General features: G+C 42.8%; 2 protein-coding genes across 5 annotated transcripts; both read right to left on the reverse strand.

Moving 5' to 3' along the window:
- Positions 1 to 3,224: 3,224 nt before the first annotated feature.
- On the reverse strand, positions 3,225 to 24,583 carry PRPS1 (phosphoribosyl pyrophosphate synthetase 1). Of its 4 annotated transcripts, none has more exons than XM_054580386.1 (8): positions 24,328 to 24,583; positions 15,100 to 15,283; positions 13,830 to 13,928; positions 12,426 to 12,550; positions 7,792 to 7,965; positions 5,573 to 5,732; positions 5,117 to 5,152; positions 3,225 to 4,658 (listed from the first exon to the last, which is right to left on the reverse strand). In XM_054580386.1, the coding sequence occupies exons 1-8, from the start codon at positions 24,447 to 24,449 to the stop codon at positions 4,566 to 4,568; spliced, it is 993 nt and encodes a 330-aa protein (XP_054436361.1). In that variant the 5' UTR covers positions 24,450 to 24,583; the 3' UTR covers positions 3,225 to 4,565. The 4 variants fall into 4 exon arrangements, with proteins under 4 accessions (XP_054436361.1, XP_054436360.1, XP_054436359.1 ...); XM_054580385.1 differs by having other exon boundaries at positions 5,095 to 5,152; XM_054580384.1 differs by having other exon boundaries at positions 5,083 to 5,152.
- An 11,423-nt stretch (positions 24,584 to 36,006) lies between these two features.
- FRMPD3 (FERM and PDZ domain containing 3) lies at positions 36,007 to 105,386 on the reverse strand. The gene is made up of 14 exons (XM_054580388.1): positions 105,239 to 105,386; positions 102,079 to 102,181; positions 97,945 to 97,990; positions 87,837 to 87,941; positions 83,435 to 83,542; positions 80,530 to 80,661; positions 78,970 to 79,089; positions 67,185 to 67,321; positions 66,705 to 66,831; positions 64,548 to 64,637; positions 62,635 to 62,814; positions 50,723 to 50,867; positions 40,659 to 41,480; positions 36,007 to 39,081 (listed from the first exon to the last, which is right to left on the reverse strand). Exons 1-14 carry the CDS (start codon positions 105,384 to 105,386, stop codon positions 36,032 to 36,034), a joined length of 5,313 nt encoding a protein of 1,770 aa, XP_054436363.1. The 3' UTR covers positions 36,007 to 36,031.
- Between the last annotated feature and the right edge of the window lie 38,793 nt (positions 105,387 to 144,179).

Here is a 144,179-nt window from a genome sequence, read left to right on the forward strand (position 1 = left end):
GGCTAAGGAAACTTGAATATAAAAATTGAGCCAATTGAAAAAACAAAACAAGGCAAATGGGATTGGGAATAAGGTGTGTTGTCACACTGCAGAATTTCAGATATTTTTGCTTCACAATGAGCTCCCTCTTCCTCCATATTTAATTTTATAGTTGCTAACTGGATTATTGGAGAAAATATATTGGGGAAAAGAGCTTGGGAAAGGAAAAAGATGGAAGAGTTTGACTCAGGTGACCAGTGGAAATCCTCTGGTTTCCCTTAGGGCATGAGGCAGGGACAGCAGACTCTCATGGAGTGAACAACAGGCCAACAATAAAGAGGATCACATCCACATGGACTCATCAAGATCAAGGAGCCAGCCAGACTTCTGAGGCTCTGGGGCTGGTAAGGTTACCAAGAGATGGGATGGAAAAATCTACCCTGACCCTTTGTTTCTCCTTCCCTTTCACTCCAGAAGAAAACACCCAAGGGAACATCTTCCGTGAGAACAGGGAGCCTGAGAAGCTTCATGACAACATCTACTTAGGAACATCAAAGGCTAAGGGCATCCAGGTTTCAGAACAGAACAGTGGGGAAGAAGGGAATGGAAGGTGGTAGTCAGGAAGTTATCTTCATGGCCAGCAGTGTTGAGACAGAAAAGCAGTCTCAGGAAGTGTGGGGCCGTAGGAATCTGTCCATCCCCTGTAAGCCCTGCACTTTGCAATCTTGGAGGCCATGTGGAGCAGCAACTGAACAACCATTACTAAACGTCTTCTAGGTCAGATTAACTTCCTGAAGCTTGAAGGAAAAGACCATAGCTTCTTCGTATTACATCCTATATCCCTTAACCCCTTTGATTTTGCAAACGATAACCCCTCTCCTCCAACCAAATATACACAACTTGACTGCAAGTCACTTTCCTTTTTATCAGACTTATGAGAAACTCTCAGAAACTTTCCACTACAATTTTCTTCAGATTTGGCAACTAGTTATCTGGCCTTACTTCTGATTTAACATCTACCCTTATATTTAATCTTATCCCTAAAGTAACAGATTTTTTACACAGAGGTTTTTTTTTTTTTTAAACAGCATGTCCTCTGAGGCAGCTGACATCACCCACCCCAGCAGAAAGATTCCCAGAAAGAGCAACCTGAGAACCAATGGCAAGGTGTGATCCTAACATACACGTTTAGTACACGTTTGTACAAGGGATCTGAATATGCCCATTAACATCTTAGCTCCCCTGCAGTTGTCCCACAAAGACATACACTTTGGAAAAGATGATTTAGAAGAAATGCTTGAACCAAGGCTCTATGAAACATTGAGCTTTATGCATCATAATTTGGAGTGGAATTTGTTTCATTATTATACAGGGAGTCTCAGACTGGTGAAAAAGTTCTACAAGGGAAAAACAGTACCTAAACATAGCAGGAAAGTAAAGGAGGAGGGAAAAAAAACTTTAGCTCTAGTATCCTTTGCCTTTAAACTATGACTGTCATGACAAAAGTCTGTTTCAAGCAGCAGTGTCCAGGGGCCAGTGAATGGTTCTGATGGGTAGGACACTGACAAGCATGTTTTTGAATAATCACCTGCAAAAGGCTGCAAATGACTAATAGGGACATGATTGGTCAATCCTTAGTCTGGAAATGAAGTGTGAATTAACTGTAGTGTGTGTCCCCACCCATGGTTGTATTCATTCTAATCCTCCCTTCTCTCATTTGTAGCTATGAAGAGGACTCTATAGATGACCCTGGTAACCTCAGTTACCACATGATATTGAGGACTCCAAAGACACATGACCCTGCTATAACAGAGCCTGTTTTAGTCCTATTTTGCACTGGATGCAAAAGGCCTTGTCATGGGTAATAAAAGCAAATCCTCTACAAAGGTACCACAAGGGCACACAACAGGCAGTGGAACCCAGGCCTCTGGGCTCCAGAAGCCAATCAACTGAAGAAGCATCTGGCTAAAAGGCTGGAGGTTCAGACTGAAAAAAGGGTCAGAGGCTGGCTCCATTTCCTGACTGAAAGGGCTTTTTTTTCACAAATAGGGCACTTACTCCCTCAATAATCTCTAGTCTTAGGGGTGGGCTGTGGGCAGTAGTACAGCTTTCTTCCTTCACTCTCACTTTATGAGTTTGTGGGGTAGGTGCCACCAAAGACTCCTTTCCTGAGCCCTCTCTTCTTTCCCCTACAATCAAGAGCTAATCAGATGGTGAGAGGGCAGGTCAATGGGAGAAACAATGCTTTCTTGACGAAATTTCATGCTTTTCATGATTCTGATAACTCTTGGGTTAAGGACTACATAAAATAAGTGGGCAAGTTAAATGAACCCTTTAGCAGAAAATGCTTCTATTCCAAATCTGGAAAAGACTAAGAGACTCAATTTGAGATGAAATAAATCTCTTAAGGCATTGGCTTAGAGACTTGATGAGCTTAGCCTTGGTCTAACCTCTCTAGTTTTGAAGGTGGGAGGAGATGAAGGAATGTGAAATACAACTTGTTGATGCTGTTTGCTCAGAAACAATCATATAGCTCTCCCAAGCCGTTTCAACCATGCTCTCACTGCCAGCTCCCTTCAGCTTTGGTGATGCCTCCTCACAGGCCAACAGGTCCATTCCTGTTCTCCGGTGAAGAATCACTTGTCATGCAGGACACTTGGGTCTCTCCCACTGGATAAAATAAGAATGGCCTTGGAGGTGATTAGGGAACTTTGCTGAGTGTCACAGGAAATTGAATATCACCGACCTTCCCCCAGGCATAGGCATCAAAGATGGGGATGGAGAGCCTTTCTTGAATGACCTCAAAACCTCATCCAAGGACCTGGATTACCCAGGGGTACCCATAGTAGAGGCTTTATTTCAAAATATTGGCATGGCCAAATTTTGACCAAACTGATCCAATACTTTAGGAAATAGTATAATCAGTAACTTATGGCATCAATGCTCCACATCAGCTTCTCCCAGAGTGAAATTCTGGGTGAAAAGAGGGCTAGAGAGTCATAGCTCACTTTGCTCCCTCCCGAATCACTTTTTTCAAAAGGCTAATTGTTAAATAAGTATCCCAATAATCAACATAAATCAAATACAAAGGAAACAAAACCATAACCAGGATAAGTGAACACTTTTCATAAAGTTCCAAAAGCATGTAGCTTCCCCAAATAAAAGAATGTCTATAGTCGATGATATACAAAGAAACTCACTTAAAATTTTGGAATGTATTATAATTCATTCTTAATTTTTGCACATTTACCTTCCCCAAATAGTTTTTATTTAGAAGGGCTGAAATTAAATACCAGATGTGTGCCAACTATTGATGTAGAAAAATTTACATTTGGCAAAATTGGTTCAAAATGAATAAATTACAGAATCTTTTCTCTTCCTGTAAGACCTAATACTATCTAGATCCAGCAGGCATCATACATCCTACAATTGAGGTATAATGGACAGAATTACTATATATATGTTGTTCTACATAAACTCGAGACATCCTAAGGACTTACAGTTGAATAAAACTGTTGCCAATGTTTCCTCTTGGCTTAACAATGCAGCTAATAACTTAGAAACAAAGAGTAAGAACTACCATTGGGCAGCAAGGCACTTAAACCAAACCTTTGGCAGAGAAAGCAGTACAGATATGATATAAACCCACAATCACACACACAGATACTTTTATTAGTTTCCTCTACAAGAGCTAGTAACATCAATCTTTTTAACAGAAAGCTCAAGTCATTTGAGAGGCCAAAAGATCCAAGGGAAGAAGGTAAAAATTAAATACTTAAATTAATTAAAAGGTATTACACCACCACCTAGAACCCTCTGCCATGGTGGAAGTAAGCTAAGGAGGATTAAGCCACAGCAAAATAATCTCATGTAAATGTTAAACAATACATAGCAAAAAGTGAGGTTTGCATTCCAGAAGACTATGGTATGATGATGATTTGGGCCCAAGAAGGTATTTGGCCAGGAAAAGTTCAAGATGATTGGTCAAACCAAATGAAAAAGGAACAGGTACAAAAAGAGACTAAGCAACAGTTCCCTAGCAGAGGGTGATGTATCAAGCTTTCTTCCTCCCAAGAAGCATCTGCTGAGTTGTGCGCTGCCTGCCCTCAGGCCCCCACCTGAGAGCTGGATTCTGGCCTGTCTAGGGCTCTTATTATACTTTAGTATAGACCTTAGAAAACATGTCACATGTTACAGGGGTGGGGGATTGGGCTGGCTTTGCTAGTAGTTCTGAACCAAGGAAACCCTGAAGCATTCACATGAAAGTAGTCTGAGCCTCCCCAATCACATAAACACCCCCACGCAACACCCTTAAAAGTCTGAAATTCTGCAGCAGCTGAGCGATAGTGAAAGCTGCAAGGCTCACAAAATCGAAGCAGCCAGAATGAGACAATGCAGGTAGGAAATCCAAGCAGTTCGTCTTCATCTGTCTTTCTCTAATTTTGGAGAAACATTAATATACCTGGCATGAGATATAGATGGCTACTGGAGCAAGTTGGGTCTTCTGCTGAATTTTTCATTGAACACCAAGGGAAAACAAGGGTCGGGGTTCACTTTATTTTTTAAAAGCCTCAGAAGTTATTCTATTATAAAGGGACATGGCTAAACAGGTAGGAAACAGATTCCCCATTGTGAGTTCTCCTGATGGCTTCTGCAAGGATCATGGAGATGTCGATCACCTAGGAAAATATGAAAACCACCAGGTTAGTATCCTGTAGACAGAGATGACTGGCCAATCTGCAGACGCTGATGAGCATCCTAATGAGAGTCCTTCCTCTTAACATTGCTGCACTGTGTTGTTTCCTCTCGTGAGCCTGCACCCAGCTATTCTTCATAACATTTTTAATATAACCATATAGTACAGAGTTAAAATGCTTATCGAGGAAAATTTCTGACTCAGATTCACCAAGACGGCAATGGGATGACATTTAAATTTGTTTTCAGGAATGAATATTTAAGCTGAACAAAACCCCTTAAGAATAATGTCAACCCTCCAATTCTACATATTTCAGAAAGGTAATGGATTACTGTATACATTTTAAATTAAGCAAAGGCCTTCTCTTTTAGTGCAACAGCATTCAAACTTGAGTGCTTAACAATTACTTGCGTAATTACTTGAAAGTAGTGGTCCCAGTACCTCTGGTTTTGTAGGTCTTGGATGGAGCAAAGGAATCTGCATTGTAACAAGAACACTAGGTAATTAACTTAGTTTGATTCCAGAGCAACTTTGAGAAACACTGGAATTCTAAGGAATATACCATCAGTTTAAAGGTTTTACATTATGTCTGGAGGAACCAATAGTTAAGAGTGACACACACACACAAATTATAAAACACAGACTTGCAAACTTCAGTGAGCATCATGATCACCCTGAGAGCCTGTTAAAATGTAGAGTCCCCGGATCCATCCTCCAGAGATTCTGAGGTTAAGGAATCTGAGTTTTTAAACATGTGATTTTTAATTTTTGGGTCACAGATCCTGATGACAGACTAAGCCCTTGAGTGCAAAGGAGGAAACCTTCTAGTAAATTCAACATATATAACCACCTCCTGAATACTTAGTGGAACTTTATTTTCAAGAATCTCATCCTCACCTGTATTTTGGAGCAATGCTTCATCTTATCCTCTTGAGGTATGGTATTGGTGACTACTACTGCTTCAAAGCATGCATTGTTGATGCGAGAAATGGCTGGGCCAGAAAAAATCCCATGAGTCAAGATAGCATAAACTCTGGTGGCTCCAGCTGAAAGAAGTCTACAGGAAAAAGTAGAGGTGATTTTGATTAATCTTACTTGTCACTGTAGTACCTGACTTAGGAAGAAGTATATTATTGTCAGTTTGGGTGCCATACCAGACTGGATGGCTTAAACAGAATTTTATTTCTCATAGTTCTGGGGGCTACAAAGTCTAAGATCAAGGTGGTAGCAAGGCAGGTTTCATTCTGAGGCCTGTTCTCTTAGTTTATTGTGGCTGCCATCTTGCTGAGTGTTCACATGACCTCTGACTTTTTTGACCTCCACATACATGGAGGAGGGAGCAAGCTCTCTGGTCTCTTCTTATAAGACAGGCACTAATCCAATAATAAAGACCCTACCTCATGATTTCATCTAAACCTAAACACCTCCTAAAGGTCCCATCTCCAAATGCCATCACACTGGGGGTTAGGGTTTTAATGCACAAAATTTTAGGGGGCCACAATTCAGTCCTTATCAAGGGGAGAGAACCAGACTAAGAACTTATCTGAATAGGTCTGGATTCAAATAAAAGGACTGTGGCAGAATGCTGCAGTCAGCAAGATCCCTCACCTCATCTTTCTGGGCACACAGCTGGACTACATTTCCCAGCCTTGTATAGTTAGGTGTGGCCATGTGACTTTAATTCTGGCTATCAAAATGTGGGCAGCTACAATGTACAGCACTTCTTGGCTGAGCTTATAAAAATCTTCCATGGGTAGCCCTGACCGGGTGCTCAGTTGGTTGGAGCATCACCCCATACACCAAAAGCTTGCAGGTTCAATCCCTGTTCAGGGTATATACAGAAGGCAACTGATTAATGTTTTCTTCTGATATCAATGTGTTTCTCTCTCTCTCTCTCTCTCTCTCTCAAATCAATAAAACATATCCTTGGGTGAGTATTGAAAAAAAAATCTTCTATGGGTAATCAATCTTCCATGTTCTTTTCCCTTTCTGGCTGGCCAAAATGGAAATGTCTTTCAAAGTAATCTTAGAAGCTACACGTTAAAGACGCAGCGCCACATGATTGAAAGAGGAATACTCACATTGGAATATGCCAGGAATGAGAAAGAAATTTTATCATGTTAAGCCACCGACATTTCAGGGGATTGATCTATTATAGCAATTTAGCATTACCTTACTAATACAAAGAGAAAAAAGGAAATTCATAAATATACACTCCAAGATCAAAATCAGGACTCATCTAGCACACAAATATTATTTTAGCACCCATTATATACCAGGCCCTGTGCAAGGCACATTCAGAATTTACAAAAAGTTATGACAGACAATGCTATCCATAGTGGCTTGGACTGTACACAATGAGGAGCCATTTAAAGTTTTAAATGGGAGGAGTGGTGGTATCAAACCTTGGTTTTAGGAAGATTAGCAAGTAGGAAGGCAATGTGAAAGATGGACTGGGGAAGTAGGAGACTGGTGACTGGTAGCAGAGGGAAGGTGATTTAGAACAGGCAAGAGATGAGAAGTAATATGAATGAAGGTAGTAGCAACTAAAATGGACAATCAAGAGGTAAGACAAGGGTTTCCGACTTATATAAAATATAAATATGAGAATATATTTCTGCCTTCTCAGGCCTATGGGTCTCCACTTCAACTCACTAAAACAAACATACAAACAAACAAACAAAAAACAATCAAACATATTCAGAGCAATGGCAAAATTTTGGAAATATAGTGGTAATAGTTGCACACTATATATGATCTATGCACTACATACAGTATTTTGTATGCACTACATAGAAAATAGCAGAAATATATACACTACATATATATGAATGTAGCTAATACCATGGAATTGTACACTTAAAATGGCCAATGTTATGTTATATAATTTAGCACAATAAAAAAAAACACTAAGGAAATCTGGGGGGCGGCAGTAGGAGGGGGAAGAGTAATCATCAACTTAAACATATTGAATTTCAAGTCTTGGGTGAGGAAAAACTTCCAAAGCTAATCATCATCCCTCCATTCAGTTCCAAAAAAGAATCAGCAGGCTTAAGGCATTCAGGTAACAGTCAGCTTTTTACTTCTAACCACAGACCCTACCACTCGGCACTCACTTGTCAGCTGCATGGCAGATTGTGCCACAAGTGTCAGCCATGTCATCCACTAGAATGGCCACACGATCCTTCACATCTCCCACCAGCACCATGCGGTCCACTTCATTGGCCTTCTTCCGTTCTTTGTGAATCAAGGCAAAGTCAACATTCAACCGGTCTGCAATAGAGGTAACTCTGCAAAACAGAGTATTTCCAGTTGAAACCTGGGTATGTGTGGCTCTTAAGACAAAAACAAATGGACTAAAGAATGGGCTTGTTTTCTGGGGGAGAATACACCTTGAAACTAAATAGTTCCCAGGGCTGGAAGAAGGCAATTAAATTATTGACATCACAAACTGGGTTTTATAAACTAATGCCTCCCAATCTTGAGAGTAGTTTATAAATGTATCAGTCAACCTTAAATGCATTCTGGGTTACAGTAGGGGCTAGAGAGATGTCCTCACCAGTTCCAGGAAGTGGTGTAATGCTAAGGCACATTTATTTAATGGATCAGAAGCAGAAGGGGAGAGAGAAGACGTGGTTAACTAAGCCAGGAGTGCAGACTATCCAAATTTGACATGTGGATGTGGTGAGAAATGAACCTGAACGTAGCTGGAGGATAGCAATACTCAGCCTATTCCAATGTCCGTGCCCTCATCACACTCCCCTCAGTGATCCACAAACTGTCAATGTCAATTCTACCTGGAAACCAAGCTTGGGAGTTCCTTAAGGACTACTAGAAAGAAAGTTACAAACTTATTAACCAGGCAAACTGGTCACCCTGCTGTACAGCCAAAGTATCTCCAAATCAAAACAGGATTCTTTTTGTTTTTTAATTGCAATACAATAAAAAGCAGACTAAAACATGGGATGGAAGACAAGTCTGCCTGGTGAAAAGTACCATATCATTCACTCAAATAGAAATCCATTCAGTGTAAATGACAGTGTGCTGCCCCAGTGGCAGTATACCCATGCTCTACTGTGCCATCCCCATCACAAGTGATGAGGCTTGTGCTTTTATTTTTTTTGAATGTACTGATCCAACCAGAGTATTATGTTCTGTTTCCCTTGTGACGATGGTCATGTATGAGTTTGTACTAGCTATGGGAGAATTTGTCTCCATACAACAGAGAATATACAAGGTTTGAGCCACAGCTAGGCAATATTTGTACCCTGATATAAATGAACCACACCCTGTGTTCTTTTTATTATCACTGCATGGGCACAGAACATCAAAACTAACCAATCTGCTTGGAATGATTACTTATCCAGGGCAAATGGATGGATGATCAATTAGTTCAAGCATTCCAAACTACCCATACAAAATAGCCAACAAACTCAGTGATTAATACAGCATAAAGGGCTAGAAAGAGTCACTCCCTATGCCCTTGGAGCGGAGAACTATGTGCAAGTCATAACTACACAGGGATCTTTCCCTACTCCAAAAATCCTGCCAACACAGAAGTGACAGCCACTCACTTTGAAAACCCTCCTTCACAGGAGGAGGAAGGGATAGAGAAACTGTTTGAAAAAGTAATGATGGAAAATTTCCCCAATTGGAGGACAGAAAAAGTCACACAAGTCCAGGAAGCACAGACGGCTTCATTCCAGAAGAACTCAATGAGGCCCACTCCAAGACATATCATCATTAAAATGGCAAATATCAAAGACAAACAGAGCATCCCAAAGGAAGCAGGGGAGAACGAGGTAGTAACATATAAGGGAGCCCCGATATGGCTAGCAGCTGACTTCTCTACAGAAACACTGAAAGCCAGAAGGGAATGGCAAGAAATATTACAAGTAATGAAAGGCAAAGGCCTGCAACGAAGGTTGCTCAACCCAACAAGGCTCTCAATGAAAATGGAAGGTGAAATAAGGAGTTTCCCAGACAAAAGAAGGCTGAAAGAATACAGCCTTGGAATGATTACTTATCCAGGGCAAATGGATGATCAATTAGTTCACGCATTCCAAACTATACATACAAAATAGCCAACAAACTCACTGATTGTGTTCGGTGGAGACCAAACCAGCACTGCAAAATATGCTAAAGGGACTGCTTTAAGATGAAGAAAAAGAGTCTATGAATACCCAGTTCCTTTCACAGTTGCCAATATTTGATATTACCAATATTTTAAATATTTAGTAATCTGATTGTGACAATGATGTTATTTTAATTGCTCATTTATTATTTGTTGAAATTAAACTTGTTTTAGTATATTTCTTGCCTATTTCTATTGTTTTTGAAAAGCTTTAAATGACTTTTTGGTATTCTTTATCCACTTTTTGATTAGAGGGGTTTGTAGAATTTTTTCCCTAAATAAAAACAAAACAAAAACCACTCAAACCTTTTTTTTTAGATGTGTGGCAAACAGTTTCCTATTCTATTACTTGTCCTTTAACTTTTTTATATGTATATTACTATATAGTCTTAAATGTTTAATATACTCATATTGCCAATATTTTACTTTATAGCTTCTGGGTTTGAATATTTTATTTCAGGGTAAGAAAAATATTAGTTTGTATTTTCTCCTAAAACTCCTTAGATTCTATATATTGATTTTTAACTCACCTGAATTTTTCTTCTATAATGTGTGAAATAGGGCTCTATATTTGTTTTATTTCAAGTAATAGTGGTCGCTGCACCTTATTTGTTGAATAAGCCTTATTTTACCCATTGATTTGGAATATCAAATTAATCATATATTACATTGTTAGACAGATATATACATTTGTCTCTAGAATGCTCATTATATTTCAGTGATCTACTTAATTATTTCTGTGCTGGTGTCTTGTTTTAATTTCTGAGACTTTATAATGGATTTAAATTTTTTAATATTTTATAATGGATCTTGACATTTATATAAAATAAATAAAATCAATCTGAATTAAAAAAAGAAAGAAAGAAGGAAGGAATTCCTACCTTTTGCAACAACATGGATGGAACAGGAGAATATTGTGCTAAGTGAAATAAGCCAGCCGGTGAAAGACAAATACCATATGATTTCACCTATAAGTGGAATCTGTTCAACAAAATAAACTAACGAACAAAATAAACCACATGCATGGAAACATGGAGCAGACTGAAAAGGACCAGAGGGGAGGGGGAAAGAGGACAATGGTGGAAAGAAGGAGAAGGGACTAGACAAAGAACATGTATGAATGACCCATGGACATGGACAGCAGAGTGGGAATTGACTGTGGGAGTTGGGGGGGGTGGTGGGGAGGATTGGTGGAGTCGGGTAAAGGGAGAAAAATTGAAACAACTGTAATAAAAAAACATGATTTAAAAATAAAAAACCAAAAAAACAAAAAATCATTAAATTGCATTAAAAAATTAAAAATAAAAAAATACCCAATTAAATAAAAGTAAATTCCAAAAAAAAAATCGAGTCTGGAAAATAAATGTAATGAAGGTATTAGTAATGTGAGAATGCAATTGTAATTTTTCTATATGTAGGAAGTTTCATGGATGAGGTAGAGTTAAAAATGATGATGTAAAATCATTTTCTGGATTAAACTGATGTGTAATAAATTAGAAAAAATTGGAAAAAAAAAAAGAAAACCCTCCTTCGCTATTAGAAAATTTATAAACCAAAAAGACAAAACAAAACATGTAGCAATAAGTTATCTATTGATACTAAAAGCAACTTTCCACTGTGGAAAGAAAATCCTGTGTGATTATTTATTTCAAATGTGACTATTTTCTAAGTCCCATGGCAAGATGTGAAAACAATGTACAAGAAGTTAGGAGAAGTATGACAACTACTATTAGGGGATTTTTTTAGGTTCTCTCTTTAGTATTACAGATGGTAACTGGCGATTACATGAGCCTGACAAAGACATACATCTGGCTGAGTAACAGAACTTAAGTTCTCAGTTTATCAGTGCTGTTGAAGTAACTGGAATAAAGAACTTATAGAGAAATAGTCACCGGAAATTTGAATGGCTTTTAAAGAACTCTGAATTAGCTTTTCCTAATCATCTGTGTTTTGTAGCTCTTTCTATTCTACAATATGAGCATTTGTCTCACTTTTGAATGCATTACTGATGAGTGACCCACTAAGGAAATCAAAAGCTCTTAGTTGGCACCATGTAAGCTATAAAGCACTACAACTGGCAATCCCTGGCAGTTTATTTAAAATGTTAAGGTCCTGAGTTTAAATAAAATCACCATGCTTAATTTCCCTTCCTGCTTAATACTTTAATCCAAAGGATCAAAATGGTCTAACAAACAACAGCATTAAGAAGTGTGTAAAAGTTTACTTGTCCACTATTATTATGTGGCTTTACAGCATGTGCCACTCATTACAAAACCGTATTTCTTCCCCTTTTTAATAGGCTTCTGTCAGTGTTGCTAGCCCCGAGTGCCAAGTTACTAATGGGATACAATCAAGCCCACAATACCAGACTATTTAGAGTCCTCTCTGCTGCTGTTTTGTCTTTCAGGTAGTGACTCAGGCCAGGAAGAGGAGTAAAACTATATCTAGACTATGTCCCAGCTATCAGTACATTCATTTTAAAGTACTTAAAAACTGTCACTTGAATAAAAAAAAAAAAAAAGACTTTCTGACAACTGCCTGAAAGATTTTCCCAGTGCACTGATTTTTATTTTCTTTTCCCCAATACATTGAGAATAATACGAATTTCAACCATACCTCTTAGCTCCTCCAGCATCAGGTGAGACAATAGTGCAGTTCCTCCACTCAGAGATGTTCTCCTTTATCCACTTCAGGACAGCTGGTTCTGCATACAAATTGTCCACAGGGATATCAAAAAAGCCCTGTAGGAAGGAGCTGGGTCAGTTTTGCTTCATTTTCCTTCTCTTCCATTTATTTATTTACTTTTATTGAATTAATTTGACATGTAACATTGTGTGAGTCTAAGATATACCCTTCTCTTTCATTTATGAATGACTAACAAAAAGAATAGAGACTTACCCAAAAGAATGCCTTACTGCAACATTCAGACTGATTAGAAGGTATTCCCAGTGTGGGAGGGAGACTGTACAAATGGCCTCTTCAAATCCAGGCTGTACAAGAGAGCCCAGCCACAATGGGCAAAGCCAGCCCTCAGCTAACCTACAACTGGTAATAGGCACATGAGTGAGCCCTTGGGAAAAAAGACCAAGTTTGGCTGAGGCCAGAACTACCCAGCCAATGCCAATATGCATAACTCATAAAATAATGTAATCTACTGCTTTACGCTAAGGAGCAAAAACTAACTGGTAAACCATTTAGAGATGCTGTAGTATATAAACTTAGTGGGAGGTATTTATAATAAATTGTCACAGAATAACTAAAAGCTAGATCTATATTCTAATATTAGTTGGTATAGATTAGTTGCATTGTTCAACTAAGTTGTTCCTCTTCTACAAAATGGGTATAATCACCTGTCCTATGTACCTCATTGGATTGCCATAAGCCTCTAATTACAATGATTGGAAGTCTCTTTAAAAACTATAAAAAGTGGATGGGGGGGATAAGGGAACTAAATAGCAATGGAAAAAAATATAATAAAGATTATGTATAAAAAAAGAAAATAACAGATAAAGAATAAGAAGTGTAGACAGAAAGTAGTCCCCTTACTCTGCTCCCCTTACTCTGGGTTTATGCTAGAAAGTAGGTTCCAGTATCTGTGGCTTTAAATTTAATGACAATAACAATTCCCATTTATTTGGTAACTGTCATGAGCCAGGCATTATACTACGAATTTAATATATTATTTAACAGTCACAATAGCAAAGCAGTGTATATTCAGAGAAATTAATTAACCTGCCCGACATTATAAAGGTAGTAAGCATCAGAGCCAGTATTCAAACTAGGTCTGATCCGAAAGCCTACACTCTTCCCAGAATACACGACTGCCTCCTTTTCCAACGACTCCAAGTGACTAAGAACATGAACTATGCTCAATGTGAGGACGTTTAAAATATTGTCAATGTCTAATTTATTTGAGCTGTACTTGGGCAATATTTTGTTCTCTGCAGTCTTCAGCATTCTCAGTCCTCCTCCCCTTCTAACCCCGAAAAACCTAAACTAATGTTTAGCCTCCGTTGATACCTGAATTTGAGAAGCATGTAGGTCCATGGTGATAATATGATCTGCACCTGCTACGGAGAGCATATTTGCAACAAGCTTGGCTGAGATTGGAGCCCGGCTCTAAATGCAGGAGATAAAGAGGAAAAAAGCCAACTTGAGAAGCAATTCATTTGCACAAAAAGTATTCATTCATTCATTCATTCGTTTATTTATTTATTTATTTACTTATTGGGTACTTACTGTATTTATTTATTGGGTACTTACTATATTTAAGGCACTCTCCTACCAGGAAATTCAAAGAAAGTGACATCTCCACTGACTCTGAATAGATCACAATCTAGTACAAATATTAGGTAGAACGTGACTTTTCCAACTTGGGATACATATGACATGACAGAAAATACCTTCCTACCTTTCATTTTCGTAATGCACATATTTTCAGCCTACTCAATTGTTTCCAATGTTCAATTTAAATTATGAAGATTTAGCGTTCTTTGAAACAGTTTTATTAAAATCTCTTAACACATACATACTTAAACCTGTATAACATCTAACATATTATGCTATAGTTTATTTTGTAAATTATACCACTCCCTTACTCATCTAAAGGTCAACCTTCCAGCAACCTCAACCCCTTAAATAACAGGTAAATACATCTGCTGCACTGTAAAATGGCAAAGTCCATGCCCTTTACTCTACACTCTGTAGAAGCACAATATTCTATTGGAATAAAAATATTTGGCCTTTTCCCATGTGTTGTATGTAAAAAATTTTGGGAACTGATTACAAAAAAATTTTGGAAATAGACAAAACAGACCTACAAAGTTTTATGTATATACCTGATTCTTTAATATACCAGATAAATAAGGCCAGGTGTGTGTGTGTGAGTGTGAGAGAGATGAGACCAAGTACTCATGTAACACACTTCAAGTTTTATGAAAATGCATGACTATAACACCAAAAGGCTCCCAGAGGATCGACAGTAGTTTAAAAAGATATTTCACTCCATGGGAGCTGGTGCTTAGTCTTACTGATACAATTAAATAATAGCAGTGAGCTAACCAAAAGTCACATATGATGACTGGAATAAAACATAGAGATTAAAAATGTGTTGCTTTATACAAACCAATCACATGCCAATTGTTTTAAACATCAGGTAATGCCTAAGAGAATGTGATTTTAAAATACCTTCTAAATATATAACTGATGATTAAAGAAAATTTTTGTGACTTCGGGAAGTGCTCATGCTTCCCTTGACTAAAAACATTTTTAATAAAGGAGATTCTCCTACCTTATCCTTCTTATCCTGCCGGGCATAAGGAAAGCATGGGATGACTGCAGTAACCCGGCTAGCTGAAGCAATCTTACAGGCATTAATCATGATCAAAAGCTCCATTAGGTTGTCGTTAATTTCGCCACAGCCACTCTGAACAATGTAGACATCCTCTCCGCGTACACTTTCACCAATTTCAACACTAAAACCAGGAAAGGACAAGAAAAATAACAGATCTTAAAGCACCATATTCTACAGACAATAAGATTTAAAAACCCTAGCTTTCTACTAGTACATTATGGTTTACAGATGCATGTGAACACTGATCACCTCAAACTTCAAGAGATCATTTGGAGGGGCCCTTGTAACAGAAGCAGTTTACTGCCTCAGTTTACTCAAGTGCACTATACAAATATTACCTATTTTTACATGGGACATGACATGAAAAAGGTTGGCTGAAGTACTCACAAGTAACTGAACGATAATTTTTCAGGTACAAGACATGTGAATGCAAATTTGGTTTTAATTTATGTATCCTTCATTTTTGACTGGATCATTTTTAAGCTGTTGAGGTCCTTACTAAGTTCCGTGAGCACCCTTATAACCAATGTTTTGAATTCTGCATCTGATAGATTGCTTATCTCCATTTTGTTTAGCTCTTTTTCTGGAGTTTTGATCTGTTCTTTCACTTGGGCCATGCTTCTTCATCTCCTCACTTTAGCAGTCCCTCTGTGTTTGTTTCTATGTATTTGGTAGAGCTGTTACGATTCCCTGTGTTGGTGTGTTGGTAGTGGGGCTTAATGTGATAGGTGTCCTGTAGGGTCCAGTGGCACAGCCTCCCCTATCACCCAAACTAGGTAGGCATGCCTTTTGTGTGGTGTGAGTACACCCTCCTGTTGTAGTTGAGTCTTGGCTGCTGTTGGCAGGTCAATGAGAGAGATTTACCCAGGCCAGTCAGATGCAAGGATTGGCTGTGACCACTTACCACCAACCTCTGCCATTCATGGAGGATAAGCTGTGCAGGGGCAGGGTGGCGGTGCTCCAACGTGGTCTGTAGCTGTCCACTGGGTGCGCTGGCTGTGGAGTTTTCCAGGTGGTGCAGGCCAAGGTCAGCCCCCACCCATGTTTTGCCTGGGGCATCCTGCCTGAGCTATAAAGCAATCTGAGATCACTGCTACTTGTGCTGGGCTTGGTGATTCCCAGGCAAAGCCAAGCTGTGAATCTAGGCTGGCTGCTGCTAGTCCTGGGACTGGGGGTTCACTGAGGCTAGCTGTTGCTTGCTTGATAGGATTTAAGAAGTTGTGAAGCATGAGCCAAGAGCAGCCATTCATACAGAAAGGCCTCTATATGGGGGGGGGGGTAAACCCATAAGTGGGGTGGGGCAAAGTCTCTGGGGATCTCCAAATTGGGTCAAACAGCGTAAGCCAGGTTGAAGGAGTCTCAGATATGGCATCAGCTTTTGGCTGTGTGGGCGGTGGGTTTAGAAAAGGGACAGTGGCCTCTTCTCACCTTGATGACAGACACTTCAGTTTCTCCCTGTACACCACTGGTGCCTTTCAAGCTGCCTCCTTGGTGCTATAACTCAGAGGGAGTGAGTCTCAGTAGATGAGTCCTTGTGTGTGTTTTTTAAGAGGAACTGCTTGGGGCTCCAGAAGTTTCTTTCATTGAATCAATCCCTGCTGGATTTTGCAGCCAGAAGTTGTGAGGACTTATCTTCCTGGCACTGGAACCCTGAGCTAGGGGGCCTGGTGTAGGGCTGGGACTTCTCCGAAGATATCACTCCCGAATTTTTATCCACAACACCTGGGTGAGGGACCCGCCTATTCTGCATCTGCGCCCCTCCTACCAGTCTGGACGGATGTGGTTTCTTTTATTTTGTAGTTGTCAGACTTTCATTCAACTCGATTTCTGATGGTTCTGAGTGATGGTTGTTCTATATTTTATTATAATTTTGATGTGGTTGTGCAAAGAGGTGAACCACGTCTGCCTACACTACCATCTTGACTGGAAGTTCGCGAATGTAAATTTGATATAACGCATGTGACTATCACAATCCATGTATAATAAAAGTAGAAAGATCATAAGGACTGAGTAACTGCTGTTCCACAAAGACGCCTTCTACAGAAAACAGTACCAAATCTATCATATTGGCCAGTTCACTCAACAAATATAAACTGTTCCATTGTCAGTCACTGTGCCAAGGTGCCAGGGACACAACAGAGAATAAAACACATGCGGTTCTTACCCTCATTCTATGCTAACTCTACTATGGTCCAATTAGTAAGTCTTGTTTTAAAAATTCCACAGGAAGTTACTCTAACTATAGGGTAGGGCTATCTTTTACCATAAAATGAAAAAATTAATATCTATACTTGGATACTTACCAAAAATAACTTATGATTCAAAAATAATAACCTTACAACTCCTCAAAACAGCATTTGCCCTATCAATCCTCTAGGTGGAGGTGTCTATGGGTGCACATTTGTGCATGTGTGTAGTATATGTAGTAGACAAGGCATAAATCAGAATGGTTGATACCACCTATTGATCAAGAAAAAACTTCAACAGATCATCTCATTGCCAGAAGAAGCTAATATAGGCGATAATTACTATTTAATATTTACTTCTTTCCAATCCCAGTAACAATGGAAAGGATCCTATTTTTAGAAAGAATGGGGTTAGTTTACATAGTAAAGGAAGAAAAATAAAAGCAGATGGTAAAGAACATCAAACCAGAAACAAATCATCACAATTTCTTATCACCTTATTTTATTTATTTATTTATTTGTTTGTTTGTTTGTTTTGAGAGAGAGGGGAAGGGAGGGGAGAAGGAGAGGGAGAGAAACATCAATGTGCAAGAGATCTGATATGGTAGAGATACATTGATCAGTTGCCTCTCACATGCCCCCAACCAGAGACCTGGCCTGCAACGCAGGCATATGCCCTGACTGGGAATCAAACTGGTGACCTTTTGGTTCACAGACCAGCACCCAATGCACTGAGCCACATCAGCCAGGGCTTACAGCCTTATCTTTTATGCAATTTTTTATTATCTGTGTCCTCCACCAGATTGCAAGCTCTATAGAGGCAGGGGCCAGATCTGTAATGATCATCTGTATATCCAGCCAGCCAGTGTCAACATGACATAAAAAATGAATGAATGAATTAGTATTTCTCAGGATTAGGTTGCCTCTTGGATCCACTCACTTTAGACAGAATATGAACCTTCTGCAGGCTTGATTATGAAATTTCAAAGGACTGACTTTTATTGTCCTTCAAAAAGTAACCCATTTCACGCTAGAGGCAAGTGGGTCCCAACATTTCTCTTCAAAAGTTTTTTATAAATCTGCTCATATCACTTTACAGATATGCAGCTGATACTTAATTTTAGATATAACTACAATTTGATGGGCCCAACAGGATGTGATAGCTATAAAGAATTTTATGGTGGAATCCTGAAATAGTGACACTGAGCAACATACTGAATATAGCACTTTTGTGGACCCAGCTGAGTTGATATCTATTAACCACTAATATCAGCCATAAGAAACACCTGAATCTGTCAGCAAACTCAACTAAGCCAAATGCCAAAATTGATTACCGAAGATATTTTTCAAAATTCAAATCGATGGCAGGAGGAAGACAGGGAGGGCTTTCTGGAAAAGCAACTTGCATGTTTCCCAAAGTGTAGGTCCTAGAATGGCACTGTCCAAAAGAGCAGACACTGACCTCATGGGATTATTGAGAACATGAAATGTGGCTAGTATGACTGAGGAATTGAATTGAGAGGTGCTATAAATGTAAAATACACACCTTACTATGAAGACATTACATATGAAAGGAAAATATGTATCAGTTTTTATATTGATTACATGTTAAAATTTTAGTATTTTGGTTATACTGGGACAATATATATTAAAATTTTAAAAAACATAAATAGGACTAAATAACATTTCCTGGAGGTGAGCATGTTCTGCAAGGTGAGCATTGTGTTAGGCCCAAATAAGAGGCAGTGGTATTTTAAACAGACTTCTCCAATCTCCTTTACTAACACTCCATGCCCTTTGAGAGGTTCCAGGCTAAAAGAGTCCCTTGCACAATTCTAGGGTCCTGACCTAGTACTTCAAGTATCTGAGCAACTTCAAAACTCAAATTTTTAATCCCATCCACAATCATCCCCCATACCTTACTTCCTTGATGAATATCTCTATTTCCCTGGAGGAGAACAAAAGTCAGGCACATTGATTTCACATAAGAAGTCAACTGTGTCCTTGACATCTGGTATTGGGAGCCTGTGGCTCTTGTTTCCGTCAAGTACACAGACATCCGTGCTACAGACAGTCACTTGCCAGAGTCAGGTTGTTTGCTTAAGAACTAGGGAACAGCAGTTTGACAATTCATCCAATATGTATAAGGGATGGGCTAATGATCTGTTCTAAAGCTTTCTTATTATCAAGACCAGGAAACAACATGCTTAGACCATGGTGGCTTATCTCTCTTTATAAATGTCTCAACTATCAGAGCCAATATAAAAAATACCCACAACATTGCTTATATTGTCCATCATGTTCCTCAGTATCATTATTTAAGGATCCTACCCATAATTCTGAGAATTTTGTGCCTGGAAGTATCTAAAGATTTTTATGAAAATAAAAACTACATAATCAATTGCATATGCCTTTATGCCTTTGGCTGACCACGAGCCACGGAATATAGTTAAAGTAACACTAAACTTCCATAATCACTTTATACTAGATTCTTGGCACAATTACTACCGTCCTTTGTTCTATAAGGCTTCTGATGTATCTACTTAATGAACCTTTTGCGTGTTGACTATCATGAAACACCCTTCAAATCCTTTCTTGAAAACTGGTAAGGTATTAAAATTATCACTGCCAAGTTAAATATCAGAGAACATTTGCTAAATACATAGCTTTAATAGAGGTGATTTCTTTAAAAATTATATTCCAACATCATAAGGTTTGAAAAATAATTCTTAAAAAAAATCACCAGCTCACCACCCAACACAATCCCTAGTACCATTTTTGTGTCTTTATTGATGATAATCAACCAACAGTTAAGCCATTTCCCAAAGCCAAACTAAGGACTAAAACTTCCACTCATGCATAGAAGGATGTTACGACGACGAATGCATCTAGTAACTTGAAAAAGTTATTTAACTATATTTGAAATAAAGTGGTGCAAGGAAACTAGGACACTGCTTGTTTTACTGTGCATAATTCTTAACTTCACTAATGAAAACCTATCTCTTCCCTCCATAAGTATTATAGGGGACAGACTTTCATGAAGCCTTACAAAGCCCATAAACTACACTCAGATTATACAGTTTGGTCAACAGATAGTTCAATGAATCCTCAAAACTATGGTTTCCTTTAAGTCTAAGAGATAAGTTAAGCAATGATGGATGGTACAACAGTTGTGCCTAAAACCTGTTTGCTCTTAACATAATCTATGGTACACAACTCTAGGGTCCAAGTGGGAAGACCTGGTTTATCAATTTAAAAGACATGCCTTGTTCTCTCCCTCTAGCTAATAATGGTGTGTTCTCCAAATGTCTTTGGGCCAATCATTCTCCCAGCAGTTCTGGAGAGGCCATTCGACTGGCTACATCCATCCAATGAGAAAACTAGCTTCTCCTTCACCCTGTCCTTTACTGACAGTCCTTTCAGTAAAGGACAGGGTGCATCCAAAGAGCACAGAATGTTAAGAAGCCCCAAAAGGAAATAAAGTGAATCTAAAAAGCAGGTGGCATTAAGAAAACCTCAAGAATTTAGACAGAGATATTGGCATGTACAAAATACATGGGGTTAACTAAAGTATATAGTTCTTAGGAAAATCCTAGGAAACCAAAAATAAAAATTCCCCCATCTCTGCCTATCCAGAATAACCAAATAAACCAAAGTTTGATGAGAATTGAGTCAACATTTTTAATATATTAAAGGTTTAAAAATCAGATGAGATAGAGTAACTCCTCATAGCAGTATTGAGAGGATTAAATGACATGTGTATAAAGAGCTTAGCATTGGAACTAGCACATTTTAAGTATTCGCTACATATTCATTATTATTAATATTGTTATTACTGCTGGTGAGAATGGAAATTGGTTCAACTTTTCTGGAGGGCAATTTGGCAATAGTTACTTGAAAGCCTAAAATGGTATATACCCTTTTAACCTAGTAATTTCCCTTCTAGGGATTTACCCTAAGAAAATAATCAGTAATGGTCAGAGATTTATCTTTAAGGGTCTTCACATTAAAAGCATTAGATCAAATTTGTAAATACCTAATAGGGACTTGTCTATCTAAAATTATGGTAAAACTCTAAGACAAACTATACTGTTTAAAGCTGTTTAAAACCATGTAGACTAAATATTAAGAGAAAAGCTATTCAAAATATGTTGCTAAGTGAAGAAAGCTATAAATGTGTCCTATATTTTTGAAAAAGTATATAAACACACACACAAATCTGGAAAGTCATACATCAAAATGTGAACAGTTTGTCTTGGGTGCTGGAATTTGGGAGGATATCTTTTTACCCCATATCCTCTTCTATATTTTTCACATTTGCTGCAATACTATCACCACCCATTCTTACCAACATTTATTGCATTGGACAATGTTCTAAGAACTTCAGTTCTATCTTAATCTTCACAATAACTCTATGGGTAGACACTACTTTACAGACCAGATTATTGAGGCAAAAAAAAAATGCTAAGGATTCAAATGCAGGTTTTCCGAGTCAAGGGCCTAAGTTTTAACCTCTCTTAACTACTTGTGCGTGTGTGATATACCACCTATATGTATGCATATTTCTTCAATAACTGGACAGCAATGGATGATCCTGACTTCAGAAGAAAAGCTACTCTGCTCAAGACAGCATCAACCCTTGAGATTCCGCCAAACCTCAGAAAATAGCAAAACTGCCTGTCTCACTTGAGGATGGGCTCTGCAGTTCCCTATCTGATGACCCACAGCACCCACTGAGCTGCCCTGTCCATGGCCTTTAGATCCCAAGAGTCACATGGGACTACAGTTACCATCTCCGCAGTGCAAAAAAGTCAAAGGTTGGTGGTGGGGGAAGCTCCATAGGAAACATATTTGACTATGTTCAATGAGGATTTCAGAACATCTAAGAAACCAAAAAGCTAATGATTAAGCCAGAAACAGAGAGACCTAACCAGTCAGCAATTTTCCACATTGGGCTTAATCTTATCCAATGTTTCCACACATGTTACTGTCCAGTTGTTTAAAAATGAAATCAGGCCCTGGCTGGTGTGGTTCAGTGGATTGAGTGCTGGCCTGTGAACCAAAAGGTCACTGGTTCCTGGTCAGGGTACATGCCTGGGTGGCAGGCCAGGTCCCCAGTTGGGGGTGTGAGAGAGGCAATCATTAAGATGTTTCTCTCACTTTCTCCCTCCCTTCCCCTCTCTCTGAAAATAAATTTAAAAAAAATTAAAAATAAAAATGAAACCAGTCTTACATCTCAGAAAAACAGATTGGGATTGTTGATAAATTCAGATAAATCAATCAGTAGAAAACTAAGCTGTTCTCCCCCACCCCTCTCCCAAAACAGCCTCAAGTTCTGGTGTGTTGCATTATGCAGAGGGTGAAGTAAAAATAAGGTCTTTGTATTTTTCGTACAAGCACAGGAAAGGGATTTGATAACCAAAGTTCTATAAGGGGACCAAAAGAAAAAAATAAACCTCTAAATGAAAATCATTCTTGTCCCCCTAGCTATACTGCCACTTGCAAAAAGTCTGGTCATGTTTTGTCTTCTTTATTACAGCCCATGAGTCATAACGGTGTGGTCAAAGCTAAAGACAGCAGCTTGGCTAGCCTCTTTTGACTAAGGTATTGCCTGGTTACGGATGGCATCAGTGTTTGCACTATCACTTGCATTACAACCAGTGGCACAATAATCAAGCATTCAGAAGGAAGCTGTCCATTACAGATGCATGTTTTTATCAGCAGGGTCTACAAACAAAGTATAACAAAGTATTACACTTTGGTAATAAGTTTAAAGAAAGAAAAATGGAAATAAAAGCATTTACAAAAACATATTCAAAGCAATGTTGTTTAACTAATCATTGGGTTTGGTGTAAACTCTCCCCTAACAGATGACTGTAAGGTTTTGAGTATTGCTCTGACTAATCAACAGGATACCAACAAAACACGAAGTAGGTCATCATAACCAGAAGATTCTACGTTTAGGTGGAAGGGGTATGGAAAGGCTCAGACACCGAGTTATCTCTAAGATGGCCTCAAGGTGCAGGAGGATGGAAGCGGGGGTGGGGAGACAAGTTTAATTATCAAGGCAATGAAAAAAGAAATCGAGTTGCAACGCACTATTTGATCCAGGTCTTCTACTCTTATTATTACCTTTCCTCAATTATCTTAACTTTCAAAACTGTTGACTAAATTTCCCACAGTGCCGAGAAGTGGACAAGTTCAGGGTAGACTTTGCTACTGAAAAATAAGCTTTTGTATTATCTGTACCAGAAGATGCACCGCTGAAGGTAAAGAATTCCAGGATTAAGTTTACCTAAGATTTTTCTGGATGGCTCAAGCTGAGATGCTGGCAATCAGGATGCAGAATTAATGCATCAATCCTTACCTGATCAACTAGATCTAACACAAGTATGGCTCCGAGTCTAAGATTCTCAAGATGTGAAAAGCCAACGCTTGCCAATCTAAGTCCTCAGTAGCAATTTTGCCGCCCTCAGCACATGGTCATTTCCCTCAATACCAAATGTAATGTAACACAATTTCGAATTGAAAAGCTCCTTCATAGATTCTAGAAAAAACACCAGAAGGGCTCAGTACGTTCTCCCATTCAAGCTGGTCCAAGTGGTGAAAAGGCACTTGTCCAGCCTGTGTGGCTCAACAGCGAAACGACAAAGCCACGTGTCTCCACAGCCGAGGCGAAACGTCTTTCCCCTCCGCTTTGGGAAGCTACAATCCCTGGGCTGGGTCCTCCAGCCCTAAGTATTCAAACCCAGTAGCTAATCTTGACTCCACCCCACCACACGGTGAGAACCAATGTGACCCTCCCGCGAGAGGTAAAATAACGGAAACAGCCCGTGGAGCACGCTCGCCTCAGAGCTGACCCTTCCCCCCAACCCCGTCCCTCAGAACTCGCGCGGCGGCCCCATTCCTCCTGCCGCCTAAGTATCGCCCCAGCAGCCTGGTCAGGTGAGGCCAGTCGGGGTCCCAACTTCGCCCTTACCAGGTCTCCTGGTTGCTGAATTTCTTAGTCACCACCTTGCCTAGCTCCAGGCCCAGGCGATCAGCAATTTTCTGTGACAAGTCCTGATGGGAGCTGCCGCTAAAGATTTTGATATTTGGCATCTTGGCCAAGTACCCTAGGCTGTCTGCTCAGCGATCACTGCTGCTGCCGAGACCCCAACCGAAGTCAGCCCAGAGATTCAGTACCAACCGCTTCGCCTAGCTACTCCGCCATCTTACGTTCCCACCCGGCGCGCGGCTCTAAATTGCCCAGGGCCTTGGAGGCGGGGCCAACAGGAAAGTACACACCCCACCCGCCCCGATTAGCTGAGAGGCAGAGAGGGACAGGTTCTTACTGGAGCTCCGCCTACAACCAACACTTTCAGGTATTAGCTGGAGGCCATGAAAGGGGCGAGGCTAAGAAATAACCCTGCCCCCTGTAGCAAGACAGTAGCGGAAAGCTTGCTAAAAAGCGCCGAAACGTTGCGCGCTTGTTTAGGGGTAGAAAGATGCTAGTGACGTGTAAGGATAGATCGTTCCGCAGGCGGGAAGTGAACCACGCTTTTTTTTACCCCCTTTTCATCACCAGAAAGTAAGTCTGGCTCTGGTTTACAGTTTCTTTTGAAAAAATCTGTTTATCAGGATGGCAGCAAGAGTTCGTCAGAATGACGGGGAGATTTCTGAACTAGAGTTTGCATGTTTCTGAACATTAATGCTTTTTATCTCTGTATAAGGATGGGGCGGGAGTAAAGCACGTTTCCGTCACAGAGACACTCCTAGCACAGGAACATCCACAGGGTTTGTTTGCCGTTTGCAATTGCGGCGGTGGGGCCTTTGCTTGGAAGACAAGTCTCAAGGGGAAAGTGATAGGGTACACCACCTGAATAATCCAGACACTGCAAGAAATAGCTGGGGTTTTTTGTTTGTTTGTTTCTAACGCTGTGACGGAGTATGTTCAAACAAATGAAGGAGTAGTTTTCCAAAATATCTGGGCAATTATGGACTGATTTACCTAGCTCTTGGAAAAGAGAGAAAATAAAGTGTATTTATTGGACTTTAGATAAAGAGCCCTGTATGAATCAAAGAACCTGGTTTTTGGTCCTGTTTTCCTCACATGAGCCTCAGCATCATCATCTGCAAATTGCTAATGAGGCCTTTTACACCATGCTTTATTATTTTTATGATATTTGATAATTTGACCAAAGAGCTTTTATTGTTATACCACATTTTCATTAGGTATATTCCAACCATGGGTTAAAAGTAAAGGTACAATTGCAGAGTTTTAGAATAAAAAAATCATACAACTTTAAAATTACACAATTTCAGTTATGAGCATCACATTCTTGGCTTCTCAGAAAGAGGCAGATTTGGCAGCTCAGGCAGAAGCTGCCAAGAAGTGACCTGTCTTGAACACTCCAGAATTTTGAAGGGAGCAGCTGGGAAGGGGGTCACTGGGAAGTCTGTGTCAAAGAGGAGGGAAGGTGACACCAACCTGATAACTTCTTTGACTTTAGATTATATATTTTTACATGTATAGATGTATCAAGGGATCAAGCCTAAATAAACATATTTTGTCATCCCCCCCCAAAAAAAAACAGAAGAGACTTCAGAAATAATCTAGTCTACTTGCTTCATTTTACATGTAGTAAAACTGAGACCCAGAGATGGGAAGGGATTTGTCCAAGTGGCAAAGGCAGAAAATACTCAAAGCAGTATCCTATCTTTCTTGTACTGCCATTTTCGGTGATGTCCATGGAGGAACTCTCTTTTTGACCTTTTGTCATACTTTTACGAGTTCAAAAAGTTAATGTAGGCCCAGGTGTATAGAATTACTTGGAGAAGGAAGTAAACTGCAAGATTAGTAGTCTTCCATCATAGTTCATTCATCAAATATTTACTGAGTGATTTATTGCATCCAAGGCAGTGTGGTAGAAATCGAGGGGACTATAAAGTGTTTTCCCCTAAGGAATTAGTTTGTTCAATATATATTTATTGGATGCTTTTTTATGTGTCAGGCCCTGTTCTGGGCATGGAGAATACAGCAGTAAACAGTCAAACCCTTTTCTCATGGAGTTCACACTCTCAAACAACAAACACATAAATAAAATAAAATATATAATATGTCAAATGGTGATAAATGCTGTGAATAAAAATCGGGTAAGGACGTGGGATAATGTGCCAGGGTGGTGATGGAGGGGAGGAGTATAATTTTAAGTAGGGTAGTCAGAGAAGGTCTATCCGGGAAGGTAATATTTAAGCAAAGGCCTGAGAAAGGAATGAGCTATTAGATTATCTAATAATCAACTCATTATGTTAAAACTAAACATCGCCTTAGGGCAAACACTAGGAAATCTGATCCATAAATTCACAAATGTGTGTGTGCAAATAATCCTGTTATCCTTGTTCTTTTTTTTTTCTCTCTAGAAAGGTAACCAATGGGGGAGGCTTACTTTTTAGGGGTAGGTAGGCTTTACGCAATATCTACAGTAAGGTAGTCCTGAGTGATTTAGAAAAAAAAATGTCCTCAGACCTTTAAGGTTGGATGAACACGGACAAATTAGACCATCAGAAAAGGGACAATGTGTATGGGGCAGGCATAAGGATCCTAAAATGAGAGGGTCTGAAAGGACTGTGGATGAATTATATGTAAATGGTGGGGCAGGTTCTGTAAGTTTGATGTAATTCAAAAGAAATATGCTGAAACCCTTCTATATGTCAGGGCCTCTGGAGAGTGAGCACAGAAGGGATGAATAGTGCACATTTTTTTGTCCCTAGCAGGCAAGACAGATACTTAAAGAAATAAGGTTGAGTACAGGGGTGGGGTGTGAGATATGCAATCAGGGTGAGGATTTGGAAGAGTCCTGCAGGAAATGGGCCTTGTAAGACCAAAGGCTACAACCTGGGGATAGAAAGCTGAAAGGAGAATTTTAACAAAAGCCCCAGGGGGAGGGAAGGTATGTTGATGAGATGTTGAGAGCTCAGGTTAGACCTTTGACTGGTTGCCTCTCACATGCCCACAAGTGAGGACCTGGCCCACAACCAAGGCAGATGCCCCTGGCTGGGAATCAACCGGTAACCTTTCAGTCTGCAGGCTGATGCCCAATCCACTGTGCAATACCAGACAATGATGGTCTATTTTATGTGTTAGCTTGGCGAGGCTGTGGTCCCAGTTATTAAATCAAACACTAATCTAGGTATTACTGTGAAAGTATTTTGCAGATGGGATTAACATTCACAATAGTTGTCTTTATGTAGAGGAAATTTTCCTAGATAATTTGGGTGGGTCTGATTCAATCAGTTTGAAGGCCCTAGTAGCTAAACTGAAGTTTCCCTGAGGAAAAAGGAATTCCACTTATGAACTGCAATTTCAGCTGTTGCCAGATAATTCCAGCCTGTCCTTCCTGATGACCTGTCCCATGGATTTCAGACTTGCCTACCCAGACCCCAAAACGGTATAAGCCAATTCCTTACAATAAATCCCTTAACATACATCTCCTACTGGGTCTGTTTTTCTGGTTGAACCTGACCCATACAAAATCAGATTGTGGAGAGCTTTGAATGCCAGTTTCAGGGTGGTGAGAGTAAGGGCTAGAGTCCCGATGAGGGGAAATCTGATCCCTCAGCTGGAGAGAAAGGGAGTGGGAAAATCACAAATTACTTTGTTCTAGAAAAGGCTGAAGAATGCCCTCTTGCCCATATTTCTTACTTCCAATTACCTCCAAAGCTCAGAGCCACTGGGAGAATTTTTATAACACCCTCCCCATTGGAAGGGCCCCCTCCATCCCCCTGCCCCATAGGACAGTCTAAATTCATCCATTTGCTTAATCAGTCATTTTTCCTCCAGGCATTTCTAGGGGAAGAACTAGGGACAAAGCAAAGTGCTCAGCCTTCAGATTACAGAAATGAATAAAATAGGGCCCTTTTCCTCAAAAAGCTTTATAGACTTGTAAATGACTACCACAGCAGCAGAGAAAAAGCCTTCCTTCTCTCCTCCCACTCCCTACAGCTCTAGAAAGCACAATAGTTGCAGCAAAATCTCCCTTTGCGAGGGGCCTGCCACTTCAATCCCAGTGCAGTGGGCTGCTTCTAGCATCACCTTTGACTGGCTGTACCTCCTTGTTATCTTCAAGCAACTTTTCCTGCACCTTCTGGGTATTAACATTCCTTTCAAGACATTTTATCTTTTCAGTCTCCTGTCTATGAGTTTTTCCTTTCCATGTTTGTGTGACCTGTCCTCACTGTTCGTATCCCAGCCTTCACTTTTTCAGCTAACAGGAGTTCAATGCCAAAGTGATGGTGGGTGTCTCACTTTTGTAAGCATATCAGAGGGCTTTCAAAGGCCACCACAAAGTGCATCGCATCTGTAGAGACTGCCTGATGTACTGCAGCCCATGTTCAGGTCACCAGCTCTTAGTTGTCCCTTCCACTGGGCCCTTGATTCCCAAATTCATGTTCTCTGTCTTCAGCAAGCATGCAAGCTCATTGAGGGTAGAGACCAGCTATCTCCCTCCCACAGCCTCTAGCATAGACCCAGCCTTGGAGTGGATGCATTTTAAACGCTTAAGGATTTGACTTGAAATCTGGATTGACACTGAAGATAAATTAGGAGGTGACTCTTAATGGCATTTGAAAAGGATTCAATGAAGAATTCCTTTGAAAGAGCAAAAGACACATATGTAAGTCATGGTTTTATTAACATTACTGTATCTTATGACAAGTCCTGTTCCAGAAGATTTATCTAAGAAAGCAAAGTTTGCTTGTTTTACCTTAAGTAAGACATGGCTGAACCTTTGGATACATTTCACTTCTAGGGCTCCCAGGAGATGGTTTCCTGTTATTTTAGTCTGTATTGGACAAAATTAGTGTCCCAGGGGGCTAGAATCATCTAGGGATTTACGAGATGGGAGATTTCAGCCTCCCCTCCCCCTACCGCTACAGAAGGGGATTAGATGAAGACTGCAGGGCCAGGTGGACTTTGTGGTTTGTTCTGGTGTTTAACTTTTATGAGCTGGTGATTTCTCCTTTAATTACTGACTGAATAGTGTTTGAGTGATGATAAAAGTACTTGCCTTCGTTTAAAAAATCCTTAAATTAAAGAATGTAGAGAAAATATGTCTTTTTTAAAAAGCTAAAAGGCCCTCTAGTTCAACCCACTCATTTTACAAAGCAAGAAATTGATTCTCAGAGAGGGGAAGTGAATGCCCAAGGTCACACAGCTAGTTCTTGGAAGAGCTGCAAGTAGAGAACCAAAGTCTTCTGGCTCTTGGTGTAGGGCTCCTGCTTGCAGCTTTGTTACAGATCCAAGCTAGCAAGGGCTCAGGGTTGCAGAAATTGCAAGTGAAATTACAGTCTCTTACATTGTTCAGCAGGGGAAATATCTGTTTTCTACTTGGTTCTTTGTATTTTTTTCACATTTCTATGGGCATTGTACATTCCTGGTGTGCCCAATTAAGAAGGGCAGGAATACTTGTCTCAGTTCTCACTTTCCTACCAATTCTGTCCTTGGTGGTCAAGACTCCTGCCATTGTCATATATATATATATATATTTTTTTGCCTATAATTCCTACGAAGAAGCAGGAATTGTTACTTCCAATGAACTGCAAACAGCTTGCCCATGTTACAAATTTATCCTAAAACGTATATAAGGTAGGGAGGGCAGGCTGTGGGATGGAGTAATTAGGGTTCTAAAGAAGGCAAAGAGGACACATTACTTCAATGGCTTGGACAATCCCCACTGGCATAATCCCATAATTGAAAAAAGAGATTTCCAAGAGCCAATTAAAAGATCAGATTCATTGAATTCTGTATGGGATAAGACTATATCTAACTTCAGGAAACCCTTAGGCACAGCACAAATTATTTGTTAATCAGATGACACAAAACCTAACATATGCCCATATTATCAGTCAGTTTTTTCTTGAGGCAAGGAAGAGTAGGAAGAGGTTTTGAAGGGAGGGCAGGTCTAGAGGGTTGTCACCATATAGAACATTGAGAAGCCAGAGGAATATATAAGGACCCAGGATGTCCTGGTGAGAAAGAGGTAGGAAAGGTAACCAGGGATTGGGAACCAAAGCCAACTTTCCTTTTTAAGCCATTCTGCATAATCCTGGGAGCTGAACTGCCCTCTCCTCCAAAGGTCTTTGAAAATCATGTCTCCTGCTACCTTGAACATACTGCCATAATTCAGCAGACTGCTAGGATGGTAATGGGATGCAAAGGAACTAATCACTGGGTACAGTAGATAAAACCCTGTCACAGGGACACTGGGTAATAGTTTGGAGTTGAAAGCCCTTTCCTAAAAGCTCATCTGATAGACCCTGAGTTGTCCCACATTTCCACCAAAGCATGTCTGGTGGTAGCGGACATTGAACCTGGATGCTGGACAGATGGGTATGGGAATGTAGCCAGAAGTGATATGTATGGTTTACAAGGAAGGCAACTTCTGCATTCCTCTTTACATTTTTACATATAAATATTTAAGTTATCATCTTCATAATACTTTCCTCACAAATCTTTCGAGAAAAATGCAAATACATCAGGAGTATGGGCCACATCATAACCATGGCTTCTTGTGTCTGCTGGTACACCACCACATTCCCTGGGAGACTTAGACCCCAGTGTGAGGAGAATGGGGTGGAAGGGCATAATTTCGATGCTGGCTTTATGGATGCCAATGCTGTACCCACAAATTTTCATGCACATACACTGCTCCATCCCCGAGTCCAAGACGTGTGTGGCACTAGGGCGGTCCAGTGAAGAGAGGTGTGTGTGGGGGGGCATTCGGGTGGGCTTGCAGTCTCCCGCACTTCGCACCTGAACATTATCAATGACCTGTTACAACCCACCTGATGCCTGGACCCCAACCAACAATTTCAGGCCATCTTATCATGAGTGTGTCTGCATCCATGCATGTTTCCAGGAGGCACTGCTTCAAAGGTGGGGCTGGACTTAGTACTGTGGGGTATCAGTTCAAAGTCTGGGATGGGTTTGAAAACTTAACAGATGTGTGACCTCAGTCTAGGGATTTAACCTCTCTAGGTTTCAATTTTCTCTTGTGAGAAGTAGGTATGATCATAGTATCTCTCTCAAAGGACTGTTAGGAAGATAAAATGAGATCATGCATGTAAATTTTTAAAAAATTTTTATTTATGTATGAGAAAGAGAGAGAAACATTGATTTGTTTCATTTATTTATGCATTCATTAGTTGATTCTTGTATGTGCCCTGACTGGGGATCAAACCCGCAACCTTGGTATATTAGGATGAGGCTCTAAACAACTGAGCTACTTGGCCAGGACATGTAAAGTTCTTAACACAGTGCCTGACATATGGCAAATGCTCATGCACAGTTGGTTTTGCATACTTCAGGGCAGGGATCGACTTTTCAGTGCTGTGGAAGGCTCCCAACATACGACAAATGCATATTCCTTTTAGCCAAAGCCGTGAAAATAAGAATGAGGAAGCAACACCCAAAGGGAAACATAAACATCATGATAGGAGGGCAGGGAAGCTAAAACTGAGCTCATTCCTAAGTGGTAGGTCCATAACCTGCAACTGGAAATGTCAGTGTGGGCACTGGAGCACATGCTCGTTATGCTGGGAGTTGGCAAGCACCCAAGGACTGGATATGTGGGTGCATGGGCAAGGGTGAAAAGGAGTTGCTAGATACACTGAAGTGAAATAAGCAGTTCTGTTCCTGTGTGGAGGTGGGATTCCATAATTCCCATTTAACAGCAGCTTCCAGGAGGATAAGGCATTGGAACCAAGAGACCCACCTGGAGTCCAGGACATTTTGTCAGGGCCCAGGACTGAACCCTCAGAGGTCATTTCTTTGCACTCCATGGAGGACCTCCTTCTTCTTACACACAGTCTGGCTTCCAGCCTACAGGATGGGGAATGGGATGCAGTTATTACTCCCATCCTAGTGGCTGCTTGGAGGAATTAAAGCCTAAGACATAAATTAATGCCCCTTTCCCATACTGGCAGCTGATCCCACCCTTCCTGCCCCTTTAGCAGGAAAAGTTCTGGCTGAGGCAGGTCCTTCCAATTCATGGCTGATGAAATTGCCTATTATCCACAGTGCCCTGACAACAGCTTGAAAAAATGTAACTGTGACAGTACCAGGCATCCTGGGCCCATACCAATAGCATGGACTCATTACTCTTTATTGGCTGAAATCAGAAAGGCATGAATCAGGCTCTGGGAACTGGTGTCTGACAGGGGATGGCCAGAGAGCATCCGCTTTAGGCTCTGGCTCAGACCAAAGATGGCATGGAAGATGCTGATAGAAAAATGGCCTCCTCCAGTGCTCCTGGCTACTACAGATAATTACCTTGGGTCCACAGAAGAGGAGACCATTGGTCAGTCACCTCAAGAGAGCTTCTGAAGTTTTGTGAAAGTTATTGGTAAAATTCAGCTGAGTTAGCAAGATGTTGAATGACAAACCCAACTCCTTATCTTTTGATAGGAGGTACCAGCCAGCCTGGCCTTGTCCAGATGCACTACACTGCTCTGGATTAACCATTCCCAGAGGAGAAAGGACCCTTTTTAGGAGGAACAAAGGTCTGGGAGGGCTCTCTCACGATCGTCATGTCATTCAACACTCATTCATTCAGCAAATACTTACTGAACACCTATTATGTGCCAGGTTTGTGTCGGTATGTACCCAGGTATAGAACCAAATACACATGATTTCTGACTGTAATGAGCTACCAGTGTAGTGCAGGGCCAGAGGGGGCCCAAGTTTCTAGACCGTCCAGTCAGGTCATTTTGAAGAGCAGCAGGCCTCACTGTATACTGGCACTGCCTTTCACTTGAGTGGGACAGGATCCCTGGTGGGCAGCTCCCAGAAGAGCTCTATCACCAGGGCGAAGCCTGTCACCCGTGGTGGCCTCCTGCATGCAGAGTGGAGCTCTGGTTTGGCATTGGGGAAGACACAGTGCAGCCTAGCCTGACTACACTCTCTAACTCCTCCTCTGTGTTTTGCTTCCTAATTGCTTTAGCCACAACCTTTGCAGACATGAAAAAAAGTCTGTGCTCAACCTTTGGGAGGAAATTACTAATGAGGACCACTATATGTGATTGTGTAGTATGTACACCAGGCCAATGAGGCCAGTGGGGCTATGTGGAGCTGAAATGACCAAGCCGTGTGCCTGCATCACCCGGAAGGTGTTTTTTTGTTTGTTTGTTTGTTTTTTCTTAATGCATCATTTGGAGTGGCAGGGGGCAGCAGGGAGAAACTTTTTCTAGTTGGCACAAGGCACTTCATAGGCTAGTAGGGACCTGTGATTACCAGAAAGAAAGAAAAGAACAAAGAAACAAAATCATTTCTCACTATTAGGTAACTCGCTGAAAAGCTGGAAAGGTCAGCCCTGCATAGGGTCCTGTTGCTTTTTTCTTATCAGCCCAATAAATTGCCAGCAGCTGTTGCAAAGGATTTACTAGCCTAAACCATAAAGCAGTTGGGCTACATTCTGAGGTGACTGAGGTGACCCATCAAAGGGAGAGGTCCCATTTCCCAATTCCAACCTGAGAGCGGGCCTAAAACCCTGTCTCCTGACTCCCAGGCCATCCAGTGCCTAGGCACAGAGCACATTCTGCCTCCACCCCACCCCCACCCCCTTCAGCTCTGAGGTTACAGCCATGGTGACCAGGTGAGCCAGGGGAAAGAGAAAGAAGTAGATCCAACTCCTGTGAGCAACAGGAGGCTTCTAAGAGGAGCAGAGGGGAAGTGGAACGAACAGGGTCCTTAGCTGTCATCACCCACCGGATCTCAGGTAGATGGGAAGAAAGATGCAGGACGAACACTCAGAGTGCTGCTGCCAACCAACAATTTCAAGGATACAAGAACACCCACAAAGAGGCACCACCAAGGCTTATTGGGATAGTAAGATGTATAGATTTAATCATTCTTGTTTGAAAAAACAAGACATAAATTAGTATATATAATTTATATTTTATGTAGTATATATACTATATACAGACATTAGAAAATGTGTCCTCTCCATGAGGCTGAGGGAGAGGTGAAGGATGGTGGTAGAATGACACAAGCAGGGCCTGAGTGGTGAAGGTGCAGGATTAAGAAGTTGGGAGGAGAGGAAGACCACATCAGCGCTCGCGCTTGCAGTGGTCAAGGGGGAAAGGATTCCCCACTGGCTGCATCTCTGGCCCATTAAAGAACTTGGTCCTGTGGGAGGAGAGGCAAGGAATGGGGAGACTGGCTTCTCCAGAAGGAGGGCCTGTAATCCTTGCTGGGAGACATTACCACTCAGGGGGATTTTATTGCACTAGGGGTAAGAAAGATGGGTGGGAATTAAGCACAGTGTGCATCTTTATAAAACTCATGTAAGAATGAGAAATTTCACATGGGTGTCTAACGTAATGATGATGAGAAGCAGACACAGGTCATGAGCATATGGGAAATGGGGAGATATGGAGAGGTGGATGAGAAGCAATCTATACAGAAGAACATTGGCTTTCTTTGTTCCCTACAAAGGGGCAATTGGTAGGGACTCCGTGTCTTCACTCCCAGGAAGGTCGTAGGGGGTGGTGACGGCAGCAGTAGATGTGTATCAAGGAGGATGTTAAACAGTGTGAATTCCCTTCCAGATGACTCCGGAGAGAGAGAGAGAGAGAGAGGTGCAGGACTGCACTTGGTAAGGCGCTCAGCTTCTTTTCTTAGAGAGACAAATCCACAGGGTCAATACACAGCCAAAAGCATATACTCAGGATTAACATATCACGCTAGCTTCCAGCAGTTTAAGATATAGTCATCAACACCCTCCCATCCCCAAACCCCTTCCCCCCTCCCCCCACCCCCCACCCCCAATCTGTAGCTAAGTCGGACTCCTAAGGACAGTCTGTCTGGTGCAGATGTTGAGAGAGGAGCCACATGCCAGCAGCCACAGCCCCTGCGCTATGCTGGGCTAGGCAGGCTCCAACGCCTGTGCTGGGTCTCCCCAGGGCGGACATTTTCACTAGGTACCTTAACTAAAATGAGTGGAGTGATCCCAGATGCTTGCTCCCTAGTGGACTGAGCTGCCCTGCCCATCAGTGAGGAACAGGGCACTTTGAGGGTGGCTGGTGTGGAGCTACTAGGCCTGGGGGACGAGGACTCCCGAGGCTGCCAGCTTGTTGGGTTGGCTGCAAACAGCCTTGTGTGGCTGTTTTCTGCAGGACTACCACCAGGGCATGAGCCCTCTGGGGTGGCTTCTGCCAAGTGAGTGTGAGCCCAGGGTGGATGGGCATATCTGGACAGAGTACCATTTCCCCTCTACTTGGCACTGTGATCTGCTACTACTGCCACTCCTCCCTGGAGGGGAACAGATGTCAGGAGGAGCTCAAGGTCATCTGGCCTGCCTGCTTCAGGCCTTGGCTTCCTCATGCCAAAAATGAAGCAGGAAGTGAGCCTGATGTCAGCGCTCAGCCCTAGAGAAGAGATAAAATACAGCTCTGCAGAGGGCGTAGTGATGAGGGCTCTCACAGTGACACCAAAAGGCCAGGGGAGGGGTAAAAACACCCAGGGCAGCAGCAGCCTGGAGACCTCAGGGTCAGCCTCAACACGGGCAGTTTTCACTCTCTGGAGACTGAGAGCTCTTGGACCCTGACAGGCCCAGCAGACACATACACTCACCACAGGATGCAAGGACCACAAAGCTCAAACCTGGGGCCAAGGCTAGGGTAGGGGAGAGGCCTGGGCAGATGCCCTACTTAATAAGGGTTTTTAAGGAGTGAGTGAATGTGCTCATAACAGTCGCTGAAGTTGGGGATCCTGGTGGATGCCCTGTGGTTGCCTCTATAGCTGTTGCTGCCTGCTGCTGCTGCTGCTGCTGCTGCTGCTGCTGCTGCTGCTGCTGCTTAAGATTCCGGGCAGTGGACTCCTCAGCAGCACGCAGCAGGAAGGTGTAATTCCTCACCACCTCTTCTACCTTGGCCAGCAGCTCTTGGCGCTGTGCCTCAGAGCGCACGATGAACACCAGCCGCACAAAGGTCTCAATGAGGCTGCTCAGCACCTGGAAGCTGCCCGTGATGGCTGCCAGCATGTGAGTTGGGCTCTTGTCCACGTTGGCCACACGGCGGCAGGAAGCCCGGAGCTCCTTGAACTTGAGAGCCAGCTCGAGCTTGTACTCAGAGATCTGGGAGACATAGGGCTTGGGGGCACGGGCCTCGGGGCTGGACACACACTGCCGCAGGACTGTCAGCAGCTCATTTGTGTCTAGCCGGGCAGCCAGGAAGCCATCAGGTAGGCCATAGGCATGGGCCCGCAGGGCATTGATCTTGGCCAGGCTCCCCTCGAAGGTAGACACCCGAAGGTCAATCTCCTGGGTGCGGGAGTCCTCAGGGCTGCTGCTGCTGCAGGTGGCGGCATCCAGCACCTGCAGGGTCCTGCTCACTACGGGTACCACCTTCTCATCCAGCTTCATGCCAGGCAGGATCTTCATGGGGATGGAGTAGGAGAGCTCATCCTTGCCGTCACTGGCATCATCTGCCATGTCACACTTGCGGTAGTAGAAGCAGTAGCGGATGGAGCAGCACTTGCTGCTTTCGCTGTCCTCATCTAACTCAGTGGGCTTCCGGTACACCTCTTCTGGCAGTGAGAACACAGCCATCTGCCTCGGGCCTTTGGTCTCAGGGGCAACTTGGACATACGAAGGGTCTCCCAGGGTTGGTGACTCTAGATGCTTGCTTTTCAGACCCAAGCCAAGGGGGAGGCCTGCCTCTACCTCCTTGGCCTCCCTGGGCAACATGCCCAGGGGTGGGTGTGAATAGACATCCAAGGTCAGGGAGGCCCTGTCACCCTGGTTCAGCTCACTGGTACTGTAGTGACGCATCAGTTTCCTGTAGTTGGGAGCTCCCAGACACTCGCCCCCCGAGGCACATGTGGTCAGGCACGAAATACCACTTTCAGGATCTGATCGGCACTCTCGGGATTCCAGGCTGGTGGAACGGATGCGCCGGACATTGGTGGGACTGCTGAGGCTCAAGTTTGGGCCAGCCTCTGGCTGCCTCTGGGTGGGCAATACTTTGTCCTTCTCCCTCCCTTGGAGGCCAGGCACTGGTGTCTGGGGCGCCTGTGGCCGACCTCCCCGGCACACACGCTTGCAATCACAACTGCGTCTTTGCTCACGGGACATGCCAGGCCCTTGCTGCACAGGGCTGCTGCGTAGCTGGCAGCTGCAGCGGCCTGGTGCTGGGGGTTGCAGATACTCATTGCCTGGCAGCTCCCCCTGGCTTGGTGGCTTTAGCAGTTCCTCAAGGAACTCCAGCTCATACTGCTTTACCTTTTGCAGCTGAGCCTGCCGCTCATCGGTCTCTTTCTTCTGGCGGGTTGGGAATGTGGCAGAAAATAAATTGCGCAGCCGGAAAGGACCTCGGGATGATTTTGGTTTTGTGGGGCCTTCAGAGGTTGCTTGGGCTCCATCTAGTGTTGTTTCAAGCTTCCTAGAGGGCATGGTGCTCACCTGACGGCTGGTGGCTTGGGGCCTCAGTGGGCTCTGACCTCGAGGATGGCAGCTAGGGCTCTGGTCTTGGGACTGGCTGATGTGGCTGTGCCCTTGTGGCTGGAAGCTGGGGCTGTGACCTTGTGACTGGCAGCTGGGACTCTGCAGAGCCATGGGGTAGCCACCTCGGGAAACCAGGCTAGTCTCCTCAAGCTTGCTGCTTTGGGATGTGCTCTCCAGCTGCCCCTTCTCCCCTTGGCTGGAGCCAGTACCCTGCTTGTGTAGTAAAGGCTTAGCACCCTCTGGCCCACCCTTGCCTGCCACTTCTCCTGTAGCTTGCTTTCCCACTGAATCTCTACTCGCTCTTGAAAGATAACTTTTGGAAGAGAAACTTTGAATAGGCAGCCTGTCCTCTTGTGGGGAAAGCTGCAGGCTGTCAGCCTGGCTGCCTGTGGGTGTTCTGGGGCTGGAAGAGATCTGTGGGCTCAGCTGCTGCTGGGAATTCCATGAGGTCTCTGAAGCACTGGAGCTCATTTTGATTTTAAGATTCTTACTGGCACTGCTGCTCATCAGGCTAACCTCTGGCCTTCCTACAATGACCTCAGGCCTCCCCATGCTGGCCTCCAGCCTTCTTTCCCCACTGCTAGAGGGATTGCCCAAGGCCCCGCCAGAGGCAGGTAGACTCTTAGTGTGAACCACCTGCTGTAGGGCAGCTGAGAGGATAGCTGGGGTCACACTGCCCTTTGGGTCCAAGATAAGCTTGGGGCTCAATCTGACCTCTTTTGGGAGGTTCTCCCTTAGTTCAGAGACCTGCTCTTCACTGAGGGGTGATGTGGCTGCCCTCAGTGACATCTCTAGGCCTGTCCTAGTGTGGCCAGCCCCTTTGTCTTCAGGAACAGGGGACAGTAAGCTCAGATTCTTCTCACTAAGCTGAGGGGACAGTGCTGGGTGCACTGCCAGGGCATATGTTCGCTCTCGCTGTGACTGGGTCTCTGACTGGGATAGCTTCCTCCGAGCGCCAGTGGGACCAGGACTTTGGCCTGTAACAGCTGGCTGGAGGGATGGGTTGGGATCCGGGCGCCCAAGAGAGTAAGGGGCTGTGAGAACCGCCTGGGCTGCGCAGCTCTGGATCCGGAAAGGCAGGTCTTTGCGGGTCAGAAGACTGTCTTTGTTGAGGTGCTGTGCCAGGAAGTAGGTGGTGTTCTGGTGTTTCATGGCAGACATCATCTCCGACATGTCTGTGAGCTCTGAAGAGTTGGTTTCATGGCCCGAGTCCAGCGATGATTCAGGGGTGATTGTGGCCAGCACAATCAGACCTGGAGGAACAGGGACAGGGCCTGCTGCACTTAACACAGATCAAGTCCTTTCCCAATCATATGTAGAGAGTTTATGGGGGCCAAGGTTAGCCAGTAATACTGCAATCTGGGGAAAACCAGTCAGACCTGGAGGGACTGCAGGGTTGAGGGTGGGAGGACTGGAGGGGAGAGAACAAGGAGCAAGCTGAGGAGAGGTTATGAGGGGCTGGAATCCAGAAGAAAAAAAAGAGGCACAGAGAAGATCTGGGCAGTTTCATGGCAAATTAACATGCAAAACAACATGTTAATCATTACTATTTTTAGATTTCACAACTAGGAAATACTATTTTGGCATTTTTGTTAATTGTCCTGAAAATAAAGAGCTGGCAAAGAGAGGTCCTTCTCTATCTGGCCCTCCTCATCTCGCCACGCTTTCCTACAGTCCTTGCAGCTGAGGCCATTTACTGAGCTTTCCATCCCTTGGGCTACCACATGGGCCCCTAGCCTTGGAGCAGCTAGTCCTTAGAGCTCCAGACTCTGAGGAAAGAGAAATGCCAGATGTGGAGGCCAAAAACATAGGGGCTGCTGTCACCAAGGATGCCCTAAATACAGAAAAGGCAGGAGTTGGTATTCTCTCTGGTCAGGCAGACTCCTACTGACTCTAACTTTTTCATTCTCTCTGTCAACACTGTCTCCCATCTCATGTGCTTTTACATATGCCTTACTCCTCCCTATTCCATTTCTGTTGCTGTATCACTGACTACTTATTTTTTAGGTATGTATTTATGAAGATGTGTATATATGACTATGGGTGCATGTCTTACACATGTGTTTGTCTACAAGATGGATATATGTGTATGTAGAACAGACAATAGCATGCATGTTGTATGATTTTCCCACATAATAATAATAATAATAATAATAATAATAATGGCCAACACTTACTGGGTCCTTCCTATGTGCTAGGCAGTGCTTAAGTGTTTTGTATGAATGAGCTCATTTAAACCTCAAAACAACTCTATGAGACATGACTATTGTTATCAAACCCATTTAAGATGACAAAAGTGAGGCATAAAGAGAGTAAGTGCTTTGCCAGGGTCACACTGAAAGTGAGTGAAGCCAGGACTTGGGTGCATCTGATTGAGAGCCCATGCTCTAGGCAGAACAAAGACCTCTGCTTTGAGCAGTGGACACTCTTGGCTCCCCTGATCCCAGGTCACTAGGTGGTTACTGGGTCATTTTGTTTTTCTTCCAGTCATGTGCATGTTGGATGTTCTTTGCCTGTCTTCTATATCTCTCACAATTTTGTTTTGATCCTCCATCCTGGCCTGGCTTCGTAGCTGTCACAGCCTCAATCCCTAGGGTCCAACTGCAAGACATTTCCAGAGATAGAATGGCGAGAGCCAGAGCTTTAGCTGGAGCTGAGCAGCAGACCCCTGCCATAGTATCATTGCTCTCGATACTATCTGAACCACCTCTGGCCCATCCACTGCCCTGACACAGTACAGTGATTTTGATCTCCGCTTGGGGAAAAAGCAATGTCAGCTGCTGGCCCTGCCTGGAAGGAGAGGCAAGAGGGAGGAGGAATGGACTGTTACCTGCAGTCTGTGGGCTTGGGGGGTGTGGTCCATCCTCTGAGGCTGCCAAAGCTTCTAGAGCCTGCAGAGTGGACACAAGGGCATCATCTAGCTCCTGGGCATGATCTCGGACGGTCCTTGTCTGCACGCTGTCAATCAATGTCACTGGAATCTCATCATACAGGAGCCCACGCAGATGGCGTCCCTGTTCTTGGCTCTGGACAGCCCGTCGCTTGGAATCATCCTCATCAGAACTGTTGTCTCGGAAACCAGGAGGTGGGGCAGCAATGGCAGGCAACAGTGAAGTGCTCTCATCTTCCTCCTCTTCCTCCTCCTCACTCCCAGGGGGTGGGAGGGACATCAAGTCTACTATATTGTCACGAGAGGAACTGGGCCTCCCACTTTTGCGAGGACCCAGCTGCTCCTGGATTTTGGCTTTGCAAGAGTCACAGTAGAAATTCAGGGCTTCAGCCCCAAGGGAATTGTCCAAGGTATAAGACCGGGCCCTGCTGGCACAAGGCTCATGGTCCAGGCTGGCTGCATCAAAGTCATCGGGGACCACATTGTGACCTTGACCAGAACTTTTGGATGTAGGGTCAGATTTGGTCCGGGGCCTGGGCTCCTCAAAGAAGATTAAATTCTCATTGACATCCGTTCGACTTTCCTGCTCCTTCCTTTGTTCCCGCATGTGGAGGTAGCAAAAGCTGACAAGCTCAGAGTCGGCAGGCGGGGGCGTGCAGCGGCTTGACTTCCTGGGGCTGGTGCCCATGCCGCCCACATAACTACTCTCCTTTTTCCCCAGGTGGCCCCCAGTGACAGGGCGGTGGGCGCTGTGCATGTAATCTAAACCCAGAAAGAGAATCAACAGATGAGCCTTGGTGCTGAAGACTGTGGCTGAGTTCTCTTGTAGTCTCTGGACTGGGTCTCTGGTGCACAGTTGGTTGGGAAGTACCAAGAAAGCCTTACCTGGCTGCTAGGAATTAGGGGAAGATGAATCAATTGCCCATGTCACTGCTGACCCTGAAAGTAGAGTGAGTAGAATAGAATGGCCTGAGATGCTAATTGCCCAATCATCTCTGAAATGGGAAGAGACATGCTGTGAGGTGGGGTAGGAGTAAACGCCTTGGTATCTAGGCACAGCTGGACTCTTACATGGATAGGTCTGCTCTGAGAGTCAGCTGTAAGCATACTTAAATAAGTGATATTTGTATCATATCATTCTTGGAACTGTCCCTGCCCCCTCCCTTTTCAGAGCCTTTCCATTCCCCAGTGCTCTGTCCCTCTTGTGTTATGTTAGATCTCTTCTAGCAAAAGGTAATAAATCTGACAAATTACTACTGCTTTAGTGGGAGAGTGTAAAATAGGCTATGTACAATGCCTGAGAATTTGCCCTTCAAAGAGGACTGTAATGGAGGGACCTAAAAGAATAGAGCTCCACTAGTAGAATTCTGGGCATTTCAATGTGTAAAGCATGTAGGAGACATACTGGGATGTGCATATATGGGGGAGAGGGTGGGAAGAACATTGTTACAATATCTCAAATCTCATTATTGCTCTATATTCATGTAGGGCCAGCTTATCTGTTACACATACATGTAGTAAAATGTTCTGGTCAACAGCTTTTAATGATGGTAACTCTGTGCCTCTGAGGATTTTCTATATCAAATGCTGCATTTCTAAATGGTGTTCTTTTCTTAGTCTGTTTTGAGGACCCCTCCCCATGTTATCTGTGAGAATATACTCAGGCAATGCCAAATCACTTTACTGACAGGTAGCAAGCAAGCACTAATTTAGGCTAAGGTCATCAGACATAATGTCATTTAATCCTCACAACCCTCCAGTGAGGTAGGTGCTATCATTATTCCCATTTTACAGAGGAAACTGATCCAGTTGGTTATGTAATTAACCCAAAGTGACATGAGTCATAAATGACAGTCTGGATTGGAGCCGAGGCGTGAGGGACCACAAAGCCCATATTTTTAACTACTACCTTATAGTTCATCATGGTAGTCAAGGTGTTGGAAAACAAAACTTCAAAATACCTTTCAAATTGCAGTTTGACAGGGTTAAGGTGTCAGTGTTGCTTTTCACTAGAACTTACAGCCACCACAAAAGCATAGTGCTGGCACTTAACAATAGAGCTCCAAAATATATAATGTAGAAGCTGACTGAATTGAATGGAGAAATACATAATACAATGGCAATAGTTGGAGTCTTTGATACCCCTACTTTCAAATAATGGATGGAAAAATAGGCAGAAGATTAACAAGGAAATAGAGAACCTGAACAATACCATAAACCAAAAAAATCTATAGAACATACCACCTAACAGCAGCAGAATATACATTCTTCTCAAGTGTACCCAGAATCTTCTCCAAGATAAACTACATGTTAGATCATAAAATAAGCCTCAATATGCTTAAAAAGGAATGAAATCATACCAAGTATGTTTTTTGAGCACAACAGAATTAAATTAGAAAGCAATAACAGAAGGAAATTTGGGACATTCACATTCATATGGAACTTAAACATTGCTAATTAAGCAATGGGTCAAGGAACAAATCACAAGGGAAGTTGGAAAACATTTTGATATGAAGGAAAATGAAGATACAACATACCAAAACTTACGGGATCTTGCTAAAGTAGTGTTTAGAGATAAATTTATAGCTGTAAATGCCTACATTAAAAAAACAAGAAAGATTTCACATCAAAAACCTAAACTTCAACCTTAATAGATTTTAAAAAGGACAGCACACTAAATCTAAAGCAAAAAGAAGGAAATAGTAATGTGTAGAGTATAAGAGAAAATCATTGAATCTAAAAGTTGGTTCTGTAGATGAGTGGATCAAAACACTGTGGTGCATTTACACAATGGAATACTATGTAGAAGAAAGAACTCCTACCTTTTGAGACAGCATGGATGGAACTGGAGAATATTATGCTAAGTGAAAAAAGCCAATTGGAGAAAGACAAATACCATATGATCTCACCTATAAGATGAATCTAATGAACAAAATAAACTAACAAGCAAAATAGAATCAGAAACATGGAAACATGGAACAGACTGACAGTGGCCAGATGTGGGGGGGATAGGGATAATGGTGGAAAGAAGGGGAAGGGACTACTAGTCAAAGAACATGGATGAATAACCCATGGACATGGACAACAGCATGGGGGGTGGGATGGGCAGAGGGCAGAAGGGTAAAAAGAGGGACAACTATAATAGAATAACAATAAAATAAATAAATAAAAGTTTGTTCGTTGAAGAAATCAATGAAACTGATACATTTAGCTATACAGACCAAACAAAAGAAAGAGAACATTCAAATTAATAAAATCAGGAATGAGAAAAGGGCCATACCTACTGATTTTACAGATACAGAATTGATTATAAGGAAAAATCATAAATAAGTTTATGCCAAAAAATTAGATAACCTAGATGAAATGAACAAACTCCTAGACATGTACAGTCAAAACTGACTCAAGAAGAGAAAATCTGAATAGGCCAATAACAGGAAAAGAATTGAATTAGTAATTATCACCCCCCCCCAAAAAAAAATAAAGGTCAGGCCCAAATGGTTTTACTGGTAAATTTTTCCAAACACTCAGAGAAGCATTTATACTAAACCCTTCCAAAAAATAGAAGAGGAGGAAACACTTCTCAAATCATTCTATGAGGCCAGTATTACCCAGATACTAAAACCAGACAAAAACATCACAAGAAAACTATAGAGCTATATTTTTTATAAATATAGATGTAAAGTTCCTCAATAAAATGCTAGACATCTGAATTCAACAACATATAAAAAGAATTATACACCATAACCAAAAGTGATTTATTGCAGGAATGCAAAGTTGGTTTAGCATCCAAAAATCAATTAAGGTAACACACCATGTTAATAGAGTAGAAGACAAAACCATATGATCATCTCAATGGACACAGAAAAGTCATTTGACAAAACTGACCACTCTCTCATGATAAAACTCAACAAGCTAGAAATAAAAGGGAACTTCCTCTATATGATAAAAGGTTAGGTATGAAAAACCCATAGCTAACATCAATCAGACTTGACGGTGAAAGACTGAAAGCTTTTCCCCCAAGACCAGGAAAAAGTCCAGAATTTGTATTTTCACCACTTCTATTCAACATTGTACTAAGAGATCTAGCCAGGAGTATTAGAGAGTAAAATGAAATAGAAGACATCCAGATTAGAAAGGAAGAAGGAAAAGTATCTCTATTTCCAGATGACATGATCTTGTACCTAAAAACAGTCTCAAGCAATTCACTAATAATAAAGTATTAAAAATAAACATGCTCAGCAAGGCTGCAGGATAAAAGCTCAATATACAAAAATGAATTGTATTTTTATACACTAGCAATGAACAATGTGATAATGAAATTAGGAAGCAATTCTACTTATAATAGTACCAAAAAGAATAAAATACTTAGCCATACATTAAAATTTTATGAAAGACATTAAAAAAAGATTTAAATAAATAGAAAGACATTCTATGTTCATGAATTGAAAACCTTAATAATGTTAAGATGGCAATACTTCCCAAATTGATCTACAGATTCAACACAGTCCCTATCAGAATCCCAGCTGACTTTGTAGAAATTGGCAAACTAATTCAAAAACTCATATGGAATCACAAGGGACACAGAATAACCAAAGCAAACTTAAAAAAAAGAAAGTAGAAGGATTCACACTTCCCTATTTCAAAGCCTACTACAAAGCAGTAGTAATCAAGACAGTGGCACTAGCATAAGGATAGACATACAAATAAGTGGGATAGAATTGAAAATCCAGAAAGAAATCCTTAGATTATGTTCAAATAGCTTAACTTAAAAATTGGCAAAGGATTAGAATAGATATATCTCCAAAGAAGATATACAAGTAACCAATAATCACATGAAAACATTCTCAACATCATCAGCCATGATGCAAATCAAAATCACAATGAGATACACTTCATACCCACTGTAATGGATGCAATAAAAAAGATAGACAATAACAAGGGTTGGCAAGGTTATGGTAAAGTTGTACCCTTCAACATTGCTGAAGGGAGTGAAAAATGGTACTGTCATTTTTAAAAATAGTTTGGCAGTTTCTTGAAGTTAAACATAGAGTTACAATCTGACCAGCAATACTAATCCACTCCTAGGTATATACCAAAGAGAAATGAAAACATATGTCCCCACATAAACTTGTACATGAATGTTTATTACATTATTATTCAGAATAGTGAAAAGGTAGAAACAACCCAAATGTCTATCAACTGATGAATGGATAAACAAAATGTGATCTATTCATACAATGGAATATTATTTGGCCATAGAAAGAAATGAAGGACTGATACGTGCTACAACATGGATGATCCTTGAACATTATGCTTAAGTGAAAAAAGCAAGCCACAAAAAGACCATATATTGTATGATTCCATTTATCTACAATGTCCAGAAAATGCAAAGCTATAGAGACAGAAAGCTGATAAGTGGTTGCTTAGGGCTGGGTGTGATTAGGATGGGAATAGGGAATTAATATTAATGGGTACAGAGTTTGTTTTAGGAAGGGTAAAAATATCCTAAAATTAAATTGTGGTAATGATTGTATAACCCTGTGAATATATTAGATGTTTTTAAAAACACAGAGTTGTGAACTTTCGAAATGGGTGAATTTTATGGCTTGGAAATTATATCTAAATAAAGCTGTTTGTTAAAAAGAAGCAAGCACTGAATGCATGATCAACTTCCAATCATTATAAAAAAGAACAAAAATGAGTTCTCTACTTGAAAGGAATTTATCCCACAGGATCCTGTCAATCTCTTATAAGGTAGGTTCTATTATTATCCTTAGTGTATAGATGAGGAAACTGACACTCAGTTTATGAAACTTGCTCATGATCACACAGCTAAGATACAGCAGAGCGGGGACAGGAACCCAAGTCTCTTTGACTTTGGATCCCAAGCCCTTGTTGTTTTCAATAGACCATGTTGCCCCTTTAAATATAGTTGATGTAACTGCATTGAGTGGGTTCAATTTAGGCCTTAGTGACTGTATCTAGGGAACTCCGGATTAGCTGGGGGAATAGTATGTAATGACCCTCTGAGACTTAGAGAAGAAGTGCTTGAAGAGACCACTGAGTTGGGAGCTCCAACTATCAGTTCAGGAGGTCTCTATCCCTGGTATTGTTCACAGGTCCTGGCAATGAACCAGGTGCTAATTACCTATGAGACAGCTTAACAATCTCAATTGGCTGCTATCAGAGGTGGCTCCCATGGGTATGTCAAATAAGGAGGTTGTGTCTCCTCTAAGACAAGGGCTGGAGGTCTGAGTGGCTTCTCTCCCTGCAAAATGGGATCATCTCTCAACACCAGGCTGTCAAGGCCAGGTGATGCACAGCCCACCACTTGGTGCTGTTATTTCCAGATCTGAGGAGCAGCAAGGGGCTGTGCGGAGGAGAAAATGTCCCTGAAGAAGCCTAAATCTCCTCCAGACACATGGTTGGAAATGCCAGTGAAGCCAGATGTGTCTGGCTGATGTCTGGAATAGTATGTCTCCCAGATTGCAAATCTGCTGGAAATTGCTCATCAGTTTCTCCCAAGGGGATGCCATAGTCTATCCCTCTGTACTCACCCACTCAGAAGACTGACTTTAAAGAATGCTGGATTAAAATGATGTCCATAATTTGTCCAAATTCATGCAGTTGCTTAGTATAAAAGAGTATTTTAATCCCAGCCTTTCTTATTACAGAGTCAGTGCACTATTGATATCCTCCCCCCTCCCAGCCTCTGCTATTAAGATAGGACTTTAACAGTGGTAGATTTTGTGACTATAAGGAGGTCATGAAATTAATAATAAAATTAATAGTAAAACTTAAAAAAATGCTTGCAAACAACAAGATGGTGATCCAACTGGAGTTATATTAAAAAGCCATTACACACACACACACACACACGTACAGTCAACACAACATTGGTACAACCTACTTTCTAATAATTGGCCGTGCTGTATTCTACAGTCTGATGATCATTATTGATCACAAGAACAAATGACCAAGAGGTCTTTCAAGAACCTCATGTCCTTTCTGAATCATCAAAAGAGAACCGTTATGTTTACTGTAGCTTTAGTACTCTGTGCATGTTAATAATTTTAACTATGTGAAAATCGGTAAGCCAGCCATAACCAGAATGTTTGATTCACCAAACCAAACTCTTCCCTAACTATGGGGGATATTTTAGAGTAAAATCCTCCTCTCACTATGACCTCAGTTGGGGCCCCCAATGCCTTATTTTCCTGGATTCCCTCAGGAGAGAGATGGGCAGCAGCCTCCGGATTTTCTATCATCCCAGTATAGGTGGAGAGTTAGCAGTTGTCTGAGACTTTCTCTAAGTTGTATCCTCAAGACCAGGTCCTGTTCTGTTGTGTTAGTTGAATTTCCTCTGTTTAAGTGCAAAGGCACTTACTGTATTGGCATTATCCCTTCATTCATCTGTCTGCATTCTCCCACTAGATTGTAAGCTCTGTGAGGGCAAGGACCATGTCTGTCATTCACAGCTCTGTCGGCAGTGCCTGGAACATAATGAATACTTGAGAAACAGTTGTTGTATGATGAGGTGAAATACCTACTTCAGGAAAACTATTGATAAAGCCCAACAGGTAATCTCTTCCCTTCCACATCCCCACTTTCTTTTTTGTTTTTTCCTGTGTCTCAGAGAAGAGGTGATGCTTTGTCTTTTCCAGTTGGTGGTTTAACAACATTCTTTAAAACCAGTTGTCTGAGTATGGAGTTGGGTTAGCTGGCAGCCAGCAGCAGCTATAGTACAAGAATAAAGACCTGGTTAGAGAGACCAGGCTCTGAGTGGGCTGGGGCTCTATTCTCTGAGGAAAAAAAAAACCCAGATGAGGTTGGCAGGATGACCATTCCCTTTAGGACTTTGCTAATAAACCAAAGCCAGCACTGGGGCTTCTCTTCTGGGATGAAAGTTGGGGCTAATGGAGGGAGCCATTCTCAGCTTTGTACCAGGAACTGGTGGCCCCTCATTGTAACCTGGGTGGAGGTCTCCTCAATGGTGCTGCTTGCTGTTGCCCTTTCCTGTCCTTGGGGCTCTGGGATAAGATGTTCACACCAGCCCCTGACAGGCAGAGCCATGAGACTCACCCTGCCCCACCTGCCTAGAACCCTGGGTGGCTGTCAACCCTGAAACTAATAATCCAAAAGGCCAAGCACTGGGCCCAGGCATTGGCCCAAGTCCCTGGGGTGGTCAAACACTACAAACAGTGGGGACACTATGGTGGTCCATCTGGCTCCTGCATGGACAAAGAGGCCCTGTGCTTGAGGCAGCCTGTGCCCCCATCACTCTGCAGGCTTAAGGAGGGGAGTTCTCAGGAATTAGGGAGGGGCTCTAAAGCCATGTCTAGCATTTATAGAAACCTTCTTTCTAGGCTGCAAGATAATCCAATGAAATTTATTTGCCTTTGTGAAAGCACCATGATGCAACATGGAATGTATTCAGTGAGGCTGAAGGGACACAGGGAAGCCTGTGTCTCTCATGTGGTACCACTATTCCCACAGCAAGGGGAATACTTAATGAAAGTGTTGGCTAGGGTGCTGATGGGATGACTGAAACCCTTTGGAAGGTAGGGTGGACTACAGAACCATCCAGGGGCTTTCTTAAAATGGACCCCAAAACAACCCTTACTTCCACATCTGTCCTCACTTGAGCTCCAGGCTCTTCTTTCTGCCTTCCCTTTTCCCTTTCTCCTTCTCTATCCTGCTCAGTAAGAGGTATAATTTACTTAGGTATGATTACAGAGAGGAAGACCACAGGTGACACTAACAACGCTAACACTGTCTTTGCAATCAGTTGGCCATCATAGGTTTGATAGTATATATGGCTACCCACTTTGGAGCAATTTTCCTAAAGACATGTGGCAATTTGGATCCCTGGGTTCTTTCTATTCCAAGTTCTTTTGCTTCTCTATGTGGCCTCCTTAATATGCCTTGGTGACACCTATCCTTTCCCAACTCTGTGTTTGGTGGATTACCTTCTATTCCTGCAGATAATGTTATGAAGTGTAAACATGAGCTTGTGATGTTCATGATGAAGAAAATGAGGTGAGAGGGTGTGTGTAGGTACACAGCCCACTGAGTGCTGGGTCATCCATCAGGTGTGATTTTCTACTCTCAAACTCCTCAGTCTAGATCAGATGTGAACATGCTGCAAGGCCAGACAGCCTTGAAGACAAAAGAAATAGTTAAGCAGCAAGACAAGTACAGGAAGAGTCTTCAGCACCTGAGGAGGATAACTACTGGGTGGTAAGTCTCAGCTTCCACTTGTGATGTTTGGGTGATGATGGGGTTGGGGGAACACTCACTGCATGTATGTGAGCCCTAGGTCTAACATCTGGAGTACCTGTTCTTTGGGTCTCCTCCCTCTCCTCCCATTTTGGTTAGGGGAAGCAGTATCTGGACTGTGCTGATTTCCCCCAAAGCCTCTGATTGTGTCATCATCAGGACAGCTCTGAGGAGTGGCTTCATTCAGCTGTCTGGGGGCTGCAGCTGACTGTTCTCAGTGGTCGTCCCCTCCTATCTCTAAGTCTCCTGATAGACTAGACTCTGGGCCTGTACAGCCTTTCCCAGCCTTCCGTGGCCTTTTAGTGCAGGCAGCTGGCAACCCCCCTATGATGAACAAAAGAAAGGTTTTATCTTCATTTTCAGCTTCCACTTCAACAAAGTTAGAACAACCATGGATCTCTCCTAGGTCAATGTACCTCTAAACCTTTGCTTTAGATTCAGTGAGATTTCTTAATTGGTTCTATTTATTGCTTATTTGCTATTTTTATCTTACATTGACTATCACAATTTGTTGGCACAAGCATTGTTTGTGGGACAGGCCCATCTGAAAGCAAGCTGTCTCTCCCAGTGGCTTGTGCCAAGTGGGATACAGTGGTACAGTGTCAGCTCCTGGTAAATAAGGAGCTGGCAGAATGGGGTGAGCACTAAGGCAGTAGAGCTCCTCCCTCCATGTCTCCAGGGTCCAAAGGGCCTCCGCCACATCAAAAACCGAGGCTGAGCCCTACCTGCCTTGATCATTGGAGGTGGAAGAGGCTGGCTGGTGGGCCTGGAGAAGACCATCTTCCTGGAATCCATCAGGAGGCGGCAGTACCCCGCGATCAGGCAGGCAAAGTTGGTGGCTTCGGGCCACTCCATCAACAGCACCAGAGGCTGAGGGAAAGACGGGAAGAAACATGAAGATATGGGAAGGAGGAATGCAGCTTCAATTGTTGGAGAATGACAGTAAAGAAAAGATAATTTAGATGGTTATAGAAACCATAGTTTCTGTACCAGAAATTGAGGCAGTTGGCCTGACAAATGATTTCTTCTTCTGATTTGAGAATCAGTTTATAGTAAACTCTTACCCAAATACCAAAACTAAATTAAACTTAATTACACGATTAGCAAACCACCTTTACAAATAAAGACTAAAATTATAAAACATCATGTGACTGTCATTTGGCTTTTACTGGGGTTGTCAGGACTCAGCAGATGTGCTGGCCAGCTAGGAAAGCTGGATGAATCTAGAACTTGAGGCTAGACTGAGGAACATCCTTGATGGGAACTTCCTTGAGTGTGCAAGATATCTTTTGGTCATCTCTATAAATGCCTATGATACCCAGGACAGCTACTGGACATGGACAATCCATGCAATCAAGTCCTCACTGTGCCTTGCAGGCCAAAGTCTTTCTGGTGTTCAGACCTATTTAGACCTTCATGTGCTCCACTTTTCCTTCTGTTTTCCAAAGTGTTCTTGAGATGTTAATTGATGCTCCTTAAAAGAGCTCCTTGGTCAAATACACATGTGAAACACTGGGTTAAACAAAGCAATACAGATAACTCTACTTATGGGAATTCTCAGATCCTTTACTATATTAATGTGCACTGCCAAACTTCAAGAGGAGGACTTCAGTATTTCAACTTTTCTAAATTATTTGACAAAAACATCTATTTCAGTAGAACATCTCATGGTGTTCTCAGGGTTGTTTTAACCCACCTTGGGCAATACTAGCATGCTCTTGACCTCTATTCTTGACCTTAAATCAGTTAAATTAATCCTGGCATTAGCTAGTTGACTGCCTCAAAGACCTGGCAATAACACAACAAATAAATAAATAAATAAATAAATAAATAAATAAATAAATAAAATAATGAAAAAGTCGGCAACTTTTCAATAAACCCTCCCAATATCTATGTTGTAATTTTAAAAGTGTGGCTTGAAAGTAAGTTTGGGTCAGATGGATATTAGCCATAAGAGCATTGTACCTGGGATAGGGCAGTGGCCTCTAGATTAAGACTATTAAAAAGTGGGCTGGCTAAAGAGGGAACAAAGAACTATCAGTTACCTTGACTTTTGAGGGTTCCCAGACTAGGCATTCAGAGTTGAAAGAATTAAAAGGGAACGAGTCCCTTTCCTGACCAGAGAGAAGGCCACTACTGCACCAGTACAGGCAAGAGGTCATTAGGGCCTCCACTAGGATAGTGGCAGTATAAAGGGACATCATGGAGACCTGATGAAACTTGGTCACCAACTAGACTAGCCTTCTTTGGCTGGACCTTGGGAACCATTCTGACTCCACACCAGCTCAGCGTTTAGTTAAAGTTGAACCAGTTTCCTTTGCTATTATCCCAGAATTCCAACACACAGCTCAAGTTAAATATTTGTAGTTCATAAAGACCAGAGGTTGGCAACCTTTTCCTATAAAAGGATAGGTAATAAATATTTTAGGTCTTGTGAGCTATACAAGGCTCTGTTGCAACAACTCTGTCATTGTAGCATGGAAACAGCCATAAATAATCCATAAGCTAAACAAATGGATGGGATGGTACTGTAAGACAACTTTATTAACAGATATAGGTGATCGTTCAGGTTTGGTTCATGGGCCATAGTTTGCCACCTGATCTATGAGTAAAGATTCTTTTCAGCTAACTACAATAGTTTGTATTCATTCACACCTCTCGGCTCATTTCATTTACCAACAGTAATCACCTTCTCCTTTGGAAATTCTCCTCCTGGCTTCTGTGTCTGTGAGGTGATACTGTGTTCTGGTTCTGTAATCTCTATTTCCATCTCTCTGTCTTTGGCCATCTCTTCTTGCACAACCTCTCCACCCAATCCATGCCCCAAACTCAGTCCTCATCCCTTAGTTCTTCACGATTAGGGCATAAACTTTCATCTCTGTGCTGGGGATTTCAAAATCACTATCTCCACACTTTTTCCCTCTGGAGCTCTTTTCCTATCTCAGAACTTGTAAAGTGGTATGTCTATAGCATACAATCTTGTGCTCAAAAGAATCCTGTCTTGACTTGTTTGATAGTTACTGTACATCCAATTACACTGCAAGCCACAGTAAAGTATTTGAATTCTTCCCCTTAGGCAGTGAGTTAGCAATGCCCCTGTGGAGCTTATGCAATACCATCAGCAAGAAAAGGAATGGTCTGTACCCTAGGAGCAATGGTTCCTTTCTACAGTGAGGAAGGGACCAGGATGAGATGCTACCTTTGGGTCATTATTAGGAAGGGACAGAGGGGATGTTTTTCCTCCAGTTAATGAATGTTTCTCACAACAGAACAGTCAACTTTGTGTACAACAAAGTAGAGACAGAAGTGGAATAGAATGGTAACGGAGGGCAGAGAGAGAGAGAGTTACCCTTTTTGTCTCACCCCCTGTCACCAGTGGCAGAAGGGGTGAGAGTAGCTGCTACCACCATTACTCTGAGTACCCAAGACTCACTAGTCTTGCCCCTGGAGCTATCACAGACATCATGGCTATCCCTTCTTGCCACAGCTTTATTTCAGGCCTTTATCATCTTTCAAGACCAAAACTCCTTGAGGCGTGTGTGAATGAGTGACAAGTGTACAGAGATCCTGAACCCCTCAGACTCTGGGTCTTGTTGCCTCTGGCCACAAGCTGCCTCATCTGTTTATTCCAGTGTTCCATACAAAATGTTACCTTTTTTTTGTGATATGGAAAAGGTAGGACACACCTCAGGATCTCCAATAGTCTTCTGATTGAACTCCCTGACTCCAGTTTCTACTCACTTCACTCCATTTTACTTCCATATTACAATTGCTTAAGTCATGTTCTAAAATATGACTCTCCCTGTCACTTAAAATCTTCAATAGCTCATCACCTAAAACCCACTGCCTTCCATTGTCACACAAAGCCCTTCAGGACCTGGACCCAACCTACAGCTCCAAGTATATCTCCCACTAACTCTGTCTGTGTCCTTCCATCACAGCCCCTCATCTTATGCTTCAGCAATGGCACATAATTTACAGTTTGCCAGAGATGTCATGTTATTGCTCCCCTTTATATCTTAACCTATGCTTGTACCTCTGGCTCCTGCACCCTGCTCTTTATACCCAGCAAGGTGCTACACACTGGTTAAATGGTTCACAGACAACATGACCCACTGAAAGACGCAGCCACTCATCCCACAACAGGGCCAAAATAGCTCCTGATCTCATGGTACTTATAATCTAGCAGAAAATAAGACATAAACCAAATAATCACAGACATGAATATGATTGCAAGGTATGATAAGCACTATGAAAGAAAAGTACAGAGTGATCAGAACATGGAATGTCCTGGATCAGTGAGTGGGTGGGTGGGTGCAAATGTGTGCACGTGTGACTAATTTGGTTGCAGAAGCTGGAGAGAGCTTCTCTGAGGATATACCATTGCTTGAAAAATAGAATAAGAGACCATTTGACCAAAGTACAGGCTGACTGGCTAGCTGACTGACAGACAAACTGATAGACTAGCTGTCTTCAGGGCTGTCTGACCTACTGATGCCCTGGCTAACAAGCTAGCTTCAGGACAGGAAGAATATTTAAAAGCCTAATAGTCTGACATCCTGACCAGTTAAACTGCCTTGTTGGCTGGTCAGCTGGCTGATGGACAGATCAAAGGCTAAGTGACTAACTGGCTGACTGACTTAACTGTCTGGCTTCACTTCAGTTTCCCCTCTTATTTCTTAAACCAAATATAGCTCGATGTTGGTTATAAAGCAGCATGAAAACAAAACCCTGTGCACAGAGAGAGCCAAGCACATCCCCAGCTTGCTCACCACAGCATATCAGGAACCTCTCCTCTGCATCCCTGCACAGCCAACTAGGCCTCAGCACAAGCCAACAGCAGCTTGTAAAAGGAATACAGATGCACTTTTTTTTTTTGCCAGCAGGGGTAAAAATCAAATAAAAGGCAGGAAATCAAAAAAGTTGGATAGGTTTTCTTAGAAACCTTCAAAAACAACATTTTCTTTTAAATAAGATTTTAATGATCGTGATGTCTAATGGAATGCTTGTCCCTATAGAAAATACTAGAGCAATAAAGTTCAAACATGAGAATAGGAGGCACATTGGGCCACAATAGATCCCTTGGGACATTACTTAGATGACTTCTTTTTTGTGTGTGCTTCTGTGGTAATGCAGTGTGGAAATGGCCCAGTGCTATCTCAGCCCCAGACTGTGTGTCCTCCACTAAGAACAAGTAAGCTGAATGAAAACTGTAATTAAAAATATGCCCAGGCTATCTTCACATGCTGAAAGAGAAAGGGAGAATGGAGTTAGAGATATGGCCAGAAAAAAGAAGGTACAGAGGGGATTAGTTTGACATACTCCTGCCCCATCTCTCTCCTGGAGTTCTCTGGGAGCTTGAAGGCGCCCAGTACTTTGGGATGCCAACTAGGGGGGACTGGTCCTGGGGTAGCCTCAGATCAGCCTAACATCCCTGAAAACAGGAAAAGAATGGGAATTCAGGGGCCTAGAGGGGCAAGGGTACAAGATGATGGTCCTTGAGCCCCAGAGGACAGTATGTTTGAGTTCTTGCTTTCACATCATTGGGAAAGGCTAATTGGGCATAGCCAGCCAACTTAGGGGCAATGCAGAATATCACTTTAATGCAGTGGTTCTCAGGCCAAATGCATATCATAATTATCTGGGAAGCTTTAAAAACCTACATAGCCTTGGAGAGGTAGAAGAGGGTACAGGGGGGATAAATGGTGATAGAAGACTTGACTTGGGGTGATGTATACACAACACAATATACAGCTGATGTATCATAGAATTGTACATCTGAAACCTATATAACTTTATTAACCAATATCGCCACCAATAAATTCAATAAAAAGGAAAAAAAAAGAAAACCTCTATACTCTAAAGTTAAAAAAATAAAAGAAAATAAAAACCAATATACTCTAGCCTCACTCCTAGACATTCTGGTTTAAATGGTCTGAGAGTAAGAGCCTGGTATCCAGTGTTGTTTTTTTTTTTTTTAACTCCAAACACAATTCTAATGTGCAGTCAGAGCTAAGAACTACTTCTTTAAGTGAACAACAGTTTTATCAGGTCATTCCAGAATATTCCCAGACCAGGGTGGCATATCTAGGGGGAAATGGGCCAAGTGTGACTTCTAACTTCCATGTTCCCTATTAAGAAATTCAGAGTCTTTTTCTTTAGTGTACCCTCTGCAGTGGTGTGCTGGTAAACATTTAACAACCAGTTCTCTGAAGTCCTGATTTGTAGTGTTTGACAATTTCCCTGGTGTACATACTACCAACATGGACACTTTCAAGTTATCGATAACACTGAACACAGAGTTGGTACAGGTATACACAACTGGCTCTCCTGCAGCTGAGCAAGCTAGCTCCAGCATGGCACGTACCCTAAGTATTGACTCCTACTAAGCCCAGGGAAGCCATTGTCCAGTAAAGAGCTTCCCTGACCCTATCTTCTCAAATCTTTCTCATTGTGCACATATATGGAGAGAGGCACCACTGAGTAACCAGAGATACTGCTGATATCAAGTGTCTCAAAGAAGCTTCCTTTTTTTTTTTTTAAGATTTAATTTATTTATTTTTAGAGAGAAGGGAGGGGAGGGAGACAGGGAGAGAAACATGGATTAGTTGCTTCTCGCACATCTCTAATTGGGGACCTGGCCCGCAATTCAGGCATGTGCTCTGATTGGGAATTGAACCAGCAACCTTTCAGTTTCTCAGGCTGGTGCTCAATCCACTGAGCCACACAGCCAGGGCTTGAAGACGCTTCCTTAATTTTCCAGCCAGAATTAATTTTGACCTTCTCTGTACTCTAATATGTTCTTGGTAACTCCATCTATTCTCATAGTTTTAGAGGTCAGAAGTCCAACACGAGTTTTGCTGGCCTAAAATCAAGGGTATACAGTGCTGCATCACTTCTGCTTTCTGGAGGTTCTAGGGGAGAATGTTTTTTTTTTTTTCCCTTTTCTAGCATCTAGAGGCCACCCACAATCCTTGGCTCATGGCTCCTTCCTCCATCTTCAAGGCCAGCAAGCTCGGGCTGACTGCTTCTCACATCGCATCACTGTAACCTTCTCCTCTGCCTCTCTCTTTCACTTACAACAGCCCTTGTGATTACATTGGGCCCATCTGGATAATTCAGGCTAATCTCCCTCTTTTAAGGACATCTTATTAACAATCTTACTTCCATCATTAATCTTAATTTCTCCCTGCAATATAACACAGCATAGTCACAGGTTCTGGAGAGTAGGCCATGGGCATTTTTGGGAGGTCATTACTCTGCCTACTGCACATGATAAATCTTTTTACAAAATAGAAACATTTTAATGTAAAGTGAAAAATTTTCCTATGGTTTTTCATATACCTTTTATCAGTTGCTTAAAATACGGCATACCTGAACTATATGCCACCAGATCACTGCAACATCTACCTAACCATTCATTGTTTTCCACTCAGCAAAGTGCAACCTTCTCCTAGCCCCCTGCATTCACCAACAAGACCTTCTATTTATCTCCTAATGTAGTCTCTCACCTCTCCAACCACCCATGATGTGGACACTGTGTGTGCATGCATAATGCTATTGTTCAGTGCACTTGGGCTATATGCAGCAGGCAATAAGGGTTAGGCGTAATAGAATGTGTGTGTTGTGTGTGCAAGAGAGGAATGTGTGTGGGGAGATGCATGCACACTCTTAACGATCATATGTATTTCACATTCACTCATTCTTTTTCATTACCACTGATGTCCCTCCAGCTCAGGCCCTGACTTTACCACTTCACTCTTGCTCTAGCATCACAATCTCCTCCTTGCCTCCCTAGTTTTTCATTATCTTTGTTCCTGTCCATCGGGCAAACTGGTCCAAATCAGCTTTCATTCTATCACTTCTGTGCTCCAGGGCCTACAGCGGATTCCCACTGTAGCTTATAACTGGCTTATTCTTCCACCCCCAATCTCTCCAATCTCTTTTCTTGTTATTCTCCTCTCCAGCCAAGCAACTATGCTTAACAACGTGCACATATGTCTTGCTTATTTCCATGCTTGCTCTCTGCCCATGAATACATCCTACTTCTCTCTGCTGTTCCATGCCTGTCACTTCAAGATCCAGCTTAAAACATTCTCTTGTGGGAAGACAGTTCTGTTTAACCTCTTACTGTTCTTTTATTTCCTGTTCCATGCTACACTAGTCTACACATTTTACTTGATTTTAAATTTTCCTTATTGATATTTTACTTTTTAAAAAACACAAGGTCTCATTTGTTGAGTACTTATAGTGTGTCAGGCAGTGTGCTAAGACATTTTACATACATTTTTCTCATTCAATCTTAAATGACAACATTTTGAGATAGGCACACCATTTTGCAGTTGAAGAAATCAGTGCTTAGACAGGTTAAGATACTTTTTCAAGGCTACACCCCCAAGAATTGGTGTAGCGGGGATTTGAATCTGAATCTGACTCCAGAGCTCTGTGGAATTTCTAATATTGTTTTATTAAAGTAAGTCATTGTCTCTGTAAGTTTAGATGTCCCCAATAAGAGTACAGCCACTCCAGGGCAGCATTCATGCCCACAACTGTGGCTGGATCACTACCATAAATGAGATTAGTGCTCCTCACTCAGGCAATACCCCACTGACCCTGCTTGGCCTAGTTCCTCCCAGAGCTCTGGACCCAGAGGTGTATGGTTCTCAAACCTGGCTATACTACAGAATCACCCTGGGAACTAAAGAATAAGTAAATCCTAATGCTGAGACTGCACCCGAATCAAAGCACAATCTCTGGGAGTAGGACCCAAGCATCTGTATTCATATAAAGCTCTCAAGTAAATTCTATTGTACAGCTAATGTTGAGAATCACTCGTAGAACAAAGAAGATTCAGCTGGAAAGCGGTTTCTCTGTTTTACTTATTTTTTTTCAATTTAAAGTCATTTTTATTTTTCAATTACAGCTGACATACATTATTTTATTGGTTTCAGGTGTATACCCCTAGACATTATATAACTTACTAAGTGATCATCCCAATCAATCTCGCACCCATCTGTCACCACACATAGTTGTTACAATATTATTTACTATATCCCCTATGCTTTACTTTACATCCCCATGACTATTCTGTAACTACCAATTTGTACTTTCCAACCCCTTCACCTTTTTCATCCATCCCCCAAATCCCCCTCCCATCTGGCAACCATCAAAATGTTCTCTATGAATCTGTTTCTGTTCTGCTTGTTCTTTTTGTTTTTTACATTTAATTGTTGATAGATATGTATTTATTGTCATTTTATTATTCAGATTTTATCTTTTTTTTCTCTTCTTCTTAAAGAAGACCCTTTAACATTTCATATAATTCTGGTTTGGTGGTGATCAACTCCTTTATATTTTTCTTATCAGGGAAGCTCTTTATCTGTCCTGCGAATCTGAATGATAGCTCTGCTGGGTAGAGTGATCTCAGTTGTAGGGTCTTGCTTTCCATCACTTTGAATACTTCTTGCCACTCTCTCCTGGCCTGCAACGTTTCTTTTGAGAAATCAGCTGACAGTCTTATGAGAAGTCCCTTGTAGGTAACTGTTTTTCTCTTGCTGCTTTTAAGATTTTCTCTTTGTATTTAACCTTTAGCATTTTAATTATGATGTGTCTTGGTGTGGGCCTCTTTGGGTTCCTCTTGTTTGGGATTCTCTGTGCTTGTAGGACTTGTATGTCTATTTCCTTCACCAAGTTAGGTAAGTTTTCTTTACTTAGTTTTTCAAATACATTTTCAATTTCTTGCTCTCTCTCTTTTCTTTCTGAAACCCCCATGATGCGAATGTTAGCATACTTGAAGTTGTCCCAAAGGCTCTTTACACTATCTTCATTTTTTGGATTGTTTAGGCTTTTTTGCTGTTCTGGTTGGGTATTTTTTGCTTCCTTATATTCCAAATTGCTGATTTGATTCTCAGATTCATCTACTTTACTGTTGATTCCCTGCAAGTTATTTTTCATTTCAGTTAATGTGTCCTTCATTTCTGACTGGTCCTTTTTTATGCTGTTGAGGTTCTCGCTAAGTTTATTGAGCATCTTTACAGCCAGGGTTTTGAACTCTGCATCTAGTAGATTGCTTGTCTCCAGTTTGTTTAGTTCTTTTGGAGTTTTGTTTTGTTCTTTCATTTGGGATGTTTCATTGTCTCCTCATTTTGGCAGCCTCCTGTGTTTGTTTCTATGTATATGGTAGAGCTGCTATGTCTCCTTGGCTTGGTAGAGTGGCCTAATGTGGTAAATGTTCCATAAAGTCCAGTGGGCACAGCCTTCCTGATCACTCAAGCTGGGCACTCAAGGTGTGCCCCACTGTGTAGTCTGTATACAACCTTCTCTTATAGTTGATTGCTTTCGGCATGTCAGTAGGAGGAATTTGCCCCCAGGCCAATCAGCTGCAAGGACTGGTTGCAACCACCAACCATCATGGAAGATCAGCTGTGCAGGTTCCCACCGCACAGAGAAGGACTTACTTCGTCAGGGCTCCGGTGCCTGCTGAGTATGCCCCTTGAGTGTGTCACTTGTAGGGGTGGTTGGGTGGTGATGCTTCAACATGGCCTGAAGCTATCCACTGGGTGTGTTGGCTCTGGGGCCTCCTGGGAGATGCAAGCCAAGGTCAGTGGTCTGCCCGGGGCCACTGGTCATGAGCTACAAAGTGATTGCAGATGGCTTTTAGCTGTGCTGGGCTTGGAGGTTCCTAGGCGAGGCCAAGCTGCAAATTAAGGCTGGCTACTTAAAGTGCTAAGCTTGGGGCCACTTAGCGAGAGGTACTGGGCACTCTGAGGCCAGATGTTGCTTGTTTGAGAGATTTTGGGATAATCTGAAGCATGAGCCAAGGCAGACCATTTATATAGAAAAGCCACTGGAAACAATTTGCGTGGGCCTGAAAGTTGGGTGAAACAGGGCATCAAGAAGTCACCAGGGTAGGGCAAACAGTGTTAGCCAGGTTGATGGAGACTCAGATATGACACCTGCCTGCCAGCTCTGTTGCGATAGGACTAATGGCCTCTGCCAGCCCTTCTTCTGGGAGAAAGGTATCCCCTTAGTTCTCACCCTGATGTCATGCAATTCAATTCCTCTCCATATATTTCTGGTGCCTTTCAAGATGCTGCCCCAGCGTTTGAGCTTAGAGCCAGTGAGTCTGAGTAAGTCCACGCATGGGCTCTTTAAGAGGAATAGCCGGGGACTCTAGACGCCCTCTGTGTCTCTTTCAGCCTCAATCCCCACTTGTTTTTACAGCCAGAAGTTATGGATAATTCTCTTCCTGGAACTTGAACTCTGGGTTGGGGTGCCTGATGTGGGGCTGGAACCCCTTACTCCTTAGGGGGACCTCTGCAGCTGAGATATCCTTCCCAATTTCTAGCTGCCATACATGGGTGTGGGACCAGCTTGTTCTGTATCTCTGCTCCTCCTGCCAGTCTTGATGTGGATTCTTCTTTAATTCCCTAGTTGCAGGACTTCCACCCAGCCAGATTTCAGGTGGTTCTGAATGATGGATGTTCTGCAGTCCAGTTGTAATTTTGATGTGGTTGTAGGAGGTGAGTACTGCATTTACCTACATTGCCATCTTGCCCAGAAGTCCCATTTCCCTGTTTTATTTCTCAGGAAGCCACATGTGCCCTGCATGTCTTGTCTTTCCATCCCCTTAGCTACCTGCCCATTTGGCTTTTTACCCAACAACATCTGAGTGGTGCAGCAATCATTGTTTGAGGAAGTGCCCATAAACCAATTAAATATTAGCTCCAGGCAGATTCAAAAACCAATGGCATTCCTGTGAATCGCTGGTAGAAAAATTAATATGTAAATTTTTCTGGTTTTCACAAAGACAAAAATAGCTCTCTTAGAAACAGCAAATGCTCAACTTCTTAATCTGCTAAAATATCTCCCCTTGGGAAATCCTTTAAGGAAGAAAAATTGCCCCTTCTCTAATAGCTTTCACCAGATGTCAGGCAGGCCTGCCCCCATCCATAATGGTCACTGAGTTCAAACAGGAGAGCCATGGAGGTGATGGTGGACCAAGGCTGCCTGACTCTGCACAGGCAACAGCTGCTTAGCAGTCTAAATGAGTTCATCGAAGAGAAAGACTCTAAAGTTCTGGAAGAGGTGGACTCTGGGAGGTGAAATCAGGACCAGGTTCTACCTGCTATCTCCCCAGGCCCCTTTAATTCTTGCCTACATACTCATACATCCCCTCTTGCATGATTCCAAATGTGTGTGCCTGTGGCAGGGCTCTCCAGCTGGTATACACATATCCTTTCAGCCTTTGGAACAGCCAGACAAGTCTGTGGGGTCCATTTATCCTAGTGTTCCCCATGAATGTAATTTCCTATGTGTGCTATGACACAAGATTGGGGAGTGGTGGCTTGCAGGTAGCTCCAAGTTCTCCATTTCCCATTTCCACTGCTAAAGACCTCTTGTGGGTTGACTGGAAACTCCCTAGCTTTCCCTAGCACTAGCTGACCTTAATACATGGTCAAGAGAGCATTTCTCACAGGTTTGAGAAGGGCAAGAAAGATAAGCCCAAATGGGCTCATGATCAGAACCACTTTAGAATAACCTCACCTGACAGGCTCAAACTCTTTCTCAATATTACTTCTTCCTTTGTTCCTAAGGCCTGTCCCTAGGGAGAAGCAGCCCCCAAAGCCAGGCTTACCTTGGCGTCCATGATGCTGGTTTCCACTCGGGCCACACCTTGGTTCTCCCGGAATAGCTGGATCTTGCTGATCTTGCTGAACTCAGACAGCACAGTGGTAAGGTTGGTTTTGAGGTCAATAACATGGCTGATGCCATGACGGGGTCCCACCAGGAGAGTGGTGGCTGACTGTTTCTCATCCTGGTGCCCAAGTGTGGTGGGCAGCATCCACAGAAAGAAAGGCAGAGGAGGCAGGGAGAAGAGATAGGAGTAGGAAATAGAAAACAAGCATTGGACCAGTTCTGCTGGAAAGTCTGGAAACATCTGGGGCTCAGTGCCAGAGAAGGAGGACAACCTTGAGGGGAAAATGGTCTGGGATGTTCCTGTTCTATGGGCAAGGCCCCAGCTCACTGGTCCAAATGGATACTTTAGCCTCAGAAGCAAGTTGAGTGAAGTGGGAAGCAGCAGAGCTGGCTCTAGCAAAATCATGAAGTAGGTGAGACTTTTTCTAGTGCCTTTATAGCATCCTGTTCCTATCAAGCCCCACAGAATATCCATTTGTTGCTGCAAGCCACTCAAGGCATCCACCCAGTGCTCTGTTTGAACAGGTAGCATCCTGTGTTTGGTCTTTATTCCCTAACCCCAGACCCCAATCAATAGCCACTCAAACTTTCACTTCTCACTGGTTGCTGAAAGCTAAACAGCTGAAAAGTAACTATCTAAAGTGTTAAGGGTCGACTGGGTGCTTAATTGGGGGGGTCTCTCTCCCTAAGAAGTTATTTGCCCTTTAATACGCACTGCATCAGTATTAACCCAAAGAAATGGCCTATAAGAATTTCAGCAGTGGCAGTGGTGTGAGGGGTGGGGTGCAGGGAGAGGGCAGTGGGCTTTCAGTTATCTTCAAATCCCAGTATGTAAGTGGCTACTTCTGTGCTGGATGGACTGAATTCCCTTAAGTGATCCTGACAGGCTCCTTGGCAGCATCAATCCTGAGCCATCTGGTGGCCCATTCCATGGTATGAACATCACACCAAGGAACCTCTTCTATCTGTAGATATTTTGATAAGCACCTTTCCATTGGTGCCCCATGAGCATGAAAGTTTGTTCCCCAGAGCATGATAAGTACTTGGATTCAGTCAGAAAGATGATTTGAATTTCCTTTCACGTTAGCTCACTAGGGTAAACTAGACTGGGGCACAGTCTTACAGGGACCAGCAGTCACACCCTCTCCTGAGAAGGGTGTTGCTGCAGTGGAGGCCCTCGGTAGGCAGAGGAAAACATACTAATTCAAGACGCCTGGGATGGGGAGCTAAGGGTGTATAAAGAAGGGTAATGAAACAAAGCAAGGGTAAGCAAACTCTGGCATGTGGGCAAATCTGGCCCACCACCAGTTTTTATATGGCCCATGATCTAAGAATGTGTTTTACATTTTTAAATCGTTGGAAAATATTCAAAAGAACCATATTTTGTTACGTTAAAATTATATGAAATTCAAATTTCAGTGTCCATAGGTAGAGATATGGAAACACAGCCACACTCATTTATGCATTGTCTATGGCTGCTTTCATGCTACAATGGCAGGGCTGAGTATTTGTGACATGTGCACAGCCCAACTGCAAAGCCTAAAATATTCACTATCTTTCCCTTTATGGAAAAAGTCTGCCAACTTGTAAAATTGAGGAAAGGAGAAACAGGCTCATGGAAGGATACTGAAAACAAATATCACCTCCTACTTCACCATTTTACCAGAGGCAGGACCAGAGCACCATGGGAGGGGAGAGGGAGAAGAAAGAGGAATAGGAGGGAAGACCCTTAAAAATGTTTGCTGAGACGAAGTGCCATCCTAAAGCTCTAATGGAGTGTCTCCTGCCCTCCGCCCAAGGAAAGAGCCCACAGAGGGCTCCATCCCACCCAATCCCACTGCCCTTACTGACCAGGCCCACAGTGTTGAACAAAACGCCAGTGAAGGTTGGAAGTTCATTCAGAATTCGAAGATACTGGAGCTTTGCCTGAATTGCAGAGCCCTGTGGAAACAACCCACTCAAAAATATGAGACACACAAAAGCAAACCTCTCTTCTCAGGAAAGAGTGTCAACATCTTAGGATAGGATAGAGTTAGCAAGACACACTGTGGGAGTGTGAGGAGACCCTCGGAGAAACTGCAGGAAGGTTCCCTTCAGACAGGTCTTGCCTCTAGCATTCCCTCTCCCTTCCTAAAACCCTCTGTTCCCTCCTGATCCTCATTCCTTAAGAATCCAGCTTACTTATTTTCTTGGTTTATTTACAACACCTTTCCCCAATTGTGAGACCGCACTTCATTTATACCTTTCTCCTGAGATCCCCTATAGCCACTAGATACTAAGCATCCCCAACATTTGATCCTGAGCACACCTAAGTCTCAATCCTGCTCTTCCTCTGCCATTTACTCATACAAGTCTCTAACAGTAATGGCAGCATACCCTGGGGGTCTCAGCTAAAAACCTGGGAGTCACACTGGACTCCTCCCTCATCCTCTTACCTGAGAAGGCCACTAGTCACCAAATCATCTTGATTCTACCTCCTGTTTATCCATCCCTCTTCTCTAGCCCAAATGATCATTGCCTTGATGACACCACCTGTATCAGGGTGGCAGCCAGGTTACCTTCAGTACTGACACTCCTCTTCTACAACCCCTCTGCACTAGTTATAGGAAACATCCTAGAATATAAGATCAATCCCATCAGCTGCCTGCTTAAACCCTTCAATGTCTCTCAGCTGCCATACAGGGTGAAATATAATCCCTTTCCACAGCACACAAAACCCTCCATGAATTGGCTCCTGCCAACCTCTCCATCTTTCTCTCTTGCCCCTACTTCTCCCTGACTCAGTCATGTTCCTTGAACTCTCTGTCCTAGCTTATGGTGAACTATTTGCATTTTTTTTTCATGTACCACATTCTCTCATGTTCTGATGGTTTTGTACAAACAGATCTCTCTCCCTGGGAAAGTCTTTCTTCCCCAGATTCATCTAGACAAACTTATCTGTCCACTAAGACCCAGCACTGACATCAAATGCACCAATTCCTGGCCTTTTCTGCCTTCCTCTGTTTGGATTGGGTGTTCTTTCTGCATGCTTCCAGAGTCCCATGCTTGTTGCACTGTGTTGTGACTGACTGGCATTTCTCCACTAGCCTGTGCCTGACTTGAGATTGGAAACCAAGCCTTCTTAAACTTTGAATCTCCAGCCCATGCACTAGGGAGCCTCAAAAAAATGTTTGCTGAGGAGATGGTTAGGAGCATTGATGTTCTCCACTGGGAAGAAAACAATCTGATTAAATATGCACAGCAAGGTAGGAATGGCTTAACTCTCTGGGGAAATTTGCATCTTAAAAAGAAGCTAGTTGGTAATGCAAGGAATCTGACAAAGGTGGAGTATATGGAGGTGACAGTGTCTTGTGTCTACATTTGCATGCTGATTTCAGTGCCTCTCACCACTCTTCTGCCTCCTAGGCACAAGCAGGCTGAGCTTCACAACCATGAGAAGGGCCTACAGGGTGGTGGAAGCACAGCGGGAGTTCCTCAGATGGTGCCCAAGAAAGTTCATAAATGCAGAGCAGTGAACTATGTCCTCGACATGCCGCCCAGTGGCCCATTCTCCAGGTCATGACTTGTCTCACCAGGCTGGGATTTTTTCTCCCCAAATTACCTGTCCCAGGACTAATGAATTAGAAATCAAATGAGAGAAAAAGCAGTCACTTTCAAGGAAAACATGTGCTATCCAGGGTCTAGTGCTGTCCACATAGCAGATGCTCAACCAGCACTGACTAAATGAGTAAAATGACCTGAAAATTTTCTCTTCCTGCATCTTGGTCCATTTTCACAAAGGGCTTTGGTCTTTCTCAGTGACTGGCCACTGAGCTGTACCTGGGGGAGGCTCAGGCTTGGGGATATCCCCTTTCTATAATCATTCCCCATATCCAGTCAAACTGCATCATACCCAAGTTGAAAACAGTGGGGAGGATCCCCAGAAGACCAGGCCTACTGGGAAACCATGCAGAAGCCCCCATGACTACTAGTGCCTGGACAGGGTGCCCAATGGCCTACTCCGGGTACCTTGGTGCTGCTGGAAGGATGTGTTTGGTGAGCCTTCAGCTGCTGAGAGAGAGATTTCCGGAGGTTCTTCTCTTTGATGCCCTGAAGGAGGGAGGGGGGTAGAAAGGGTTCCAGGCCCCACTCCTTCCTAAAAACAGAATAAAAGCAAGAAATTAATGAGAGAGACAAAGTGGGGCAGAGAAAGGAAGATGATAAGACAGAAATAGACTGAATCTGAGAGGCAGGGACAAAGGAATGAAGCCTGGGAAAAAGAGAAAGACAGATGGGGGTGGGGTGGGGCAGGAGAATAACATTGGCCACAGTTCCATAGTAGAAGCTGTATATAGCTCAAGGACATCATGGTCTATGTGTGAGGAACACCAATTCTCACTCCCATCCCAGATTTACATTCCTGAAAAATGCAGAACAGCTCAAACAATGTACCTTCTCCCCACACAGCTTTAGAAGGGCCCCATCCCAAAGAGTCTCAGCACAACTCACTCCACATTCTTGAGTGAAATCTTCTGACTAGGCCGAGTGGCTGAGACAGTGATATAGATGTGGAGGGCAGCAAGGCCCAAAAGCATCTCTGGCTTGGGGTCCATTCCAAAGCGTTCTCGGATAACATCGTTCCGGCTCTGTGAGAGAAGACAACCCAAACCTGTTAGTTAAAGAACTCATCCCCTCCCCACCCACCCATCTACTCCATCACAGAAAAGCATCCTAGTGCAAGGGAGATGTCTAGATCAAGGAGAAGAGGAAAGTCCTGCCTCTGGGGAAGAGGTAGCCGAGGAACCTTGGGTCTCAAAGATACTATTCACTGCATTCAGAAGATATTGAACAGTTTTCTTCTCACTGATGGGTGCACACACTGGCACAAGTGAGAACATCTAAGTTGCTGCAAAAGTGATACTCCCTTTATTTCCTCCTCTTATAAGAACCGCTCCCTGTTTTGTCTCAGGGACCTATGCTCACCCCCCCAGCTCAGGTGGGAACAAAGGAAGAGAGACATTGGGAGGGGCGGTCTCTAGGCCTCTGGCCCAGAAGCCTAGGATGAGAGGTGGGATTGCAGAGATGGGGCAGATATTCTGTTCCTTGGGGGTGTGAAGGTCAAAAGCGCTGGTGAGTCAGTCTCTCCTATGCTATCCTAAAAGGGGTATGCTAGAGCTACTGACCAAGGGTATGATAATTTCCAAACTCTGAGGATTGGGGTCCCAGTTATCAAAGATTCACTCTTGGTTAGACCACTTGCCCATTTTGTTGAGGTGGAACCAGGATAAGCTAAGGGAATAGGAAGCCATGGTGATATCACTACAGCATAGGAGAAAGTAGAGAAGGGATGCTTCATCAATGATCATCTATGTAGAAAATCTAATGGAATCTACAAAAAACTACTGGAACTAATGAGTTAGCAGGGTTGTAGAATATAAAATTAATACACAAAAATGAATTACATTCCTACATGCTTGTGACAATCAGAATTGAAATTAAAAATCAAAACCATTTATGATAGCATTAAAAATAAGAGAAAACTAAGGATACATCTGTCAAAATATGTGAAAGACCTCTATATTGAAAACCAGAAAGTATTGTTGAGAAAAATTAAAGAGGATATAAGTAAATATAAAAATGTACTGTGTTCATGGGTTTGAAGACTCAATATTACTAAGATGTCAATTACTAAGGGTCTACAACCCTCCCAAAATCTATCTATAGATTCAACACGGTCAGAATCATATCTGGTTTTTGGTAGAAATTGGTAAGTGAATTATAAAGTTCACATGGAAATGCAAAAGATCTAGACTGGTTAAAACGACTTTGAAAAAGTAGAACAAAATTGGAGGACAAACACTACCTGATTTTAAGACTTATTATAAAGCTACAGTAATCCAAAGAGTGTGATCTTGGCATAAAGATAAACAGGTAGAGCAATGGAATAGAAAATATAGTTCAGAAATAGATTCAGATAGGTATATACAACTGATTATTGACAAAAGTGTAAAGGCAATTCAGTGGAGAAAGGATAGCCTTTTTAACAAATAGTGCTAGAAAACTAGATATCCATAGGCAAAATTTTTTTTGATTAGTACTTTGTACCACATACAAAAGTTAACTCAAAATGAATTGCAGACCTAAATGTAAAATCTAAAATGATAAAATTTCTAGAATGAAATAGGAGAAAATCTTTGTGACCTTGAGTGAGGCAGAGATTTCTTAGATATGACAGCACAAGCACAATCCATAAAAGAAAAAACTGACAAATTTGACTTCAAAGCTCAAATTTTGTTCTGTGAAAGACATTGTTTAGAAGCTGAAAAGACAAGCCATAGACTGGGAGAAAATAACTGTAAATAATATATCCAACAAATGACTTGTCTGCAGAATACATAAATAACTCTCAAAACTTGATAACAAGAAAACAACCCCAATTTTAAAAAGTGGGCAAAAGATCTGAACAGACACTTCACCAAAAAAAGATGTAGGATGACAAATAGGCACATGAACAGATGTTTAAATAGTCATTAGGGAAATTCAAATGAAAACCACAATGAAATACCACTGAACACTATTGGAATGCCTAAAATAAAAAAAAAAAAATACTGACAGACGACCAAGACGGAGGCGTAGGTAGGTACATGTTGCCTCCTCGCACAACCAAAAGAAGGACAACAACAAATTTAAAAACAAAAAATAACCAGAACTGCCAGAACATCGAACAGTATGGAAGTTTGACAACTAAGGAACTAGAGAAGAAACATTCATCCAAACTGGTAGGAGGAGCAGAGACAGGCAGCTGGGGAGGAGAGGACACAGGGCAAGGCAGTGTCTGAAAGATTGGGTGGGCAAGATGGTGGCTGGTGGATCAGAGAGTCCCACATTTGCATGCAGATAAACCATGAGGAGCAGCTGGGGAGAGAGAGAGACCATGCAACCCAGGGGTCAAGTGCAGGAAAAGAAAGCCTCATAACCTCTGGAGGTAAAAACCTGAGGGGGTTGAGGTGGCAGGAGAAACTCCAAGCCTCACATGAAAGTCTGCTGGAAAGAGATCCATGGGGTCCCAGAAAATACACAGACCCACCCACCTGGGAATCAGCCTTAGAAGGGCTCAATTTGCTTGTGGATAGTGGGGGAAGTGACTGAAAGCCTGCAGAGAGCTGAGCAAGTGGCATCGTTCCCTCTTGGATCCCTCCCCAACACACAGCTTCACAATGCAGCGACCCAGGTTGCCCTGCCCTGGCAAATACCTAAGGCTCTGTGCCTCCCAATGTAACAGGTGCACTGAGACAAAGAAATATGGCCCAAATGAAAGAATAGATCAAAGCTCCAAAAATAGAACTAAGCAATGAAGAGACAGCAAACCTATCAGATTCACAGTTCAAAACAGGGGTAACATGGATGCTCATTAAATTGGTTGAGTATGGTCACAAAATGGAGAAAAAAAGTGAAGGCTATACAAAGTGAAATAAATAAAAATACACAGTGAACAAACAATAAAGGGAAGGAAACCAAGACTCAAATCAATGATTGGGAGCAGAAGGAAGAGATAAACATTTAACCAGAAAAAAAAATGAAGAAACAAGAATTCAAAAAAAATGAGGAGAGGCTTAGGAACCTCTGGGACAACTTTAAATGTTCCAACATCAGAATCATAGGGCTGCCAGAAGGAGAAAAGGAAGAGCAAAGAATTGAAAACTTATTTGAAAAAATAATGAGGAGAACTTCCCCAATCTGTCCAAGGAAATAGACTTCCAGGAGCTCCAGGAAGTTCAGAGAGTCCCAAAGAAGTGGGACCCAAGGAAGCACACACCAAGGCACATCATAACTACATTACCCAAGAATAAAGATAAGGAGAGAATCTTAAAAGCAGCAAGAGGAAAGGAGACAGTTACCTACAAATGAGTGCCCATAAGACTATCAGCTGATTTCTCAAAAGAAACCTTGCAGGCAAGAAGGGGCTGGCAAGAAGTACTCAAAGTCATGAAAGACAAGGACGGACACCCAAGATTACTCTATTCAGCAAAGCAATCATTTAGAATGGAAGGGCAGATAAGGTGCTTCCAAGATAAGTTGAAGTTAAAGGAGTTCATCATCACGAAGCCCTTATTATATGAAATGTTAAAGGGACTTATCGAAGAAAACAAAGAGGATCAAAATTGTGAACAATAAAATGACAACAAACTCACAACTATCAACAACTGAACCCAAAAAACAAAACAAAAACAAACTAGGCAAAGAACAGGAACAGAATCATAGAAGTGGAGATCAGAGGGGAGGAGGAGAGGGAAGAATGGGGGAAAAGGTACAGGGAATAAGCAGCATAAATAGTAGGTACAAAATAGGCAGGGGGTGGTTAAGAATAGTTTAGGAAATGGAGAGGCCAAAGGACTTATATGTACGACCCATGGTCATGAACTAAGGTGGGGAAGGAATGCTGGGGGGAGAGATAAAGCAGGGTGGAGGGGAATAAATGGCAGGACATGTGACAACTGTAATAGCACAATCAATAGGAAGAAAAAAAAAACTGACAATACCAACTGCTGATGAGGATGTGGAGAAAGTGGGACTCTCATACATGGTTGGTGGGAATGTGAAATGGTACAGCCACTGTGGAAAACTATACTGGACTCTCTTTAAGGAGTTAAGGAAAGGTAGTGATACCATATGATAAAAGCATTCCATTCGTAGGTATTTACCCAAGGGAAAAGAAAGTATATGTCATACAAAGACTTGTACATGAATGTTCATAGAACCTTTTTTTAAATAGTAGCCAACCTAAATATCTATCAGCAGATGAACTGATAAACAAATTTTGGTACATCCATAGTATGGACTACTATACAACAATAAAAAGGAATGAAGTATTGATACACACAACAACATGGATGGCTCTCAATATCACTATTCTGAGTCAAAGAAGCTAGACAAAAAGAAATGTTCATACTGTACAATTTCATTAAAATAAAACTGGATAAGAAGTCAGCATGGAGATCAGCAATGTGGCAGAGGAGTGAATGGAAGTCACACTGACCTCCTCCCAGGACCAATCTGGAATTACAAATAAATTGTGGAGAAATCACCTGGAACAAACAACTGAATAAAAGCAGAGAGAGGAGCCTTAAAACCTTGGACAGACAGAGGAATTGGCTTTAGCACAACTAAACTGGTAAAGGAGTCGGGAGAGACTCGAGAAGGTGGGTGGAGCGCCCACAGGGGGCAGTACCGGAGGGATATTGAAACAGCAAATTGGATGCCCCTGAAAAGAGTGGAGTCTGAATCATAAGCAGGGATTTCCAGACTACAGCAAAAGAGCCTAAAATGTACACAGGTAACAGCCAGCTGCAAAAAGCAGCAGGGTTGCTCTCTGACAGAGATGGGTGGCTAGAGATGCAAAGGGCCATTTAAAAGGCCAATGCATTAATTTTTATTTGCAGCCACTTTCCCTGGGCTCCAGCAAAGGCAGGTGCAGAGTGGACTGGAGCTGCCTGAGAATAGACTGGGGAAGGAGGCTTTAGGGAGAGAACTAAGGGAGTAGCTGGTGTGGTCCCGATGCTGACTCATCCCCCATACATCAACAGCCATCTTGCTCAGGCAGACAACTCCCCTGAGGGGCAGCAGCGTGAGAAGACACAATAACCCTGCCCATAGGAGGGACTCTGCCCTGGCTTAGTGGTGCTTAAGCCTGACTGCTGCATTCATAGTGGTAGCCACAGATGATAGATCTCTAGCTAAAGGGGGAACAGAGTGGACTAGAGACGCTTGAGGAGAGTCTGGATATGGAGGCTTTGGGGAGAGAACTGAGGGAGTGGCTGGTAGTATCCTGGTATAGACTCCTCCCCCATACAGCAGCAGCCATTTTGCTCAGGCTGACCACTCCCCCCTGAGTGGCAGCAGCCTGAAAGGACGCAATAACCCTGCCCACCAGAGGAACTCTGTGGTGCCTAAGACAGACTGCTGAGTGCAGAGTGACTAGATTAACATTTGAAGGAGACAGCCACAGACAGTAGATTCTCGGAATTCTTGAAAAGACTATCTAAGGTCAGATGGGGTCAACAGTGGACATCACCAAAGGCAGATCCAGAAAGAAAAAAACAGCAGTCTCTTATCATAGAAGTTCACACCACAAAGTCAGGAAGTCAAGACTGATCAATTTAAGAAGCAGAAGCAAAAAAGAAGAGTCTCACAAATAATGGAAAGACAGAGAAACAACTCCCAATCGAAGGGAAAGGAGGATTCCCCACAAAGAGAACTAAATGAAATAGAGCCAAGTAAACTCTCAGATACTGAGTTCAAAACAATGGTTCTAAGGAAACTCCTTGAGCTCAGAGAGCTCAGCGAGACACCAAAAGCTACAGGGAAACTATGAAGAATTTACTGCAAGCTATATCAGCATGAAAAAGGATATAGTAACTATCAAAAAGAGGCAAGAGGAAATGAAGAATACAATTTCTGAATTGAAGAACACAGTAGAGGAATCAAAACAGGTGAGATGAAGCAGAGAAATGAATCAGTGAGCTAGAGGACAAGGTAGAAAAAAGCTCCTCAAAAGAGCAATAAGTTGATAAATGACTCAAAAAGAATGAAGAGGCATTTAGGGAAATGCAGGACAACCTGAAATGTAATAATATCTGTATAATAGGGATACCAGAAAGAGAAGAAGAGGATCAAGGGATAGAGAACCTGTTTGAAAAAGTAATGACATAAAACTTGCCTAATTAGAGGAGAGAAAGAGTCCTACAAGTCCAGGAAGCACAGAGGGTCCCATTCAAGAGGAACCCAATGAGGCACATTCCAAGACACATAATTATTAAAATGGCAAATATCAAATACAAAGATAGAATCCTAAAGGCAGGAAGGGAGAAACAGGAAGTAACATATAAGGTAAACACAAATTGGCTAGCAGCTGACTTCTCAACAGAAACATTACAAGACAGAAGGGAATGGCAATAAGTAATCAAAGTAATGAAAAGCAAAGGCCTGCAACCAAGACTGCTCTACACAGCAAAGTTCACAATTAAATTGGAGTGTGAAATAAGGAGTTTCCCAGACAAAAAACAAACAAACAAACAAACAAAACACTAAAAGAATACACCCCCACCAAACCATTACTGCAAGATATGCTAAAGGGACTGATTTAAGAAGATGAAGAAAGGCAGTGAGAAACAGAGGAACACAGGTACAAAAGGAAAACATGAGTAAGTACCTATCAATACTAACTTTAAATGTAAATGAATTAAATACTCCAATCAAAATACATAAGGTAGCTGAGTGGATAAGAAAACATGACCCACACATATGCTGCCTTCAAGAGACCCACCTCAGACCAAAGGACCCACAAAAACTGAAAGTAAAGGGGTGGAAAAATATATTCCAAGCAAATGGACAGGAAAAAAAGCAGGGGTAGCAATACTTATATCAGACAAAATAGATTTCAAAACAAAGGCCATGAAAAGAGAACCAGAAGGACACTTTATATTACTCACAGGAATAATCCATCAAGAAGACATAAACATAACCCTATATGCAGCCAACATAGGAACACTCAATTATATAAGGAAAATCTTGGAGGAATTCAAGGAAGATATAGACAAGAAAACACTGATAGTAGGGGATTTTAACACCCCACTGTCAACAATGGATAGATTATCCAAACAAAACATCAACAACGATATTGTGGAACTAACGACACATTAGATTAAATAGACTTAACTGACATATATAGAACCTTTCATCCCAAAGAAGCAAAATACACATTCTTTTCAAATGCACAAGAAACATTTTCAAAGTTAGACCACATGATAGTACACAAAATGAGACTCAACAAATTGTAGGAAATTGAAATCATAACAAGCATTTTCTCAGACCGTAAGGCCTTGAAACTAGAAACCAACCTCACAGAAAAAACTCAAAAACATTCAAACTCATGTAGATCGAATAGCACGCTATTAAACAATGACTGGGTCAATAATGAGATCAAAGAAGAAATCAAGAAGTTTCTGGAAAAAAATGAAAATGAACATACAACAGTCCTAAACCTATGGGACACAGTGAAGGCAGTCCTGAGAGGGAAGTTCATAGCAATATAGGCCTACCTAAAAAAGATAGAGATATTTCAAAGAAGCAACCTAACCCTAGAGCTTCAAGAACTGGAGAAACAACAACAAAGCCCAGAGAAAAGAGAAGGAAGGAAATAATCAAGATCAGAGCAGAATTGAATGACGTAGAGACTAAAAGAACAATTCAAAGGATCAAGCAAGCAATCCAGGAGCTGGGTCTTTGAAAAGAGAAACAAAATCGACAAGCCTTTAAGCAGATTCCTCAAGAAAAAAAGGGAGAGGACCCAAATAAATAATATCAGATATGAAAGAGGAGAAATAACAACAAATACCACAGAAATGCAAAGGATTGTAAGAAATTACTATGAACAGTTACATTCCAAGAAATTTGAAAACCTCGATGAAATGGAAATATTTCTAGAAAAATATAACCTTCCAACACTGAATGAAGAAGAAGTAGAAAGCCTGAACAGTCTGATAACAGCTGGTGAAATTGAAGCAGTAATAAAAAAAGACTCACGGCACACAAAAGCCCTGGACTGGACAGTTTTGCAGGAGAATTTTACAAAACATTTAAGGAAGAGCTAACCCCTGTCCTTCTCAGACTAATCCAAAAAATCCAAGAAGAGGGAAGACTCCCAAACTCTTTTAAGGAGGCAAGCATCATCTTAATTCCTAAACCAGCTAAAGACACAACAAAGAAAGAAAACTACAGGCCAGTATTGCTGATGAACATAGACGCTAAAATTTTCAACAATATATTGGCAAACAGAATCCAGCAATATATTAAAAAGATCACCCACCATGATCAAGTGGGATTCATCCCAGGGATGCAAGGATCGTTCAATAGTCACAAATCAATAAACGTAATACATCACATAACCAAAAGTAAAGGCAAAAACCGCATGATGATCTCAATAGATGCAGAAAAAGCATTTGATAAGGTGCAGCACCCATTTATGATAAAAACACTCAGGAAAATGGGAATAAAGTGGGTATACCTCAACATAATAAAGGCCATATATGAAAAACCTACAGCAACATCATAGTCAATGGCAAACACTATAAGCTTTCCCACTACGATCAGGACCAACAGAAGGATGTCCTCTTTCACCACTTCTATTCAACATAGTATTGGAAGTCCTAGCCATAGTGATCAGATAAAATAAAGAAAGAAAAGACATCCAAATTGGAAAGGAGGAAGTAAAACTATTATCGTTTGCAGATGACATGATAGTGTACATAGAAAACCCCATAGACTCCACCAAAAAGCTACTCGACCTAATAAGTGAATTTGCCAAAACAGTGGGACTCTAAGTCAATATTCAGAAATCGAAGGCATTTTTGTACACCAAAAATGAAATATCAGAATTAGAAATAAAGAAAAAAATCCCATTTGCTCTAGAAACCAGAAAAATTAAGTACGTAGGAATAAACTGAACCAAGGAGGTAAAAACCTGTACTCAGAAAACTATACAACACTGAAGAAAAAAGTTAAGGAAGACACAAATAAATGGAAGCATATACCATGTTTATGGATTGGAAGAATTAAGATCATCAAAATGTCCATGCTACTCAAAGCAATTTATAGATTCAACGCAATCTCTATTAAAATACCAATGACACATTTTACAGATATAGAACAAACATTTAAAAACTTTATATGGAACCACAGATGACCTTGAATAGCCGCAGGGATTTTGAGAAAGAAGAACAATGTAGGAGCGATTACAATACCTGATATCAAAGTATATTACAAGGCCACTGTAATGAAAACAGTCTGGTACTGGCATAAGAACAGACACATAGGTCAGTGGAAAAGAATAGAGAGCTCAGAAATAAACCCATGTATCTATGGTCAATTAATATTCAACAAAGTGGCAATAAGAATAAAATGGAATAAAAATAGTCTCTTCAAAAAATGATGTTTGGAGAGCTAGACAGCTACATGCAAAAAATTGAAATTCGACCTCCAACTTATACCATACACAAAAATAAACTCAAGATGGATGAAAACTTAAATATAAGTCGTGATACTACAAAATTCCTAGGGGAGAACATAGGCAGGAAACTCTCAGATATCCCATGCAGCAATATTTTCACCGATATGTCCCTTAGAGCAAGGGACATAAAGTAAAGAATAAACACATGGGACTTCATCAAATTAAGAAGCTTCTGCATGGCTAAAGAAAACATCAGCAATATGAAAAGGGAACCAGCAGTATGGGAAAATATATCTGCCAATGACACCTTGGTCAGGGGTTTGATCTCCAAAATATATAAAGAACTCACACAACTCCACTCCAGGAAGACAAACAATCCAATTAAAAAATGGGCAAAGGACCTGAACAGACACTTCTCCAAGGAGGACATACATAGGGCCCAGAGACAGAGGAAAGGATGCTCAGCATCACTAGACATCAGAGACATGCAAATTAAAACCACAAGGAGATACCACTTCACACCTGTCGGAATGGCCATTATAAACAAATGAACAAACAAGTGCTGGCAAGGTTGTAGAGCAAAGGGAACCATACTACACTGTTGGGGGGAATGCAGGCTGGTGCAGCCACTGTGGAAAAGAGTTTGGAATTTCCTCAGAAAGATAGAAATGGAACTGCTTTTTGACCCAGCAATTCCACTGCTGGGATTATACCCTAAGAACTCCAAAACACCAATTCAAAAGAACCTATGCACCCAATGTTCATGGCAGCAGAATTTACAATAGTCAAGTGCTAGAAGCAACCTAAGTGCCCATCAGTAAATGAGTGGATCAAAAATCAATGGTGCATTTACACAATGGAATACTACGCAGCAGAAAGAAAGGAAAGAAAAGAAAAAGAAAGAAAGAAAGAAAGAAAGAAAGAAAGAAAGAAAGAAAGAAAGAAAGAAAGAAAGAAAGAAAGAAAGAAAGAAGGAAAGAAAGAAAGGAGAGAGAGAAAGAAAGAGCAATCTACACTTTGCATCTTGAACCAAGATGATCACTGGAAGCCTGAATGAAAAAATATAGGGCAAATAAAATGAGAACTAAACTTATAAAATTCTTAGAGGAACCACAACTGTGCTAAAGTGTTGGTAAAGAAACCCAAGGCTGTTTGAAAAATTTTTCTAACATTTTAGGTTGTCAGATGGGGCAGCAAGGACAACCACGATGTCTCATAACATATCTCCGTCAGGCAGTTTGAAAACCATTCCTGAAGCAGTGGTTTTCAAACCCCACTGGTTATCAGAATCCCCTAGAAGTCTTGTTAAAACAGGTTTCTGGGCCCAAATGCCAGGGTTTCTGATTCAGTAGGACTAGGCTAGGGCTCCAGAATTTGCATTTCTAACAAGTTTCTGCTAAATGCTTCTGCTGCTGGTCCAGGGACCACACTTTGACAGTCACTGCCCTAAAGCATTTTAAAGCCTATGCCTGCCATGACCCATCATACCCTTCACCATCTGCTTCCTGTTTCTCCCATTTATTTTTCTTACCACTCCTTACTTCATATTTCACTCCAGCTATAATAAGTTACTCATAGCCCTTGCATCATGCTGTGCTGTTTCATGCCACCAAACCTTTGCAGATGCAAGATCCTTTGTGTAGAACATGCCCCCTCCACTCCAACTCTGCACACAACAAATATCCACTCATCCTTCAAGGCTAAGAGCATGCACACAACACTTCCTCTGTGAAGGCTTCACCATCCCCTCCCATGGAGTTGGCAAACTGCTTTCTGGATGCTGCTACTGGCATTGCACCCTGCTATACTATCTTATATTTATTTGTGTACATACCTCTGAGCTCTAGCAAGTCAGCCATTTTTTTGTTCATCTTGATTACCAGCACTGAACACAGAGCCTGGCCCAGATTAAATGTCTCTGGATGAACTGAATTGGGAATCATCTGCTTACTGGAGCTAGGCACTGGGGGTTGGGAACCCCCATGTACCCAAATGAGCTTGTTAAACCTTGGGATTATGTGATGGTGCCAGAGTTATTGGTGTTGCTTGCTCCTGAAAATTGATGATATTTGTGTAAACAAACAACAGGACTTTGAAATACAGCCCACTTAAATCACCAGTCCAGTCAATTTGGCCATGTTCTACAATGGTAGCAGAAAAGGAACGGGCCTTCACAGCTCCCTGGAGGTTGGAAAAACTTACATAGTGACTTCATTGTGATGGCAGAATAGCCTGCCTGCTTTTTTGTCCATTGGTCTGTCTCTGTGCATATCTCAAATCAGACTCTACCTGGATGTACAGGTACTCAAAAGCAGCAGGATCCCGACGTAGCAGCTCCACAGGGTCTTTGGGAAAGAAGCTTATTCGGAAGAGGCATTTCATTCCATGATAGTGCGTCCGCTGCACCACCTGAATCCCAGAGATGAGAGGTGGGGGGCAAAGAGATCTGGGAATCAATGGCTGTGGTAGGAGCCAGCTTGGTGGCTCCTCAAGGTGGGGCTTGGGGCAGAGCAAGGGTGTTGTCTCCTACCTGGCCAATTCCAATTACCCTGAGAGAAAAGTGATGAGAAGCCACCCTTCTTTTCTGCCCTTGTGACCCAAGAGACTAGAATTTTTGAATCACTTATCCAGAACATGGTCTTTATCAACAATTGGGTCTAAGGCCCCAGATACTATGTCAGAAGAGAGGGCTTCTGGGAATTTCTCTGATTCTCTTCTTGCTGTGGGGCTAATCTCTTCACCTTGCTGAGGGGTCCAATCTCAAGCAGAGTCAAGTTGCTGATTAGAAGACAAATCAAAGATTTAAAATCCCATTTGGAGGTACAGACGAAACAAACGGGCAATATTAAACTAACTGCTGAAGCTGGCACTGGGTAATAAGAATTCCTTATACAATTCCTTCTATTCTTGTGTATATCTGATTGGTTTTTTTTTTTCAATAAAAAAAGCTTAAAATCCCATTTGGAACAAGAGACCAATTAGATTCAAAAGACCTCTTGAGGGTCGAGGGGGGCATTTAGGCCTCCCTCCAAGCAGGACACCTACAACCTTCCTTTCATAGGTGGGAACTTGTGAGTCCCTATATTGCATTTGGCTGAGAGCTAAACTTGAAGCATTTCTCTTTCCAAAATCCTTCCATTTTTTGTATCTGATTCTGGCTTTTTTTTTTTTCACTTCCATTTAGCCATTTCTTCCCAACTGCCCTTCTCCAACTCCTTTCCTCCCTCTCTGGGAATATTGATTGGCCTAGTTGCTTCTTTGGTTCTCCCTGGTTCTTCACTATTGGTGAAATACTATGCAGCCATCCTGGATTTCCCCATCCTTTTTCCATATGGCAAAGGCTAAGATGATAAGGTGCTGTCTCCTACTCTGACTTGGAAGTTGACGTGGATGACATACTGTCCATCCTTGGCCCCAATCAGCCCATTCCCATCTGACACCTGTCCTGGCCTTACTAAGCTCCATTTCCTGACCCTTTCATTATAGCCTTCAAGTGAAGGCCAAGTTTCCTCTCAGAGGCAGAAAAATCTAGCAGGCACAGCTTCCAAGAAATAGGAGAGTTGGCAATGTTCTTCAATTCAGCATTCTGGGAGCCATGCAATGAATTACCACCCCACACTTTTCCCATAGAGACCAGGACTAACAATCTTCATGCCCTTTTTAGGTCACAAGGAACATTACCAAAAGCCCTCTGGAGGTGGGTACTAGAGACTTTAATTGAGAGCTGTAACTTCTGGGAGCTGGCCAAATACATCACTATGAATTTTCCAGAAAGAATGTGCTTGGGGTCCTCTTCTCTAGTAGAGGCCACATGCAAAACTATCAAGGCAGGATAAAAGAGTTACTTACATAAGCCAGGGGCTGCTTCTCCTGGAGAAGCAGGAACTTGTGGTTCTGTTCCGGTCCGGCATACTCAAGGACAAGAGCAAAGTGCTCAATGTACCTCAGAGAAAGACGGTCCTGTAATGTCACCATCACATCCTGTGGAAGAGAAGAGCCTTGAGTGGGAGCTCCATTCTAGCTCTAAGCTAGTCTGAGTACTAAACATGGGTGAGGGGTTCTGACTACCACAAAAGGTAGTACTGGGGAGAAAGCTGAGGCTGGGAAAGTAGGCAAGACAGAGACTCTAGCCTTTATTGTGGTCTAGGCATTGTGCTCCAGGATGAGGAGAGTGACACATGAGTGCTATTTAGAGGCCTGGGCCCTGGGGAACACCAATGGTACAGGGGGTGGAGAGACGTGTTTCTGTATTTGGCATGGCCAAGCATATAGCAAAAGAAGGTAATTGTTGGCCCTCCTTTCCTACTTCTCTTCCTCTTTTCAACAAATTATTTGCTGAGTGCTTACTGAGTGTCAGGCACTCTGCTGTTCTTCCCTTACCTTCTCATGTAAGAATGTTCACTCTGGTTTGTCCCCCAACTCTTTATTTAGGAATTTAAAAAAAGCAAAAGCTACAATTATATAATTAAAAAGTTGACTTTCTAGATTCAAAATCTAAATCTAATGACCTGAGGTACTGGCAAAATGTTCTTTTTTTTTTTTTTATCATAGCTGGCTTTTAGAGAGAATCAATTTAGCAACTTGAAAAATGTGCTCACACAGAGGAACTATGTCACATGTCTTGTGTACAGTCATAAATCTGACTACTTCTGGGCTCTGTCTGCTCTGTTGCCCTACTTTTAATATTAGGGTGTCTGGAAATGTATCTATGGTGGTTGGCCAAATGCCAGTTTGAGACTTCTGCCATCTATTTGCTGTGACTTCAGACCACACTGGGCTCCAGAGCATATGTTTTTGGAGTCAGCATCACTCAGCCCCCAAAGGCTGGGAAGAAGCAGGCTTGGGACTGCGAAGCTCCCTTATAGCCAGGGCTGTCAAAAAGCTCCTCAGTGAACATGAAAAAGACAGTGATGCATTCAAATGTTCAGCTGGAAATTGGTGGGTACTTGAGATTACCTCTTTGTATTACCCAAGTAGTCAGAGGCGCCAGTGTTTCTGGAGCTCTGGCAGTAACAAATGAGGTTTTCTTTGCAGTTCAGCTGCATTGGGATTGTGGACGGCCAAGCTGATGATTGCCAGCTGGTGTTACAAGTGTAACAGTCCCCATGCCAGGCTGTCAATTCACTCAGTTCCTCTCTGGGACAAGTGGCTTAGCAGCCTGTCCAAGTTCCAATGAGTAGCCACTGTACCCCACCCCTAAAGTCAGAGTGAGATCAAAAGCCAGGGATCACTGTTGTCCTAGAAGGCTGGGGATACCTGAAAGTCACAATGGTGATGACGTTGTAAGGTGGGAGAACATGTGGAGAAGGTTCCAAGGGGAAAGGGAGGAGTAAAACCTCCAGTGTGGGGACAGATATAAAATGAACATACCAACCCATGAATTAATGCCAAGGAGGATTCTGACACAAGGAGCTATCCACAACTGGGATATTTGGATACTCCTGGGTGACCTAGTTCTGGTTCAATGATCCTCCCATAGGCTGAGACAGTCAATAGCCAAAATACTATCACAGGGTACACTAACGAGTGTGTTTTGGTCCTAGGTCTCATGGGGGATCCACCCAGGTCTGCACCTTCCAAAGAAACTCTTGGTTCAATCAACACGGGGTAGGCTGAGTGTTTCACAGCTAGGGCGCTACTGGCACTTTGGGCAGGATGATTCTCCATAATTCAGGCACTGTCCCACTCTCTACAGAGCACTTAGCATCTCTGATCCTGAGAGATTAAATGCCAGTAGCATCCATGGGGATGACCCCCAACTGCCTCAGACATTCTTAAAAGCTGTCTAGGAGAGGGCAGTGCCAACCCTGTCTGAGGACCACTGGCAAGGCGAATTCTGAGCATCTATTAGGGAAAGTTTCCTGGTCCAGGGGTTTCTTGATTTATAGGGTTGTCTTACCCTCTGCATGAGTACCTCAGAACACCTCTAAACCAAGATGGATTTTCTGTAGCCACCCATCTCTCTGGGCAGCATTGGTTACATTGAAACATTCATTCTGGAAATGGCATTCTCTTTGAGAGAGTCCAGAATAAGCAGAAGCAGACATTTCTGTCCCAGAGCAGAGTTGAACCTGGGGGTTAATTGTATCATCACTTCTCCTCCTCGGAACTAAGGAAATTGCTACAATTTTTACACACCTGGCTGAGCCCTTAAGAGTCACAGATCAGAAATTGTTCTTCCTGTAAAATGAATAGTCAAAAGGACCATTGCTGGACTTTTCAAATCTTGGTTCAGTGCTTAAGATCTGCTTATTATTTAAAAAGCAAGGCATGGCTAAGCTAATCTCCACAGAGATTGAGTTTGTTGATTTGTATGTGTAAACTTGCATAGATGTTAGTGTATCAATATAAATCATTTTTGTTTTATAAGTGGTTTAATGGACTTCCCATTCCTTAGCTCCTAAAAGTCTTGAAGGACCCAGTGTATAACTGACACAAATCAGCTCACAAGTAGATGTGTGTGGACATGTGCATGTACACACATATGCAATTATGCATGCACATACACATGTCTGGCATGCACGCACACATTTACAATCACTAGCACACAGTTGGGCATGTAAATTCTGCCCCCCCACCATCATCTGAGGACTGTGTGTTTTTACAGTCAGGTGCTCACAGCAGCAGAAGCTCAAAGGCCACTTTGCTCTGGCAGCAAACAGCTCTGTGCAGATTCAGAAAAGCCAACCAGGGGACCAACAGCTGCGTGTGCTCTGGAGAGGGCAATGCTGACCCAACAGGAGACTCTATGTACCTTAACAGTGGTCCGGCCATCAAATGTGAATGACTTGATCTGCCCATTTTCTAAGAAGACCTTCAGGACATTGGGGATGAGGAGAAGAGCTTCTTTCTTCATCATTTTCTGTGAATAGACAAGAAAAGTACAAAGAGAAGGTCTCATTTAGAAGAAGGAAAGAAACCAGAGGAGGAATTTATAAAGGAAGAGAAAGGAGTGTGTGAAGGAGACAGGGAACCAAATGTATGAAAGGACAAAGAGAAAAAGGAAAGAACAGACCACTAATAATGTTACATGGACACCGAAACCAAATTTTCTAAGACATTGAGCCATATCAAAAGTTCAACATTTGAGCCCTGACTAGTGTGGCTCAGTGGGTTGGGTGTTGTCCCGCAAACCAAAATGTCACTGGTTTGATTCCTGGTCAGGATACATGCCTGGATTGTGGGTCAGGTCCCTGGTTGGGGGCCTGTGAGAGGCAACTGGCACCCAATCAATGTTTTTATCCCTCTCTTTCTCCATTCCTTCTCCTCTCTCTAAAAATAAGTAAAATCCTTTTTTTTTTTTTAAGTTCACCATTTGATGTCACAGCACACCCACATTGTACTGTGGCTCAACGCTCCACAGCTTAGAGTGGCGGCTGGCCCACAGAGACCACCACACACTGAAGGGCTGATGGGACACCTCTTTAAGAGCCCACCTCACTCCTATCTCCTGGCACCTCCCTGTCCACCAGGCCCTTCCAATACTGAGTTCACTTCCACATCATGTCTTTGTTCTACCATTCCCTCTCCCCTGTGGCATCCTAGATCCTTCCTAACCTGGCACCTGCCTACTTCCCCAGAATCATGTTTTGCCATTCCAGGTACCCATGCTGTCCTTTCATGCCTGTGTACCTCTGATAAGTCATCATTCAGGGACTGTCTCACTCCCTGCAGGACACTTAGCATCTCTGACCCCGAGACACTAAATGCCAATAACACGCCAAACCATGCAGATGACCAAAAAAAAAAAAAACCCTCAGACATTTCCAAAAGTTCTCTGAAAGTGGACACTACTGATCCGATTGAGAACCACTGACAAAGCCCATTTTTGAATACCTGATTATTCCTTAAGAAAATTTTTCTGGCCCAGGCATTTCTTATAGAGTGGTACATGTTAAATTTTCAATAAATATTTATAAAATAAAAAACTGTTCCCTCTGTCTTCCTCTTTCCTTCCTCAGCAAACTCCTACTCATCCTTTAAAATCCAGCTAAATATGAATTCTGGAAAACCTTGTCAGTCCAGTATTGTCAGATCCTTGGATCTGGTGTTCTCATGTGTTCCAACAGCAACTTATACATACCTCTCTCAATGCTCTTTTTATACTTTTGAAAAGCATTTGTCTTTCACAATTGAACAGTGAACTGAGAACACAATGACTATGTCCTATTTACTCTTTGTAGTCATAACATCGAGTATAGTCCTTGGCACACAGATGGTGCTCAATAAATTATTGCTGAATATATGAGCAGTAGGTGCTTGATACGTGCATACTTGAATGATTAGACTCATCACAAGAATCCATCCATTTCTCAGGGCCAACATCATCAGTTTTCCAGGAACTGAAAAACTGCATAAGATGGCCAGATTCCTGGATTCAGTGAATATTCATTGGGCCACTACTATATGCCCTGCACTATGCTAAGCCCCATGGGGAATATGAAGAAAAAGAGAAGGCCCGTGTTTAGTCTTAAACTTTTCTTGTAGTGACTTGGTGTGTGTGCACATGCGCAAGCACATGCATACACACACACAAATCCATTAGAGAACAATTATAAAACCAAAACAAACCAACAGGTATTAAGTTTTCCCAGATGAGGTGAATTGGATTTTTTAAATTTATTTTTAAGGTTCTATTTATTTATTTTTAGAGAGAAAGGAAGGGAGGGAGAAAGAGAGGGAGAGAAATATCAATGTGTGGTTGCCTCTTATGCTCCCCCCCCCTACTGGGGACTTGGCCCACAACCCAGGCATGTGCCCAGACTAGGAATTGAACCAGTGACCTTTTGCTTCACAGTCAGGCACTCAATCCACTGAGCCACACCAGCCAGGGCTGGATTTTTATTTTGAGGGAGATGGTGGGTATGGACTATTAGGAGGCCATAAGAGAACAGTCGAGTTCTAGGTACTGTCGTGGACAAAGTAATGAAAACATGAACAAATAAGTCCTCCCAGGTTGGGGTATAGTTGGCAGTAGTGGCAAGCCAGCAGTCAAGCCATGGCGGGAAGTGATGGGTTATAGAGTTGAAAAAATGTGACTACCTGGTTCTCTCCCTGATTCTGAGATACCTTGTTCCTGCTCACTCAAGAAGCCCAGATCCCCAGGCTGATGACATTCAATGGTGGCAGGTTTTATTTAGCACACTGGGTTGGACTCAGATAATTACTTAATTGATTTTGTTTAAAAAAGGAATTGGAAAGGACCACCGATAGGATTTATTTTTTGCTCTGGATGTTTCATAAAGCCCTGGAACATGAAGGGAAAGGGATGATATACATGGACTACCCTAGGTCCCAACCAATGGTGAGGCTGCTATGGTCCATACTGGTGGCAGGGTTGGTGGTGGTGGTATGCTGTTGTGACATCATATAATTTCCTGAGCACAACTAGAATGGGAAGACTGATATCTGTCCTTGCAGACAAGAGCCTCACACCACACCTAATGGCTTGTCCAGCAGTAATAGAAATAACCTGGAAGGGTCTCAGCAATTCTAGGGTGTTTACATTCAGACTGGTCTGGAGCGGGGCTTGATTCTGCCTGTGACTAGCTGAGACATATGTATGGGGAGGGAAGTCATGGTGGAGGAAGGGGAGAATGGGTAAGGGAGAGTGGAAGAAAGAGGAAGAGAAGGGAGAAAAAAAGGAGGGGAAGAAGGTAAGGGAGAGGAAGGGAGGGAACTCTTTATTGACTGGCCTGGCCTTGGTTGATTACTCTATAATTCTAAGATACAATAGGTTGCACCTGTCTGTACTTTACAAAATCAAGTTATATTTCCTCTGGGTTTTCAAGGGCATATAAATGACCTCTTAGTGACTTGGGCCTCAGGATTTGCTTCTGCTTGATCTGCAGTGACTCCATGCTCCTCCCTTTCCTCTCTCCTCACCAATTCCTGGTTTTCTTCAACTTCCTCTGCTAGGACTGATGTAAAATCCAACCACCAATTATTCAGAGAGCTTGCCACTTGGAGGGGGGGGGTGCTGTAGTTAGTCCCTTGGGCTTTGTAGCCTTGCTCCAGCAGGAGGAGGGCCTGAGCTGAGTTTGGGAAGGAAAGTCAGGCAAATGGAGATGAAAGACACCTGTGTATTCTGTTCTTTCTGAGTGCCTCTGCCCCACTGATTTTCCTATTCAGTCTGGGCCTACGAACTTCTCTCAACTGCAGCTGTGCCTAGTACATAAATGCTGTAGGCCTCTCAAAAGCCCAGCACATGACAGCCTGAAAAAGCACACAGGTGGCTGATAGCTTTGGCTATCCCTCCTGCCCCCATCCCCACCATGCAACCCCACTCCACCTCAACCAGATATCACCAACAGCTACAGATTCCTGGGGGACTCTGGCCATAATCCATGATGGTTTACCATACATCTCTCTGCTCTCCACCTACCTATTCTCTTTGCTTATCTGGAGCAGCCAGGTTAGCTCATGTAAACCCCACACAGAAATGAGAAAGACTGCAGGCAGGCTATGACCTCTCAAACTGGCTGGCACATAGGATGAGCTGCCAAGCATCACCTGCTCCTTGAAACCATACCACTCAGCGGGGTATCCTATACTGTCTCAATCAGAACCACTTACCCCCACAATATGACCGAAATGTATCCAGTGGCAGGAAACAGGTATTTATTTTGCACCCCTTGCAGTGCTGGGAGCACAGCAGATGGCTAATAAAAATCTTTGTGACTTGATGAGAGTCTGTATCATTTCCCCTAGTCTGCTTCACCTTTCACTACACAATATTCTTCAGTCAAGATGTGCAGTTGCAGGGCCACTTCAGGGTGAAGAGACCACAATTTCACCAGCTGCTCTCTCTCCGGATCTTCAGAAAACCACTACTTCATTCCTGTTTCTATCAAGTAGTCAAAAGATCTTTATGGAGCACTTGTTCTGAGTGTAAACTACTGTGCTAGAGATGAAATTTCTCTAAGCAGCATGAGGATCTTGAGTGAATTGATAACATTATTTCTCCCCACAATGCCCAGGGCCCCTCTAAAAGACACACATTCCTCACTTGGTATTCACACAGAGCCCCGAGGTCTCCCTCTTTAACCTTTTCGTAATGCTGTCCATTCTGATGAGCAACTGCCCCAGAGTGTGACCTTGAAGGCTGAGATGATTCTGGCCAAGGGATGAGGAAAGAGAGCGGAAGCTGCACTTACTGCATCTGTTTCTCCAACTGCCACCTGCTCAGAAAATCGGACCTTTGCAGGATTGGATTTCAGCTTGGCCTTCTTTGCAGCACTGATAAAGGCAGATTTGGGGGACTGGAAAAAGAAAAAGAACAGAGGGCTAGTGAGTTCTCCATTCTTGAGAAAACCTGACCTTTCCCACACCAGAGTTAAGATGCCTCAGGATAGGTACACTTTCCCTTACTGATCTGCAAGTTAATAAATAAGTACTGATCCCCTACTAGGTGCAAGGCAATGTGCTAAGTGCTTCCTTGTACAGTGTAGGGCAAAAGTAGGTTTACAGTTGTAAGTATGCAAAACACAGAATTTATACTTATATTGTCATTCATTAATTATTGTATTAGAATATTTTCCATACGAACAAACTGTAAACCTATTTTTGCCTCACCCTGGGATTAGTGTATCCTGAAAAAGGTGGGCAAGAATCAAACTTAGGTAAACTGAATCTCATTATTAATGCTTTAAGTCTAAGGGAGTTTGCAAAAATTCTTTAATAGTAACATACAGTGAGTGAATTTTTATATATTTGGTTTTCTTAATGTGAGATATACTTAAATGGTGGTTTTCACTGATCTTATTCATCTTAAAGCTATGCCCTGCCCCTAGGAAGGCAGCTTGTAGAAAATATTATTTTAGGTGTGAGAGAAAAAGTGCCTAGCACTCCAAAATGATTTATCCACAATTTACACACTATTCGGGAACAGAGACATTGGGGATTTACCCAGGTGTCCTGGCTTTCCAGTTCTGGGCTGTCTACCACTTTGTTCATCCAATCCTGTATGGAATGTCCATATAATCAGCTAGTATCTCTAGTTCTTGAAAATCATCCCACAAATTCAGCAGGATACATGTTTAGCAAATGCTGAAACTAAGTTTTTCCTGGGTGCTCCTTGGATTGGAGGAAATGCAAGTGTCGTGTCTTCAGGCACAATTATTCATTCATGTGACAAATTTAGGGAGGTCCTTCTATACGCCTAGAACTGTTCTGCATGATGAGGGATTTGGTGGTAAACAAGACAGACTCAAGGAACATCCATTCTAGTAGGGACAATAAACAAATATCATTTAGGTAGCAAATAAGGACTATGAGGACAAGCTGAGCAGGGTAAGGGATGCTACAAGAGAATGAGTGAGTGAGGGCAGAAGTAATGGGTGTGTTAATTTAGAAAGGATGGCCAGGGAAAACCTCTTTGAGAAGTTGACATTTAAGCAAAAATCTGACGACAGTGAGGGAGAAAAGCCATAACGCTGTCTGGAGAAAGAGCTGCCTAGGTAGAAAAAACAACAAAGGCTCTGAGGTGGAAGTTGAAGTGGGGCACATGAGGAACAGCACGGGAGACCAGTGTGATGCAGCACAGTGATTGAGGGGGGAGTCAGGGGAGGTCGTGATTACAGAGGCAGTGTGAGGCTTTGTCATGTCAGGCCTTGTAATCCATGGAAAGAATTTTGGATTGTATTCCACTGGATGGTTTTAAGCAGACAGGGTCTGACTTCCATTTTATTCACAAAAGGACTCCTTTGGCTGCTGTGTGGAAAATAGTATAGGAGTGTGATGCCAAAGTAGGGAGACCAATTAGGAGTCTACAGCCACAGTACAGTTAAAATATGATGATGGCAGCTTGAGCTAGGATGGTAATAATGGAGATGAAAAGTGAGTGAACTCTTGATATATTTTGAAGATAGAACCAGGATAGTATGTTGATGAATTGAATATAGGAGTTGGAAAAAAGGGAAGAGTCACAAGGAAAAACAGGGTGTCATTTTCTGAGATGAAGGAGACTGGGGGAAATCAGCTTGGGGCTCCTTCAAACCACCTCCCCTACCAGCCTTGTCATGAAGGCTTCAAGTCCTACAATCCAGAATTTCTTTATGTTAAGGCCCCAAAGGTCTCTGCCATCTCCAAAGGCCATATATTAGCTATTTTCTGCCATTAATACTCGGTTGAGATTAATTTACTAGATCAGCCACAGGAGGGAAGGGCCCTAAGATAAAGACAGCAGAAACAACCGTGCTCATCAAGTCAGGGGCCCTGGTCCCAGCTGTGTTCACTTCCACAGCCAACAATCTCATCCCCTACATAGGGCAGATTACAGGAAGCCACCTATTCAACCTGAGTCCAGCAAAACCTCTGTGGGTCTCAGTACTAGCTACATGGCAAAAACACTGATGGAGCTTTTAAAATTTGATGCTCAAGCCTCACTCCAAACTAATTACACTGAATTCCCGGGGATGCATCCCAGATATTGGTATTTTTTTAAAGCTTCCGATGATTTCAAAATAAAGCTAAGGTTGGAAACCACTGAACTAAAGGAACCTTGGACATCTTATCCTGAGCCACAGGGACAATTTGTTGGCTGCAGATGGCATAGTACAATGAAATCCAGGGCTGGAGATCATTGCAGAGATTACAGTATTGATTGTTCCTGAGAGTCGAGAAATGCCTTTTTGTGTTGCACATCTTAGTGCTCAAATCATACAGGCTGCAGCAGGAGCACAAAGAAGGGGTGAGAGAGATCTATAGCTATGTTCAGGCATCCCTGTTTGACTTCATGGGTGCCACAGGCATGAGTCAAGTAAAATCTTCATTCTACCTGACAGACACCCTCTCCTTTCTCTGTGATCATCTATCATGGGATGCCCCCGTGTGCAGTGTGGAAAGAGGCATCTCTAGAGAACTGAGTGGGACATCTGCCCACCCATCATTTTTACACATGAAATGGAGGCCTGGCAAGAAGGTATGATTTACTCAAAGTTATTAAAGATAATTTCATAGTGGAGCAAAACTAGAACCCAGATTTTCTGAGTCTTAGATTAGTGATTGTTCCCAATAGCAGGCTAAAGCTGAAAGTCCATTCCTGATCTTTCATCCACTGGTTATAGTTCTACATTGGTCCTATTGAATAGATTCAAATGTATGAAGAACCCAAACTGACATCCATTCATGTATTTACCTATATGGAGGGGAGAGCCTCCTTGCTATCCCTACCAAAAAAGTCCAAGATTAGATCCTGTCCTAGAGATACCACTAAAAACAAAAGATTCAGATATATGGGAACAAAATCATGAAGGAGTAAGAGGAATTGCCAATATTTTCAGGGATTATCATAATTTTCAGTGTCTGCTATAGAGCTTTTTTCACCTTGTATGTGCCCCATTCCTCATTAACTCTTGCCCTATTGGTCTCCAAGACTCCATCCTATTCTCACTCTTCAGCCTCAATCGCTGTTGGTGACTCACTCATTGCCAGTTGTTCTTTGCTACATATCAGAGTCACATCTAGCCTTATGCTTTGATACAGTGACACCTGCCTTGCTGTGTGGATACAAGGGGCTCTCAAAAGTTACCCTGTCTCAGAGTATATTCAAAGCTCAGCTATGGGGCCTAAAGTTCTTAATACTGAGGTCACTCATTTGAATTAAAATATTGAGAATTGGGAAGACCCTGGTCAAACTACAAATGTGTTATGAAGGAAGAGTAATGAACACAGTTCAGGGGCCAGCAGCCTATGGACCTGCGTGGGCCAAATCCTGCATACCACCTGTTTTTATGAATAAAGTTTTATTGGAACACAGCCATGCTCTTCATTTCTATATTGTCAATGGCTGCTTTTGTGCTATCATGTATGGCCTACAAAGTTTAAAATAATATGGTCCTTCATATAGTCACACACTGTTTCTAAAACTTTCCTGATGATGAGAATCATTAGGGAATGCTTGTTAAAATACAGAGTCCTAAGCCTACACCAGACTTAAAAAGTCAGAATCTCTGAGGGGATGGGGCCCAGGAATTTATGTTGTTGAAAATGTCCTAGCCCATTAGCATAGATTAATTGAGTACATTAAAGACGAGACATCTGAGCTCTTCACTGACCCATTTTTCTATCAAGCAGCTGGGAGTCTCATTTTGCAATAGGCACCACTTTTGGCTAAAATGAATTTTTGCTTGAAACATGGGACTATAATTGCTAAATACCTCCAGGGCTACTGCAAGCCCCTTGAAGCAAATTTCAAGCCAGAAGCTGGGTAGAATAAGCAATAGAGGAGAAAGCCTGCCTCTCCCTAAGAACTGAATTCAGCAGCTGGTGAGTCTTTCACCATTTTAAAATTTGGTGGCTCTATTAGTATAGATTTTGGGGTTGTGTTACTTATATCTTGGCCAAAGTTGAGTATATGGCCAAACATTTTAGTGCATGATAAAGCCCCACTTTGATAATTATGAGAGAATTTTAAGAGGATGAAGCTCAAGTTCCTGAAGCTTTGACAGCCTCCTGATTGTCCTTTCTGCTGGCTTGCTGTCTTTCACATTTGAGCCTACTTACAGGCGATTCCCTTAGCTTGGACTGTGGGAGCCTGAGACAATAAAGAGCTATCCTGGTGTCATGGGCCCACTAATAACGGACCCAGGCAGTCTTCCTTCCTTGACTTGGAACTGCCTAGAGGTGAACATGTCCTCTCTCCAGCCTCCAAGGCCCCCCACAAGCCACACATGATCCCCACCTATTGCCTAGTCAGATGGTTGGGCCCATAGTTCCCTGGACATGCTGACCTCTTCTGTGTCCACCTCGTACTGTCTCTTCACCATCCCTGCTTTCCATGGCCTCCAGTGTCCCTTTTGCTCAGCTAAATGACATCTCTAAAGCCCAGCTCACATTCTATCTTGATCCTAATTCCTTCCCCAATTCCTCCATTCCCCTCCCTGGGTTTCCTATAATACTCCTTGTTAATCCACATGACCATTGCTCACCTGCCCAACCAGGTTGTAGAAGAGATAACATTTTATAGTACTATGTCTCCCCCTAGCACCGAGCACAGAGCAGCACAGAAAAAAAAAAAAAAAAAGAGCTGATTGCTAAAGTTAATAATGAATTACTTAGTCAATTCAGTAAATATTGTTTGAGTATCTACCATCTGCCAAGCACTATAATTCAAGAAGCTCTGTGGAAAAACAATTCTGCAGTGGTTCCTATTATTTTGGCGTTTTTTTCTGGCCAGGTGGCTCTAAGCAGAGGGTGGCTCTTTGGGTACAGGCTAAGTTTTCAGAACCAGAAAATTAGGGTTTCATTTGAAAGGACTGTCTGCTTGCTTTACTAGGGCCATTATAGTCCACAACCCAGTACTTCATCTATTTTAAAATATTTATTGAGGACATACTACATGCCAACGTCTAAAAGTACCAAATTAATACATATTCATTCAATTATGGGGAATAGTTGGTCACTCAAGAATTAAGGGACACCCTTAAATACATATAGGCTTAATAAGTGGCTATCTATGCAGAATGACTTGAGGGTCCCTGGGAAAGGACCCATGTGACTGATCAATATAGCCTCAAATAGTCTGCCATGGTATGAGTCACTCTGTTAAAAAGAAAATGCCATCTGAAAGAGACCACATATTTGGCCAATAGTTCATAATATGTACCTTGGTTACATAACAGAATCATCTGGGGAGCCTTTTCAAAAGACCAATACCTGGTCTCCATTCCCAGGGCTTCTAATTTGCTTGGTCAGGGCTAAAGCTCAAATATTAATATTAGTAAGAGCTTCTTGGGTGGTTCCATTGCATAGCCAGGGTTAAGAATCATTATATTAGACCATTATCAGCCATAGAATATAGGAGCTGCCAGGAGTCTTAGAGATTTTCCGGTTCAGTGTTTCCTAAATTCTACAGAGCATCAGATTTACTTGAGGCTCTTAATTAAAAATAAATCATTGGGCAACATTCTGTATATATTGGGAGGCTGTCTTCTGGAAGAAGTGGTAAGCTTGAACATAAAAAGGGTTTGGTAGAGGCAGCAGTCTCCATGTACCCATGAAATGCCAAGTGCCTACTTTGGACACAGTACTATTAATATATTCTGTGATACAGGGAGTATAATATTGAACATAACACTGGAAGTCTTCAAGAAGCTTTCACTATAGCTTTAGAGAAAAAGTTCTAGTTGATTGTTGTTCTTCCTGGTAGTTATGGTCTATAAAGTCACCTCAAAAACTGAACTAATAAATACTGAACAGTTATTCTTAGGGAAAAAGTGTGTGTGTGTATGCGTGTGTATCTCACATATAATCTTAAATTCTTAAAAACAACTCATCCTGTAGATCTTATTTTCTTTTTTTACCAGGAAAAGTGCCATTCTAAATTGTTAAGTGGCTTGCCCAAGGCCACCACACTAAAAGGGGAAGAGTTGGGATTCAAACCCATGCAACTGTCACCACAGCTGGAGTTTCTTGCAGTACATTGTATTGCTTCCTACCATCTCTATCCTCTGGGACACCTCTGTATGACTGCTGAAACAAGAAGAGAGAGTGTCACCTTGTTTGACCTCAGCTGGGAATGTTTGCATTGACAGACTTAAATTTTTCATGCTCTGCATGCGTCTGCAAATGACCATGAAAGCATGGTGGGCATTACCGTATTTTGCTGTGTATGATGTGCACCCATGGTTTAGTGCTACCCATGTATAATGAGTGCCCTTATTTTTCACTCAAAAATTTAGGCAAAAAGTGTGCATTATACATGGCAAAATATGGTAATTTCATGGTTACAAATACATTTTAGGAAATAGGTGAATTTGCAAACACGGAATCTGTGAATAACAAGGATCAACTGAATATGTATGCAAGGCTGACATTCAGTCAGGATGCATTGGTATGGCCATATCTATTGTAAAATATTGAGGGATTCTCTCACACTAATTGGTAAGTAGCCATTGACCTAAGCTTCCTGGGTGCCACCTGACCTCTCCCTGGGACCTCTTTACAAATGATCAAATAAAGAGTTAACACCTGGCAGAGTTAGGGGACGTTCAAGGCTTTACTCCAGTGCCTATGGCTGGCTTACATTTTGATTGGATGGCCCCTACTGTACAGGCTGCTAATTGTTTTTACTATCACCCTTGTGTGTATGTGTTCCCCCACATCTATGCTCAAAGACTTTAGAGGTCACAAGAACTAGAATTTAAGCTCTCTGAGGGTAGGAACCATGTCTGTCCTGTGCACTGCTATATTTCCAGTCTGGAAGAACACCTTGAGCAGTAGGCATGTAGTAAAGGTTGGATGAATGAATTAGAAATTCTCACTGAAGTTAGTTAGGCACAGGTGTTTAGAAGACATGAGTCTCATGCCAAGTCTTAAAGGAAACAGCCATCTATTAGAAGGAATGTGGACTAATACAAGGATAAAAATCTGCAGGACAGTAAGAACTAAGAAATGCACAAGGAGGAGAAGGAAAGCAGCCTGGCCTTAGCAAAGAGGCCATGAAATGGGACAGTGAGGGCATCAGAACTGGGGGCAAAAGGTGTTGGCACTGTGATGGCAGTTGGGATGAAAATGGGAGAAGTGTTTGGCTCTTCATTCTGAAGCTAAGTTTGGACACTTTAGTTCAGGTTGCTGTGATGGCTGGTAGTTGGGTTTTCTTCATTCCTTCAACAAATATTTATCGAGTGCCTACTCTGTGTCAGGTACTATTCCAGGCACTGGGGATACAGCAGGGAAGAAAACACAGTCTCTACCCTCATGGAGCTGACATTCAATTGAGGGATATATACAATAAATACATATAAATATAATATTTCACAAGAATGTAAAATGTCACAGCCACTCTGGAAAAAGGTCTGGTAGCTTCTTTAATAAACTAAACATTAATTTAATATACTCTATGACCAAACAGTAGCACTTTTGGGCATTTGTTCCAGAGAAATGAAAACTTATGTTCACAAAAAACCTGTACACTAATGTTTATAGCAGCTATATTCATACTAGCCAAAACGTAGAAACAAGCCAGATGTCATTCAATGGGTGGATGACTAAACAAACCGTGGTACATCCACATTGTGGAATACCATGAAATACTACTCTGCAGTAAAAGGGGATAGACTATTCATACATGCAACAACTTGGAGGAATCTCAAGAGCATAATGCTTAGTGAAAAAAGCCAGTCCCAAAAGGTTATGTGCTATATTATTCCATTTATATAATATTCTTGAAATAATGAACTTACAGAAACTGTAAAACAGATTAATGGTTGACAAGGATTGTGGGGGGAAGAAGAGATGGGTGGGGGTACAAAAGGGCAACATGAGCAGTCCTCTTAGTGACAGAACTGACCAGTATCTTGATTGTGTTGGTGGATACATGAATCCACACATGTGATAGGCTGACACTGAACCACACACACACATTGTATTGATGTCCTGGATTTGGCTTGGTTTTGATATAGTACTGTAGATATGGAAGATGTAGACATTGGGAGAAACAGTGTTAAGGATCCACAGGGATGTCTCTACAACCTCCTGTGAATCTACAATTATTTCTTATTTTGAAATTTTAAAATTCAACTTATTGGGGTGACATTGGTTAATAAAATTATATAAGTTTCAGGTATATGATTCTATACATCATCTGTATATTGTATTGTGTGTTCATCCCACCAAGTCAAGTCTCCTTCCATTACCATTTATCCCCTCTATACCCTTTCTACAATTATTTCAAAATTAAAAATTAAAAAATAAAAAATATAAGATTTCAGTTCTGATTGAAAAATTAAACAGTATCAGCAGATAGCGACAGGGAGATGCTATCTCAGAAAAGAGAGTCCAGGAAGGCTTCTATAACCAGGTGACATTTGAAGACATCTGACTAACAAGGTAACCCACAATGGATCTCTGATCAGAGCAATATATTCTAACCACACCACAACTATGTTTTTAGGAAAGAAGTAGTAGCTATTTTCATGACTGAAGATTGAGGCATGGGCATTGACTGCCCATTGCCCAATAGGCAACTGCACACACTCAGTAAAGTGGGGAGGGAGGGCCTATTGGTAACACCCACTGAGGGGCAGAGCTTCCCTGCTGGGAAACAGAATTGTGATTGAGAAAGGCCTAGCTGTCAGGGATCATGTCAGATGGAGGGAGGGGAGGGAAGGAGAGATTATGTGTGCATGAATGTATGTGTGTGAGGTTCACAATGACACAGAAGAGAGCTGGGGCGAAAGGGATGGGCAGTCAGTGCCAGAGTTTGAGTTGAAACTTATACCCCGATTCACACCTGTGCACTGTCCCTGGATTTGCACAGAAATGTTATCTCACTCTGGAAAATCTTTCTCTCCATCTTTGCCTGGGAAATCCTGCCCCATCTTTCAAGGTTTAGCTCAGGTGCATTCTCCTCTGTGAAGCCTCCCCTGCTTTCATGCTCCTCATTCCCAGCCAATGGGACTTCTGTGGCTATGGGATGGGGGTGAAACCTCAGTGCTGGGGTGTAGAGGAGTGTTGGAGACACTGAAGGGACAACCAGACTGGGGGTGTAAGGAGGCCTCTGAGTTTTGCACATGGAATGTGTACACCTGAAGTTGTGCATTTGAGTTAAAATTACTATGAGGAAATAATCTAGCAATGGACACTGGGCCTTGTGAATCCAGCTCTTAAGGAGAGGAGCTTGGAGATTTTCACTTTTAATAAGTAATCCTGCGAACTATATGATTAGACAAATTTGGGAAACACTGTTCTAGTCTAAACCTTCAATTTATGGATGAAAAAAACAGGTTCATAAAAGGAAACTGACCTTTTAACTGATCATGCAGCCAATTAGCAATTGAACCAGGATACAGCCCAACCTATTTGTTGAACTGTACCTCCCCAGAAACTTTATGTTAAATTCCCCACACACAGTGCTGGGTCTCTACATTGCAGGCCATTTAGTAAATACCCATATGAATGAATGAATAAGATCTGCACCCTCTGCCTGCAAGAACTTTATGGGAGCTAAACACTGGACAGGTAAATTTTGATGGGGCACAGCAAAAAAGAGGTAGAAAATATCTCTGAAACTGTGGAGGTGGGCAGCTTAAGTGGGATAAAGCAGAGGGCATAGAGCACTATAACCCTTTAGAATTCTCAAACCTTGGACATGAGAGTAGACAAGGTGTTAAGAAGGTATGTTTTCAATTTAGTTCTAATTCCTTGGCTTACAAAATGTTTGTCCTAGTCTCTTCTCCCACCTTCTCTCTCATCACTATCACTTTCCAATGTGGAGTCCTCTCATTTCAGGAGGAATGATGGATGGCAAAGAGGCTCACTCACCTGATGAGTGTGCAGAACTGTAAGAACGACGAATTCCTTAGCGCTCCTATAGAGAGAAGAGGGAACAGGAGAGTAGTGTATCATGCACTAGGTATTCATCTAGCACAAGAAGCAACACCAGAATTTCCCCCTGGGCTGCATTCAGGCATATGGGTTAGGACAGAGGACAATCTGAGTATCTGTATGACTGCCTCACCTCCTATCATTTGTGGCAGCTGACATAAACCATCCATATAGGTTTACACAGGCATCTGAAATGGTATTATCATTATCCCTGAGGTTGTCATTTTTCTGGTTTATTTTTTAATATTCCTTCTCATATTCTCTCCATAAAAATCCCCAAACCTTAGGAGCAATTTTATCTGCAGACTAGAAAATTCTCAAGGAAAACTAAAGGCCTGAATTATGAAACTCAAAGGCCACACAATCAGTCACAGGAACCATGTAGTATGATTTTTGGCAATCTGGTATTTAAACAAGAGGGGACACTCAAAGGAAAAACCCAAACGAGGTCATTTGGTCACTATGACTCATACTCAGCAGATTTGTTTTAAGGGAAGGACCAAAAAACGAGAGCCAGGAAGACACAGATGGAAGCCAAGACTCTCCCGATAGCAAATATTCAAAAGAATGAAGAATTTGAAACTCTTCCAACATGAACTATGCCAATGATCAAACAGGTTGTGAGGTATGAACAGTTTCTCCCAGGAATACATAATCCTTTAAAAGAACTAAAAGTACTGGAAAGAATTTGCCTTGAAGGAGTGTCCCCTCTCCTTGCTGGCCTTTTTCGAGTGTTTCTGGGAATAAAGGTATTCAAGAAGGACAGTGAAAATGCCCTTGATTCTGGGTATTCAAGAAAACAAGCCCCCTGCTTAAAGACTGGAACATTATACATATTCAGTGAGGCAAAGTTCTGAGATGAATCAGTGCTAGGGTCTGGGAAGCTCCCAGGAGAAAGAAGGAGTTGTGTTCCAGGGAAAACACCACAGAAAAAACCTGCCTCTTAAAGAGAGCAGGAACATAATTATGTGACATGTCCCCTGCCAACCTCCCCATTTCATGTAGAACAAAGCCAAAGTCCTTATAGTGTCTACAACTCTCCCCCTTTTTTACCCCATTACACACATTGGGTTCTCTCCTGTTCCCCAAACATGTCAGACACGTTCCTGTCTTAGGGCCTTGGCCCTGGCTCCTCTCTCTTTCTCCAACATGCTCACCTCTTTCAAGTTTTTCTTCAAATGTCACCTTCTCAATGAGGCTGACACTGGCCATGCTATTTAAAGTTGTATCCTGTGCTCAGCAGTCCTGATCCTCTTTATTCTGATCCACATTCTAGTCTTCAATAACACTTATCAAATTCTAGTATACTGTACATTGATCATGTTTATTGCTGATAGTGTACTTCATTTCACTAGAATGTAAACTCTAATGCACATGGATTTTGTCTGTCTTATTCACTGCTGTATATTCAGTGCCTTAGGAGAGCGTCGGGTGCATAGTAGACACTCAGCAATAAATATTGAATGAATGAATGAATGATTCACTAGCCCGTAAGGTTATCAAGTGAGCGAACTCCATTTTGATCCCGAAGGAGCTCTGAACTCCCTCACAAAATTGGGCTACTTTGTTCTAGGGTATAAAGATATTCACTGGAAGCAAAGCAAAGACTTCTGACAGGTTGGGTTGAAAGAACCCTAGCATGTCCTTAGTAGGTTGAAAGAACTCACCTCATACTGTTGTGGTGATAGAGAGAGAAAGGTGGAGGGGGGAATACAATGGACAACTAAACTTAGAGAAGAGACAAACTAAAGGTCATTAGGGACCAGACACATTCCAATATATTGATCTGGAAGGGGGACATTTCAAGAAAAGCCTGCTCTAGACTTCAAGAGGGAACATTCCAAATCCCTTCAAAACTAGCAAAAGGGTGCTGTTGCATACTCAGAGCACTAAGTCTACCTTTGAAATGGAGACAGGGGCTTAGGGGCAGCTGGGCTTTGGGAGAACAAGAAAGATGAGTAAGATAAAAACACTCTGAACCAAGAAGGGTTGAAAGAGATGGAGGCAGAGATGGAACAGACTACATAAGACAGAGAAAGAGAGTGAGAGAGCCAGCACGTGGTTCCATTTGTAGGGATATAGCTAAGGTTCCCCAAACTAAGGTTAGCTCATGGAATTTAAAATTTTCACCCTTGCCCCCTCCTTCCCTATCTACAAGTCTATGCAAGAGGATATGTGGGTGGTATGTGTGTGTGCATGTGGTGGGAGTGTGAGGTAGTGGATTGTGTATGATGTATATATGTGTAAGCATGCAGCACAGGTAGATATGAGCATGTGTGTAGTGCACAGTGTATGGTATGTGGTGGCATGTTGTGAGTACATGCAAGGTGTGTGTGGAGTGTATTTTGTATGGTTTGTGGTGGCATAGCATGAATCTGTGGTATGTGTATGGTGTGGGTGTGGGTGCACAGTGTATGTGTGTTGTGTGTGTGGTATAAGGCAGAATGGTAAATGGCGTGGGGAGGGGTATGTGGTGTGCATGGTGTGTGTGTCTGTGTGTGTGAGCATATGAAGTTTGTCTGGAAAAAGTCCAGCTATTGTTAATATAATGATAACAGTTTGCGTGACATCAATATAACCTGCCCGCCAAGGAGAGTGGACTAGAATGTGCGTGTGTGAACGATGATGCCTGCACTGTACTAGTCAGTGAGGGTGGTAGATGCTGTTGAGTGAGCATGTGTACTGTGTGGCCACCACACTCAAAATTACTGAGCAAGCAAAGCAACGAATCTGCATCAAATTTTGTGTTAAGCTTGAACATTCCTCTGTGGAAACTATTTTGATGAATCAGAAGGCCGCAGCTATAGGTGACTGGTGATTGGCAGCTTTATCACAAAGTGGACAACGTGCCCATTCATGTATCATGTCTCCTGAAGAGTTTTTTGGCAAAATATCAAATCACCCAGGTGACTCAGCCCCTCTACAACCCAGATTTGGCACCTTGAGACTTCTGGCTTTACCCAAAACTAAAATCACCTTTGAAAGGGAAGAGATTTCAGACCATTGATGACATTCAATGAAATACAACAGGGCAGCTGATGGTGACTGGGAGAACTGTGTGAGGTCCCACAGTGCCACTTCCAAGAGGACTGAGGTGTCATTGTCCTATGTACAATGTTTCTTGTATCTTCTTCAGTAAACGTCTCCATTTTTCATATTACATGGCTGGATAATTTCTGGACAGATCTCGTATATGTGGTGTGCATGGTGCGTGTAAGTGTGTGCTATGCACAGGGTGTGTGTGTGGCATGTGCTGTGCATGAGGTGTGTGAGTGTTATGTGATGGCATGGTATGTGGTGTGTGTGTGAATGGTTTGTAGTGTGAATGGTGTGTGTGTGTGTACTATGTGGTGGCATGGTGCGTGTACATGTGGTGTGTGTGTGGTATGTGGTGGCATGGAGTGTTTGGTGTGTGTGGTGTGTATGGGGAAAGGAAGGGGAAAAGTCAATTTGATTACTGCCGTGTACAGGTGGCTGTGGACCCTGATATTCCTTTCTCTCCCACGCCTGCCCCCATCTGTGGAGGGCACGAAGGGGTCACGCATACTGTGAGTAAAATCCACAATGGCAGGTTCCCATCCTCAACCCACTGGCCAGGGATTTCGATTTTCTTCTCCTTGTTCTTTTTTTTTTTTTTTTGGAGGGGATGGGTGGAGAGGTGAAAAACAATGTGTTGTTCACACTGTGCTTATCTCAGAGTGTTCTTTTAATGGCATCTTTGGTTCTCATTGGTCACTTGGTTTGTCCCACTGCACAGTAAGTCGAAAACCAAGGGATTTGTATGCGGTGAGTAGTGAGGTAGAAGATGTGAGGTGAACTCTGGCAGGAGGCTGTTCTTTGTGTCCACTCACATCACTGGAGAAACCTAAGCCAGAGTGTGTGAGGGCCCCCAGGGCCCCAGAAGGACTGAACCCTGAAGTCCTGGGTAGACAGAAGCCCTGGCTAGGGTTGCTGTTCCTGGAAGGGCTCCTCTTTCAGTGCCAGGGAGGACCACGGTAGCCCTATGCTACTGGTGGGACAGGGGAAAGGGGAAAGCTCAGCTCCTGCCAAGGTCCAAAAGGCACCTGTTACCTGATGAGTTCTATGAACCTCTCCCTGGGGGCTTCATTCACGTCCTCCTCATTAATAGCCACAATCTGGTCACCAGCCAGGAGTTTGTCCTCAGCAGGGCCTCCTGCAGAGGAGAGGAGAAAGGCATGAGGGCTTGGGGCCACTGCTGGGAAAGCACAGTTATGAGGGAGTCACCAGTGTCTGCGGAAGCTGAAGTGGGTGCTGAAGCCTGCAGGAGATGGTACAGGCTGAGTGGTGCTGGTGATGGGGGTGGTGTTTGAGCTCTGTGCCACTGCTGCCTGTGGCAGATGGAGGACAGGGGACTAAAGAGAGAATGAAGTGGACCTCCTTTGACTGGGAGTGGTGTGGTAGCAAAGGCCTCAGATGAGGTAAATGAGTGCTATCTTGGCTGGGTTCTAAAGAGAAACACAGGCTTCCACTTCACTAGGCTCAGGCTTAAGGAATGGCTTTCAGACTGCTGGAGGTGGTACAGATGATGAGAAGAATCTTCTTACTTGAATATTATTCATACTCGCTGCTCTGAAATATTTAGGCATTCACTTGCTTGGAGACAGGGGGACTGACTAAAAAACCCAAAGGGTTTATTTTCTTTCAACTCTGAGGGATGCTCCTCTCCAATAAATGAGTGGCAAAAGGCACAGACCCTAAATCATGGGGAGTTGGAAACTGCTTTCTCTGATTCCCATTTTTACTGTTGAGGTTAAAGAAGATCTGGTTGAGGGACATTATCTTCTTGGTTGAGGTAAAGGGTGGGGGTAGAGGGGTACAGGCAGTGCTGTCCCTCGTATTTAGCAAAGACATTCTTGGAGAAAAGCTTTTCAGAGATTCAGGGAGAATGAGAAATCAGACCCAGCCTCTCTCAAACCCAAAATAAATGTTTAATGACATGCTCCAATCTCAAACCAGCCTGAACTCTTATTTGTGTCCACTTTAAAGAGCCAGACCCCATCTGCTCCCTCTCACTACAAAGAAGTGTCCTATGCAAATTCCAAAAACATGAACAAAAAATAAGCAACTATGTCACTTGAGCACGTAGCTCAATGGCTCTGGAGCATGGGGCCTGTATTCTGAGGATGGCTGTGCCAGTTCAGCCAGTAGGGTTCACCATTCCAAAGGCAAAGGCCTTCAACCCTCTCAGTCAAGTCTCTTGGCAGGATGGTGACTTAAGGAGCAGAGAGTATGGAGGTGAAGAGTCCACTATTTGCAGCCAGCCAGACCTGGACTCTAATCCCAACCGTCATTCATTAATTGTGTGGCCTTGGATGAGACATATAAACTCTCTGAATCTCTTTCCTCGTCTGTAAAATGGGAAAATACCTAGACATACACATCTTAAGAATGTAGGGAGGATAAATGAGATGATGAATGTATAGCACTTAAAACAGTTGATTGATGTAGGTAAGAATTTGATAAATGTTAGTTATTATATCCTCTGAGGGACAATTTCTTCAACTAACTTCATTCCTTTTATTTACCTCTGCCATAATTGTCAATCTTTTAGTTGGGGGGCACTCTATGTATTCCCTTCCTTTTTCCCTTCCTTCCTTTTAATAGAACAGGTCCAATGGAACTCAACTCTCTGAGGGCAGTGGTAGGTAGCATCCATCTTTTGCTGCTTTCACAGAATGGTTTGTTGGTATGCTTAACCATACTCATTTCTCTATAGGATACTTCTTGTCTTTTCTTATGGTCTCAAATACGGAACCAAGGAAGTCGTCTGCCTATGGGGGCAACCTGAGCCATAAACAGCTCTGTGAATCAGACCAAGTCTACACTGGACTGGGCCTACCAGTCCCATGGTTTTCTGTGGCCCTTTCTTGTGGCTTTCCTTCTCTCCACTCTTCCAACTCTTCCTCCTCGTTACACCACTTGAAGCTTAAGGCTTCCTTTGGCCCTGTGAATTATGTCTCCTTTGAAGTGAAAGAAGAGGCTCCTTGTGGTCTGTTACTAAGTTTTTTTCTGGTTCCTCTTACCCAGGACTAATTTGACTTCTGATTAGAGACTCAGAAACCAAACACCTTTTGCCAAACTGCATGGCTGACTTGGGAGTCTTAGTTCAGTCATGAACTCCTGTACTGAATTGTGTGTTCTTTTTTATGCCCTCTAGTTCAAGAGAGAGCTTACAAAATATTTTTCTTTTCCTTTGAGGATTGCAAAATTTATCAAATTTCCACTAGAAAGGCTTGTACTCTGGCTGCTCCTTTTGACTGGGTGAGAAACTGTTGTAAACATCTAAATCCTCAGGCCCAACAAGTCAGGAATAAAACTGCTTTCTGCCTGTCTTTTCTGTCAGTGCCTAGCAGATTTGGAACAAAACAGTGCTTAGGCCCTTTCCTGTTTCATTCATGATGGCATGTTTCACAGTTCAGGTGGGACTTTTGCTTGTTTCATCTCACATGGCCCCATTTGAGCTCCATTTCCCCAGCATGGTTATCAGTCAGGCTCAGTTACAAATCCTTCCTCTGCTTCTTTCTAGCTGAGTGGCCCTGGACAAGTCATTTCTCTTCCTCTCCGCTTCAGTTTCCATTTATAAAATGACAATGATATTACTTACCTTGCAGGATTTGCTGTGAGGATTAAATGAGATTATGTAAAGCATACAGTAGGTGTTTAATCAATGGTAGCTATTGTTATTGCCACTATAGCATTCAGAGATTTCATTCTCTCCTCTCCCACCTATGGTCTGAATCCTGATTCCAACCTTCAGTGGCTGTCCTAGTTCATGAGTGTGTACTGGTCTCCACAGTTGGATGGTTAGATTCTTGGGGACAGGAAGTGTGTCATGTACTTCCCTACAGCCTTGCTGGGCTTAGAGTAGGCAATTTATAAATACTTGTTGAATTGAAATTTGAATTTTCATCCAAGGCAGTATGGCTCTTCTCTGAAGGTTTCATGTAAATGGGAAGCTTTATTAAGGCCCAGACCCTACTAAACTATCAACTTCAGCCTCTTCCTAGGGTCCCAAGAATCCTCAAAGACTTGTGTCAATGGGTCTTAATAGACCAGCTCCCTCACACAGTGATTGGATGGCAAGTCTTCACCCACTCTTCATGAATTCTTTGGCAATGCAATATACCCAGGAGCTCTTCTCTTTGGAAAGATGTGTGGGTGTTGGAGGATAGGAGCCAGGGCCAGGTTGGGTACCCTGAGGGACACCTACCTGGCCTCACAGATCGCACCACCACAGGCCTCTCACTGCCGGCCACGAAGCCAAAGCCATATATAGGGTCTCGGTGAATGGTCACTTGTCGCAGCGTCTCTGCTGGCAGCTGCTCACATTCCATATCATTTGCACTCTCTTCCTGCATCACATGACTAAGGGAAGGGGAACATGGGAGCAAAACAAGACGCAAAGGCAACTAAACCTCAGAAGCAGCTGGGAGGAATACCAATTAGGGTGCATAGCACCTAGGAGTTTACACACTTAGCTTCTTGCATCCTCCGGAACCAGCAGAGACAAAGACTGCCTCCTATTTCAGGTTGAAGAAAGAGGAGTCTAGGAAGGATAAGTCACTTGTCTCCTGTCTACAGGGCCAAGGTCAACAAAGGATACTGGTACCATGCAGCCTGACATGAGTCAGTCCTTTCCTCAACATATTGGGACTCTAAAAGGAGCCTAAATGGAAGTGTTATTATGAAGGTTAATTGGTACTACCCATTAAATGGGCTACTGCCTCCCTAAGAGATACCAAAACTTTGAGGGAAGGGACTACAAAACAGGAAAGTATGTAGGGAAGGAGTGTGAAGTTGTTTCAGAATGTGGAGCAACTTCATGAAGCCCTTGAGTGATTTTAAACTTTAATATTCCTTAGGTCATATATAACAATAAAATATTTAGACAGCATATATAAACAAATGGGCTAACAGTGAGGACCACTGCCTTACACAATTGTACACAATGTCAACTAATTTCAGTAAATGTAATAACCATAAAATATCTCCTATGGGCAAGGAGGGGAGCTGTGTCCTATGGCTGCCAGCAGACCGGAACTCCAGATGAGCTGGGAGAAGAAATATCACTGCCCCAGTACCTGGGAGAGATTACAGGTGGCTCTTTGATGCCCACAACTCAAGTTACTGAATGTTAGGAATTATACAAGGACTTTATAAAGGTTATACAACAAGGGCCAGGGTGAGGCATACTGCAGGCAAGTATGGCTCTGAGCTAAGTATTAGAATGAAGAGCTCTGATGGGTGAGGGCACTGGGTGACAATGGCAGGGAAGGAGGTAAAGAGGGGGAATGAATGTCCAATGGGTAGGACAGGGTAGGTGGAAGTGGAAGAGAGGGGCCCGAGCTGAGAGACTCAGAGCCTGAGCTTCCTGACTTGGTACCACTCTACCCTCCAGCTTTCTGGCTTAATAAAGGGGTTGAGTTCCCTAATCTCAGTGTGTGTATTCTTGAAAACTAGGATTCCAGGCAGGGTCCTTCTGAACAAGATACAGAGGGCCAGGAGCTAATTAATCAAACTAGTATAAGGTTTGTAAAAGAAGTGGGAGGTTTTCACACTATGAGAATGATTGTTGACTGGCTAAGAATACCAAATTCCTCACTAACAAATGGTTTCAAGGAAGTAGGTCATTTATCAGGACACAAATTCAATAATTAGAGAGAAACTTTAGGACTATTTATGGGGGGGCGGAGAAAGTAATTGTATAAAAGAGAAATTCAAAGTCCTGGGCTTGTTACTCTCATAAAAGAACTCGGGAATGAAGATGGAGTATGGCTGATTTGAATCCACCCACATCAACTCTAGCTGCAGGCAAGCTGTCTTGGGGCCTGTCTGTTATCCCTCAGGGAGCCAGAAGGGGCTGCTGGGATGAGGTCAAACATAAATTCAGAAACTGGCCCGTTCCTTCCCACACCGGTAAGATAAATGGTCACTTTTTAATAGAAAGTCACTCAGATGCTGGAACATGGCTGGCTGGTGTCCTGGATAGGCACCCTCCCAGGATAGGGGTTCAACAAACGTGGCTTCAGGCTGGCACCTCTCTTGTTTCTGCTCCTGGTGGCAGGCAGGAGGTTGGACTTGAAGGGAGCCAGGGAACATCTTCCTGCAGCTGCTGTTTTGCCTCACCCCCCGGGGCTGCTTCTGAAATGAGCCCTTTGCCTCTTGTCATCCAATATTTTTGGCATGAAAAGGGACTCTTCTTGGGATGATACTAGCTCATTTCTGACACAGGCATCAGCCAGAACAGGCTGCAGGATGAGAGCCTGTTAGGCTGTGCAGCCTGTGACACGGCAGGCAAGGACACCGGCAAGGAAGATCCAGACACAAGGAAGCACTCAGTACAGTGTTGAGCTCAGGGCCCTCTGGCCACTGCAGACTCAGTTTGCCACCTTTTTCTTTTATCGAAACTGGGGGACACTTCAGTCTTCATTGGGTCTTTAGGTACCATCAATATTGATAAAAGTAGACACTCCTGGAGCCAGAGAAACCAACAAATTAAGAGCCTTTTGTGACACAAGTGTTCTGCTTTACTGTTTTGATTCATGTTAATCCATCAACAAGTATTTATCGAATGCCTACTCAGACCATCAGAGCTCCAGGGGACACAAGAGAAGTTACGGATGTCAGCCATCAAAGAGCTCCTAGTCTAGTAGGGGGAAAAGAGACAAGTATACACTGAACAAAAGAATTAGAGTGGTGCCCTGGCTGGTGTGGCTCAGTTGGATTGAGTGCTGGCCTCCGAACCAAAGGGTCGCTGGTTCAATTCCCAGTCAGGGCACATGCCTGGGTTGCAGGCCAGGTCCCAAGCAAGGGGCCCATGAGAAGCAACCACACATTGATATTTCTCTTTCTCCCTCCCTTCCCTTCTCTAAAAATATATAAATAAAATCTTAAAAAGAAAGAATTAGAGTGGTAACTGAGAATACTGTACAAAGTCCAGCATTAAGGTCCAAGTTGTATATTCAGAGAAGGGGGTGGAGTAAATGGAGAGGGATCCATGGAACAGGAAAGTATTGTGCTAAAATGATCAGGAAAGAACAGTGATGGGAAGAGAGACAGAAAGCCAAGTTCTATGCATGGGTGGCCCCCATCTTCCGACAGGGGACCCAGCTATTTTTTCACAGCCACGGCAGACATATTTCTAGGTGTGACTGGAACATTCATTCCTGGGTTGCCCCAATTGAGTTGGACAAACTGTCTCTAACTAGGTCCTACCTAGATCCTGCATACAGCCATTTCCTCACACTGCCTAGGCCTTCCCAGGATTCTGTGGTCAGAGAAGAAACACCCTCATTGATAAACCAGAAGACCATTTTAAAATGCAAATACAAATTGTTCCTTCCCTTCAGGGGTTTGCATCTTTCTGTCCCTGCAGCTCAGTTCCTTTGAAATTTGCTGAGTGCCTAGAGACTTGGGAGTGACACTGAAGGCAAAAAATGATGGGTGACAGGAGCTCAGCTATCCATAGGTCACATGACTTCTCTCCTGGGAGAAATAAGCAGTTGGACTCTGAAAGATATTTGGCTTCTGGTCCCTTCAAACAGGGCAGCCCCCCAAAAAATCATGAAGCAGCCAAAACTTACGGTACCCCCGCCCCACCCAGCACTGTTTCTAGGCCATGCTATTTTCTTCTCATTTGTCCCAAGCACACAATGCCTTCACTCTGTCCCCTTACTACCTAAGGCCCTAAGAGGTATCCCCTCACCCTGTGCCAGGCTTACCCTCTAGTCAGTGACCCTGGTAAAGACCTAGTCTTTTTCTTCTGCCTAATGATAACAACACTTTATAGTCATGTAGTTCTTTTCATTTTTTTACCCATTACCTCATCTGAGAAAAGGTGCTTTCACATCCATTATTTCCTTTCAGTCTCTAACTGTCCTGACAAATAGGCTAGGCCACTACTCCTCCTCCATCCCAGCCCCCAAAGAAGGTAAATAAGAAGTGACCCAGGGAGGTGAACCACATTAGCAGCCCAGCCGGAGTCAAATATTTCAGACAGGACCCACAATACTGGCACACCCACCTACACCCACCCAGGGGCCTGAACCATCTGGCTACTGAGTCTCCATTACAGGGCTGGCCAAACCATATGGCCATCAGCATTCCTGTCCTGGTCGGTTCTGGATGGCCAGCCCACATTAACCTGCCTCTGATCTCGTTCAGTCAGAATTGTTGGGAGAATAAAATGAATCATGGCTACAGAAGTTCTTTGCAAGGTTAAATGTATCATGCAGTTGTAGACATGGCAATATTATCATTAGCATTATTCAGGGTGGCCAGAGGAGCAGAGAAAGAGAGCTAAAGATAAACTTCATCTACTTACACAATGCAGGCCCTTCCCCCATCAACTCTGCCTTTAACAGGCCGCTCCACAATGCACTCTGTCCCCTTGTTTTCCATGCAGCTCTTTCCCTGACCCAACCTGGCTCCCTATGGACGCCCTGACTGTAGTTCCTCTGTGGGCTAAATCAACCCCTTCCCCAAACTGTCCTAAGAGGGACTGGTTGCTAGAGATCACCCTGACAACTGTTGCTAGGCAAAATATGGCTAAAGGACAAGTGAACTGAGAAGACGGATTGGTTCTGAGCTGATGCTCTCTCCTTTGTACTTTTGGGCAGGAGAATAGAGGTAACAGCTTAGACTCCCAGGCATCAGCATTAGTTTTTAGCTCCTTTTTCTTTACATTTGGTTGGCTCTTTGGGGAGTCTTGTCACTTCTCTCACAACTGGCAAGATTTGGAGCCTTGTGGGGGCCAATTAGCCCTTTGATTTAAATCACAGGAGCCTGACTCTTCTGGAAGCTCCAGGGATCCAGCATGGCAGCTAGAACCCCAGGAGATGCCATCTCCTCCTGGTGGAATGGATGGGAGCCTCATCCCTGGAGCTCTGAAATAGTTGCTCTGTGAACCCTCTTGTAAGGAGCTTAAACACAACTCCTTCTTCCTATAAAGAAGACCTCACTTTGACTAGCTGCTCCTTACTCCAGCAGTGCTGCTCAAACTTGAGTGTGCATGTGAATCACCTAGGGATATTACTGGACTGATTCTGATGCCATAGGTCTGAAGTATGGTCTGAGATTTTAACAAATTCCAAGGTTCCCATACTGCTGGTCCACAGACCATGCTTTGAGAAGCAAGGATCTAAAAGAACATCATTTTCAGACAATGGGAAGGCCACAACCAGGTAGGAGAACAGTGGTGCTTTTATTAAGGTTGGGTTATGGCACTGAAGGTCTCATTAACACACAAATGTTATCTTGGAGAAAGGACATGCAAATTCATACAGAGGACTCACTGGCTGAATCAGATTTACCCCAGGAGAGAATACAAAAGCCACTAAATGGATATGAAATAAGACAGGTAGAATTGATAAATGAATTCAGCAAAGGAGCAGGATACAAAATTAATATCCAGAAATCAGTTGCATCTTTATATACCATTAATGAACTAACAGAAAGGGAAATTAAGAAAACAATGCCATTCACAATTGCTTCAAAAAGAATAAAACACCTAAGAATAAATCTAACCAAGGATATAAAAGACCTGTACTCATAAAATTATAAGACACTGAAGAGAGAAATTGAAGAAGATACAAATAAGTGGGAACAAATACCATGTTGATGGATAGGAAGAATTAACATCTTTAAAATGTTCATACTATCCAAGGCAATCTATAGATTCAACGCAACTCCTATCAAGATTCCAATGACATATTTCACAGAACTAGAACAAATATTTCAATAATTTATATGGAACCACAAAAGGCCCATATAGCAGCAGTGATCCTGAGAGAGAAGAACAAAGTGGGAGGAATCACACTATCTAATATCAAGGTATACTATAAGGCCATAATAATCAAAACAGCATGGTACTAGCATAAAAAACAGACACATAGAACAATGAATAGAATAGAGAGCCCAGAAGAAAACCCACACCTTTATAGTCAATATTTGACAGAGGAAGGAAGCACATACAATAGGCTAAAGATAGTTTATTCAATAAATGGTGTTCGGAAAACTGGACAGTTATGTCCAAAAAAAATGAACTAGACCATCTCCTTACACCACACACATGAATAAATTCAAAATGGATTAAAGACTTATGTATTAGACCTAAAATCATAGAAATCCCAGAAGAAAACATAGACAGTAAAATCTCAGACATTGCTTGTAACAATATTTTTACTGATATATCTCCTAAGGCAATGAAAACAAAAGAAAAAAATAAAGAAATGGGACTACATAAAACTAAAAAGTTTTACACAACAAAGAAAACCATTAAGAAAATAAAAAGTCAACCGATGGAATGGGAAAACATATTCACTGATACATCTGATAAGGGGTTAATATCCAAAATTTATAAAGCACTTACAAAAATTAACACCAAAACCCCCCAAAACAATCCAATTAAAAAATGGGAAAAGGACCTGAATAGACACTTCTCCAAAGACTACATACAGATGGTCGATAGACATATGAAAAGATGCTCAATGTCACTAATCATCAGAGAAATGCAAATTAAAACAACCATGAGATGTCACCTCACACCTGTCAGAATGACTATCATCAATAAATCAACAATCAACAAGTGCTGGCGAGAATGTGGAGAAAGGGGAACCCTGGTGCACTGTTGATGGGAATGCAGACTTGTGTAACCACTGTGGAAAGCAGTATAGAGATACCTCAAAAAATTAAAAATGTATCTGCCTTTTGACCCAGCAATCCTACTTCTGGGAATTTATGTGAAGAAACCCAAAACACTAATTTGAAAGAACATAAGCACCCGTCTGTTCATCGAAGCATTTACAATAGCCAACATATGGAAGCAACCCAAGGGCCCATCGATAAATTAGTGGATAAAACAACTATGGGACATTTACACAATAGAATACGACTTGGCTGTAAGAAAGAACAAATTTTACCCTTTGTGACAGTATGGATAGACCTGGAGAACATTATACTAAGTGAAATAAGCCAGTCAGAGAAAGACAATTACCACATGATATCACTCATATGTGGAATCTAATGAACAAACTGAATTAATAAGAAAATGGGGACAGATTCATAGATAGAAAGCAGGATGGCCATTATGGGGGGGAGTTCGGGGGTAGAGCAATGAAGCAAAAAGACTCATGGACATGGACAATGGTGTGGTGATTGTGGGGTGTGAGGGGGTAAGAAGGGGCTAAATGGTAATGGAAAAAATACAATAATTTTTTTTAAATGAAACAAGACAGGTAAGTTTGCATTAGGGGAAAGGCTAGAAAGATCTGGACAATGGGATGCTATTTAGCCCTACTGAAAAGTTTGATCAGCAAGACAAACTGAGGACTCACCACATCTGGGAGTAAGTCAAGGAAGATGCTGAAAAAGAGGACAGTGCAGAAAACAATAGTTGCCTTTTCTTGAGGATTCACTGTGCACTAGGTACTGTCCACATATTGCCTCACTCCAGCCTCACAACAACCCATGAGTAGATGCTACTACTGTCATCTTATAGATAAGAAAACAGAGATTTTGGGGAGGTATTAAGTAATTTTATCCAGGACACACATGTGTATACACTGTGGTGGAACCACCATGTTAACCCGGATTTGACTACCTCCAGAGCCAATTTTCCTACATGATTTTTGCCAACAAGTGTGGACTGAGCAGTTGTCTAGCAGGGGATGAGTAGGCTCATTGGGAGGGTTCAGCAGACTGCTGCTTTGCAAGTGAACTGAGGGCCACCCCAGTTATGTCTGTCAGAGCAGCCTCCCTGAGTCACCACACAAGAGGGCATATATCGGAGATGCCAGTCCCAGAAAAGACTTTCCACATGCCTCTAAGTCCACTCTCCCATATGGGAGATTCATCTCATGAGGCCTCAAATGCCTGTTAACTTCAGTCACCATTGCAAACAAGTCTACTCATTTCTGGTCATCCCTTAGAGCCCAGACTTTCACCTCCACAGTAGTGTGTTCATGCTCTAATGCCACCCTTCTCTTCCCTTCAAACCCTTCCACTGTGCCCTCTGGAACCCTAGGTCAACACCAAACTTCCCGATATCCCTAATTTATTCTCTAAAAGTGCTCTTCACTTTCCTTCCCAATTTGCACAGATTTATTCCATGAAGACATAACTTCTCCAACAGACCTCTGAAGTGCAAGCTATTTTGTTTTGTATTGTTTATTTCTCTCTCAAATCTCAAGACCTTCAGGACCTGTAGGCAGGGCAGGTATATTTCTTGTTTGCCACACCTCCCTCTTCCAGGCCATTTATTGCTCCTTTTGTTCTGCAAATATCCCACTCCTTCGAGAAACATCCCTGCCACACATCTCTGTGATTCTGGGTTTCCCCCTCCTTGTTGTTATCTACAACTTCTTGGGTAGTCCCTACATTGACTGAGAACTTTAATTCCTAGCCACATGTGATCTCCTATACTCCAACTCTTTTTATTTTATTGTAGTAAAATATTCATAACATAAAATTTACCATTTTAACCAGTTATAAGTATACAGTCCAGTAGCATTAAGTACATTCACATTGTTGTGCAACCACCAGAAATGTTCCATCATCTCCAACTGAAAGTCTGTATCCATTAAACACTAACTCCCTAACCCCCTCTCTACCCAGTCCCTGGCAATCACCATTCTATTTTTTGTCTCTATGAATTTGACTATTCTAAGAACCTTGTATAAGTGAATCATACAATATCTGTCTTTTCTGGTTGGCTTATTTTATTTATTGTAATGTTATCAAGGTTCATCCATGTTGTAGCATGTGTCAGAATTCCCTTTTTATACTTGAATAATATTCCATTGTACATATGTACAACATTATATTCATCTGTCAATGGACACTTGGGTTGTTTCTACCTTTTGGCTCTTGTGACTAATGTTGCTGTGAACATGGATGTACAAATATCTGTTTGAGTCCCTGCTTTCACTTCTTTTGGATACATACCCAGAAGTGGAATTGCTGGATGATATGGTATTTCTATATTTAATTTTTTGAGGAATCACTACATGGTTTTCTACGGTAGTGCACCATTTTACATTCTTAACCACAATACACAAGTGTTCCAATTTCTCTGTACCTTGCCAACACTTGTTATTGTTTTCTATTTTTTCTTCTTTTTAAAATTATGTTTTATTTCTTTTTAAATATATTTTAGTTATGCTATTACAGTTGTCCCAATTTTATCCCCTTTTCCCTGCTCCACCTGGTACCCCCATTCCTTCTGGCAATCCCCCCCATTAGTTCATGTCAATGGATCATGCATATACTGCACTTTGCTGTGTATAATGCACACCCATGTTTTTGTGCATATAATACACAGGATTATTATAACCATGGTATGTGATCATTATTCCCATGCATAATTAGCATCCTTTTTTTTCTCTAAAAAATTTGGGCAAAAAATGTGCATTATTCACAACAAAATACATTAAGTTCTTTGGCTACTCCATTTCCTATACTGTTCTTAACATCCCACTGTCTATTTTGTATTTGTCAATCTGTTCTCCTTCTTCTTCTTCTCCTTCATAGTGTGGAGCCTTTATTTTATTTTATTTTTTAAGATTTTATTTATTCATTTTTAGACAGAGAGGAAAGGAGGGAGGAAGAGAGGGAGAGAAGCATCAATGTGTGGTGGCCTCTCACGCGCCCCCAACTGGGGGCCTGGCATGAAACCCAGGCATGTGCCCTGACTGGGAATCAAACTGGTGACCCTTTAGTTCTCAGGCTGGCACTCAATCCACCTAGCCATACCAGCCAGGGCTCAATCTATACTTCTTAATCCCTTATCCTTTACCCTGATTCTCCTCTTTCCCCCAAACAACTGACAACCCTCCAAATGATCTCCATATCTCTGATTCTGTTTCCAGTCTGCTTGTTTGATTAGTTTGTTTTTTAGATTCAATTGTTGATAGATGTGAATTTATTACCATTTTAATGTTCGTAGTTTTGATATTCTCCTTTTTCTCAAATAAGTCCCTTTAATATTTCATACAATAAAGACTTGGTGATGATGAACTCCTTATAGTTTACCTTGTTTGGGAAGCACTTCATCTGTCCTTTGATTCTAAATGACAGCTTGACTGGATAGAGTAATCTATGTTGTAGGTCTTTGCTTTTCATCACTTTGAATACTTCTTGCCAATACCTTCAAGCTTGCAAAGCTGAGAAATCAGCTGACAGTCTTATGGGAACTCCTTTGTAGGTAACTATCTGCTTTTCTTTTGCTGCTTTTAAGATTCTCTCTTTATCTTTAACCTTTGGCATTTTAATTATAATGTGCCTTGCTGTGGTCCTTTTGTGTCCATCTTGTTTGGGACTCTGTGCTTCCTGGACTTCTATGTCTATTGCCTTCACCAAGTTAGGGAACTTTTCTGTCATTATTTTTTCAAATAAATTTTCAATTTCTTGCTTTCTCTTCTCCTTCTGGCACTCTTATGATTCAATTGTTTGTAAATTTGAAGTTGTCCCAGAGGCTCCTTAGCCTATCCTAGTTTTTTTGGGGGGAGGGGGATTCATTTTTCTTCTCACCATTCTGATTTTTTTTCTTATGTTCCAAATCATTGATTTGATTCCTGGATTTATCTCTTCCACTGTTGATTTCCTGTAAATTTTTATTTCACTTAGTGCAACCTTCATTTCTGCCTGGGTCTTTTTTATGTTGTCGAAGAACCCAGTAAGTTCCCTGAGCACCCTAAAATCAGTGTTTTGAACTCTGCATTTGATAGATGGTTTATCGCCATTTTGTTTAGTTCTTTCTCTGGATTTTTGTTCTGTTCTTTCATTTGAGCCATATTTCTTTGTCTCCTCATTTTGGCAGACTCCATGAGTTTGTTTCTTTGTATTAGGTAGGGCTACTTTGATTCCCTGATTTAGTAGTGTGGCCTATTGTAGAAAAGCATACTGGTAAGTTGGATGAGGTGGAGCTTTAAGTAATCACCAGCACAGGGCAACCCATGTGAACCAGGTTGATTGAGTCCCTGATATGGTGTCACTGCTCTGTGGCTTGGTGTGGAGGAGGACTTAGAGGACAATGCCATTGTCTGGCCTCTGGAGTTTTGTCCGAGACGAAGCTGTCCCTGAGCACTCGCCCTGATGCCAGACACTCCAATTTCTCCCCATATGCCACTGGTGTCCTTCCAGCTGCTGCCCCAGTGCTGGAGCCTAGAGGGAGTGAGTCTGTGTAAGTCCTAAGTCTGTTGAGGGCCCTTTCAGCAGGAGATGGTTGAGAATCCTGCAGTTTCTTCTGCTGCACCAAACTCACTGGTTTTTACAGCCAGAAGTTATGGGGACTTATCTTCCTGGCACTGGGACCTTGGGCTGGGTGATCTGGTATGGGGTTGGTATCCCTCACTACTGAGATATCCCTCCTGATTTTTATCCACCACACATGAGAGTGAGGCTACCCTTCCATATCTCTGTGTCTCCAAGTCTTTGCCCTTCCTATCCACCTGGATGAATGCGACTTCCTTAATTCCTTAGTTGTTGGTCTTCCATACAGCTCAATTTTCTGATGATTCTGGGTGATAGCAGTTTTATAGTTTAGTTGTAATTTTTGCTGTGGTTGTGTGAGGAGGCGAGCTGTGTTTACCTATGCCTCCATCTTGCCTGGAAGTCTATATTTTATTGTTTATGCTATTACAGTTGTCCCAATTTTTTCTTTTGCCCCCCTAAAACCAGCTCCTCCACTCCCTTAGTCAATTCCCACAACATTGTCTATGTCCATGGGTCATGCATATATGTTCTTTGGCTACTATATTTCCTATGCTTTACATCCCTATGACTATTCTGTAACTATTCATTCATACTTCTTAATCTCATTACCTTTTTCACCCATCTACCTGACCCCATTCCCCCCTTATAACCATCAAAGAGTTCTCTGTATCTATTATTCTGTTTTTGTTTGCTTGCTTATTCTTTCTTTAGATTCAATTGTAGATAGGTATGTATCTATTGTCATTTGATTGTTCATATTTTTGATCTTCTTCTTCTTAAAGAAGACCCTTTAACAGTACATATAATACTGGTTCGGTAGTAATGAACTCCTTTAGCTTTTTCTTATCAGGGAAACTCTGTCTCCCCTTTGATTCTAAATGATAGCTTTGCTGGACAGAGTAATCTTGGTTGTAGATCCTTATTTTCATCACTTTGAATACTTTTTGATAAGCCCTTCTAGCCTGCAAAGTTTCTTTTGAGAAAGGAGCTGACAGTCTTATGGGTGCTCCCTTGTAGGTAACTAACTGCTCTTCTCTTGCTGTTTTTAAGATTCTCTCTTCATCTTTAATTTTTGGCATTTTAATTATGATGTGTCTTGGTGTGGGCCCATTTGGGTTCATCTTGTTTGGGACTCTCTGTGCTTCCTGTGTTTGTATGTCCATTTACTTCACCAAGTTAGGGAAGATTCCTGTCACTATTTTTTCAAATAGTTTTCCAATTTCTTGCTCACTGTCTTCTCCTTCTGGCACCCCCATGACGTGAATGTTGGTACACCTGAAGTTGTCTCAGAGGCTCCTTACATTATCTTCATTTTTTTAAAATTATTTTTTTCCTTCTTGCTGTTCTGATTGATTGTTTTTTGCTTCCTTATATTCCAAATCATTGACTTGATTCTAGGCTTCATCCACTCTACCGCTGATTCCCTGGAAATTTTTCTTTATTTCAATTAGTATACTTCATTTGTGACTGGATCTTTTTTTATGCTCTTGTGGTTCTAAGTTCACTGAGCATCCTAATAACCAGTGTTTTGAACTCTGCATCGAGTAGATTGCCTGTCTCCATTTTGTTAGTTCTTTTTCTGGAGTTTTGTTCTGTTCTTTCATTTGGGCCATTTCTTTGTCTCCTCATTTGGCAGCCTCCCTCTGTTTGTTTCTATGTATTAGATAGAGCTGCTACATTTCCCAGGCTTGATACAGTGGCCTAATGTAGTAGGAGTGCTAGGGTCCCACAGCACAGTCTCCCCTATCACCCAAGCTGGGGACTCGAGGTGTGTCCATCATGTGGGCTGCGTACACACTCCTCTTGTAATTGAGCCTTGATTGCTGTTGGCACATCCAAGGTCAGCCCCTGATGCTGTTCTATCTCAGGCCACCCAGCATAAGCCACAAAGTGATCTGTAGATGGCTGCTATTTTCCTGGCCTTGGAGGCGCCCAGGCAAGGCCAAGCTGTGAACCAAGGCTGGCTGCTGCTAGAACTGGGCCTGGGGCCACTTAACAAGAGGTATGGGGCTCATTGAAGCCAGATGCTGCTTGTTTGAGAGAATTCAGGAAAATCTGAAGCATGTGCCAAGACAAGCCATTCATACTGAAAAGCCCCTGGGAACAACCAGGTTGGCCTGAAAGTTGACTAGGTCAGGACCTCAGGGAATCACCAGGGTGGGTCAAACAGTGTGAGCCAGTTGGATGGAGTCTCAGATATGTACCTGCCTGCTGGCTCTGTGACTGTTAGTGGAGGGGTCTGTAAAGGAAAAATGACCTCTGCCAGAACTTCTGTCTGGAGGAAAGGTGTCCCCCAGCTCTTGCCCTGATGCTAAACAATTTAGTTCCTCCCCTTATGTCTCAAATGCCTTTCAATCTGTTTCTCCCATGCTGGAGCTCAGAGGTAGTGAGTCCAAGTAACTCTGTACATGGGCCTTTTAAGAGGAACCGACTGGGACTCCAGAGACTCTTTCTTCCACAGCCTCAATTTCTGCCGGTTTTTATAGCCAGAAGTTATGGAGATTTATCTTCTTGGCACTGGAACCCTGGGCTGGGGGACCTGGTTTGGGGCTTAGACTTCTCGCTCCTGAAATCTCTTTCCCAATTTTTATCCACCACATGTGGGTGTGGGACCAGCCAGTTCCATGCCTCTTCCCCTCCTACCAAGTCTTGATGTGGTTTCTTCTTTAATTCCGTAGTTGTAGGACTTCCATTCAACTCAATTTCTGATGGTTCTGAATAATGACTGTTCTATAGTTTAGTTGTAATTTTGATGTGGTTTTTTGAGGAGGTGAGCTGTGTTTACCTACACTGCCATTTTGACCAGACGTCACCTATTTTCTTTTTTAATAGATATTTAAATGGGAATGCTCCCTCCAACTTTTTATATCATCACTCATGAATTCATCATCCATATAATGATGAGGTGGCCTCCAACAATTGCTTCCTCCACTTTGCTCAGTAACTCACTCCATTGTCTCACCTAGACTTTGGGCCATCATCAAATATTGCACTACCTCCCAATCTCCCTTGGCAATATCCATTCTACCTTCCCATCTGTCTTACCAGTTTACCTGCATAAGGACTCCCACTTCAAGAATAGTCATAGTCAGAATACGTCATGATCACATATTCACTTCCTACTTGGAATTACTTTTTCTGGAAATCTCTTTCTTCATTCTTTGCAGAGATGACCCTTTATCCTTCAGTTGACAACTTAAGTGTCAACTTCCCAGAGACGCCTTCCCTAAGTACTTGCTCCTAATTATTCACTTTCTTTTTTTTTAAGTATATTTCATTGATTATGCTATTACAGATGTCCCACTTTTTCCCCCTCTTTATTCCCCTACGCCCTGCACCCTGCCTCAAACCGCATTCCCCTCATCCCCTTATTTCATGTCCATGGGTCATACATACAAATTCTTTGGTGTCTCCATTTCCTATACTATTCTTAACATCCCCCTGTCTATTTTGTACCTATTATTTATGCTTCTTATTTCCCCTGTACCTTTTCCCCTGTTCTCCTCCTCTCCCTCCCCTCTGATCTCCATTTCTGTGATTCTGTTCCTGGTCTAGTTGTTTGCTTAGTTTGTTTTTGTTTTTGTCTTTTTTTAGGTTCAGTTGTTGATAGTTGTGAATTTGTACTCATTTTACTGTTCATAGTTTTTAATCTTCTTTTTCTTAGATAAGTTCCTCTAACATTTCATATATTAAGGGCTTGGTGATGATGAACTCCTGTAACTTCACCTTGTCTGGGAAACACCTATATCTGTCATTCCATTCTAAAAGATAGCTTTGCTGGAAAGAGTAATCTTGGGTGTAGGCCTTTTCATTTCAAGACTTTGAATACTTCTTTCCAGCCCCTTCTTGCCTACAAGATTTCTTTTAAGAAATCAGCTGACAGTCTTATGGGAACTCCTTTGTAGGTAACTGTCTCCTTTTATCTTGCTGCTTTTAAGATTCTCTCCTTATCTTTATTCTTGGGTAATGTAGTTATGATGTGCCTTAGTATGTGCTTCCTTGGGTCCAACTTCTTTGGGAGTCTTTCAGCTTCCTGGGCTTGCTGGAAGTCTATTTCCCTTGCCAGATTCGGGAAGTTCACCATTATTTTTTCAAATAAATTTTCAATTTCCTGCTCTTCCTCTTCTCCTTCTGGGACCCCTATGATTCAGATGTTGGAATGTTTAAAGTTGTCTTAGAGGTTCCTGAGCTTCTCTTCTTCTTCTTCTTTTTTTTTTTTTCTGAATTCTTGTGTCTTCATTCTGTCCTGGTTGAGTGTTTGTCTCTTTCTTCTGCTTCAAATCATTGATTTGAGTCCTGCTTTCCTTCCCTTTACTGTTGATTTCCTGTATATTTTTCTTTATTTCACTTTACATAGCTTTCACTTTCTCCTCCATTTTGTGACCATACTCAACCGTTTCTGTGAGCATCATGATTACCAGTGGCTTGAACTGCGCATGAGATAGGTTGGCTTTCTCTTCATTGCTTAGTTCTATTTTTGGAGCTTTGATCTGTTCTTTCATTTGGGCCATATTTCTTTGTCTCAGCATGCCCGTTATGTTGGAAGGAGCGGAGTCTTTGGTATTCGCCAAGGCAGGGCAACCCAGGTCGCTGCATTGTGATGCCGTAGGTGGGGGAGGGGTCCAAGAGGGAACAGTGCCACCTGCTTGGCTCTCAGCCAGCTTTCAGTCACTTCCCCCACTATACACAAGAAAATTGGGTCCTTCTGGTGCTGATTGCCAGGTGGGGAGGTTTGTGTACATTCTACGACCCTGTGGGTCTCTCCAAAAAAACCCTCCTGTGGGGCTGGGAGTTTCTCCTGTTGCCTCACCCCCCACAAGTTTTACAGCCGGAGGCTTCGAGACTTTCTTTTCCTGAGCTAGAACCCTGGACTGCACAATGTGTCTTGCTTCCCAGCTGTTTTCCCCAGTTTATCTGCACACAAATGTGGGACTACCTGGTCTGCCAGCCGCTGCCTTGCTGTGAGTCCTCTCTGACATGACTGCTCGTTTCCACCACAACTGCCAGTCTGGATGAATGTTCCTTCTTTAAAAAACTATATATATATATATATATATATATATATATATATATATATATATATATATATATATATATATTTCCTTTAATACATTTATTTTTTATATCACTTACTTATTAACTTATAAATCATGTTTATTCTATTACACTTGTCTCAATTTTTACCCCTTAACCCCCCTCCACTCATCCCACCCCTACTCCCTACTCCCACAGTCACTCCTCACTCTGTTGCCATGTCCATGGGTCATTCATACATGTTTGTAGTCTAGTCCCTTCCCCTTATTTCTACCATAGTCCTCTTTCCTCCTCCCCTCTGGTCACTTTCAGTCTGCTCCATGTTTCCGTGCCTGTGGTTTATTTTGTTCGTTAGTTTATTTTGATGAATAGAGTCCGTTTAAAGGTGAGATCATATGGTATTTGTTTTTGATCAACTGCCTTATTTCACTTAGCTTAATATTCTCCAATTCCATCCAGGTTGTCGCAAAAGGTAGGAGTTCCATCTCTCTCTCTTTCTTTATTTTTAAATGGCAAAGATAATTATAAAATATGTTTTAAAAATTAAAATAATTACAAAATCTCAGCAATTAAACCAACATGACACCAGCACATAAATAATCAAGTAGATCAATTAAATACAATGAGCATTCTAGAGACAAATGTATATATGTCTAACAATATATGAGTAAGTTGATATTTCAAGGCAATGGGTAAAATAAGGCTTATTCCACAAATAAGGTGCAAGGACCACTATTACTTGAAATAAAACAAATATAGAGCCCTGTAACACACATTATATAAGAGATAGTCAGGTGAGTTAAAAATCAATATTTAGAATTTAAAGAGTTTTAGAAGAAAATAAAACTAATATTTTTCATGACCTGAAGTAAAATATTCAAACCCAGAAGCTATAAAGTAAAATATTGAAAATACGACTATATTAAACACTTAACTATATAGAAATATACATATAAAAAAAGTTAAAGGACAAGGAATAGAATAGAAAACTATTTGCAACACATCTAAAAGATGGTTAATAGGTTCCCTTTTTTTTAGGGAAAAAAGTTCTACAAACCTATAATCAATAAATGGATAAAGAATATCAAAAAGTTATTTAAAGCTTTTTATAAAATAATAGAAATAGGCAAGAAATATACTAAAACAGGTTTAGTTTCAACAAATAATAACAGAACAAGTAAAATAACATCGTTGTCAAAATCAGATTAATGAGTATTAAAAATATCAAGTATAGGTAATATCAAGTATTGACAGCTCTGAAAAGAACTGGATATTCATACAAACTTTCTCTTCATCTTAAAGCAGTCCCATTAGCATATTTTGCAGTGCTGGTTTGGTGGAGGTGTATTCTTTTAGCCTTCTATTGTCTGAGAAACTCCTTATTTTGCCTTCCATTTGAATTGAGAGCGTTGCTGGGTAGATCAGTCTTGGTTGTAGACCTTTACTTTTTATGATTTGGAATATTTCTTGCCATTTCCTTCTGGCTTGCAGTGTTTGTGTTGAGAAGTCAGCTGCTAGCTGTATTGGGGCTCCCTTATATGTTACTACCTCATTCTCCCTTGCTTGCTTTAGGATTCTCTGTTTGTCTTTGGTATTTGGCATTTTAATGATGAGGTGTGTTGGAGTGGGCCTCATTGGGTTCCTCTTGAATGGGACCCTCTGTGCTTCCTGGACTCATGTGACTTTTTCTCTGCTCCAATTAGGGAAGTTTTCCATCATTATTTTTTCAGACCGGTTCTCTATCCCTTCTTCCTCTTCTTCTCCTTCTGGTATCCCTATTATATGGATATTATTACGTTTCAGGTTGTCCTGCATTTCCCTCAATGCCTTTTCATTCTTTTAGAGTCTTTTTTCATTTTCTTGCTCTTTCTGGGAGCTTTTTTCTACCTTGTCCTCCAGCGCGCTGATTCAGTCCTCAGCTTCATCTAGTCTGCTTTGGAATCTTTCTACTATGTTCTTCAATTCAGAAATTGTATTCTTCATTTCCTCTCGTCTCTTGTTGATAGTTTCTATGTCATTTTTCATGATGATATAGTTTGCAGTAAGTTCGTCGTAGTTTCCCTGCAGTTTTTGGTAATTCTCTCTGAGCTGATTGAGTTCATTGAGCTTCCTTAGAACCGTTGTTTGGAACTTAATATCTTATAGTTTACTTGCCTCTATTTCATTTAGTTCTCTTTGTGGGGATTCCTCCTTTCCCTTTGAGTGGGACGTATTTCTTTGGCTTCCCATTATTTTTGAGACTCTTCTCTTTTGTTTTGGATTCTTAAGTGGATCTTTCTTGATTTCCTGACTTTGTAGAATTAACTTATATGGTTGGAGACCGCTGTTTTTAATTTCTGGATCTGTCTCTGGTGATGTCAGATGTTGACACTGTCTGACCTTAGGCAGTCTGTTCAAGACTTCCAGGAATCTGCTGTCTGTGGCTCTCTCATTCAGCTGTTAATCTATTCACTCTGCACTCAGCAGGCTGCCTTAGACATCTCAGAGTGGGGCGCAGTCCCTCCTGGGGGCGGGGTTATTGGGTCCTTTCACAGTGCTGCTGCCATATGGGGGAGGAGTCTGCACTGGGATCCCACTGACTACTCTCTCTGTTCTCTCCCCAAAGACTCCGCCTCCAGTCTCTCCTCAAGTGTCATGAGGCATCTCTGCACTCTCTTTAGCCAGAGATCTACTGTCTGTCGCTGCCACTCTGCACTCAGCAGGCAGCTTAAACAGCACAGGGCGTGGTGGAATCCCACCTGAGGGTGGGGCTATTGGGTCCTTTGACGCTGGTGCCACTCAGGGGGAGTGGTCTCTGCCTGAGTAAGATGGTTGCTGCCACAGGGGAAATGAGTCAGCACCAAGATCCCCCCCACCGGCTACTGTCAGTTCTCTCCCCAAAACCTCCTTCCCCAGTCTCGCCTCAGGGGTCTCTATCTTACTCTGCCTCCACCTTTGCCCGAGACCAGGGTAAGTGGCTGCAAATAAAAATTTATGTGTTGTCCCTTTAAATAGCTCTTTGCATCTCCAGCTGCCTGTCTCTGGCAGAGAGCAACCCTGCCACTTTTCGCAGCTGGCTGTTTTCTGTGTCCTTTTTGGGCTCTGGTGCTGTGGGCTAGAGATCCCCTCTTTTGGTTTAGATTCTGCTCTTCTCAGGGCGATCCTACTGGCCATTTCAATATCCTTCTGGTGCTGCTGCCCGTGGGCGCCCCATCTGCCTTCTCAGGTCTGTACCGCACTCCTTACCAGTTAGATTGTGCTAAAGCTTATTTTTTGTCTCCAAGGTTAGAAGGCTCCTCTCTCGCTGTTGTTCAATTGTTTGTTCCAGGTGATTTCTCCTCAATTTTGTTGTAATTCCAGGTTGGTCCTGGAAGGAGGTCAGTGTGATTTCCACTCACTCCTCCACCATCTTGGTTCTCTGAATGTTTCTTCTTTAACTCCTTGGTTGTTAGACTTTCTTACAGTTTGATTTTCTGGCAGTTCTGTTTATTTTATATTTTTTTAAATTTGTTGTTGTCCTTTGGTTGTGTGACAAGGCAAAGTGTATCTACCTACACCTCCATCTTGGTTGGAAGTCCTACTTATTCACTTTTTTACTCTCCTTCAAGCTCCTTCTTATCTTCACTCCTCTTCACACCTAAGTTAGAACTCCTGATGTATAATTATCATCATTCTCTTGCCAACACCTTCAAATGTCTTATTTCCTGTTCTTTTGCTATATTCACCTTGGAAAACCTCACTCGTTGATGAACTCAACCACATGCATTCTCCATGCCTACATCTGAGTAGCTGAAGACAGCTGGAGAAGAAGCTCACAACCAGGTTGATGGCTTTCACATTATATTTGCAGTCTCAAACCTTGTATGGGCTCTCAATGCTGTCTGGCTTCCACTTATTCACTCCTGAAAATGAATGTTTCATAGCTCCTCTTCTCTCATTGATCTTCCTCACTTTCCAATTTGCCACAACAAGCTTCAGCTAATGAAGTTTTCTCATGTTATTGAGAAAACAAAGACATCAAATGAGAGCTCCGTCATCTGATCACCACCAAATGTGACAGTGATCACAACACTGTCAGCAGCTGTATCCATGGTTGCTTTGTCCCTCCTATTAAAATCGAGGACCTTTCTTTTCTTCTATCAATGGCTATTCATTTATGCTCTGCTACCATCCCCTCCCATCTTCTCAAGGGTTTTGCTCATTTTGGCATTTACCCTCTTCCCTAAATCATTAATCTCTTGTCCTGTCCAGAATTGTGCTAGCATGCTAATGGAAGTAATTTATCCTTAAGAAAACAAACAGAAACTGCTTACCTCCATTCCACACTCCCCTTACAGTGATCCATTTTCCTGCTCCCCCTTCACAGCAAAATTGCTCATGAGTTTTCTACACATTAACTCTACTTCATTTCCTACTTGCTTCAAAACACTACAATCCTGCTTCTGCATCTATTACTCTACAGAGTCACTTCCGTTAATGCCACCAATGGACTTCAATGTCATCTCTCAGTCATCATAGCATTCAGCTTCTCACTACTGGCTTTAGAAAAAGTTAACGACTACCTCCTTCTTGAAATGTTCACCTCCTGTGGGTTCTGTGACTATCTCCTGACTCTTCAACTATCTTTCTGCCTAGTTTCTCTTAGTCTCCTTTGTGGCTTCTCCTCCTCTATTTAATCACTAGATATTGCAGATCTTCCCAACTCATCCCCAGGCCTCCTTTTCTCTCTCTCCTGTATTTACCAGGTAATCTCATCACTCCCTTGGCTTTTTCTTTATTTTTTAAAATTATATTTTATTACAGTTGTCCCAATTCCTCTACCTTTCCCCCCTTCCACCCAGCACCCTCCACACCCTCACACAATCCCTATATATTTTTCATGTCCATGGGTCATGCATATAAGTTCTTTGGCTACTCCATTTCCTACACTGTACTTTACATCCCATGGCTATGCTGTAACTACCTATTTGTACTTCTTAATCCCCTCACTTCCTCATCCATTACCTTACACACCCTTCCCATCTGGCATCCATCAAAATGCTCTCCATATCCTTGATTCTCTCTCTCTGTTCTTCTTGTTTGCTTAGTTTGTTTTTTAGGTTAAGTTGTTGATAGATATATAGTTATGACCACTTTATTGTTCATAGTTTTAATCATCATCTTTTTCTTAAATAAGTCCCTTTAACATTTCATAAAATAATGGTTTGGTGATGTTGAACTCCCTTAGTTTTTTTCTTGTCTGGGAACTTCTTTATCTGTCCTTCAATTCTAAATGATATTTTTGCTGGGTAGAACAATCTTGGCTGTAGGTCCCTGCTTTACATGACTTTGAATATTCCTTGCCAGTTCCTTTTTGCCTGCAATGTTTCTTTTTGAGAAATCAGCTAACGGTCTTATGACAGCTCCTCTGTAGGTAACTAACTGCTTCTCTCTTGTTGCTTTAAACTTTGGCATTTTAATTATGATGTGTCTTGGAGTGGGACTCTTTGCATCCATCAAAACAGACTCGCTGTGCTTCCTGGACTCGCATATTTATTTCCTTCACCAAATTAGGGAAGTTCTCCTTCATTATTTTTTCAAATAGATTTCCAATTTCTTTCTCTTCCTTTTCTCCTTCTGGCAACCCTATGATGCAAATGTTGGAATGCTTGAAGTTGTCCCAGAGGCTGTTTATATCATCCTCATTTTTTTAAAATTCTTTTTTCTTCTTCTTCTTCTGACTGGTTGTTTTTTTCTTCCTTATGTTCCAAATCATTGCTTTGACTTGTGGCTTCATTCACTCTACTGTTGTTTCCCTGTAAATTGTTCTTTATTTCAATTAGTGAATCCTTTGTTTCTGTCTGGATCTTATTTATGCTGTTGAGATCCTCACTAAGTTCCTTGAGCAACTTTATAACCAGTGTTTTGAATTCTGCATCTGATAGATTGCTTATATCCATTTCATTTAGTTCTTTTTCTGGAGTTTTGATATGTTCTTTCATTTGGGATGTATTTCTTTGTTTCCTCCTTTTAGCAACTTCCTTGTGTGTGTTTTTTTATATGTATTAATTAAAGCTGCTTTGACTCTGTGTCTTGGTAGTGTGGCCTAATGTAGTAGGTGTCCAGTAGGGTCCAGTGGCACCGCCTCCCCATCACCCAAGCTTGGTACTCAAGGTGCATCCTTTGTGTGGGCTGAGTACACCCTTCTCTTGTAGTTGAGCCTTGAATGGGAGGGATTTACCCAGGCCAGTCAGCTGCAAGGGTTGGCTGTGACCACTAATCACCAACCTCTGCCTTCTGTGGAGGACCAGCCATGCAAGGGAAGGGTGGCGATGCTCTGATAATGTCTTTAGCTGTCCTCTGGTTGCACAGGTCCTGGGGTTTCCTAGCTGATGCAGGCCAAGGTACCCCTCCCCACCGCTGCGCTGTTTCGCTGGAGGCCTCCTACTTGAGCTATAGAACAATCTGAGATGGCTGCTACTTGTGCTGGGCTTGGAGATTTCCAGGCTAAGCCAAACTGTGAATCTAGGCCGGCTGCTGCTAGTCCTGTGCCTGAGGCCACTTAGCACGAGCGCGAGGTATGGGAGTCTGGGCTCCTGAGTCCAGCTGTTGCTTGTTTGAAAGGATTAAGGAAGTTGTGAAGCCTGAGCCAAGACCAGACATTCATATGGAAAAGCCCCTGTTAATAACTGTAAGTTGGGTGGGACAGAGCTTCAAGGGATCTCCAGAGTGGGGGAAACAGTGTTAGCCAGGTTGATGGAGTCTCAGATATTGCACCCTCCTGCCAGATCTGTAGCTCTGCCTGCTTTTCTGTCTGGGAGAAACCTGTTCCCCAGCTCTTGCCTTGATGCTAGACACTTCGATTCCTCCATGTATGCCACTTTTGCCTTTCAAGCTGCTACTCCGGTGCTGGAGCTCAGAAGGAACGAGTCTGTGTGAGCTCATGTGTGGGTTCTTTAAGAGGAACTGCCTGGGAGTACAGAGGTTTCTTCCATGGACTCAATCTCTGGTGGTTTTTGCAATCAGAAGTTATAGGGACTTATCTTCCTAGCACTGGAACCCTGGCCTCTGAGGCTGGGTGAGAGGCTGGGACTCCTTCCTTCCAAGATATACCTCCCGAATTTTTATCCACCACACTTGGATGTGGGACCAGCCCATTCTGCATCTCCGCCCCTCCTACCAGTCTGGATGGATGTGATTTCTGTAATTCTGTCATTGTCTGACTTCTATTCAGCTTGATTTCTCATGGTTCTGAGTTATGGTTGTTCTATAATTTAGCTGTAATTTTGATGTGGCTGTGCAAGGAGGCAAACCATGTTTACCTATGTAACCATCTTGACCAGAAGTTTCACTCCTTTTGCTTTAAATATAATGTACATGCAGACAACTGCCAGATTTGCATTGTACCTACATCGCTTTTGTGCATTCCCAAACTCCTATGCTCCAACTATCTATTCTGACATCTCTACTTTTATGACTTACAGGAATCTCAAACTTAACATGTCCAAAACTGAACTCTTGATTTTCCCCCCCTCAGGCCTATGTCTCCTTCAGTCTCCCTCATCTGAGTACACAGCACCATCATTTCTTCAGTGACTTAAGCCAGAAATCTCAGTTTTTCTTGAGTACTGTCTCTTCCTTTCCATCACCAACCCCTCTCCCCACATATGATCTTTCTGTCTGTAAGTTTTCACAGACATTCCTTCAGAATTTGATTAACACTCTCCATCTCCATGGCTATCACCCAGTTCAAGCCATCATCATCTCTTCCCAGAATTACTGCATCAGCCTCCTTTTTTGTTTCTCTGTAGCCACTGCTGCCCCCTTCTAAACCTGGTATCTCTAGAAACTACAAAAGTCCAAATCAGATCATAACACTCCTGCTTCAAATCCTGTGGACATTTCCCAAGTGAATAACATCCAAACTCCTTATCCAAGGCCTCTCTTTGGCACACCCTTCTTATGCTACTCTTTTGCTTGCCTAGAACAACCTGGCCCCACTGGCCTCCTTTTAGTTTCTGAACACATCAAGTTCTTTGCCATCTCAGGGATTTCCTACTTGGCATTCCTTTTTTCCTGGAAACCTTTTTCTTGACGTGGCTGATCTTTCATTCTTCAGGGATCTACTTAAATACCACCTCCTCACAGAGGTGTTCCCTGAGAACTCTGCCTAGGTTTTCCCTATTACTGCATCCTGTTCATTATCTTCATGAGGCTCTTTGGATCTCTAATTATATATTAATTTATGTCATTATTTGGCTGTAAATCCCATAAGAACATTGACTGTGCCTCTCTGTTCAGCAGTGTATCCCCACTATCTAGTTTGCTACCTAGCACATTGTAGGTACCTAATATTTTCTAAATGTCCAAATGGTTGCATAGGGTGATTTTGAGGCACACAGATTAGAACCCTTTGTCTATTCCATGCAATTAATTATCAAATGCCTACTGGTTCTGTCTCAGTCTGTGAAAGATGGGTTTCTGGCTGGGGAGTTTAGTCGGTTGGAGAAACCCCTCAACATCTCTGGCAAAAGAAAAAAGTTGAGAGAAAATGGAGTGAAAGGGAGAGTACAAGGAAAGCTATAACCTAAGAAGAAAGGGAAGCCAGAATGACTCTAGTCCTTTTGGGGATACTGGGGTGGGAAACCTAACAGCTACTTCCTCTCAGGGAAGAAATGTTTCTTCAAACAGCAAACAATTTTCTTTCAGAATTGCCAGAGGCTGAGGGTCAGAGGCAAAGGATAACTTTGGATAGTCCTCCCTTCCTGAAAGCGCTGGGTAGACATGGGCACTTTTCTAGGGCTGTCTCCCTTTTTCCCTCCAGGTCTTCATGGCCATACAAATTCCTCCTCAGCTGAGCTTGCAGAGACAGCATCTGGAAAACCTTCTGGCATCTGGATTCAGTTCCTGGTTGCCAAACAGATGCTTTTACCCATTGGGCTGGAATGGCAATACCTGTCATCTGTTCTAGTGAGTCACAATGGAGCCAGTAGAGAGGCCAAAGCCATTTGTCCTCCCACAAATACTTGGGAATCTGGAATCACCTTACAAAGACCCACCCCCATGATGCTTCCTAGAGGACACTGCAGAGGACCTGCTTGGCAGTCATTTCCTCCCTCCACCCCCGACTTCTCCCCTCAGGGGCTACACATCCAGTAGACACAGACACACTCCTAAACCCTCCATGCTGGGTCTTCCAGCCTGGTTCAGATGTGAAGGCTATGCCAGATGTGAGGCTGATGCCATATGGCACTGTGGGTCACAAGGTCTAAAGCTGCTGCCACTGAGTTGTGGCAGAATTAGTTGGGGATATTCTTGCATTTTAGCCCCCACTCACCTGTCACTGGCGGAGGCAGTGAGGAGGAACTGGAGCAATGAAATATTCAGGACAGGTTGAAGGAGTTGTCATGTTACTCCAAAGAACCCTGAGCACCAGAGCCCCCACCCTCCACATACTACAACAAGAATTTCTGAGGGATGCAGAGACAGAGATTGTCTGAGCCATGGGGGAAGAGATGAGGAATGGAGGGAAAGACAGCTGAGCAGGAAAGAGAGCCAAAGAGCCAGGAGGGAAATGAGACACGAGGCCAAGCAGAGAAAACCAGACAGAAGAAATGAGACAAGAGGAGGTCTTAGAGACAGTGAAAAAGAAAGGACAGGCTTGGGGAAGGCAAGCCAGACAGAGAATTTCTGCCTACCAACTTTAGCTTTCTGGAAGCCCACTGCAGTGTCTCTCCTGTTCTCTAAATGCCCTTGAGCTGCCCCCCGACTCCAGAATCTTGCTACTGGGAAAGGGCCATGTGGTAATGAGAGCCTTCTAGTGCCAAGCTCTTTCAGGAGGGACACTGAACTTATGCCATGTGAATAACATGATAGTACCCTTTTCATTTCACAGACAGGGATGCGATGACCAAGGAGCAAATCTGAAGCAGCCTGTGGAAGGGACCCAGGCCACTGTCCTGACTTAAGCTTATTCTCCAGCCACCAGAGGCTATATTTTTCTTGGGAGAGAATGAGATCAAGAGGAGAAAACAGGAACGCAAGAGCATTCCAGAAAGTGAGGGGGAATGGTCATGATGGGAAAAGTGGAGTTGGCAGGGAAAGGAGTAGCAGGCATTAATTCTTCCCATTGGTAAATAAACCTCTCCAAGGCCGAACTGTGCTGCAGAGCTCCGGCACAGAATACTAAGCAAGGAGAGAGTCCCTGGCCACCCAGATCTCTCTCTTCTCTTGAATCCTAGCCTCTAGTCTGCCAAGGGTTGAACTGTAAACAAGGTTTGGAGGCTGCATACAGGAGCAGGTGTGGGCATGAGCTGCTGGGAACATCCCAACATGTAGCTAGCTGCCTGTAGCAGGCAAAGACCCAGAACTGAAATAGTGGCCCTCTGGGGGCTGCTTGGCAAGAACTGGCTGCACAGGACTCCAGGCAAAGCCTCTTGAAGCCAAACTAGGGCTTACTCGCCTGGCTGACTATGCCATTTCCCTCTTCTCTGTCAGGCTAGCAGGCATGAATGGCCTGGACCACCAGCTTCGGATGCCCCCAACCCCTGACTTTGGTCAAACAGCCGGAAAACCTCAGAATAAGCAGGAACCTTGGGAGTTATTTACTTCACCCTTGGTGAACACTCCCTCTAGGAATAAAAGCCAAGAGCAAAAGCAGGTGCTGAGTTACTTTCTCAGAGTACATGACTTAGCACCCAAACACTCTGTATCTCCCCCATGCTGCTAGCCAGGACCCCCCATCTGTTTCCTGGAGGTGAGTGGCAGTGAAATTGCAAACTTCAAAGGGCCTATGGCCTTGCCTTTGGGTGAGGGTGAGGGTGGGGGTGGTAGGAAGACCGCACCATACTTTGCAACCAGGTTGTGAGGAGACAGGATCTTAAGGGATCCTGAGAACCCTCAAACTCCCTAGTCAGCAACACTGATTCAAAGATGGACCCCAGACTTGACTCACTAAGCTAAGAAAAGCAGACCCAGGCATTTCAGAAAGAACTAAAAAGTATAATAAAAAATGACTTGGGGAGGGGCTCAACCCTTATTTACCCAGAACATTCTATTAACCAGAAAAGCCCTTCCCCAAGCATTCAAGGTTGTGAATTACAGTGTAATTATATTTTTTTAGTGATTAAAATCCACAGAACTGGAATTCTGTCCAGAATAATGCAAGCTCTGCTCCCATATTCCTTCTTGTAAAAGGAACAAATAGTGTAGTCCCTTGCCATGAGTCATAACCTCCATCCACCAGCTTTTAGATAGCATTCATTCATATATGCAACAAAATTTAACTGAACATCTACTGTGTGCCAGGCATGGTGCTGAATACTGGAGATACAGAGGTAAAATAGGCCCAGTCTCTCACTTCAGGGAGGTCGCAGTCTGAGGTAGGGGCAGGTATGTAAACAGGCAAATATAAAGCCATTTGTCAACTGGCACCACAAGAGGCTGCAGAAGGTGCTATGGGAGCACAGGGAAGGGCCTGTCCCCTGCCACACATGACTCCCAGCAGCTGAGTGGTGAAGGTGAATAGGAGTTCAGCAGATGGACAAGGCAGAGAAGGGCATTCCAGTGAAGGAATGTCAAACATGACAGCAAACTAATAATAAAGAAGATTCCATAAAGAGGGAAACTTCTATGTATTTAAGCCACTGAAATTAAAAGAAGAAATCATACAACACATTCAAGGAAAATTGAAGAACTTCCATTTCTGGTTGCAGGAATGAAGGCAGAGGACTAGTGTTAGCTGCTGGCACCTTTTGTATGGCCATGTGAGATAATGCAGTGCACTTAATACACTCAGAAGAGAGCACAGAGGTAACCTGAGTCACAGTCCAGCATTGGGGTTACCAGTCACACATCCTATACATCACCCAAAAGTTACACATGGAAGGCCCCCCTCTCACATCACAGAAGGAGGCATGAAGGGTAGACCATCAGCAGATGCATTGAGATCCAGCCATGGTAATGAAGACCAAAGCCGAGAAGCTCACATGCCACATTATGCCTACATGAAAGAGAATCCACGGAGGCTAGCTTTATGAAAGGGCCAGGGAAAACAGTGGGAATTTACAAAGCACCCCACTGCAGGATCAGATGTGAACAGAAGAAGCCATGGGGACATGGACACATTCTGTTCAGCTCACAGGAGCCAGCCGTGGTGAAGAAGGAATAAAATCCATAAGTACAATACTACTACTAAAGTAAAGTATCAGCTACTGTTACTGTTCCTGTTACTGAAGTCCTGGCCAAGAAACAAGCCCCCTCCCCCTCCCCAGGAGGAGGGAAGATGGCTTTGCTCAGCATTGCAAGGTTCTAAAAATGTTTTAGAAAATAATTCCTAACAGGGGTACTCAGATAGAGCCATAATGTCAGATTAACAACTAAAAGCTAGCAGACCAAACACTTGTCTAATTAATAAAATTTATAAAGCAGAACAACTTATTGATGTTACAGGCACGACACTACAACAACAAAACCCAAATTCATGCAGAATGAATGTCCTAGATAACTTCATGTTCTCTAGGAAGCCCTTTCTCCTATAACCTGCACAATCCCTTCTTTAATGCAAATGGAGGCTGGGGAAAGGAGAAAACAGTGCAGCACTCCAGGCTACTGGCTGGGGAGAGAAAAAGCTCAAGGAGCCTGGCTGGGGAAGGCGATGGCTGAACCTCTGCCTCTTATACCAATCTGCCAAGGGTTAGTTTCAACCTGGGCTTTGGAGGCAGTGGACCTGGACTGGAATCCCAACTTCGGCAAGTTATTTAATCTCTTGGGTCTCAGTTCCCTCATCTATAAAATGGGACTCACTGATAGCACCTAATTTAAATTGCCTACATATAGCCCTGGCTGGTGTGACTCAGTGGATTAAGCACTGACCAGCAAACTGAAAGGTTGCTGGTTCAATTCCCAGTCAGGGCACATGCCTGAGTTGTGGGCCAGGTCTCCAGTTGGGGATGTGAGAGGGGCAACCGGCATTTCTCGCACATTGATGTTCTCCCTTCCCCTCTCCCCTTCCCCTCTTCCTCTTTACTTAAAAAAGTAAATCAATAAAATCTTTAAAAAGTAAAGAACCTACATAAAAATTAAATATGGGATGTAAGTGCTCAATCAATAATGACTTAGCAATTATCATTATCATTGTTCTGTTTAGGCAGGATCTGCTGCTCTCTTGATAGAGTTCACTCCCAGTGGGTTTGCCTTTCTTCATAGAATTTAATGGAGGTGATTTAAAAATTGGTTAAAATCTGCCCTGGCTGGTGTAGCTCAGTAGATTGAGTGCCCTCTTGCAAATCTGAGGGTGGGCGGTTCAATTCCCAGTCAGGGTGCGTGCCTGGGTTGCAGGCCAGGTCCCCAGTAGGGGGTGCATGAGAGGCCACCACACATTGATGTTTCTCCTCTCTCTTTCTCCCTCCCTTCCCCTCTGTCTAAAAATAAATAAATAAAATCTTTAAAAAAATTGGTTTGAATCTCTTTGGACCTTGGACCCCGACTTAGACTTACAGAATAAAATAAGTTTTGTTGTGGGGCAAACAAACTCCATTTGACTACTTCATTAAAGCCAACTTCTTATCCTATTTCTAGTAGTCTACAGTGGGGATGCTGAAGTGAAACTGGGTAGAAATCGAAGCTCTGTTTCACTTGCTGTGGGACCTTGGGCTTGTCCAACTCTCCATTTCTACCACCTCAATTTCCTGATCTGTAAAATGGGGATAATATCAGGATCTACCTCACAGTGTTGTTGCGAAGATTAAATATAATACATGTAAAGCACTTAAAACTATGCCTGCCTTACAGAAAGCGCTGAGTGTATGTCAGCTACTGTTCTTACTGTATATGAATTCTTATTACTACCTGAAGAGCTTAAAACAATATTTGGTACATAGTAATACCAGCTACTATGATCATCAGTACTCTCGGTAAAGATGAGTGTTTGGAGGAGAAGGAGCAGAAGGGAGATCTGGGTCTTTTTTGAGAGGAGGACTAAGTGACTTACTGTAAACTCACCTTTGTGATCTCAGATGCTCCCAACTTTTGAATTTTACACAGTTCAAGAAAAGAAAGTTGATGGGTATGTGCCTGCATATTTCCACTTGCCAAGGCTATTTATTTATTTATTTACTTACTTATTTATTTTACAAGTAATGCGCCGCCTCATAGATCGGGCTTGTTTCTCAGCTCCGTGAAGTTTAGTGAATGCTGAGGCATTTGATGGCAGGCCAGCCAGGGTGCCACGGACCCTGAGAAGCCCAGGCGCTGGCGTAAGGCACCTAGAAGGCCCCGCACCTCTGACAACGAGAGGGATCCCCGCCAGGGGCGGAGCTTCAGGGCAAGGCGGGGCCAAAGGGGTCCTCTACGGCTGACCGAGCTTAGCCCCTAGGTTGTTGCTCTTACTGCCTTCCTGGTTTCTAGCTCTCTTCGCTGCCCCCTCCAGAGGCAATCTTCCCACTCAAGACGCTGCTTTCCCCCCACTATCCAAAACCTCAGCCCCATGTATGTTGTCTTCCAGTTTCCTCGCGGGAGGCGCCACGAAGGGCCCTGCCGGTGGCCTGAAGACTCAAACAGCTCCTTGTGGGCTCCGGGTCGGGGTTGGGGGGATGTCGGCTCCCAAAGCGCCAACTCGGTGCATCCACTGCGGGCTCCAAGCAGGCGCATACCCAGGATCAGGAGCCCGTGCGAGCCCTGCCCTGAGTCACTTTGAAGGGCCCACAAGGACCCCAACAAGAGGCTGCCAACTCCCAACACCACAGATTCCAGACATTTAGCCAGGAGCCCCGCTTTCTGACCCTTTCCCAGGTGAGCCCAAACCCGACTACTCTGAGTGCGGTACTTACTGTCGGGTCCTCTCCAGGCCGCGTCCCCCTTGTGCTGCCCTAGGCTGTGCCCAGCCGACGGCAGCAGCAGCAGCAGCCTCTGTAGGAAGAGAAAGATCACGCCTGCCTTAGAAACCTAGCCCCTGCTGTGACCAGAATCTTAAAGATGTAGGCGACTGGCTCAGCCCCAGAGCCGCGGACGAGGTGGCGAACTAGCGAGGCAGCTGGTAAACACGGCGTCTGCTGCCTCTCGCTGCCCGCAATCCGCGGTGGAAGAGCTCCCCCCAACACTGGACGGGCCCCTGCCGGGGAGCTGGGAGTGTAGGAGAGGAGTTCCAAGTACAGAGACTGGTGGATAAAACAGCTGCCGTGCACTGTGCTGTACATCCATTTCCTTATCCCGGCATCCTCCCCATTGTACAGAAAACAAAACCGAGGCCCAGGGGAGTAAATCCAATAGCCCCAGAAACATGAGCTAGCAATAAGTGGTGAGGCCAATACTTGAAACCAGAGGGATCTCAAATTGGTCGCTGCCTGCCTCAGAAGTCACTTTCGTGCTATTGCAAAACACATTGGACTACCTGTGTCTCCACCTCTTGTTTCCCCATTTTCCTGGCAGGACTAGGGACAAGTAGCAACTCCTTGTCAGTTTGCTGGGGGAGGTGGAGGTGAAGGTGGGTTCCTGTGAGGCAGGATCCTGACTGCAGTGTCTAGGGCCAGGGAGATGACATCTGTCTTTACCTTGTCTACAATGTGCCAGGCCTTGCAGGAGAGGCAAAGTGTAACAGGAGGTAGTCTTGGTATAGGTGTGAGCCAGGAGACAAGCACCGAGCCTGTGAGATTTGTGTTATGGTAAAAGGGTTGAAGACAGTGGGGTGCGTAGACCCTAAAGGAGGGAGCAGCCGGTGTTCTTAGACATCCTTCCCATGGCAGAACCTCGAGGAACCACCACTGATGGGGACACAGGGAGAAAAGGGGATAGTGGTGACAGTGTGGGGAGGGGGCTCTTCCAGCAGGGCTGACTCTGATTGCTCCCTGATACTGAAGTGAGGGCCCACATCACTTATTCCTCTTTAAAGAGTGAGTGGAAGCCAACCTTGCTGTGAAATTAAGCCCTGTGGCTTCTCTCTGAGAGCTACCCTAATCTTGCTGCCTTTGCAATGATAATTGTGAAATGGGTAGGATTTCTCTTTTCTGGTCCAAATCATGAAACAATGCCATATTCCTGACTTTCTCTTCTGATCATTAAAAAAGAGCAGTTTTAGAACTTGTGTTCCTCCTGCCTTGCTCCTGCTTATCCATTCACTCATTCATTTAGCAAATATTTATTAGCATCTACTATGTGTCAGACACAGTGCTAGGTGCTGGGCACCTCTGTGGTTCTGTGTGGGAGTCTACATAGGAGGTGGAAAGCACACAGGGCTAGAAATTAGGAAACGCATTTTTAAGTCCTAGTTCTTTTACTAAATAAATAGCTGTGTGACCCTGGATGAGTCATGTTTCCTTTTGGGACCTCAGTTTTCTTGTTGGTCAAACAGGGCTAATAACACCTTCCCATCCTACTTAATGGGGTTGTTTTTGAGGCTCAGTGGAGATAATGGATGAGAAGGAGCTTTGAAAAGTATAAAGCCACTAGACAAATAGCAGGGATTAATCTGTTTTAAAGGTGGGAGGGGGCTGCTTGGAAGTAAAGCTTAAAAGAAATCTTGGCTAACTCTCCCAAATTGATTGCACTGAATTCCATCTTCCCCCAAATCACTGATCCTGCACCTGAGCAAGAGTCTCTGCTCTGTGAAATATCATTCTCCCTCAACAGTGCCCATGACACCCAGAGTCAGGAGGACCTGGCCTTAGGCCAGGGAGATCATTTGGGAGATTTGAGTGGAATCAGTGGGGCAGTCTTGGATCTGGGTCTCTAATTCCTGGGAACAGCAGCATCACCCCAAGACCCAAGCCCAACTGAGCCCAGGACTGCATGTATCTGGGTAGAAACCACTTAAGGCCCCCAGAGATACCCTCTCAGGAAGCATAGGACTCATGTCAGATAATAGAAGGTGGACTTTCAGGTGGACACTGTATTTTTTTTTTTTTTTGAAGCTAGGGGTTCTGGTTTCAGCCCAGATAGGTAAGATCTACAACAGAACTAGCGGAGCCCCTGGGAGGGTCTCCAGCTTGCTCAGCTCATCCTTGTAAACCACTCCAAACAGACCTATGACTTTAAATTACAGTACCATCCTTGCTATGCAAAGGCAGCTTCAAGACAAATCACCAAATTTCCAGAAGCATTCTGCATTACCCCTTACTACCCCAAGTAAACACACACTGTAAGGAAATAATGGGGTATTGCCAGACAAACTGTTTCCAGACAAACTCACTAGACTCCTTCCTTTCTTTCCTCTTTCCCACCAGATCATAATCCCAAAGCCCCTTTGATATAAACATACTAGAGCTGACGCAGAGCAGGGAGGGCTCAGGAACCTGGGCATTGTGGCCAGCCAGGCCCAGAGCTGCACTGCACAGTTCTGGAGCCGTACTAAAATGGTAATCAGAGGCAGCAACAGAAAGGAGAAGCCCAGCAGTGCGTGAGGGCACCTTTAGCCAGCAGGTCCCTGGGGGAGGCTCAGAACAGACAGACTCTACACCCATCCTCCCTTGGCAGTGTTGGAGCCCATCCTTTTTGCAGCTGAGTCTTCTCTCAATGTCTTCATAGATTCCCTTGTTGAATCCATCTCGCCCAGGCTGCTCCTTTTAATAAAGTGCCCCTGTGGCCACTCCAGACAGCTTGATGTTATCCTTCACTATCCTGCCCTTTCTCCTCAGTGTGAGCCACACAGCAGTGATTCACACCTCCCAGGTCACAGTACACTGTGGGGCTCACACAGTCTCCTGGCGAAATGCCTCCTGTGTGAGCCCCAGCCAGGGCATAATGGAAGCATTTGGTGTGAGTGTATCAACTACCCCTTCCCTGCCCCATCAAGGTGGCCTGGACTCTGGATTCAGATTCTCACCCTGAGCTCCCATGGCCACCTCAGCCTGCATCTTTTTTCCTGGGCCAGCTGCTGCTGCTATTCCTCATCTGTATCACCCGAGTCCAATTTGCAAAGCCTTTCTCTCAGTGATTGTCAATAAATCCCCCATCCCTATGCCCCTGAAAGGCTAGAAAGCTTCAAGATCCAAAGGAGTGAAATCACTGGTGGGGAAATTTCAGGCACAATGACAGGCAATTGAGGAGACATATTTGATCACATCATGTTTACCTATGTGTAAGGCTGGCTCTAAGGATATTTCACATTTCCCCTTGACCATAATGAAGACTTGGAATAATAGCAAAGAAAGCAATAGAAAAATACACCAGGCTGGGAGTAGGGATACCCTGCTGTCTATCCCAGTTCTAGGACTAATTAGATATCTAACTCTAAATTTTCCCTTTCGAGGCCTCCGTTTCCCACATGTCAATAGAGAGCACTGGATTAGCTGATTTCCAGGGTCCCTTCCTGTTCTAACAGGCTCAGATTCTAGGCTGTATGGCACTGAAATAGACTGATGTTCTTTCCAGAATGGGCCCTCATTCCAGGAAACTGGGCATGGCACTGTGTATACATGACAGTTAGCAGGGCATGAAAGGTTGGCACTATGGGTATGAGTTTGGTGCTGCTATTCAACAATGTTGCTAGTATCTGACCCACCTTTGCTAGGTAGCAAAGGGAAAATTGTTCGTTGTTCCCCACCTCATCTTGCAGAGATGACTCCTCAAGTCCCCAGTGGTAGCTCTCTACCTATGAGTCCCCTATACATCCAGGACTTATTCCAGCTGCCCCTGGATCAGAGCTGACATTCCACCAGTGAACACCTCTACCATCATCACATTTATTCAGATCTAACATTCCTGACTTAGTGATCAGTAAATAACTGTTGGCCCAAGAGCCCCTGAGTGCCCTCCAACTGTCCCCACTGCCTTCTGATCCAGCAATCAAAGGGTTAATGCCTGGCCCAGTAGGGGCCCTCCAGGGCACTGCTCTAGTTCTAGGGCCATTTCTTCCCCAGGCAATTTCTCCTTTAAGATTTGTCATGGGCTTTCTGAATTGAGGTATGCCTCACTCCCTGCCTCTGAGTCAGGTGGGTCCTGATTGTTTCATAGAAGAAAGAAAAAGAAGGCGGAAGGGAATGAGGGGCTGGTTCTGTAGTTAGTAGCAGCTGTCCTGGTGATCCTTTACCCTGCAGTATGGATTCAGTTGCTGGAGGATGACACCACTGTTATGGATGGGGCACTAAGTCTGTACCCCCCACTGACCCCCCACCAAGGGTTGTCAGGTGCTGCTGCCTGTTTCCCAGGCCCACCGGAGGTACTTACCACCATTTCCTTTCCCTCCTTCATGGCTGACCCCTTCCCTTCCTCTTGTAGCCATAGCAATCCTCCCTAGCATTGAAAATCCCCCTCACTTGGCCTCTGCCTCCCTCTCTCTGTTATTCTGCTTCCTTTTCCCTGCCAAGCCCTAGCTGCTCCATTGGGTACTTTGCCCCTGCAGTGTGAATGTTCTGTTCTCACTGGGCCCTGTATTAATTTGCTCTCATTTATGAGCTACTTTGCTAACATGCTTGGCCTTTTCTTGATGTGTAGTGCTTCTCCCTGCTGCCTCTGTTACCTCCCCACCCACACCCTCCTGAACCTTGTAATAATGGGCCCTCCCCTGTGAAGAGGGGGTTGGGCTTTTTCAAAGCCCTTTTTCCTACATGTTTTAGTAGTTCAGTACATCCTCACAACTGCCACAGGAAACAAAGTGGGTGTAACTACTGATGCCTGTGGGACAGGCAAGGAAACCAGGGTTCAGAGTTGAAAAGGCCTGTCTGTGTGCATAGATACTGTGTGATAGCTTAGCGGGCCTAGTACGCACAAGCTTATGGCACTTACCTTTGGCATGGCTCTTTCAGGTTTCAGCCATGTCTTGAGAAAGTGCATGTATGCACACACACTCATATGAAATTTTGGTGGGTTTTTTTTTTTGAAACAGATATTGAATTTATTGGTCGGCTATGAGTAGGAAAATATATTGGTAAGGAAAAGAGACCCTGTATATAAATATAATATTAGCTAGTTACAGTTTGACCAAGAAGCTTCCACTGAAAAGAACAGAAAAAGCCCTTGTTACCTCTGGTCCACAGGTACATATTCAGTTTCCCATTACCCTTATCAGCTGCCTAGGCAAATGCAACACTCTTTGAGCTTAGTGCAGATAACATGCTGGGTTTTGTTACATGAATGGTAAACAAAAGTTAGTCCAGTGCATTACACAATATAATGTACTGTGAATAAAAACTAGATACTCTATTTTAGATACTACTTCAATGAAGTTTTGTTTACAACTATGTGAGGGGTCATAGAACCTCTGAGGGTAAGGCCCTTGCATTGGTAGTTTCTAAAAGCTACCCAGGTGATTCTAATGTGCAGACAGGGGTTAGAACCACTGTTTGAAAGGAAGAAGTAAAAAGTAATAGATGACAGCATAAAAGTTTAAGCAGCCAAGAACTTTCTTAAATATCTTGGGCGTCCCCTATAAGAATTGAAGGTAGACTAGGATGTCAACTCTGGCCCAGCTTTGCTGCTTTAGTTTCCTCCTTTTTGCCCAAAGGAAATCACTCTGAAGGCCCCCTCGGCTCCTCCCAGCCCCAGACTGGCTTTGTAAATCAGTCAGCACTGGATTTACTATGTGAAAAGAGTATAAAGAAAAAAATGCACCTCAAATCCCCATATACACTTGCTGGCCAATTGCTCTGTAAGTGTTATTTCAGTATCATCTGCAGACAAAGGTGGAGCTAAATTTCCCTGAATAAGGCATGCAGTCTCCCTGGAGGTGAATGGTAGAGACTTTCATGTCAGTCACCTATAAAGAGATGCTCCTCAGGTAAGAGACTGGAACATAATGATAATCTTAATAGCTATCATGTATTAATCGCTTACTATGGGACAGGTATTTCACTTCTATGGCCTCATTAATCCACATACCCTCTGAAGTAGGTAGTAGCCTTATCCTTATTTGTATATATTAGGAAACTGAGGCTCAAGAGGTGAAGTTACCCGGCCAAAGGTCACCCAAGCTAGCAGGCAAATGTCTTCTGTTTAGCCTGCAGAGTGTTTTCAATTTTTTAAAGGTTCCTTGTTAACATTTAACAATCCTCTGATTTCGTACAAGAATCCAGATTTCTGGCTTCTTTTAAAAAATTATAGCTGGCAACCCTGAGCCTTAAGCCCCACCCAACAATGACCAGCTGGAACAAATTAGCAGTACCCCTTCTGCATGAGGAATAGGCTCTCCAGGTCACCCCAGAACTCACCACACCTTCTGTACGCTCATCATGGGAAACTCTCTGAGCCCTGTCTGCCTCCCCAGGCAGAATTAATTTAAAAGTTTACCATCTCAGGCTCTGGCCAGGTAGCTCAGTTGATTAGAGCCACTGATACACCAAGGTTCATGGGTTGGATCCCTGGTCAGGGAACATACAAGAAGCAACCAATGAATACATAAATAAGTAGAACAACAAACCGATGTTTCTCTTTCTTCTTCTTTCTCTCTTTCTCCTTCCTTCTCTCTCTCTCTCAAATCAATAAAGAAAATTTTTAAAAATCTACCCTCCCATTTGAATGTGATTTCATGGAGTGTAGGGCAAGGCATACGTCCTGTTCATTGCATCCCCAGTGACTGGGGCAAAAATCGGTACTCTGTGAATGATGATTGAATGAAGTGGGAGGAGAGGTTGTGGGGAAGAGAAAGTTCAAGAGGACTTTCTAGAAGCCACATTTTCTTGGCCTCTCTGGATACCAGCAGACCTCCTAAGTCTGCTTCTGAGTGGCCCTTCGAGTTCTTCTAACATCACAAATTACCTCTGCCCCTCCTAGGCATATTCTAAGGCTCACCTGTAGGGGGCCTGGGAGAGACTCCCTAAGTTTAGGCTGCAAAACTGGTAATGCGGTTGATAGGTAGGACCCAATAATAGCCCCGAGGGCCCTGTGGGGAAATCAGGCCTGGGAGTAAATTATGCTCCTTGAAGCGTGCTTTGTTTCTCCCTCAAACTCTGTTAATCTCACACCAGATAACCAGTTTACGCTGGGAAGGAAATTTACATAATTCCTGGACCCTGACCCAAATCCCATTTGGTGCCATTATGTTTACTCATCTTGGACCCAAGCAATTTGGTGTGTTTCCTGCCATTTGTCTTCTTCAAACATTACCTACTTTCTGTAAACTTAATATACTGATGCAATTAGATTACCTATACATTCCTGCTACCTATCCCCTGCTGGTAACCCTCTCAATAAAAGCCACTGAGCCCGGGGGCTCAGGGCATTCCCCACTAGAGGGAATTATCTTCCCCTTTCCTTGACAGGCAAATGGTGTCTGCAACGATTCTTCCATCCATGGCAAATCCAGGGACTTTGCAGAATCTGGAAAGTCCCACATACTCACATGTAACATAGGTGGATATAACTCTTTTAGAAGCCTTTCCCAGCTTTCAGTATGCCCTCATGACTTTGAACAACTCTTCACTGTGATAGACCCACAAACTTCCACCCTCCAGGCTGTCCTAGGACCCTTCCCCCAAAGCACTGACCATTCCCTGAGGGACCCCTACTGAGTGAGCATCACAACTGAAACATTTTGTGTTCCAATTTCCTTCAGGCCTTGCTTTCCCACTGGGACTTTCTTCCCAGACAGTATATCTGAATTTTCTATGCCTCCATCCAAAGTGGATTTCCGGCACTGGGATGCTAGCTGGGGAGCTATTTCTGGTTGAGTGTGGGTCCAACACTCCTTCAGTCATACCCCATAGCCTGTTCCTTACGTCAGGAAGGGATTTTTCTCACTGAATTACAAGTACCCGTCTTTTATGGGACAGTAGGTTAGCTTAGCTAGGGTGAAGTTCGGATCATCGACCCTGCCACCCTCTATTAACAATAAGACAAGATAACCATCAAAGCCCCCTGGCTCTGCCCAGCAGCCTTTTTCCTTGCCCTACCAGTGCTCCAGGTCATACCATCTCTTACCTTAATGCAACTCCCCTGCCCTGTTTCCTGTAGACAATCTGAGTTGCTTTGCCAGTTGCAACCTGCCTGTGCGCAAAAGCAACCTGAGAGCCATCAATGGGAAA

Source organism: Pteronotus mesoamericanus, unplaced genomic scaffold (assembly GCF_021234165.1).
Source record: "Pteronotus mesoamericanus isolate MK-2021 breed Mesoamerican mustached bat unplaced genomic scaffold, CSHL_Meso_final contig_58, whole genome shotgun sequence".
In the NCBI taxonomy this organism is placed as follows: Eukaryota; Metazoa; Chordata; class Mammalia; order Chiroptera; family Mormoopidae; genus Pteronotus; species Pteronotus mesoamericanus.

Coding starts and splice junctions, on each gene's coding strand:
- FRMPD3 (XM_054580388.1), bottom strand. CDS start 105,386: ATGCAGGAAGAGAGTGCAAATGATATGGAATGTGAGCAGCTGCCAGCA. Junction 80,662..83,434: donor ATGGCCGGACCACTGTTAAG/GTACATAGAGTC, acceptor TCTCTTCCACAG/GATGTGATGGTGACATTACA. Junction 41,481..50,722: donor ACCTCCAATGATCAAGGCAG/GTAGGGCTCAGC, acceptor TTCTGGGTTTAG/ATTACATGCACAGCGCCCAC.
- PRPS1 (XM_054580384.1), bottom strand. CDS start 24,449: ATGCCAAATATCAAAATCTTTAGCGGCAGCTCCCATCAGGACTTGTCA. Junction 13,929..15,099: donor GGCAGGATAAGAAGGATAAG/GTAGGAGAATCT, acceptor TCCTGCATTTAG/AGCCGGGCTCCAATCTCAGC. Junction 7,966..12,425: donor GATGCTGGAGGAGCTAAGAG/GTATGGTTGAAA, acceptor TCTGTTTTGCAG/AGTTACCTCTATTGCAGACC.